This window comes from Salminus brasiliensis, chromosome 8 (assembly GCF_030463535.1).
Source record: "Salminus brasiliensis chromosome 8, fSalBra1.hap2, whole genome shotgun sequence".
In the NCBI taxonomy this organism is placed as follows: Eukaryota; Metazoa; Chordata; class Actinopteri; order Characiformes; family Bryconidae; genus Salminus; species Salminus brasiliensis.
Window position 1 is genome coordinate 43223838 of NC_132885.1, and position 123806 is coordinate 43347643.

Sequence of the window (123806 nt, forward strand, 5' to 3'; positions counted from 1 at the left end):
GAGGCAGGTTTGTGAGGCCGGTTTGTGAGGCAGGTTTGTGTGGCAGGTTTGTGAGGCCGGTTTGTGAGGCCGGTTTTTGAGGCAGGTTTGTGAGGCAGGTTTGTGAGGCCGGTTTTTGAGGCAGGTTTGTGAGGCAGGTTTGTGAGGCAGGTTTTTGTGGCAGGTTTGTGTGGCAGGTTTGTGAGGCAGGTTTGTGTGGCAGGTTTGTGAGGCCGGTTTGTGTGGCAGGTTTGTGAGGCAGGTTTGTGAGGCAGGTTTGTGTGGCAGGTTTGTGAGGCAGGTTTGTGAGGCAGGTTTGTGAGGCCGGTTTGTGAGGCAGGTTTGTGTGGCAGGTTTGTGAATATGGAGGTGGCGCTCCGGGTCTCTCACATTGCCCGGATTTCACAGTTCCCGCTCCAGCTCCCCGAGGGTGACGTTGTGTGTGATTAACGGCTCTGACCGACTGAGGAGCCTCTCCTGATGAACATGGTGAGGAAGGAGCAGTTAGGGCCCCCTGGGCCTCAGGGACATTTCCAGCCCGGAATGAATGAACCGTGATGGGCGGCAGCTCTCGGTTTTGTACAGACAGCTCGTGTGTGACGGTGATTTATCGCAGGGTTGGCCCTACGCACACGTCCCAGACACGAGTGAGCAAAAAAACTCTGAATTTAGCAGACTAGCTCTGGACCATCTGGCCAATGAGAGCAAACCAATCAGCCAGCAGGACGAGCGGAACGGGGAGCTGGCGTTTTGGCCGTGTGCTCTGCATTTTAACACTCGGGGTGACGTCATCGGACAGCCCTGCCCTGGGGAGTGCCAGTAGATGGCACCGGGGAGCAGGAAAATAATTCCAGGCATTGCTTGAAGGGGGTCGGCCAATCAGCGTCCCAGGCTGACAGAGAAAGAGGGAGAGAGGGTCCAGCTCTCTCTTGTCTGACTGACCGTTCCAGTTTGTGCTGCAGGGTCAGAACAGAACTTGATGGAGTGCTCATTTCTCTTGAATAGCGCCCCCAAAAGAGCACAGAGCCTCATTCAGGCTGGAAAGCGTAAACATGGCACACAGAGGTTAATAGCGCTGCTGGCAGGATAATGGAAAACAGGGCCCGGGCCGCTCGGGCTAAACCCTGCCTCCACCGCCTCCGAGAGACCGGAACAGATAACCCCGGCCGAGCGGTAGGAAGTCACAGCCGGCACAGAGCCTCTCTGGCCGTGAAATGTCTGTAATTAATTGTTAAACATTAGCAAAATTCTCTTTTATGGCTCTTCGCACCCCTCCCTCGTCTGGTCCCCCATGGCGGTCACGGGCAGCTGAGTTTAATTGATTTCTAAAGCACGAATGTAATTTGACGGGGCCCCGCTTAACGGCGAGGGACGTCTCGGATTGGTTGGAGATTTTCTTTTTCATTTTGCGCCGTTTTTACGTTCTGACATTTCCAGGCTCCTCAATCACGCCGTCCCGCCGAGGTTCAGATTAGCGTATCCTCAGCTGGCCTGCGATTTCTCGGGGCGCCGGGTACGTCTGGAAGAACCTTAGGAAAAAAATCCTTGTCTGCTTTGTTCCTGAAAAAAGTCGTTAAAGTGAGCGAGGACAGAAGTGAAGCCTGACAGCGGGGCTGTCTTTGTCTTTTACCTCCGCTCTCCAGATCCGCTCCTCTGTCTGTCTTCGCTGCGAGGCGTTTGAGCAGCCGGGAGAAGGTGAGGCAGGATCTCTCATTTCCATATCAGATTGTGAAAAGCCGCTGAAGTGAAGGTGTGTTTCCCGTGGCCCTGTCAGAAAGCATCAGGCCGAACGTGGCGCCCCAAACCGCCCAGCTGCCTCCCTCTGCGTAACCCAGATTCCCGGCCTCCCTCGGCCTCCCACCGCGGAGCGAGGGATCGGCATTGTTTTAAGCTTGTAAATCTTTCAGCAGGATAAAGGAACCGTTGACCTCCTTCTCTCCTCACCCAGAGGCCAGAAAGGGCCCAGGTACAGATGGAGGAAGAAAGAAGGAGCTGGTTCTGCTGGGCTGAGCTGCAGACGGGGGGGAAGACAAGGCGAGCGCTGTGCGATGTATCATTTATAAACGCGGAGATGTTTTATGCACCTGCTTATCAGAACAGCCCCTATCAAGCAGCCGGCTTATGAATATATTGAAGAGCGTGCTGTTGCGAGTGCTGTTCTCCTGTTCAGAGCGAGCGTTAATATTTCAGCCTGCTCTTGGCACAGGGAGGTGGAGGTGGAGGTGGAGGGGGGTTATCTCTGAACCTTAATAAAAATCCAAAGCCAAAGATCCCCCATCAACCAAATCAGGAGTCCACCCAAATCAGCCTCCCTCAGCACTCGCGCACACACACACACACACACACACACACACACACACACACACACACACACAGCCTCCGACCCCAATTGACAGCTGCTTTCTGTTGAACCTGTTGCCTGGAATGAACAAGGCAATCAATCGTGGACCAGCCGCATCGATTGTCGATGCCAACAATCGTGCAGCGCAAACTAAAGTAATTCCCTTAAATCACCAAACCCCCCCCCCCCCCCCTTAATCACACAGAGCACCACTCCGTACCGAGCCTCCTCTTCACCGCGTGGTGAGAGCCGTCTCAGAAAGCCTTGTTAAGTCCCTCTCCCTCGTGGTGCGCTCCAGGCTTTGCCTTTACTGCAGTCGGGCACAGGTCCAGAAAAACTGTGGGTCAAAACACAAAGCGCTGAGGTTCTGGAGACAGATTAAATCCATTTCTCACCTACAGGGTCTCAGAGTGAGAGCAAGCATTGATCTAGAGCCGGTTGGTGTCACAGAGATCACCCAGCCTAGCCCAAAGCAGGTCTGGAATCGCTCAGGCTTCCCTGTTCCACAGACAGTCTGGCACTTGTGTTTTTGCTGGCTGGTCCAGGAGAAGAGGAAACACCACATCTGCCATCTGTGATGGTTAACGTAAGGATTCGCTTTGGACTATACACAACATCCATCCATGTCCCAGAGTCCCAGAGAGCGTAGTTGGCGTCTCTCTCGATGTGTCCTAACTAGCAGAAAAGTAATAACGACTAAATTGGGGAGAACACAGAGAGACATCCAGCAGACAAAAGCAGTCCACTGACCTGACGAGTGGACAAAGACTGCAAACCTCAGTGTCTCAGGATGAAGCTTTTCTTCTCTCACTGCCAGAAAGGTGGAGTTCATACGGAGATGATCAGGACCCGTCTTCAGTCTGAACTGAAGCAGCTTTGCGGAGAAGTTCTGCCAGTTCAGCAGTTCTGCACCAGGGTTCTAATGGCTAGATTCTCACGTTCTGATGCTCTGCGCTCTGACTTGTCAGGCTCGGTTAGACGTTACTCTGAGAGAGAACCCGAGAAGGTGGATCAACAGAAAAACTAAAGTTCAGATGTTTAGTCATTCATCCCCAACCGAGAGGTTCAGTACCCCGTCCTGCTCTGGTCTAACCGAGCGCTGGGGCTCAAATGCCCTCAACAAATCTAAAAAACGCAGTCCGGACCGAGAGGCCAGGTGCGGGCGAAACCACTGCCAACATACCCCTCAGCGCCTAAATCCAAGCTAGCTAGCGTGGTCATACACTGCGTATGGACGTGCGGCCCGTCACCACCGTCATTCACAGAACAGGTGCAATTAGTATCCGAGATCAGCCCCAGCCCATCTCGGCGGTTGTCGTTCAGAAGGTCGGGTCCAGGAGCGTTTGCTGCGAGGCAGCTTCATTTAGCTCCTTCTATCATGGCTGTGAGCTCCGCTATCACAAAGGCTGGAAGCTGTCAACAAGAAAGAGAGGGAGAGGTTGTTCTGTCAAGCCTCATTACCCCCATGCGCTCTCTCTCTCCATCTCTTTCTCTCTCCCCGCTCCTTCAAGAATGATTGTATTTTCAATCTGCCCGAGCGGACGCCGGCTCTGGGCCTGAGAGTTGAGATCATTTTGGGGGTGAGAGTGCTGGAGTGCTGGAATGCTGTTTTCCTGCGTCTGCGCTTCCCCTCACTGAGCACAGCGGCTCTCCCACCAAAACACATCAGACAAACATAATCACGTGAGCTGGGAAAATAAGGGCCTTCTCCCCTGATGGATTGGTTTTGTGTTCTTGAAGCGGCCTTCGAATAAACATCTTGACTCTTTGTCATCCCACCGCAATTCAGGAGATGAGCCGCGTTAGCAGCATAGCAACGAAGAGCGGTGTTCTTACTGCAGCATAATAGTCCATTATGAGCTACAAGATTCGTACATCAAAGAAGACCTTGGACACACCGGCAGATGATAAATGATTTCACTCTCTGCAATAACTGACAGGTATTCGCAGCAATTTTAGCCCAAAAAAGTGCTAAGCGCTCTCACAGAGGAATAAAACAGAGCCTTCAAAAGTTTCTTTATTCAAATGAATGGAATTAGTTACAGTGAGCGCCAATCAGAGCCGCTCCAGCTGCTGCTAACCTCACTGTGCTTCAGCTGTCCACACAAGGAAACACAATCTCTGCCTGAGTGACCTCGTCTTCAGTCCAGACGGTGTTCCTGAGATCGCTCCGCAAACATTAGCTCATCTTTTATAGTGGAGTAGTGGGCTGTGCTGCTGCCGGGGGCTTAGGCAGTTGTGCAGTTGTGGCTTCCATAAAATACCAGCGAATCCTGGATGCACATGTCCAAAAAGGCTGAAGAATGATCCAAAAACCACCTCAGAACCTCCACAGACGACCTGTAGGACACGAGCTCACAGTCCCCATACCCACACTTACTGTACAGCATTTCTGCTGGACCTCCTTTGGCTGGGATTCTGGTTGCAGCACAGAGCTCAGCTAAAGGCACTGCATTACTGGAAGATTATGCCTTCAGTTCAGCGAGTGTAGTGTGTGGTGTGTGTAGTGTAAGTGTGTGTATGTAGTGTGTAGTGTGTGTGTGTGTGGCTCCTGGAGAGGCTTCGTATCATTCTTCTGTCTGTCTGTCAGAACTCCTCTCCTCAGCCAGCCCATCTCCATGCCCACTATCCCCCAAAACCCCAACCCCATACCTACCCCCCCACACACACACACACACACACACCCACCGGAGGAAGCTGTGATGTGTGAATTCCTCATGCCGACGTGTAAAGGCCGACAGCGATGGCCCGCTGACTCCGCCGCTGCTGCCTCGCTCGCTCCTCTCAGATGGAGCTCCTGGACAGATGGGTCAGACACACTCTCTTACACACAGACTTTAAGCTTTAGTCTGATGGAGAATCAGTAAATTTCCCTCAACAACGCCCCCATCCAACATCCTGACCTCACTAACGCTCCTGCAGCTGCATGCAATCAAATCCTCACAGCAATGCTCCTCCTCCAGAATTTAGTAGAAAATCTTCTTCTCGGGACAGTAGAGACAGTTACTCCAACAGAAGCAGGATGAACGAGCAGGTGTCCCAATACTTCTGTCCACATAAACCAGGGACGGATCAGAGTAACGTTCTATTAGTGTAGGGTTGGGTTGAGTTCTTCTTATGGCAGTGGTGCTGGGTCAGTCTGCCCCACTGTGTGTTCTGGTATGACCCGGCGCCGGGGTGGAGATGACCCAAACTGGAGGTTTTAACATTTCTTTGACCTTTGTAACCTGGATTTCTGCCAGCATACTGGCCAGTGGGAGAGTAATGGTGGGCAGCTGGTCGCTGGAAGGAGAATTAAGAAGGCGTTCCTCAGTTGCGAGCGGGACGCGGATGCGGGGCAGGTGTGAGGTCTTTCTGGAGGGAGAGGAGCGAGGGATCGGCCCCTTACTGACGAGTCTGGAGGAAACACGGTTGCCAGATCCACTCCAACACTCTTCCATTCCCTTGCCGTGATTGCGTAGGAGTGTTCCACTTGTGTGTGTGTGTGTGTGTGTGTGTGTGTGGAGAGAGAGAGAAAATTGGAACTGTGAGTTTGTTTTCACCACCCTTCCCGAAGCCCCCACCCCCCCACCACTCGCCCCCCTCGAGAATTGAGCTCTTTTCTGAAAGCTGTGTTTCTGAAGGTTGGCTAGGCCTCTCAGGATGCTGGAGAATAATGCCAGCAATCTGCTCTCGCCTCGCCGCGCCTTCTCTTCCCTTTCCCTCTGCCTTCCTCCTCTCGGAGAGCAACCGCTCCCGCTTCCTTCCATCCTCAGCCAGGTCAATTAAACCCTGAATAGGGGTTCATCTGCGAGGCGGCGACTCTCTCCACTAGGCTTCGTGGCCTCCGACTTTCTCCGAGTTCCTTGCGAGGCGGCTCGAGCAGATTCCGGCAGAGTTGTGGAAATAATCAGCAGTGCGGAATATGCACAGAGACCTAATTATAAAATCTAATTAAAAAGACAGAATAAAAAAAATATCACAGGCGTTGAATTATTATCGCTGCTCCTCGGCAGCGCGGAACAGTGCAGCTTATTGGCCAGAGAGGAATTCTGATTGTTGAAGATTCCAGCTGACGGATAGGCAGGCCAGCGTTCCTGCCCACACTGAGGAAATGCAGTTCATTACATTTTTGGAAGAGAAATGTTAGGAGGGGTTCCTGTTTGCCCGGCATTTGTTGGACTGAGCTGTTTACCACGTTCACCATGCGGCAAAAAGGGGACAGAGCAGCCGATTTATAATCCCAGATCAGAACAGCGAGCAAACCCGACTGTTTTCATCAGGTGTGAAAACACTATCAGCCGAGAAAATGCTGTGCCTGTCTCGAAGCTCCAGCGAGTCTGTAAAGACCCCCAGGGCTGAGCTACGACAGGGACCACCCTGTAAATAAGCCACAAACTCTGACCTCTTCATAATAAAAGTACAAATGCAGAGAGTGGCAAATCCGGGTCAGACAGACTCATTATCTAGCAGAAGTAATTAGTCGCCCAGTGAACTCCGGCCCTGCTCATCCCTCTCTCCTCCAGCCCGGGTTAATGACTCACTTTTTTGATGGTGAAAATGAAGCCCCTGTTCTCTCAGCCTCCACTAAAGAACTCTTTACTGGGTCTGTGTGTTTATTGTTCTCTGAGCTTTGTTGAATCAAAAGTCTCAAATTAAATGAAGAGAAACATTAACTTTGTGCTCAGGAAGCGAGAAGAGTGCAGAAACTGGAGGAGGAGGAAGAGGAGGAAGAGGAGGAGGAGGAAAAAAGCAGGTTAGACTGGTTTATACTGGTCTGGTGCTGGTGTTGGCTGACCAGCATCCCAGTGTTTGGTGTGGGATTATCAGCATAACAGGGTTCCAGCCACAGTGTATCCTGGTTTATACATGCCCCCCGCAGTGTTCCACCATATTTCACCACTGTAGCCGGCCTGGTTCCGCTGAGGTTCTCTGGTACTCTTTTAATCCGTGCCGACGTTCCCGGCCTTGATCTTCCCTCCGTGTGCTGCTGATGTGAAGACTTGCGCTCATACTTGCGTATCTTCCGGATGTGGGACAGATAAAGGCCGGGTGGGCTTTGATTTGATTCCCGTTCCTCTCTTCTGATCATATCTGCCAGGGATGCTGGAACAGCACCGTGGAAATGTTCGCTAAGTCGAGCGAGCGCTAGTGTGACAAGCGTGGTAGCGCCGGGCTCGGAGCAAACGTCTGAGCTGCTGAAGAAATCGTCTGCTGCGGTTCAAAGGCTTCAGGGAAGGCGTGAGAATGGCGGATTGATGTTTTAGCGATGCTAACGCCGAGCATGGCTAGCCCTGGGTGTAATCACACATACTCACATCTCACCACACCCCCCAACACTCCCCCCAACACACCCCCATTACCATTACACACCCCCCCCCCCCCCCTCCTCGTTCTGCAGTCGCACTGCTACTCGGCTACTCTGATACATGAGCTGCTCTTTGTATTTCAAGCGAGAACTTCCTTACATCTGGAAGAGCCTCATTCATCACCAACAGAGAGAGAGAGAGAGAGAGAGAGAGAGAGAGAGAGAGAGAAAGAGAGAGAGAAAGAGAGAGAGAGAGAAAAGAGCAAGAGGTGAGAGAGAGGGAAAGTGAGAGTGAGAAAAACAGTGAGGCCGAGTGTGAGTGAGAGAGAGAGAGAGAGAAATCAGACATTTTTGTGTTGGAGTGTTTCTCTCTCTCTCTGATAATGGTGTTCCCTGTGCTACTCTGCCCTCGCTCGTCCTCGCTCAGCCACTGGACCGTCACAGCTCTTTCTCCACCGTTCCCCGTTCCTCTCTACTGTCTGATTGGGGGTATTTCGAGTTGCATGTTGGAAGAGCGGTGGACGTGCCAAGCGATGGTGTCATCTTCAATTAACAGTTCCTTTCCTGCTGATTAACGGCTTCGTGCTGACAAATTAATTCTGCATGAGATTGTTTCAGCACCCAGTCGAACCCCTCGCTGAGCCTCCCTCCTCTGTGCAGTGAAGCAGGGGAGGCGTGGCTGAGCTACATTAGAACCCTCAGAGATGGTTCTCCAGCTTTGTTCTCCAGAACCAACAAACCTGTAAAGCTCCCAGTAACCGCCGGCGTCTCCATACCAGACACTAAACACACAGTCACGAAGAGCTGCGGCGCCGAAATCAGGGTCGGTGTGTAAGTTTCTGACACTGTTCAAAATGCTCTGTTCCTTTTGCTCTGAGCATATAGCCCACCAGTTAGCATGATGCTAACGCACTGTCTAATCTGTCACTCGTTCTTCTCAAAACCGGACGGGTTCAGCGCCGCTGCGTACGCTGGTGAGAGTCGTTACACTGAGCTGCCCTTTTAGCTAGCTGGCTTTTATTCACTAGCCTATAGCTCAGTGGCCAGGCTAGCAGTCGGTACATCAGGGATTCCCAAAAGAGTGACGGGTATTTTTAAGCAATGCATGCTGGGTATTATAGCGAGGGAGAAGATTACTGGGCTAACTTATTAAAATGATGTAAAATGATGAATTGGGAGAATTGGGAGAGGCTGAGGGATACAGATCTGTACAGAACTGAACGCCCCGCCCCTTTACCCTCTGTCAGTCTGGATGGCGGATTGGAAATTGGTTCACGTTCTTCAAAGAAAATCCGCTTTAATTGAGGAGCGTTCGACCATCTTCCTTCAGTGTGAGGGAGGACTTCAGTCCACAGGGTGAGCAGAAGTAGAACAGAGAGCCCGGTTCCCCGCTGACACCGCCCTGTTTACCAGCAGCTCCAGAGAACGTCTGGAAAACAAAGTGAGACCTAAATGAAATATTCAATCTCTTCATTGTCTTCGCCCCCGTGAGCAGAATCAATAAAACATGGCGCTGACGCCTCGCTGGCTTTAACATGTGCTGTGGGCTTTGAAACCTCCCCAGACAGCACTTCTCTTTTTTCCCCGCGCAACACGGCCGTGATTCACTTTGATCTTTGATTTAATCAGCGGAGGCTCCGCACGGGATCCGCTCTGCCCTTGAGAGTTCCACTCAGTTGGGATTAGCTGGAAGTTTTGCAGAAATGTCAGAGCTTCGGAAAAGGGCGCTACACAAAGTCAGCCGGTGCTCAGGACTGACCTTCACCGTAACATCACACAACAACCCGCGGCTCACTGCAGTACCTACATCTCCAGACCGGCCACTTTACTAGAATCACCTACCCTACCTGATCGCTGATCAAGTCAAGTCAAGTGGGTTTTATTGTCATTTCAACTACATACAGAGCACACAGTGAAACGAAACAACGTTCCTCCAGGACCATGGTGCAACATAGACAGTGCATACAGAACACAAGTGCAACACAACAAACAAGTGCGGACAGACAACACAACACAGTACAGACAGAGGATAATAAATAATGACGGTAGTGTGCAAGTTGTGCAATGTGTAATAAATAGAGTCCAGTGAGGAAGTTATTAGTGCAAATGCTTGTGCAAAAAATGCTTCCCATGTTATCTGGGGTAAATGGTTGGAAAGAGAGAGAGAGAGGGAGAGTGTACATGTACCAGAAAGATGATGAAGGTCTAGAGGGCACTAATAACACACTGTGCATCAACAGATGAGCTACAGTCTCTAACTGAACCCCAGCAAGGATGCAGCTACAGTGGAGGGGTTTCTGATAAAATGGCCAGTTTGAGTTCATGTACTGCCGGTCTCCCCTGAAGAGCCTGTCTGTTTGAGCTAGCTCACAGATGGCGGTGTGTTAGCATGCTAGCTGGCTGTGACACCAATGTGAGGTGTGAACGGGGGAAGCAGCCGCTGATCCAAAGGTCAGTGAGTAGAGAGGTGATTCTGTGTGACAGAGGCTATCCGAGTGAGAACAGAGTCGTGGGTAGAGTGATCTGCACCCCAGCCCTGCACCCAGCCCTGCACCCAGCCCTGCCTTCAGTCCTGCACCCAACCCTGCACCCAGCCCTGCCTTCAGCCCTGCACCCAGCCCTGCCTTCAGCCCTGCACCCAGCCCTGCCTTCAGCCCTGCACCCAGCCCTGCACCCAGCCCTGCCTCCAGCCCTGCACCCAGCCCTGCACCCAGCCCTGCCTTCAGCCCTGCACCCAGCCCTGCACCCAGCCCTGCCTCCAGCCCTGCACCCAGCCCTGCACCCAGCCCTGCCTTCAGTCCTGCCTTCAGCCCTGCCTTTAGCCCTGCCTTCAGCCCTGCACCCAGCCCTTCCTTCAGCCCTGCACCCAGCCCTTCCTTCAGCCCTGCACCCAGCCCTGCCTTCAGCCCTGCACCCAGCCCTGCACCCAGCCCTGCCTTCAGCCCTGCACCCAGCCCTGCACCCAGCCCTGCACTGAGATCTGTGTGAAGAAACTAGAACAAACTCACATCACACCACTGCTGACATCACACCACTGATGACATCACACCACTGATGACATCACACCACTGCTATCACACTAGATGATCTGATGTTAGCTGATCTGATATTAGCTGGTCTGATATTAGATGATCTGATATTAGCTGGTCTGATGTTAGCTGGTCTGATATTAGCTGGTCTGATATTAGATGATCTGATATTAGATGATCTGATATTAGCTGGTCTGATGTTAGCTGGTCTGATGTTAGATGATCTGATATTAGCTGGTCTGATATTAGATGATCTGATATTAGCTGGTCTGATGTTAGCTGGTCTGATGTTAGCTGGTCTGATGTAAGCTGGTCTGATATTAGCTGGTCTGATGTTAGCTGGTCTGATATTAGCTGGTCTGATGTTAGCTGGTCTGATATTAGATGATCTGATATTAGCTGGTCTGATGTTAGCTGGTCTGATGTAAGCTGGTCTGATATTAGCTGGTCTGATGTTAGCTGGTCTGATATTAGCTGGTCTGATGTTAGCTGGTCTGATATTAGATGATCTGATATTAGATGATCTGATATTAGCTGGTCTGATATTAGATGATCTGATATTAGCTGGTCTGATGTTAGCTGGTCTGATGTTAGCTGGTCTGATATTAGCTGGTCTGATGTTAGCTGGTCTGATGTTAGCTGGTCTGATATTAGATGATCTGATATTAGCTGGTCTGATGTTAGATGATCTGATGTTAGATGGTCTGATGTTAGATGGTCTGATGTTAGATGATCTGATGTTAGTTGGTCTGATATTAGATGGTCTGATATTAGATGGTCTGATATTAGCTGGTCTGATGTTAGCTGGTCTGATGTTAGCTGGTCTGATGTTAGATGGTCTGATGTTAGATGGTCTGATATTAGATGGTCTGATGTTAGCTGGTCTGATATTAGCTGGTCTGATATTAGATGGTCTGATGTTAGATGGTCTGATGTTAGCTGGTCTGATGTTAGATGGTCTGATATTAGATGGTCTGATGTTAGCTGGTCTGATGTTAGATGGTCTGATATTAGATGGTCTGATGTTAGCTGGTCTGATATTAGCTGGTCTGATGTTAGATGGTCTGATGTTAGATGGTCTGATATTAGATGGTCTGATATTAGCTGGTCTGATGTTAGCTGGTCTGATGTTAGATGGTCTGATATTAGATGGTCTGATGTTAGCTGGTCTGATGTTAGATGGTCTGATATTAGCTGGTCTGATATTAGCTGGTCTGATGTTAGCTGGTCTGATATTAGCTGGTCTGATGTTAGCTGGTCTGATGTTAGATGATCTGATATTAGCTGGTCTGATATTAGATGGTTTGATGTTAGATGGTCTGATGTTAGATGATCTGATGTTAGATGGTCTGATGTTAGATGGTCTGATATTAGCTGGTCTGATGTTAGCTGGTCTGATATTAGCTGGTCTGATATTAGATGGTCTGATGTTAGCTGGTCTGATGTTAGCTGGTCTGATATTAGCTGGTCTGATATTAGATGGTCTGATGTTAGCTGGTCTGATATTAGCTGGTCTGATGTTAGCTGGTCTGATATTAGCTGGTCTGATATTAGATGATCTGATATTAGCTGGTCTGATGTTAGATGGTCTGATGTTAGATGGTCTGATGTTAGCTGGTCTGATATTAGATGGTCTGATGTTAGCTGGTCTGATATTAGCTGGTCTGATGTTAGCTGGTCTGATGTTAGATGGTCTGATGTTAGATGATCTGATGTTAGCTGGTCTGATATTAGATGGTCTGATGTTAGCTGGTCTGATGTTAGCTGGTCTGATATTAGATGGTCTGATGTTAGATGGTCTGATATTAGCTGGTCTGATATTAGCTGGTCTGATGTTAGCTGGTCTGATGTTAGATGGTCTGATGTTAGCTGGTCTGATGTTAGCGGGGTATAGAGAGTGATAGAGGATAAGACGCTTCTCTCTGTCTAATTGTGAGCGTGGGCTCCCGAGATCGCTGCCATTCATCCAGGATCTCGCCTGAACGTGCCGAATTTTAATGCGACTCACAAAAGGTGACTCTGTGGGAGCGAGGCGTCCGCCAACTCACAAAGAATCTTAAAGGCATCTCCCACGAGAGCGCTAATCAGCCAACCGGGGCAGCGCTACTGTATAATTCACTTCTGATTTCTAATCTTTTCCGGGGCCACTGCCGGCACAGTGTGTGTGTGTGTGTGTGTGTTTAGATTACCGTGGTGTTTCTTGAGGCACTTTATGGACTGAAGTGATTAGCACAACTTGAAAATGCAGAGTTATCCCCTGAAACTGAATGCATTTAGAAACCCATTAAAAATGGAATGATGTCTGTGAGCTAACTGTAAATTTCAAACCCCTCACTTCCCTCAAACGCTCCACTTTCCCCTCTGAAGCCTCTTTCTCTGTGACTCATTCATTTGAGGCGAACAAAGACTTGCTGGAACCGTTCAGAGAGGCAGAAGGTAATTGGCAGTGCGAGGAAGGCCGAGGCGTCTCAGAGGTGAGCAGGTGTAGCTGTTAGAGCGGAGGACGAAGTAGCGGCTCCGGGATGGTTGTGATGGATGTGTCTGTGATTGGGGATCCACTGATACAGGAATCCATCCCATATCGATAATGTGCAGATCTGAATACGCCCAAACACCTTCTGCACACAACATACACACACTAGTGACATCACTTTCAGTAATGTGGTATAGTAATACTTCCCATCACATATCTGATCCAGATGTCAGAAGTCTGATCACCCGTCTAATCACCCGTCTGACCAGTACATCACATATATCTGATCACCCATCTGACCAGTACATCACATATATCTGATCACCCGTCTGACCAGTACATCACATATATCTGATCACCCGTCTGACCAGTACATCACATATATCTGATCACCCGTCTGACCAGTACATCACATATATCTGATCACCCGTCTGACCAGTACATCACATATATCTGATCACCCATCTGACCAGTACATCACATATATCTGATCACCCATCTGACCAGTACATCACATATATCTGATCACCCGTCTGACCAGTACATCACATATATCTGATCACCCATCTGACCAGTACATCACATATATCTGATCACCCGTCTGACCAGTACATCACATATATCTGATCACCCGTCTGATGCTGGGAGGTTGGAGGTGGTGTGTAGTGGCCGGTGACTGTTGTCAGGTTGTCGGGAGATGAGCTGCTGTTGAGTCATCAGGAGCTGCAGGTTCTAAAGGTTCTCTCCTGTAGAACGCAGTATGTTCTGGAAGAGCAGTCAGAACCCTCCATTCTACTCAGAGACTGAGCAAACACTGGCCAAAAGTATCCGGACACCTCGCCCTAAACCCCTGCAGTAACAGCTTCTACTCTTCTGGGAAGCCTTTACACTAGATGCCTGAAGTTTGCTGTGAGGAGGATTTGATTGAGTGAGGTCATCAGTGGGGTCAGGGATGAGAGGTTGGATGATCACCCTAAACGTACTGAATGGAGCTCCATCATTCCAGACACACACACACACACACACACACACACACACACACACACACACTCTCTCTCTCTCTCACAGACTCTTTCTCTGTTCAGTGTGTGTGTGTGTCTGGAATGATGGTGGCATGTATCAGAGTGGTCACTGCGCACCTCCCTCCTCAGTTGTGAAGCGGAGGTGTGTGTGTGTGTGGGGGGGGGGGGGGGGGTTCTACACGCCCCTTTATTTGAATGCGTATTAGCATAATTCCCTTCTGAGGGAGGGAGGGGCGGGGCCAGGGAAAAGCGAAGAGAGAGAGAAACAGCAGAGAGAGAGAGAGAGAAAGAAAGAGAGAGAGAGAGTCATTGAGGGAGAGAGAGAGAGAGAGAGAGAGAGAGAGAGTCATTGAGGGAGAGAGAGAGAGACAGAGAGAGAGAGAGAGAGAGACAGAGAGAGAGAGACAGAGAGAGACAGAGAGAGACAGAGAGAGAGAGAGACAGAGAGAGAGAGAGGGAGAGAGAGAGTCATTGAGGGAGAGAGAGAGAGAGAAACAGCAGAGAGAGAGAGAGAGAAACAGCAGAGAGAGAGAGAGAGAGAGAGAGTCATTGAGGGAGAGAGAGAGAGAGAAACAGCAGAGAGAGAGAGAGAGAGAGAGTCATTGAGGGAGAGAGAGAGAGAGAGAGAGAGTCATTGAGGGAGAGAGAGAGAGAGAGAGCGCATCACTCTGTGTGTGTGTGTGTGTGTGTGTGTGTGTGTGTCAGTCTCCTGGCTGCGCGCGGACAGCCTGTACTCCTCTCCTCTCTCGCGCTCGGTTTGGTCTCTCGCGGTTCGGATGGAGTTTCCGCTCCTCGCGGTGCTGCTGCTGCTGCTGTGCACGCGGCGCGCGATCTCGGAGCAGCGTGCGGTCCGGTTCGAGATGCGCGAGGAGCTGCGTCCGCCCGCGCGCATCGGCTCGCTCTCCAACACCACGGCCGGCGCGCGCACCTCCTTCAGACTGGTTAGCGCAGCGACGCCGTTCCTGCGCGTGTCCGAGAGCGACGGCGCGCTGATGCTGACGGAGCGCGTGGACCGCGAGGCGCTGTGCAAGAGGAGCGTGCGCTGCGTGCTCGCGCTGGACGTGGCGCTTGTCGCGGGCGAGCGTTTCGAGCTGTTGCGCGTGGAGGTGGAGGTGCTGGACGTCAACGATCACGCTCCAGCGTTCCCGAGCGCGGAGCTCGCGCTTGAAGTTTCGGAGGCCGCCCCTCTGGGCACGCGGCTGCCTGTGGACCCCGCCCACGACCCGGACTCGGGCACCAACTCGGTCCAGAGCTACCGCCTGTCCGGCAGCGGGCACTTCGCCGTGGAGACGGTGACCCGGGTGGATGGGGTCCAGTACGCGGAGCTGGTGCTGGTCAGGCCGCTGGACCGCGAGGCACAGGACACGCACTTGCTGCAACTGGAGGCGACGGACGGTGGTCAGCCACCCTGCACCGGTTCCGCCAATCTCACGGTGCGAGTCCTGGACTCCAACGACAACAGCCCGGCCTTCGAGCGCCCGCAGTACACGGTGGAGCTGCCCGAAGATGCGCCACCCGGCCACCTGCTGCTGCAGCTGCGTGCTACTGACCCGGACCAGGGTCCGAACGGGCAGGTCGTTTTCGACTTCGGCAAGCAGGCGGGCGCTGAGGTCCGGCGGCTCTTCCGGCTGGACCGGCGCTCGGGCCGCATGACACTGGGCAGCTCTGTGGACTTTGAGGAGCAGGTGGCGTACGAGGTCGACGTCCAGGCGGCCGATTTGGGTGCCATTCCAGCACCGCCCACCATCTGCAAGGTCATCGTCCGCCTGCGGGACGTGAACGACAACCAGCCTGAGGTTAGCGTGGCTCCAGTGGCCCCGGCACCGGATGGTGCAGCACGGGTCAGTGAGGGCACAGGAACTGATGCGCTGGTCGCCGTGGTGACCATCTCGGACCGTGACAGCGGCGATAACGGGCGTGTGGCCTGTAACCTGCAGGGGGCGCACGGACACTTCCGGTTGCGCCGCGCCTACGAGGGAAGTTACGCCATAGTCACCGCAGGTGGGCTGGACAGGGAAAAGATCACCCAGTACAACCTCAGCGTGGTGGCCGAGGACTTCGGCATGCCACCCCTGCGCACAGTGGTCCAGTACTTGGTCGTGGTAACGGACGTCAATGACAATGCTCCCATTTTCAGCGCTAAAGCGTACGAGGGATTCATAGAGGAGAACCAGCTGCCTGGCACGTACATCACCACGGTGGTGGCCAGTGACCCAGACATAGGCCTCAACGGGGAAGTTACCTATGACCTCCTGGACAGCGACACCAACGCACCGTCCCGCTTTGCCATCATGAACCAGGCTGGACACGTGTACGCCCTGCAGAGCTTCAACCACGAGGTCACGCCCAGGCTGGAGCTGCGTGTCCAGGCGAGCGACCGTGGCTGGCCACAGCTCAAGAGCAGCGCCGTGCTGGTGATCAGCGTGGTGGACCAGAACGACAATGCACCGGCTGTGACGCAGCCGGTACTGCAGAACGGATCAGCTGAGGTTCTGCTGCCCAGAGATGCCGGGCCAGGGTACGTGGTCACTCGCATCAAGGCAAAGGATGCTGACTCAGGATCCAACGCACAGCTGACCTACAGGCTGGCTGAAGGCACAGATTCCGGGTTTTCTATTGACCAGGACACGGGGGAGATCTACATGAGCCGGAGGGTCAGCTACGACACAGACGAGGAGCCGAGAGTGACCGTCACCATCAACGACAACGGGACCCCTTCCCTCACTTCAACAGCAACCATCCGCTTCGCTCTCACAGAGAGTGCCCCGTCCAACGACAACTACTACAGCGAGGGGGGGAGGGAGGAGCCTGGGGACTGGGCATCTGCTGCTCTCGTCCTCATCATCACCCTGACCAGCTCATCTGTCCTGCTGCTGCTGGCCGGCGTTTCTGTGTATTTCCTCTGTGGCCGGAAAAAGAGCCGGACGAGAGCGGCGACGGAGGCTCAGGACCCGGCGGATCGGCCCTACGCTGAGAAGGAGAATAACGTTGTCTCGCTGATCTCCAGCCAGACAGCCAACGTGTTTGACACTCACGCCCTGACCGGCAGGGTCGACACAGGATCGTCAGAAATCATACACAACAGCGTGGAGGCCAGCTCGGACAGCGTGGAGGCCACCCTTCTCTACAAATCCAAGTACAGGGCAGGTGTCGGTCAGATGGAGGTAAAAAGTGTTCACCTGTGTGTGTTTGTGTGTGTGTGTGTTCGTGCAGGTGTTTATGTAGGTGTGTGTTTCTGAACTTCTTCGCAGATTGTTGGGTGTTGAGATGCACACGTGATCTACAGGCTTTTGTTAATTAATAATTCAGAATATTAATCAGAACTATTGATGATCGTTTGTGATGAGAGTCATGCTGATTCTCCCACTGTAGAGTCTCACAGGTGCTCTAGATGGCAGTGTGTCCTGTACTTTCAGTGCATGGAGAAGTAGTCTAGCCATTCACTCACTACAGCATAGAGACTGTGAGGACAGCACAGGGAGGGCGGAGAGACTGTATACCATAAAATCACAGAACATTAATAATCTAATATGTTAATATGACATTTTTAAAATCGATCAGTGAACAACTCTTTTTTTCATCTTACTTATACTAGCTATTGCTTGCCTTTGGGTTGTAGGACAGCTACATACCAGGTTTTTGCACGCAGTGAGAGTAAAGACTACGCTGCACACAGGGAGTGAGGACGGTGAAGCAGTAAGCAGTTATGCTGGACAGTGATGAAGCACCTAGTAAACCGTTAATAGTTCTATTGAACGAGTGTAAATACCACAGAGTGACCACTCCCTGCCGGTCCATTCGCAGGGCTACTCCACGCTGCCTGGCTATGGCAAAGACAGCACGCGTCCCGTAACCGTGTGGAAGGGGAACTCCATGGTGACCGTTGCAGCCCGTGACCCGCACATCAGCGGCAAGGACAGCGGGAAAGGTGACAGCGACGTCAACGACAGCGATTCGGACATAAGCGGAGAGGGAGCCAAAAAAGACTCTTCCTACAAAGGTCAGTTGGTCAAGCTAGCCAGGTCCAGACCTGTACTCACACTAACGTCTTCAAATGAGCGACAGATGAAAACCCGATTGACCGTCCTGATGTGGTCAGCGATTATGGAATATCTCATTGAAGCCCCCTAGTGTCCGCACGGTCAGCTAGTGGACAATGACTAGTTGCACTTTCTCAGGGGTGAGAGTGAAACTATAGGGTGAGTGTGTAGAATCAGGGCTTTCTGTGAGCTCCCATGTTTCACAGCTGTGTACAGGATGGACGAGGTGTTGGTTCTTGTTGGATGCGCTGTGTTTTTTCCTAAAGCAGTGTGAGCAAAAATCTGCCTGGGATCGATAACATGTCTCAGAACTCCAGTACCTCCAAATCCCTTACCCCTAATCCCTGCCGCAAGGATTTAGGATTAACGTTTCATTCACGCTTGATATCTTTGACCTGTTGTGGCTTCATCCACAGCGCTGCATACAGGAGATGCTTTCACTCAGACTGGATCTACCTAAACACTGTCTGATTCCCAAAAGAGAGCAGTGGAGGAGCAGACAGGGCACATAGATAATGATCAGTCTGCCAGCTGGCCGCAACATATACCCGGTGTAAGGGTTTAAATGAGCTGCTAAACTGCACACAGAGGGTGGTGTTCTAATAATCATAGTCATAATAATAGAAGACCCGTTACAGCAAACGCAGGACTGCTCCTGTAAAGCTGGGGACGGAGGCTGCTGAAGGCTTCGTCTGTCGCCACTGTGAGCTTTTGGCCCATTGTGTGTCTGCAGACAATCTGTTAACGGAAGGGTCAGTGGGGCAGCGGTGAGTCATCGTTAGCCCAATATGCTAAAGCTGCTTGGCGCTTGTGTGCAAATGAAACGGAGCCACAAAGGGACGAACAGAGAGCCTTTAAAATGAAAGAGAGAGAGAGAGAGAGAGAGAGAGAGAGAGTGAGAGAGAGAGAGTGAGAGACAGTGAGAGAGAAAGAGTGAGAGACAGAGAGAGAGAGAGAGAGAGTGAGTGAGAGAGAGAGAGAGAGACAGAGAGAGAGAGAGAAAGAGAGTGAGAGAGAGGGAGTGAGTGAGAGAGAGAGAGAGAGAAAGAGTGAGAGACAGAGAGAGAGAGAGAGAGAGAGGGAGTGAGTGAGAGAGAGAGAGAGAGAGAGTCACAGTGAAGCTGCTGCGGTTGTGTGCACTGTGTTCTGGTGAGGTCTGTATTCTGGCTCTTAGGCTCACCCTGCTTTCACATACTTGCTATCCAGCGCGGTCCAAAAGAGGATGGGTTCCTCTCAGTGGTTCTTCTTCATGCTCTCAACGAGGCTCTCCTTTGGAGTCTTGGTTCTTTAGTGGTTCTCCTCCTCATGCTCTTGGAGAAGTTCTCTCTCTGCATTTGGAATTTCAGAGAACTGCCGTTTGTTTTTAAGGCCGGTCAAAAGGCTGAGGTGTTGTTCTGTCTTCCCCAGGGCTTTGGGCCTGTACCAGCGAGTGCAGAATCCTGGGTCACTCGGACAGATGCTGGAGTCCATCAGCTACTCGGCACAACGGTGCACGGCACCTGTCCACGTTCTCCAGGACCGCTCCGTCCCCACTCAACGGCCGGCGAGGAACCGTCTATTATGAGAGCCAAGCGTCGAGGATGGCGGTCCTGCAGAGCGTCGCGGAGAGCCAGCAAAGCCAATGCGATTACATCCACGTTTGTTCTCCGCAGCCACAGAGGAGAAAGGACAGTGAGGAGATGGAGACCTTCACACATTCAACAAAACCTATCCCAGCCAGCAGTCCCGGGAGGTTCACGGATGCATGACTGTGTAGTGTGTTGTGGTTAGAGGTGGCAAATCCAGGTCCAGAAAGTAAAAACCTGTGGCAGGATTCTGTTCCGACTGCCTGAAAGACAGCTAATCTAAGCTGCAGCAGAGCCTTCCAGAGCCGGAGTAAAAGCCTGCCCCAGACTTCTACTTTCTGGACCTGGAATTTCAGCATAGGTTGTGATCTGTGGTCAGTGTTTCTACCTTTGACTGTACGCACAGCATTTTGTACATAGAGAGTATATTTTTTACTGAAAGTCTATCAACTTTTCATGTTTTCCTATTTTTCATGGCATGTTTCCAAAACACCACCCCGTTTCCAGCTGGTCTTGAGAACGCCACGTGGGCGACGGCGTGTTAATAAATGTGAGTGTGTTTGTAGTACATTTGGTCACTGTGTTTCTGAAATAAACATTTTGGAGAAAGGAGTCTGAGTACTGAACTGTCTTGAAGGCCTGTAGCTCAGTGAGATCCAGTCATCGCGAGTGGCCACACGGGGTATATACGCACTCTTCTGTAGGAGCCTCAGTTAAGTTAAGACCTCTGCATACTTCATGCTGAGATGTTTGTTGTGGAACGTTGTGACGTAGTTGCGGCGCTCAGCCGTGATGCACATATGGCAGCTGGGCAAGCTACACGTAGGAAGACACTACATGACAAAACCTGTGATTGGACGAGAAGGTAAAAAAGAGGCGTGTCTTGAAACAAACACGGGCGATTTTGACGAGTGGCTCTCGGAGCGGGTACGGAGGTATGCTGGCCCGTAAGAGTCGTTGCTGAGACCCTCCTCTGAGAAACTCCAATAGAAACTCAAACATAGCCAGTTACCCCTCCCGCTCGTTAGCACTCTCCCCCATTACATGTGATGCCCCTGACACCTGCCTCCTCAGACACGTGACACATGAAGGCTCGGAGTGGAGACGCCATCGTTAATATGTTTCCAATTACTCACACATTACGTGTCTAGAACTGTGGTAATGTAGTCTGTGTTTTGCAGTAGTCATGAATCATAAAGCGCCATAGTGCCCCCTGCACCTGTGGAGTGTACATGACGCAAACAAAAAACAGAAGTAGAAATATGTGCTCTTGAGATGCAACAATCAGAACCTGCGCTCAGTGCTTCATTCACTGAAGTCCAGAACTCAGTTCCAGTACTCAGTCAGCAGAGCTCTCTTTCTCTCTCTCTGGGCGAGAGAGGCAGTTTCTGTGGGAAAAAAACCTGCTGGCATGCTCAACGCCTTGCGAGGAAGTGTGAGACTGCGGCGTCTGAGAGGACTCAGTGGACCTCTGTGGGGAAGTGGCGGTGTGTCCTCTGTCACCTGTATGCTAGCAGGACAGACAGTGCTACTGAGATGCTGCTGGTGAGTTTCAGTCCGATGTGTTCTGAGAAGTGGGTGAGCTCTGCGATGGAGGACTGCTCGGAGAAAAACCCATCACCTTCTGGAGGTCTGGAAGATGTTGAAGGAGCTGTATCACCGGTAGGTTGCCTTTTTGAACCTTTTTCGTTTGCAATTAGGAATTTATTTTTTTTAAGTCCTGAACTACAGCTTTTGGTCACATACACTCATTAGCCATAACATTAGGACAATATTAAGTAGGTTCCTCTTGTGCTGCCAAAACAGATCTGATCTGGACATCTAGAACATCACGATTTGGTCTCAGATTCTTACGCTTGTCCATTTTTCCTGCTTCATCACCTTCGAAACCTGACTGTTCACTCACTGACTGATATGTAGATTCACCCCTCGACAGACAGGAGACACTGGACCCAGATCATCAGTGTTCTTCACTTCAGCTGGCAGTGGTACTAATGTTGTGGCTGATACGTGTATATGGTAGTGCTCAAAGGTTTGGACCTGCCAGATTCAAAGTGTGATTTCTGTAATCTTGAATACATTTGATCCTACTCTCAGGAAAACTGGTACCAGACTGTATCTGGAGTAGCGGTACCTTTATTTCTGGACCCGAACTGAACAAGACTCCACTGCAGTCTTCTCCATTCACTTGGTCTGACTCCAGACTTTTAGCTTCCTCTTTAAAAACCAAAGATGACAAAAGTCCAGAAAGTAAAAATCCGCCTCAGGATCTTGTTCCAACTGCTCCAGGATTCTTGCTTTCCAGGCCTGGATTTGCCACCACTGTAATAAAAAGATCTGGTACTGATCTGGTTCTCCTGCAAGAGTGAGCTTAGTGGAACTGAATGAGACAGTACTGGACCTTAAAGGAGAAGTTCAGTAAGAGTATCGCTGCTGATCACTGAGCCCAGATTCAGGCGTAGTTACAGAGATGAGATTGGTGACAGTCTAAATACAGTGTTTGTTAGCCTAGCTAGCATCTCCTGTAGTAAACTAAAGCAGCTCATGTCAGATACCGAACATGTCTTGGCTGATCGACTGAATCTGGGATCAGAGATCAGTCATGAGGGTGGTGTACTCTGTGGATCTGGTGCCAGTTTCGATGCCGTCACTGTGATTTTAATGTGTGAAACAGAAGAGGGAAGCGTTCTGTAAGTAGGGGTGTCCAAACCTTTGACTGTTCTGTAGAGTAGAGGCTCAAGTCTCCAACTAGGTTTATCCAGCTGTGTCTGTAGACTCTCTTCCACACTGTGTGTCAATAAGGCTTGCAGTGGTGCAGGTTTGAAGCCGCTTGGGAACGGCTGTCTCCGGAGAACCGGAGTGGCGGTGCTCATCATCGGAGCTGGACTCATCCTGCTTGGAGCCGTTGGAGCTTTCTGCCTCTGGAAGGATGACGGGAAACAAGTAGGTGCTGCTTCTACTCCTGGCCCAGAATGAAGGCGCCCATTCAGCAGTATGATGCAGGTTCAGTAAGCAGCGCCGGGTGAGGAGAACAACACTCCTGCGGCAGAGTGTCGGAACCGGGGTGGCTGTTTGATCTGAACCCAATCTCCATTATTAACCACACTGCTGTGTTTGGGGAAGACGTTCTGTGGGGTTTGGGGTGTAGCGAGGGCAGATAGCATTAGCAGGCTGATTAAAGCGAAAGTTCCCTCCAGTGTAGTCAGTCAGCCGAGACGTGCGTTTAGCCGGCGCTCTAATCCAGAGGGACTTTACTCGGGTTACCGAGGAGGGCCAATTTTAGTGTTCCAGTGTTCCCAGTCTTCCACCCTTTGACAAGAACCAAGCTGTGATGTTCTAGATGACTGGGACAGAACATCTCCAGAACATCATGCAGGTCTTGTGGGGCAGGTCTCAGTGGTCAGTACCTACCAGAAGTGCTCCAAGGAAGTTCAACCGGTGAAATGGTGACATGGGTGCTAAAGCCTCATTGATGTGATCCATGGAGCTGGAGTCTCAGGCAGCTCAGTTCTGTTAGACCAGCAAAAGGTTTATGAATTTCTTCCAGTGATGGAGTCAAATGAACGTCTACCATTGAGCAGCAGAAGCTTAGCAGCCACCAACCTTCTAAAGGTCAGGGGTTGATTCTAGCCAATAGCTAATGTAACTGGGGCGTTGAAAAAGGTTACGGTTCCTCACGCCCGGCTGCTGTTATAGATCTCTCTAAAAGTCATACGCTTTTAAAAACAATGGTGCTAAACCAAGAAAAGCAGCAGAGGGGTTCACAAACATCTGCCCACAGAATTCTGCCATTCAATCCTATGAGGAAATTCAGCCACCTGGAGGCCGTACGTCCAATCAGAGTGATTCCGGGGGATTGATTGGGCTCCACTCTGAGCACAGTAGCGGACTGTTGGGGAAGGAATGCTGAAACTAAGTCGTGGTCAGGTGTGGAGAAACACTCAGTAAGATCCTGGGCTGGGACTCGGGCTGTGTTTGTGCTTACAGTTCTCTGGCAGCGCTGTGGCTTGGCTTCTTGTGGTGGCGTCTGGGTGTTGAAAGCGTGTCCACCTGACAGCTCTGTGCTGGATCTGAAATTCCCTCAAGAAAAATGTTTGAATTCATGATCCAGTTCAGCTCAGTTTTTTTGAGCAAATATGAAGAAGAACCACTGAGGAGAACTATGAATCCAAAGAGAACCTCCTTAGTACTCCCACTGTTCTCCAACAACCAACTGAAACCAGCTGACACTAGCACTCACACTTCAACCTTCATAGGGACTAGAGTTACATTTTTATTTCAGCTTAGATTAATCTGCCCAGATACGACCGAGAGAACAATCCTGATTGGACAGTTTTCTGTTTAGTTTTAACCCTTTAGATTTAACCCTTTAGTTAGAGGTCAGAATTGAACACTGTAGGTGCGGGTGGAGCAACAGTGTTGTGTTGGAGATGAGAGCTGGAGTCCTGTGTCTCTGGTATCAGCAGGTGATCAGTGTTCACTACAGTGTGAGCATCAACGGAAAACCAGCAGACGCTTCCCTGGAGATTGACACTGAGAACAACCTGGAGAGAATCCGGACAGGCAGTGAGGACGGAGAAGCAGTGGAGGTTCATGATTTTGAAGCGGTGAGTACAGGCAGGTGTGGCTGTAGACTGTAAGAGGACTGTAGAGGGAGCAGACCAGAGGGAATGTAGGACTGTAGGACAGAGGGAGTGTAGGACTGCAGGATTGAGGGAGTGTAGGACTGTAGGACAGAGGGAGTGTAGGACTGTAGGACAGAGGGAGTGTAGGACTTTGGGACAGAGGGAGTGTAGGACTTTGGGACAGAGGGAGTGTAGGACTGTGGGACAGAGGGACTGTAGGACTGCAGGATTGAGGGACTGTAGGACTGCAGGATTGAGGGACTGTAGGACTGTGGGACAGAGGGAGTGTAGGACTGCAGGATGGAGGGACTGTAGGACTGTGGGACAGAGGGAGTGTAGGACTGCAGGATGGAGGGAGTGTAGGACTGCAGGATGGAGGGAGTGTAGGACTGCAGGATGGAGGGAGTGTAGGACTGTGGGACTGTTTGGGTTATTTGGAGAAATCCTACTATCCTCTCTTTTTGTTCTACTGAAGGGAATCACTGCAGTCTGGTTCTCAGGAGAACACAGGTGTTACATCAGATCCCAAACTAGAGCTAACCTGCGTGAGCTGGGGACGCCACAGCGGGACTCTGTACCGTTAGAGCTGGTAAGTTTTAAGACTTCAGAACAGTTTACAGCTTCACTTCTGCCCCAGACCTTAAATCTAAGAAGCAACAGAGCACACCCCGCCCCCTTAAAGGGGTTTAGGACCACGGGTTGGTTTTGTGTAAATATTCACAGTGGCTCAGGTGTAGAGGTCTGAGTGAGTCTGGGGTTTAGGATTAAGGCAGTGGAACTCATCTCTCTGCAGAAGATGTTTCTCAGCCATTTCCACAACACTAAAGATCAGACGCTGTTTCCCTCTCATTTTACCTTCAGGAGGAGATGATGCCTCAGAAACAGAATGAAGATCCTGTGGTCTGGGTGGCATCTCAGGAACCCGTGAAAGACAAGCACTTTCTGAGCCTCCAGATCCTGAACCAGTGCGGAGATCTCCCAGTTTACTGGCTTCACCCGACTCACCCAAAGAGTAATTACCGATCCTCCATCAGTTAAACCCTGTGGTTTTAACAAGTAACAAGTAATGGAGGCTTACACACCATCTATTAGCATGAGGCTAACTATAGCTAATATAGACACATGGTTTCTTCAGCTGTGAGTTGCTGGGTTTCGGGGTGAAGGTTCTCCATCTGTAATGTGACGCTTTGTTAGATTACAATAACATCAACTAGAAGGAAACACAGTGGTTCAGAACCACTTAAATAGTCACTAATAAATGGTGTAAAGTCACCTCAACACCACATCAGTCCGTTGTTATGCTCAAGTGTATCGATTCCATAGCTTTGAGATGATGGGTAACAGTAATGAGTAAAAATATAACAACAATAGCAGCAATTAGAAAATTAGCTTCAGTATCTCTGTGTGTTTGTTGGTGAAGCAGGACGGAGGAGAAGGCAGGTCGAAGTCGAAGAGTTTGATGACGTAGTGAGAAACGTGAAGAACACCACAGCAAGCCCAGCCCTGGGGGAGGAGAACCAGGAGGCAGGATCTGCAGGATCTGCATATAACCCTGACAATCCTTACCATGTGAGTCCATTCACCACCACCACCACCTTCAGCAAATGCGCACAGCTCACCCCTTACCCTGAGTGTAGTGCATCAGCCAAGGCAAGGCAAATTCAGGTCCAGAAAGTAGAAATCCTGGAGCGGGTTGTTCTTTCTGGACCTGGATTTGCCACCTCTACATATTGGGTACCTGTAGTTTAAAGCATGACAAGGTCCACCAGAACCAGACCAGTTTAACGACCAGCTTGCTCAGGTTTGTTGCACTGATGGACCAGCTAGTCTATCAAACTCATAGACTCACATAAGCCACTCTGGTCATCTGCCTGCTGGGTTACCAGTATGTTTTTGTTATTAAGACCACCAACAACCACCTTGTCTCTTCTTCTGCAGAGGAGGCAGGACAGTGTGGTGGGAAACATGGTGTTTGACCCCATGCTGGACCACCGTGGGATCTGCTGTAGCGAATGCCAGCGCGGTCACACCCACTGTGAGCGGATCTGTGAGCCGCTGGGGGGATACTGGCCGTGGCCCTACAACTACCGCGGCTGTCGCACAGCCTGTAGGCTCATACTGCCCTGCCGCTGGTGGGCCGCCCGCATGCTGGGGCTCGTCTAGAGCTTCAACCAGGAGCAACCAGCAGCTGCTGCTACCGCTAAAAACTGCTTACGAATGTAAATAATGCATTTGCTGATTCTCTCTGGCTTTGAGGTCATGTGACACACCTTCTGCGTAATTACAGGGGTTCAAGACCTCATGTGTAAAACAAGTGAGAGGCACTAAGTCCATTCTGGAACCATCCTTAAATTAAATGCAAGCGTCCAAACCGTGTGCATGTTCACTTTCATTCAACACACACTGCCATGCCTGTCGAACAAGGTAGGTGTCTCTAATAAAGTGTCCAGCCAGTATACAGGCTCTTGCTGTAAACCCAGTATGTTTTGGGATGGTTAAGCATTTATACTCAGTTGCAGTTCTACCGCTGAGCCGGCAGTACCAGCATGCCTGATGGACGCGCTGTATTGAGGGGTGATGAGTGTCTGTCGAAACCAGATTATTTTCAGTTCTCTGTGGTGTAGGCACTAATCTCACAGTTTAGCCCAGTATCGGTTGTAGGCCAGCTGCTAATTAAACCAGGAATTAAGTGGCAGAGGTATTAGGGGAGGCTTTTTAATGAGATTTAGAGCGGCTGGGTCTCCTACACTTGGTCTGTGAAAGGTTTAAGAGGGTGAGAGCAGCGCCTCAGTGGTTTCTGCACGCTTTTTAGCCTGCATGAAGTAGCGTCTCACTTTTACAGAGCTCCTCACCAGAGCCCGTCTCCATCAGGCTGCTATCATATACAGTAAGTGGTTGCATTTCGCGGACGGCTGTGTAAACAGCACAATGGAAAAGGACGATACGCACAGTTCCACCGCTTTGTCGGTGCTAAACACAGGAAAACAAAGAGCAGCTTTCTGCACACGGGAAAGCCAATTAGCTTAGCTAGATGTTACGGCGTTGTTTCAGCAGCGTGTGAAGGTTGGGAGCGAGCTTTTGTGGGAGGGATGAAAAGCGTCAGGGATGAAAAGCGTCGGCGGCCCTTTGTAGAGCGGCAGAGATGTGGGAAGGTGCCCGAGCCTTTTCCTGCAGGCTCTGACGGCTCCACTGATGTGCGACTAACGTGAGCCGAGCACCCGAGCCGCCGAGAACAGACGTCTCAATAAAAGATGACATTTCAGATCAGAAAAAAGAGATCCCGAGCGCCTGAATTATTCGCAGGCAGGCCCGTCCACGTCCTCACTTATTTATTTGCTCCCTGGAAGAAGTTTGTGTGGCATGGCGCAGCGGCAGAGAGGGCTGTATCAATCGGCCGTCTCTGCGGCAGAACAACGGGACGGAGAGTAGACGTTTGCGGAGGAATCATTTTCGTGGCAGGAGTTTCATTCGCCGGTACTGTGTGCAGAGAACGGGGAGGGCTGTTCCAGGGCCGAGGCGTCTCGGCGGGGGGACCTGAACAACGCCGCTGGAAATCAAATTGACTTTGGCATGCAGTGTCCGAGAATGGCCGTGTCAGAACTGAGCAAATTCACACCGCCTCGGGCCAGCGGTTGGCATCTCTGCCATTATATTTAGCTTCGGTTTCAGCGCGGGTCATGGAGAAGGATGATTGCCTTCATGTTTCAGAGCAGAACACGTGTTCCTCACCTTATCACATGCAGCAATCATCTCTGACGATGTACCACGACCATCTGCGCAATGGTTTCTAACAATTACGGTCAGGCTTCGGTGCAGCAAGTGCTGATTAATGACCGTCACAGCGCACAACATTTCCCCTCGCATTGTGAGCCAGACAGAGAGGAATCTATCAGCTGCTTATCATCCATGCAGAGCCGATAAGACAGTCGCCGCACTTCCGTAGGCCATATAATATTAATCCAGCGCCCACACGCTCCAGACGGACTTAAAGGAAGGTGACAAGCGTGACATATCCAGGACCTCCTGATGACTCAGTTAAAGGAGCCTTCCACTAGCCTGGAGTGATGGAAGAGTGTGTGTGTGAGAGAGAGAGAGAGAGAGAGAGAGAGAGGGCACCAATTTCCATCTCACTGTCACCATCACTGTCACTGTCACCGCCACGGTCATTAAACACAATCAACCTGCTGTGCGTCAGGCGCCGCTAATTCTCGAAAAAGAGAGCCTGACTTTCGACAGGACTGTCCAGCCTGACAGCCACCATGAGGCATCGTGGGCGAACCCTCATGGCCTCTGCGGTCGAGGGCACCGGATCGGAAGCTGTGCGTGGAGCGTAAATAGGCCTCAGACAGTCTCTCAGGATCAGATCCAATTACGGCATAAACCCCGCTTCAAAGCAAAGGCGTCAAAGAAAATCCAACCAGGAATTTGCCTCCGCCACTCTTACAGGCTTGAAAGAGCGTGTCTGCTACACTGGCCCTTTCTTGTTGCCGCTAAATCTGTTGGCATAAACACTTTTTTTTAAAAAGAGAAGCTTCTTTAGAAACAGAGAGAGAAATAAAGACCCGCTGCGAAACAAAGGCACATCGCAGGCGCTGGAAGAACAAGGCTGGAACACAGAGAACAACCTCCAGAGGATCGCTCTCCTCCGGCTCCGAACAGCAAGAAGCAGCAGCAGAAGGAGGAGGAGGAGGAGGAAGAGGAGGAGGAGAAGCGCCGGTCGAATAAGTCCCCCTCTAGAGGAGAAAGGCCCAGAGGAGGGTGAGAGAGCAGAGGAGGTGTGGGGGAAGCAGAAATGCTGTCTAGCTGGGACCCCTTGGGATGGGAAGCAGCTTGGCCTGAGCTCGGTCCATGTCCAGGTAATTCCAGCAATCAGATGATGATGCTTGACCTCAGGAAACCTTGATAAACATCTGGGAAGCAGCAAAACAAGAAAGCGAGGCAGGGCGCCACAGCTGGGTCCACTAACAGGGGGCCTCACTGGTGCCTCCCAGCAGGGGGACGAGAAAGTATCAGAGCAGGGAAGAATAAAGGGCTTCTCCCTGTGCATAACTGTGTTCAGGAATCAAACAGGGCCGCGCAGTAGGACCGAACACATCAACACTCAAGCCAGCAGGACGTCCAGCACCCCTGATCCACCAAAAACATGTGACGACTAGAATTCCATGGCTTTCACGCTTGTCGGCTTTTGAAAGTTTGAAAGAACACAAAACACTAAGATTTCTATTCACTGCGTCCTTCAGAAGGCGTCCACAGTGCTTCCTCAGTGCATGTCACGGTTCTCTATAGAGCCATGTTCTTAAATAGGTACAGCCCAGTTAAAGGCTTCTACAGTTCTACAGATGGTTCTTTATAGAACCAAAATGTTACGAGCCTCTATTACAGGGAACAGAAACGGTTCCCTCATCACCGTTCAGTCAGTCCAGTGTACTATACAGAACACTTGTATGAGGAACAGGATGAGGGACTCCCTGATCCCTAAACCGTTGGTGTAGCATAGTGGGTGACAACGCCACCTTCTCTGTGGTGGACTAGGGTTCAGTTCTCCAGCCAGGTGAGCACAAGCTTTGATACACTGAGACAGGATTGCTCACTATGCTACTCCCAAATTAGTGCCCTACCAAGGGAATATGGTGCTGTTTTAAACACAGCCGGCGTTATTGACGTGTGTTCCTGTGTTCCTGTCCGCGGCAGCGCTTCTCACAATCCGAGTGCCCACTGAGCTGGAACACCACGGGTTCCTCACGACAGACTGAACCGGGTAATCAATGCCTGTAACTGTCCGACCGTGCAGCGACCTTCAGTGCAATCAATCCGCCGTCTGTCACTGTATCATCAAACAACACGGTGAGGCTTCAGATACTGAGTGACGAAAGAACGCCTTGTAGTAGACAAGCAGCTTCAGTGCTCCTCAGAATGGGTTCTTCTGACACTGGAACCAAACCGGGGGAGGACACGTCCTGGTTGAGGATGGGGTGGAGAGCACTGTTCCAACATGCCACCCCAAAACCTCTCAACAAACTGAGATCTGGTCACTATGAAGCCCACAGACATCCCATTCAGTGATCCTTCATGCCCTGTGGACGGTCACCCTGGAGCAGACACCCCCCTCAGCAGGTTTCATAATTAAGATGATCTAAGACAGACTTCCTGAGATCTTGACCTTGAACCCCAGACAAAAATGCACCCCAGCTTTTGCCAGTGAGGGTGTCTGTTATCAGAATTAGCAGCAGTGTTAGTAGCAGTTAGAGAAGGTGCGGTGGAGCTTCTTCACATGTCTCGGAGGAGGACCGTGTTGACCTACCCTCCCAGCACTGGTAGCATGTGTGGGTTCTAGATAGTGGGGGGACTGCAGTGTATAAAGAGAGAATGTTATTTTTATTTATTATTTATAATTAACAGTAAATCTTACCCAGCGTCTTAAACAAGCTGACTGTAGAATACGGTTCATTTACAAGTAGAAACTAGGAATCGTCAGCAGTCTGATTCCACCCTGCCTGATCCCACCCTGCCTGATGAGGAACATTAGATTTCAGATCTGGCTGAGAGATCAGTCTTTGCACCTGTGCTGAAAGAAGGAGGTGAGAGGAGGGAACATTCAGCATGTTATGCATCTCAGGGACTTCAGGACACACTGTTCCATTTGCCAACTTGCTGACATTTCCTGGGAAGTGTGTGTGTGTGTGTGTGTGTGTGTGTGTGTGTACCCGGAGTGTGAAGTGTTCACATGGGACATTCTGAAAGCCACTTCAGTTTACACCTCCTCATTACAGCCTCTTCAGCAGCCTCAGGTGAAGGGGTCTCTCTGAGAAGGCTCCGGCTGTAACGTCGGCCTGCTGTCTATAAATACACGGCGGGGGGCAGCGGGGCGGGGGGCAGTGCTGCATTAGTGCCGCATGTCGCTCCGCTAACTGCCCCCTGCTACCTGATTGCACGCTTTGCATTTCAGCGTGGTGATGGAGAGTTTCTTGCACCTTGAGATCAGGGAGACCCTTTCACAACACCTCCTTTCCCGCGTGAGGGGAGACGTCGCGGCCTCGCACCAGCCTTTTAGCAATGGCAGGTAACGCAGCTAGCGCACAGTTAGCGTCCACGTCTCATCAGAATTGGATTAGTGGAGCTGCCCTGACCCAGGGGTAACGCACACTGTCCACCCGCCGGCACAGAGTGTCTATTAGCTTTAACTGCAGTGACTCATCGCAGCCCAGCGACTCGCCTCTGCTTTAACGGTTTCATCTGCAGAACTCCCTCAGAGATGCTGGTCCACAACTGCCCACTCTCAGCAGAACAGCGCCGAACTGATCCATTATCACCAGCCTAATTTACTTACCACCTTTCCCACAGTGGACACACGAGTACACTAACAACACCACGCACGTCCACTCACAGTAAACGTAGAGGTTTCTAATAAAGTGGCCAGTGTGTGGACGTCTGTTAGGGTGCGGGTCTCTGTATGGTCTAAAGAAAGCCGGACTGTAAACACTGGCTGGCTGTGGGATTTGAGCCCAGGTGATTTCACCAGACAGCGCGTCACTGCCCCAGAGAACACACAGGCCTCCAGCAGGAAAACGCTCTGCTGAGGGGACATCTGGTTTTGGCAGGTGAGACACACACACACACACACACACACACACACTGCTCTGACTCCCTCCCCGCAGGCTTTAACTCAATTCCAGCCATTATGTCAGGTGCTCCTTTCAAACATTTCACACGGTGTGGGCCGCAAATCATCCCCCAAATCAGCCAGGTGTCAGCTGCTCACACTTAAAGCGACAATTCAGCAAAACTCTAATCCAGCCCATCCCCCACCACCCCGTCACACCAAACACAGTCACACAGAACACAGACACACCGAACACAGTCCAACAGAACAGTCACACAGAACACAGTCACACTGAACACAGTCACACAGCACACAGTCAGACCGAACACAGTCACACCGAACACAGTCACACAGCACACAGTCAGACCGAACACAGTCACACCGAACACAGTCTAACAAAACACAGTCACACCGAATAGTCACACAGAACACAGTCGCACCGAACACAGTCACACTGAACACAGTCCAACAGAACACAGTCACACCGAATAGTCACACTGAACACAGTCCAACAGAACACAGTGACACCGAATAGTCACACAGAACACAGTCACACCAAACACAGTCACACCGAACACAGTCCAACAGAACACAGTCACACAGCACACAGTCAGACCGAACACAGTCACACAGAACACAGTCCAACAGAACACAGTCCAACAGAACACAGTCACACCGAACACAGTCACACCGAACACAGTCCAACAGAACACAGTGACACCGAACACAGTCACACCGAACACAGTCCAACAGAACACAGTGACACCGAATAGTCAGACCGAACACAGTCACACAGAACACAGTCGCACCAAACACAGTCACACCGAACACAGTCCAACAGAACAGTCCAACAGAACACAGTCACACCGAACACAGTCACACCGAACACAGTCCAACAGAACACAGTGACACCGAATAGTCACACAGAACACAGTCACACCGAACACAGTCACACCGAACACAGTCCAACAGAACACAGTCACACAGCACACAGTCACACCGAACACAGTCTAACAAAACACAGTCACACCGAATAGTCACACAGAACACAGTCGCACCGAACACAGTTACACCAAACACAGTCCAACAGAACACAGTCCAACAGAACACAGTCACACAGCACACAGTCAGACCGAACACAGTCACACAGAACACAGTCTAACAAAACACAGTCACACCGAACAGTCACACTGAATACAGTCACACTGAACACAGTTACACCGAACACAGTCCAACAGAACACAGTCACACAGAAACAGTCAGACCGAACACAGTCACACTGAAAAACAGTCCAACAGAACACAGTCACACCGAATAGTCACACTGAACACAGTCACATCGAACACAGTCACACCGAACACAGTCCAACAGAACACAGTCACACCGAACACAGTCACACCGAACACGGTCCAACAGAACACAGTCACACCGAACACAGTCACACTGAACACAGTCACACCGAACACAGTCTAACAAAACACAGTCACACCGAACAGTCACACTGAACACAGTCACACTGAACACAGTCACACCTAACACAGTCCAACAGACAGTGAGAGCTGTTCTGTAGTGAGGGCTGTTCTGTAGTGAGGGCTGTTCTGTAGTGAGAGCTGTTCTGTAGTGAGGGCTGTTCTGTAGTGAGGGCTGTTCTATAGTGAGGGCTGTTCTGTAGTGAGGGCTGTTCTATAGTGAGGGCTGTTCTGTAATCCCTCCCTCTGGTCTGGATTAGGCATTAGAAGGATGTGTTGCTTCTGTTATCAGGAGGTTCAGGTTCAATCTCCAATGATGCCACAGTCATCCGTCAGTGCCCAGGAGTCCAAGAGAGTATAATGGCTGATGGGCGTCTGTCTGTACTGCTGTTCTGCTGTTCTGCTGTTTAGGGCAGAGGGGAGAACCGCAGGGTTCCAGAACCTCTGCTCTCCACAACACTGTGAACAAACTAACGTTGTAGAGCCACTTCACCCAATCCCGCTTTCCGCTGCTTCCCTCGGAGGAGGAGGAAGATGATTAGAGCAGCCTCTCCTTCACCCTCACCGAGTCGAGCTTCAGGAGGCTCCCGCCTTTCATCCCTTCGCTCCATCCATCACACGGCAGCAGGAACGCACCAATTTGGCGACGGCACCGGGTTTGCCTTCCCGCCGCTGAGTGACTGATTGATGACGGGCCTATTTATAATGCATTGTTACATGTGTTGCACACTGGGACACTTTACGGAAGACTGGGATGCAGGGAGAGAGAGAGAGAGAGAGAGAGAGGGAGAGAGAGAGAGAGAGAGAGGGAGAGAGAGAGAGTGAGAGAGAGAGAGAGAGGGAGAGAGAGGGAGAGAGCAGGGATGACAGAATGAGGTCAGAGGAAGGTGGAGGGGAGCGGGGAAAGAACAGTGGAAACACCTGATAGGTCTGTCAGACACACAGAGCACAGCGGGTCGAGGCAGGAGGAGTTCTGACCCGTACGTCCGTCACACGGAAACATCAGTTTAGGAATCTTCTCCAGCTGGACTACCGTCCTGTCCTCAACTGACCAGCAGGAGTCAGCGTCCCGCTGCACTGACACTCTCCCACACCCTCACACTCTCTCACTCTGCACTGTTTCACTCTGAGCAGAACCGTTCTCTACAGAACCGAAAGACCCGCCTTACAACAACAGTGGAACCCTTTACCGAAACAAAGAACCATTAAAGCATCCAGGTGGTTCTTTGATTGTATATAGAACCACTTCTTTTACTAAAGAACCCTGGAAGAACCCTTCATTAGTGTTCTTTAGTACTTCACTGATGGGTTCTTAACAAGATCAGTAGAAACATGTTAGGTTTAGGGATGAGGTTTAGGAGTGAGGGTTAGGTTTAGGTTAAAGAAAATGTAGTAGGTGTGTAATTGAGTGTAAATTAAGGCCAAACATCTAAAGTGTCTAAATAAAGCTCTACTGCTCAGGTTCCGCTCTCCTTCAGAACCAGCTCACACTAAGAACGAGCCGCACTCGAAGAGTTCTACTGAAGCTGAAGGTTGGCCTCGCTGCTCTCTGGATTTAATTAAACAGTGTGAAATTAATTAAACAGGCTGGGGGAAGGAAGTCTCCGTGTGCAATTTAAACACAGGCTGGCATTTCTATTCCGCGGCCACTGGAGCTAATTGGCTGCGTGAGTGTTCTGATGGAGCGATACCGAGCTGAGAAAACAGGGGCTGAACCGCGGGTCGGGATGAAGAGAGACCGGACGTGGAAACCGGCCTCTTCTGCCCCGAAAAAAAAGCAAAATCAAACTGCGGACCAGCGTTTGATCTGTCCTATAAATTAATTAATCACTAATTTTCTGTGTTCTGTATAATGATCTGCTGCAAATTAGATGGAAATGAGATAAAATATTCATTTAGCTATCTGGGGAATCTGCCCGGCAGGCTTCTGGGTCTTTCGGTCTGGCTCGAAACAGCGTCCATATGGCAATTACATACAACAGTGTTGCAGAAGTGTTGGTCTAATGCCTGCTGGCAGAGAGACACAGAGAGACAGGGAGTGTGTGTGTGTGTGTGTGTGTGTGTGTGTGTGGAAGGAAAGATAATGAGTTAGTTTTGTAAGTGTTAAGTGTGCAGTCGGCCCCAGGGTCTGTGCTCCTCTGGTTTCTGCGCTGGTTTTAAAAACACATTTATTTTCTTTGCTCAGAACGCCGGTCAGCGTCGGCCGCAGCCAGCCTTTCATGTCCTCTCGGAGCCGAAGGCCAAGATCCCTCTTCCTTCAGCCCAGCGCCTGCAGATCTCCCGCCTCCGTCTAAGAGCTCAGCATTGATCTTAATGTTGTACAATTTCCATCTCCTCAGTGAAGACCCCCCACTGTTCCACGGTGGACACCCGCACACACAGCAAACACACACATCTATCTGCGGCACCCTCCACCACACAGGAGCCTCTGAGCTACTCGCCATACTGGCAGCACCCAGAGAACCGCCGCACATCTGGAGTTAAAACATTTAAAACGTTAGAAAACATTAGAAACCCCTACTTTGTACTTTTTCATTGGCCACTTTATTAGAAACCCCTTCTTATCTTACAGTTACTGACTGTGGCTCGTCTGTTGGCTGCTCACCGGGGGTCTTAGGTCTTCTTTTGTTGTTGATTTCTTGTCTTTTTACTAATTACTGATTATGTAAAGCTGTTTCGTGATAAATCCATTTGTTATGAAAGCTATACAAAGAAATCAGATTAGATTAGATTTGTTACTGTGGTTGATCAGCCCTCCTCAGACCGTCCTCTGATTGTGATAATCCTTCACTTCATTTTGTTTATTTATTTTTTATATACAGAAATCAACACAAAATATCGGCTACCTGCATCCATACACTCCACCATATACAATCAGACTCTTAACAAGTGTTAAACTGAAAGTGGAGGAGAGAGACCACACAGCACAGAGGCGAGTTAGAGCCGGGATCTCAGATATAGTCCTGCAGTTCCCGGCAGCATGTCAGTAGCTGTAGCCATGGACAGCTCTTCATGCGTCGTCTACAGTCTGACCCGGAGAGGGGTCCTCAGGTCTGTGGGCATAAGCAGGCTGTGAGAAGTGGTCTCTCACCCACACCACAGTCTTCAGGTGAAGGCTCAGCCTTGGAGGAGCCATCCGAGGCCCGCTCTGTGACCTTTGACCTCAAGAATGTTTGCGTCTCATCCCGGACGTCCAGACCAGCAGAAGAACGGCAACAGCACAAAGACTCCTGGGAAATGGACACAAAAAAGTTCAGCAGTCTGCTCTACAGACGGACAGGGTATGGAAGCACAAGGTGGGTGTTTCCAATAAAGTGGCCAGTGGGTAGCTCTGACCTGTTTATCCTCATTATGCATTGTGGACAGTTTATCTGTAATGTACCTTAGCTGCTCCTGTGGACACACTCGGGGACTTTGTGCCCCAATTGCTGCCAAGGTTACCTTTAGTGAAGTCAGAGAAGTTCTGATGATGTTAGACACCATAATCATGCAAGATTAATTCTACACTCCACCTGCTGCCACATCCCATTTCCAGCGGGATGCACGCTACTTATTCATAATTCATCTGTAAACAAAGCTCGCTGGCACGGCTTCACTGCGCCCCTCATTTCAGTCCCGCTTCTCCGCTTTCGCCGCTCCTCAGCCGTAACGCGTCCACAAATGAGCTGCTGCTGAAGAAAGCCTGCTGATGAATGAGCCACACTCAACTGAACGAGCTCATTCCTGCAGAGACGATCGTACGTCCTCAGAGTTAGTGCAGACCACCAGACGCTGGCTGATAAACTGAACACACACAGAGCTGGTGGTCTGGTGCTGGAGAGACTGTAAGAGGAATGGGCCGTGTCTGTAAAGAGTACGGCGTGTTCACAGTATGGGCCCTCAGGGACGTGTGTGAAGTCCTCAGTCTACTGCTTAGCAAAAGAGTTCCAGTCAGAGTCCTTTAACCCAAAATAATGAATCGTGGAACAGAACTGAGGTCAGAAGCTCTGTGGGCGGAAAAATAATCGAATACTCTTAATGTTAATATCAGAACTTCAAAAGGAAGCTGTGTGGTTTTAGGCTGAGTGTGAAATGGAACAGAGCCTGGGAGAGTTCACTGTTTCAGATGTTAGTTTATGTGTTTACAGTGAAGAATCTCTGGCGTGTTCGATATGAGAGCTCGATCATCCCCAGCCTGATCAGGAACCTTCTAAAGTCTAAAGTCTAAAGTTCTGGAACGTTGGAGCCGTCATTTATTAGAAGCAGGTGATCAGACGGGCTGTGTGTGTGTGTGTGTGGGGGGGGGTGTTCTTTTAAGACAACCAACAGACTTGGCCTCTGATGTTACCTGGAAGTGTTTCTGGAACCTCTGGCTGACCGCGTACAGAGCCAGGGGATTGATGCAGGAGTTCAGCGAGGCCATGTTGATGCCGATGTAGTCGAGAACCAGGAAGATGCTGCAAGCATAAAGCAAAACGTTGTACTAATGACAGCCAAGAGCCTCTCTCTCTCTCTCTCTCTCAGTCTCTCTCTCTCTCTCTCTCTCTCTCTCTCTCTCTCTCTCCAGTCTCTCTCTCTCTCTCTCTCTCTCTCCCAGTGTCTCTCTCTCTCTCCCAGTCTCTCTCTCCCAGTCTCTCTCTCTCTCTCTCTCTCTCCCAGTCTCTCTCTCTCTCTCTCTCTCTCTCTCCCAGTCTCTCTCTCTCTCTCTCTCTCTCTCTCTTTCTCTCTCTCTCTCTCTCTCCCAGTCTCTCTCTCCCAGTCTCTCTCTCTCTCACAGTCTCTCTCCTACCTCAGCAGGTCACACCTGCCAGGGTCTTCCTCGTCATAGATGGTCAGCTTCAGAATTCGACTCAGATGCAATGGAAACCAGCAGACGGCAAACGCCAGAACCAGACAGAACACGGCCCGGGCAGCTTCCCATCTCTGTGAGGGGGGCAGACCCAACAGCACCATTACTGAGCTTACCCACCACAACACACAAAGGGTTACACAAGGGTTCAGCAGTTAAGACAATGCTGCTACCCCCCCCCTTCTCCCTGAATAGAACAGAACCCAGTTTACATACGGACCAGACCGGGTCGGGATGTAGGGACGTGGTAAGGTGCTGAAAGCACTCTGAGCTGATGTTCAGCTCCGTTAATGTCTGTCTCTGCGTGTTTCTCGGTTGGATTCCCTGGGCGGTACATCTTCCCCCTTTTCACACTTACCTCACTGCACAAGCTCTGCTCCACTCTGCACCACCTAAAAGCTGGAGGATCACCTCTGAGGTGGAAGTGTGGACCTGCTCACTGTTCACACTTTCACATCAACCCTGCATGTATAGCGTAAAGTCCCTGTATCTCCATTTCCTCCATAACATGCTCCTGGACCGCAGCATGGTCATTAAGTCTGTGTTTGTGTATTTGTACTACGTACCTGTTTCAGGTGGTGGGTCAGCTCAGAGCGCCCCCCCCTCTCCCCTCAGCATCTCCCAGCTCATGCGGCCATAGAAGACTGCGGTGCAGACCAGAGGCATGAGGAAATAAAACCCAAACAGCCACCAGTCCTTCACTGCTTTGTAGAACTGTGGGGAGGAGAGGGAGGCTGTGAGGAGGAGGGGTGGACCGCTGGTGTTGGGTTTTACCTTCCATTTTCAAAAGAACTCAAAAGTCGCACAAAAGTCAAATTACAGCCAAACTGCTGCTTAAATCTGCAGGTCTGCTGCTGTAGAGGCATAGAGCTATAGACCTAACTAGGAGTTGGAGTAATGGAGGGGGTATGGAGGGGGTATGGAGGGGGTATAGAGGGGGCTGTGGGGATGCAGACTCTTCCAGCAGAGGAGGAAAGTAGCTGCACTGAAATGCATTATTTATCAGATCTAATATCACCTTCGGTCTGAGGTCCCCTCGGAACAACGGGGGAAGAAGAGGCCGCTGCAGATACAGAGCTTCAGTCTGGACAGCAGCTTCTCTGTCCCTGGTCATTAAAGCAGTGATGGACAGACAGTACACACCCCTTACACATATACAGTATAAGTACTGTGTATAATTCGCTTGTTAGCAACATTAGCCTAGCGTCGCTCCGTGTACACTGAAGAAGCGCACGTCAGATATGAGCTGTTCCTCTAATGAAGAGCAGTCGCTGTACAGATGCTCTGACATAGGTGGACAGAACAGACTGGGCGGGTTTATCGAGGGCGAGGTTGGACCGCAGGTGATGGACCAGAGTGCGGTTCTGTTCATTAGCATGACACAGACTGAGACTCTGAGAGCAGGCCTGCATGTGTGTGTGTGTGATGTGTTCGGTTGTATTCAGACGGAGTGTGTCGTGGACTGGAGTGGAGGAGCAGATGAGTTGCCGACGGTAACGGCTGTCTGACTGTTCCGCACAGTGTGTCCTCTCTAACTGATTTCAGACGACTGTGTGTGAGGCGGGTGATGGAATCACACTGCAACCCCCTCGCTGAGGAGCCGTGTGAGGAAGCCCCGTCCTACTAATCTTCTACAGTTCACTCAGCAAGAGGGGAATTTCGCTACACCGAGAGCAGCGAGGGGAGAACATCAGGAGAACGTCTGCAGATGGATCCCTGAGACCAGCTGAAGGTAACGAAGCTCACAGGAGCAAAATGCTGAGAATCTAAACCTGGTGGTTTGTAAGAAGCTGGCAGTAAAGAGAAACCCCTACACTACCCGACACCAAACCCCAGAACCACTAAACCAGCACAAACCCCCAGAACCACTAAACCAGCACAAACCCCCAGAACCACTAAACCAGTACAAACCCCCAGAACCACTAAACCAGTACAAACCCCCAGAACCACTAAACCAGTACAAACCCCCAGAACCACTAAACCAGTACAAACCCCCAGAACCACTAAACCAGCACAAACCCCCAGAACCACTAAACCAGTACAAACCCCCAGAACCACTAAACCAGTACAAACCCCCAGAACCACTAAACCAGCACAAACCCCCAGAACCACTAAACCAGTACAAACCCCCAGAACCACTAAACCAGTACAAACCCCCAGAACCACTAAACCAGCACAAACCCCCAGAACCACTAAACCAGTACAAACCCCCAGAACCACTAAACCAGTACAAACCCCCAGAACCACTAAACCAGCACAAACCCCCAGAACCACTAAACCAGTACAAACCCCCAGAACCACTAAACCAGCACAAACCCCCAGAACCACTAAACCAGTACAAACCCCCAGAACCACTAAACCAGTACAAACCCCCAGAACCACTAAACCAGCACTAACCGGGTTTACCTTCATGAACGGTGAGGCCTGCAGCGGGTGCAGCAGACAGATCCTGAGCTGCTGTCCTTTATAGTCCATCATAATCAGATCAAAAGCCACAGCCTCAGGGACGGCCAGCAGTGCCGACCCGGCCCAGATTACACATAGCTTACAGACCGTCCACATCGGCAGCCGCAGTGCTCTGATCACACTCCTCGACACTACGACTCGGTACCTAACAGAGAACACACACATCACCATACAGCTACTCTTTAACTCGTGGCCAAAGAGGAGCCCTAGGGTTCTTCAAAGGTTCTATAAAGAATCACGTACAAGAGCAAAGAACTGTTCTGCTCGGATCTCTGAAACTGTAACGTTACAGAAAAAAGAACAGGCTCTACCCTCGGTTTCGGGTTCTATGATGATCGTACTGACCTGTCGACACTCAAAGCACACAAGCTCAGAACCGTGATCCCCACTGACGTTTTCTGGACGAACGGGACGAGTTTACAGACCACGAGTCCAAACGGCCAGTCGACTGCCAGCAGCTGAAACACCAAAACTGAGACTTTCAGTTCATCACAAATCTTAATATTCTACTTAAAAAAAGACCCTGGACTCATGATCAAATAATTAAACAGTCTCAACAGAATGACGTTATGTTCTCAATTCAACTTCTTAACTCAACATTATTAATTATAATTTATTATAATGTCTTATAATGTCTTAGTCTTATAAGTCTCATATTTGAATTTATGAATGTATGATGCATCGTGTTGAAATCATAACTCATTTTCTCAACATTTTAATGAGACTCTTAATGAGTGAGGAACAGTACAGTACAGTTAACTCCGAGTTATGAGTCAGTAAGTCATTATTTGATCTGACAGACACTTCTACACACCTTATACACATTGACTGGAATATCGATGACAATGTGGACGATGTCTCCCAGAGCCAGGCTGGCGATGAGGATGTTGGGGCCGTTCCTCATGCACTTGTGTTTCTTTATAATCCGGAGTAAAGTCACGTTCCCAACCATCCCGAACAGGAAGACGAAGCATGACACGAAGGTGTTGATGTACTTGAAGAGGTTCTTTACCCTGGTGGGGCCGCTGCACATGGGGAGCGGCGCTGGTCTGCTCGGACCCCTAAGCCACGGGTTCGAGCTGTTGGGGGCGCTCTTTCGGTCTGCTGTGAGGTTCTGGGATGGTGGAGCTGCTCTGAAGGATCCTTCAGACTGAACTGCAGAGAGGAGCACTAACAGACAGCACAGTGACATCAGCACCATCCTCATCTTCTCCATCTCTGCACTCCACCTGCAAAATCCACAACACCTCACACTTCAACACCTGTAGTAGAAACTGAGAGATTCCTACTGGATACTTTTCAATAAAAACAACAATAAACTTTAAAAATGCTAAATAAATCTCACCGTTCACTGCTCCACTGCTCCACTGCTTCACTGCTTCATATCAAACACTGCACCTTTACAGTCGTACCTGTGTATACACACACACACACACATATACATATATATAGTCCAGAGCTGACTTGGCCACGCCTCCCTATAGCAGAGTGTACAGCTAGCGCACCTCACTCGCGTCACTCAGTGAAGCCCCCAGGCCGCTCTCTCACTCTTCTTGTGGTTTTCAGCCCAGCCAGCTCACCCGCCGGGGGTCCGCTACCCGAGCTAACAGCTACTGGAGCTGCAGTGAGTAAGGGCTAAATCACCGCACTGAAAAACAGCCCCCGCTTCCCACAGCTGAATTCCAGCAGCTGTCTCGGGACTAAACCCAGCCATGATCCCAACTTTGCGTCTGACTGATGTTTCAGATGTGTTGAATCATTACTCATTTCACTATGGAGTCTCTGTTTAAGGGTGTCTCCAGTGGTCCTCTTTCTGCAGCGTGTTGTAAAGTGTACGTGCTGATCTCTGTGTTCATTGATCAGAATTCGGTTTCCGTGTCATTTGCTGTAGAAACTAAGGGCTGAACTTTGGCCCAGAAGTTAGACTAGCGCTTGAACAGGGGGTCACAGGTTCTGCACAGAGCGCTGCCTCCTTCAGTCAGTACACTCCCCCACACAGGCTCTCGACCCCTCTCCCACCTGACACCTGGCCGACTGTCTGGAGTTCTGACGGCCTGTTTGACTCACTGTTTGGGTCTGAAGCCCTGAAGCTAAAACGAGGCTGTTCTTATTAGCGCACAGTGCTTCAGCTTCACACGCCTTTACCTGCTGTGTGGAGTTTAATGGTCATTAGTGCTGTTTAATATCACAGCGAAAAGGAAAAAAAACAAAGATAATAAATGCTACATGTGGTCATTCAGTCATTTTTTCAGATTTCTAGTTAGGATCTGAATCTTAACTCTAAGTATGAAACTGAGTCTGAGTGTGTGAGAGCGGGCAGCCCTGGAAAGTCCAGTGCAGAAATGAATGAGGTTTTGGTCATGGACCCACACACGAGCTGTAAATGTAGAAAGCGTAGGAGATTGATGTTATGGAGACTTTCAGGATGTTGTTGTTTGTTTTTATGTAAATGTGAGTGATTGTTATGACCGCTGCAGGTGGAGAAGGCTGGAGAAGATCGGACATGGACGGAGCACCCCAACACCAGAATGATCCTAAAAGGGTTTCAGAATGATCTCATTTACATAATCAATAATAGTCATTATCAGTTATTATCAGTAATAATCAGACAGCAGGTGACCAGAGAGTCTACTCTGCATCAAACTATACAGCTACTGTTTATTAAACAATAATAGAGGGAAAAGGCAGTTTTACCCTGAATGTTTGCGTAGCTTTAACAATATAGCTAGCTATGAGGCTATGTAGCTAATAACTGGGAGCTACCAATAGCCATGCATTTTAGATTAAACAATATTTATTGAGGAATAGTTCAGCAAAATCTTTCTAGATTTATCTAAAATACAGTTAACCAGTCCACACATTTGCTTCTTTAGCTATAGCAGTGTATCTAGCTACGAATTTAGCTAATGTAGCTAGCTAGTCCTAGCTATCTAGCTAAAATGAAGCTACCAGATAACACAGTCCAAACTACTTAAGCAATAAACAATGAAGAATAAGGTAAAAAAAAAAAATCTACATTTCCCACAGTTTTTCCTCAAGTAGTCAACACCTGTTCATTCCTTAGCATTAGCATGGCTTAGCTTAGCAATGGAGCTGATGCTGCTGTAGCTAGCTAGTGTTAATTACTGGAAGCTAGCAGTTAGCATGGTGTACACAGTGTACATTAATCCATATGAATTCCATAATATTGACAAAAATATATACAATTTCCATAGTTTAATCTTAAATGTAGTCAAACAGGCAACACACTGGCCTCTTTAGTTTGGGCAGCATCGAGGCTAATGTAGTAACTATATATACTGAAGAACAGCTGAATAGCTTCAGTTTTACCTCAGATATCGCCAATTACCCAATATAATCCCCTTTTAATTCCATTATAATTCCATTGTTTGTAGAATTATAATGCACCTAACTACACAATCACCAAAATGGAAGTAGTTTGTATTAATTCCATTATAAATCTGTCATCATGAACAGTTCTCTCCTTCTCTTTAAATTAATAATATTCATTTTGAAGTATATTTAATGTTATTTCTGATTCTTTTTCTAGGAACAGGCCAAAGAGCAAGAGACCCATCAGACTGAAGCATGGATTGCAGAGTACAAATTGTTCACCTCTCTGAATTCAATTTCTATCTGATTCTTTCTTATAGACACATATTAATAGAGCATGTTCTAGATAACAGAGTCATACAGTGTCAGAAACCACATAAGCAAGTCTGTTAGAGATAACTGAACACCTCCACAGGGTTCGAGGCTTTTTCTAATTTTCCGTTCCACCTTAAATGATGCAGCAGTTACGTTCTGGCATCTGAGGCCTGAGGCACCAGAAGTAACTGCTGCTCTATTTAAGGTGGAACAGAAAATCGAGTGATACTACACTGTCCTTAATGAGTCTGTAAACACTCTCCCACTCTGTTTACTGTCCAGAGTAGAGTCACAGGAACCGGACTGCAGGGTTGTCACCACGGCAACGGCCAAAACCCAGACGGATTGGAAGTGGGTGTGGCGGAGGAGGCTGGTGTGCTGCTGGAGGGCAGGTGTGTCATCAGTGTGTCATCATCACACACATCGTGCTCACTCAACAGCACTGGATCATAGTGTTGTAGACTCTTGATCTGGATGTGTAGAAGAGTCTGAACAGATCTGCTCCAAATAAAACCGTAAACAGCTGAAAGCACAGCGAGTGCTAACCCTACAGCTTCCCCCACAGGCTGGGTTACAGGACCAGACTGAGGGGGGCGCTGTAACAATCACTAAACAGTCTGGTAAATCCATACCAAACTCTATTAATTCACCACAGTTCTATACTGTTTGAAGCAGACCTGCTTTTCCACCTACACACATATCTCTGTCCAAATACTTATGACCAGTGAAAAGAGGCTGCTTTGTCACTCTCCATTTATTTTACACCACAAAGTAAGACAGCATATATCAGCCCCATCAAACTCCACTAGATTTTATTACCATCACATCTACAGTACACTCCTGATCCACCTGGGTGCAAGACAGCAGCTGGGGGGGTCTCTCACTGTTTACTCTGGGGGTCTTAGTTACAGTAGCAGTGTGTGAAACTACCTCCACCATGTTTGGAAGCTGTACTTTAGCCTGGCTAGCTCTCACTGTGAGCTGAGGCTGACCTGCTATCTGCTTCTAAACAGAGATTTTAAGGAGATTGAGATAATACAGGGGTGAATTCTGGGACCTCTACACACACCTCAGTCATCACACACACTCACCATGAACACACACACTGTTATGGTGCAGACACAGGGGTACAGTCTTCAGGGGGAATCTGAAGCGATATCTGTCCCACTGCTAGGAACACTGGTAGAAGGTGTTGCTATGGGAGCATGAGAAGATGATCAAAGGCACGTCTACTGGAAGCCGTTACATTTCACTGTAATTTAGTGAAATATGTTCAGTAATTGCTTTTCTGTTTGTTTTATTAGTTAAAAGAGATTCTGAGGAAGTGCCTCCAAAGCCAGAGGACAAGCTGCAGGTAGTTCTGGACGAGCTGACTGCCAGCCACCCTGAGGTAGTGTATCTACAGTACCATGCTTAACACGCAGTTCTCGCGCTCTCACACATTTTAGGAACCGGTCCCAGGCATTCTCCATGTGCTAATGAACACTACTGTAACTCATAGACAGCGGCACCGGAGATCCAAACATCTGCACGTTTCCCCCTTTTTCCTGCATGAACACACCTGCTTTAAATAAAGGCTCACCCTCCAGATATCTGCAATCGCTCAGTCTTCTGGAAGCACATATATCCTGTTGTCTTTTAGACCCAAGAGGCCGAATGGACACCTAGTGTTGGACCTCCAGCTTTACTGGCCTACAAGCCTGAGTCAAAGAAACCTCTGCTTCATTTGAAGAAGGTAATTCTTCCAAAGGAACCAACACTAATAAACCAGTGCCTGAAGAAGAATCTCTGAGATTTATCATCACTGTGTTCAACACTGAATCAAGGTCCCATTGGTGTCCAATGAAGAGTTCTCCAGTGACCAGATCACCATTAAGTGTGACCACTGTCAGCAAACCACCAAACCATTCATCAGCAGAGAAGAACTAGAGAACAGCCCAAACCTCGAGCAGGTACAACACACACTGGTCCTCCACCTTTCTGATGTTCAGTTTCTAGCCTTGTCTAGATCTTCATCAGTGGTCAGGTAGATACTGCAGATCTATTGAAGTGGCCACACATTAAGGGTTTCTAATAAAGTGGCTAGTGGGCAGCAGCACATTTGCTATTTTAGTATCCATTATAATGCTTTGTATGTGTGTGTGTGTGTGTGTGTGTGTGTGTGAAGCTGTTCTGCTGTACCACAGCCCGGACCATGAGGATCTTCCTGCTGGATGTGGAGCGCTCCCTGGAGGCTGTGGAGATTAACAAGAAGATTGATGTTAGCGCCAGTCCCCCGGTTTCGTCCGAACTGGCTAAAAGAGCGGTGAAGGGCCGGGCTGATCAGAGGTCAGGCACGGTGTGAAAACAGTTATCTGTTATTATTCTCTTCCACAAGTTATATATCCAACACTGAGAGCTCAGGTCATTCTGTTTCAGGTTAAGGGAATGGGACCTAATGCCATTTTCCCACAACCAGAACCGCGTTCACTCCGGTAGGCCTCAGACTGGTGGAACACACTTTCAGGCTACTGGTTTAATGTAACCATGCACACAAAAAAGCAGCATCTCAAAGATTTTACAGTATGACGGCTAATTGCTTTTTATGTCTTTACTTTCACTCTCCTTCTCCATGAAGGTTCGCGGTTCATCACCATTTCCTACAGACTGTCTAATGAAGTCTGGACCAATCAGGAGGAGCCTCTGCATCTGCTTATGGAGGATAACCACACTGCCAACACATCAGGAGCATCCTCAGAGCACAGAGCCCTCCACTGACCGTCACAGATGCACTGAAACAGAACGTCCATAACCGCATTATGGCTAATTCTGATCTTAATAAATGACCACTTAAATGTCTTGCGTCTTGCATTGGTTCACACCACTGTGAGACAGACAGCACCCACACCTACCACCCCGTCCCAGCACCCAAACCTACCGCCCCACACCACATCCCATCCCTTTCTGTGTCTTTTCAGAGGTGTCCTGTGTGTCATGAAGTTTTCCACTTTCCTGGTTCTGTTTCCGGGCGGGACCGGAGTGGTGCTGTATCCTCCCTGCTGGAACAAAACACACTTTCCCTGCTTCTCTTTTAACACTGGAGTAAAATAGACTGTGTCCTCAGGACAATTTACAGCTCTGAAAACACACACACACACACACTCTCTCTCTCTCACTCACATACAAAACACTCTCTCTCACATACTCACACACACACACACTTTCTGTTTTTCCTTTAAAGCTGTTGATGTCAGATAGAGACTTTTCAGCTCGAGCCAAAAGAAACTCAATTTATGTTCTTCAGAAGTGTTCTAAAAGCCTCCCCCGGAGCGGCTGCTGCTCCGCTCTCGCCGCGTCCCTTAACCATATCAGTTACCCCTGCAGCGCCGCGCCGGCTCTAATCTCCTCAGCAGAGGCCGCAGTCTTCATCTACATCGTAATGGAGGATAAGCAGGAGCGGGCCAACACAAGAGCCATCTTCACATCCAAAGGCCGGTCGACCCACCATCCCAGTGGCCTTATCTAGTACATCGCTCACCACACAGCGGATCGTACTGGAGGAACCAGATCGATATGCATATTCAGTTCTCACACACCAGCTGGCCGGAGAGAACTGCTGGAACAGAACACTTTAAAGCGTGATCAGTAATCTCTAATAGACATGATTGTGTGGTTTGTAACACTGTAGGACTCTCTGTTATCTAGAACCTGGACCTGCACAGGTTCAGCCAGGTGTGTGTGGCCTTAAACAAACACATCAGCCTATGGATCCACAACCAGCGGCGTGTTCACCTCCGAAGACTACGCTTCAGCATGGGCTCCAAGGTCTGCTCTCACACACCCTCACACACACACACAGTGTTCAGTTGGTATAGAACCTTAGGTTCTAGCTGTAAGCGTGAGAGCCGACACACTGACTGAATGAGTCGGACTGAAACACTGCGCTGCTCATTCTGAGATGTAGCGCCGTAACCACTGATATATTTAATATAATAGCAGCTCTTCTGCTGAGGTGGGATGTGATGCTGATAGATGTAGGATGATGTAGGATGATGTAGGATGGAGTGAACGGGTACAGACTTCCAAATCTCAGAGACCAAGCTGTCCGGCACTGAACTGTACAGAATGCTAATCAACCATAAACCGATCATTTCTCCTAATTATTGACTAAAAAGAGCATTGCAGATAATGCTGTGTGTGTGTGTGTGTGTGTGAGTCAGCTGAAGGATCCAGTGGTTCGGAGTGCTGACTCTGTGCACACACACTTCTGTTTGAAGCAGCTCCATGTCCGTTCACTCCTCAACACACTGCTCACACTCACGGCCCTTCCTCAGAGCGTGTCGTCTGGCCCGCGATGCCACACTGGCAGCAGTGTGAAAGAGGCGGTGCCTGGCTTCACATTTATCAGAGGAGACGGGCGTTAAGGCCTCACCCTCCTAGTGTCAGGAACGTTGCTAGCACTAGGGGGCGCTATGAACAGGTGGGTTAACTGGCAGTGCCAAAGAAATGATTTTAAAACAAATAAAAACAAACTAAACTCAGCAGGATCATAACTGTGACTGGGAAAGACTGAAATCTGCTCAAGGGGTGCGTCCCAAATCCATCCCTACACACTACACACTTTCAGCATGTTCCTAAAAGGAGCAGATCAGTGATCCTGATTGATCTCAGTCGATCCATTGAGATAGGTTGGTTTACGGCAGGAGATGCTAGGCTAATGTTGCTAACAAACACTAGACTTAGATCGTCACCGATCTCCTCTTCATAAACACGCCTTTAATGTATTTATTTGCCTCAGCTGTGTAGCGGATTGAGCTGCCTGCAGCCGGCCTGCTGGACAACAGCTCACACAATATGCTCAGTGCTCTCTGGCCTCATAGACATCTGTAGGCAGAGTCTGGACCAGTAGCAGGTCAGGTGGGTACCCAGACTGCCCCAGTAGCTGAGGCACCAGAACACACTACTGCACCATTTGAGGTGGATCTGAATAAGATCATAATAATAACGAGAGGCTGAAGCGCTCGGCCTGGTTAAGATGCGGGAGTATAAACACAGAAATGACGAGTCTGATTTTCTGCCTGAAGAGGAAGCAGCAGAGGGAACAGTCTGAGGGCCGTCTGACGGTTTGATTAAGGGGTGTTTTGGGTGTAAATGCAGTTTGGCTGGGTGGATATATGCATGTGTGTTAAGCAGCCTTCACACGCTGTGCTATTCTCTCAGATGGTGGCTGGCTGGAGCTCGGGTTTGTCGCTGGAGCAGCTCGAGGGTGATCTGGATGCCGTCCCGTGTGAGTGCTGCCAGCGAGCGCGAGACACTGCGCCAACACGCCAACAGCTGGCACACACCAGCCGGCCAGAAGAGGTGAGTGACAGCGAGAGGAATAAACCCCACCAGATGAGGAGCACATTCATACATATGTAGTGTGTGTGTAGATGTGTGTATATTTCTGGAGTTTACTGTTTTATATTTGATAAATGTTCCTTGTGAGGCTTGAGGATTTAAATCTCCTCTGTTTCACTCGCGATCCCTCAGATTAAAAACACACATTATAATTCAGCTCCAGAAACCCTAACCCTAACCCTAAACCTAACCCTAACCCTAAACCTTACCCTATCTCTAAACCTAACCCTAAACCTAACCCTAACCCTAAACCTTACCCTATCTCTAAACCTAACCCTAAACCTAACCCTATCTCTAAACCTAACCCTAAACCTTACCCTATCTCTAAACCTAACCCTAAACCTAACCCTATCTCTAAACCTAACCCTAAACCTAACCCTATCTCTAAACCTAACCCTAAACCTTACCCTATCTCTAAACCTAACCCTAAACCTAACCCTATCTCTAAACCTAACCCTAACCCTAAACCTAACCCTAACCCTATCTCTAACCCTAACCCTAAACCTAACCCTAAACCTAACCCTATCTCTAACCCTAACCCTAACCCTAACCCTAAACCTAACCCTATCTCTAAACCTAACAGGGTGGGATTCTGCTGGAAGAGGCTGCAGCTCATGACCCGTGGAGTGTGGAGATGGCTGTTGGCCCTCAGCCGCTGTACAGAGGAGCTGCCAAAGCGCGGGCCGAGAAAAGGCGAGAGGTTCAGCTCTCTGGGTTCTCTCTTGGATGACCCAATGCAAATCTGCGTGGACCAGAGCACAGACACAGCGTCCACCAGTCGGCCGAGAGCTGATCTACTGCCGGAAATAAAACAGGGTTCATCCGCTCACCTCAGTCATTAGCGCCACCGCAGCGTGATTTAGCATTGCGGTTGGGAAGACTGCTGGCTGAGCAGCTAGCTGGAGTTAGCAACGAACATGCCTAATTCTGTCTCAGCTGAGACGCCTGCTGATCTGCTGTTACACTCCGAGCAAACTAGGGTGCGCTGTGACCTCCTCTACAAATCTGAAGACGCTTTAGAGGCGACGAGCGCCGGGATTAAAACACATAGTAGACTATTCGGCTAATAAATGTTAGCAATGCAAGCTAATTAACATTATCGATGCAGACATGCTCATTAGCAGTGCTGGCTAGGAAACATTATAGGGTTCTACACCAAGCAGCCATAACATTAAAACCATCATGTAGACCATTGAAGGTGTCCTGTTGTGGTGTCTGGCACCTCCTTTGAGTCCTGTAAGTTACAAAGTGGGACCTCCATGAGCGTCAGTGAGCGTCAGCGCCCATGAACGTTCTCATTGACTTTACCTTCCCAGCCGAGAATGAAGCAGAATTAAAACAGCTCTTCCTGGTTGATCGATTAATGATTGATTGGTGATTGATTGGTGATTGATTTGAGGGTATGTAGGCATTGTAAAGCAGTGGTGGTTGAACATGCCGCCTGTGTGGAAGCTGGTGTTGAGACACAGCCTCTGCTGCTCTCTGAAACCCAGTCTCTCAAAGAGCATGAGGTACGGTGTCGGAGGACGAGCAGCCCTTTGTTATTTCAGATGACTGATGTGATGTGGAGGGGAAGAAGGCTGCGGTTTCAGTGTCATGTCTCTTTAATGACAGATGACGGATCTCCGGTAGGCCATTAAACTGACAGAGCGACGTTCTGAAATGATAAATGTCCGTCCAGGCTGAGCGAGTGGGCGTCCCAGAGGTCATCACGCAGCCTGTACTTCTCTACCAGCGAGCCAAGTGAGTCCACAGCCTTTATTTCAGAGAGGATCTAATGCTGGAACATCCACAGCTGCAAAAGAACCTTTAACCAGGCAGAGAACAGCAAAGAAGCTCCCAAAATAATCTTTAATCTAGAGCTGTCATTCACAATAACTCCTTTACTTGGCATGATTATCATCAATGACAGTAGTATTATTATAAACTCATTAGATATTCAAAAATGCTCTCCATAAATGGAAGCACGCATCAGTCGCCATGACTACAACAGATACAGCCCATAATTTATCTCCTATCCAAACCCACCAGTGCAGCTACACGAGTCTTCTGAGTTCTATATGGAATGATGATGATGATGATAATGATGAGGGTAAAATAGTGAATAGAGAATCTGAACTAATGCAGTTCTCTTTAGGGACTACTTTCTGTAGCCGCACTACACCCTGCAGCATGTATCCCTCCACCATTTTAATGATCTGATTTTAAAAGCAGGTTCTAGAGCCGAACTCTTCTCAGAACTCTGGTAGAACCGTGTCTCAGGCATCAGGCAGCGTCTTCATCACCATTAGGTGAAGAACTTTCTGTGAGGAGCTTTTATTAGAGCTTCAGACGTCTGCTTCCCTTCACCTCCACTGTAGAACCACAGCTCTGACTGGGGGTAGCTTATCTAGAACCTCCACTGTGAAACAGCTCTGGATCCGAGTCAGACACCGACAGACCCTCATCTGCTACCGTCGCTCCAGCCCCGTGTGGAGGAACCAGAAGAGCCCGAGTTCATCTCGCAGCGGGATACTGTTATTCTGTCTGCAGCTGACTGTCGAAACGAGGTACGCGTCATATTAGACTAACCATTACTGACGCACTGATCCAGGAGCTGTGGGCCGACATCAATACTGTTGATGTGTGTATCTGTGGGTGCAAATGCACTATAAGGACAGAAGTATTGGGACACCTGTTCAGTCACTGTTTCTTCTGAAATCAAGGGTATTAAAGAGCTGATCCTGCTTCTGTTGGAGTAACTGTCTCTACTGTCCAGAGAAGAAGACTTTCTACTAGATTCTGGAGGAGGAGCACTGCTGGGAGTGTTAGTGAGGTCAGGGTGTTGGATGATGATGATCACCACCCCACCTCATCATCCCCAACTCATCCCAAAAGTACTGGATGGAACTCCTCCACCATCATTCCAGAGAACACAGCTCCTCCACTGCTCCACAGCTCCTCAATGCTGGGGGGCTTTATACCCCTCTAGCCCACGCCTGGCATTAGACAGCATGGAGCCAATAGTCCTATTCTATTGGCAGTACTTCTCTACAGGGACTAGACAAGCTGTGTGTGTGCATTTGCACATCTGTGTCAGCAATGGGTGCAGCTTAAAGTAGCTTCTAATGTATTCATTAGAAGGAGCGTCCACAAAAATTTGGACATGTAGTGTACATTAAATACATGTGGAAGTCTTTCATTCAGACTCTACAGGATAAAAACACTACAGGCCGGAGGCGGATTTCCACTGTGGTCTTCTCAGAGCAGTGAAGATGAGACACTAATGATCAGACAAGTTACTTAGCAACCATTTCTTTAAGGTATTTCTGAAGCTGCTGTTTAAGAGAAACAGGACTTCAGACTACTGGTTCTGATCTGCCTGGACATGAAGGGGATGATGCTGCCCGTTTCAGACGCTGCTGAAATGCTCCTCCAGGAGGGCAGAGTGGAGATCCACAGCCTGCTGCAGCAGCTTTAGGCCAGCAGGGGTCAGGGGTCACTTCAGACTCCAGCAGGCAAAATGAACCCCTTCTAGAAGAGCAGGTTAGGATACAAAGTGAATCCAGGTCTCACAGAACCGGTAGAGATGCAGGTTCAGGTCCAGAAAGCAAAAATCTGCCCCAAGATTTTGTTCATAAGGCCTGGGCGGCTCTGGGCGGCTCTGTACTTTCTGGAAGTGAATCTGCCATTTCTACAGAAAAGAGATTTGTTAAATAATAAGAACGAACAAGAACCAAACTGTGAGGTTCTAGACTGTGTGAATCCTCACACAGTTCTCAGCCAAATCGCAGGGGAACCAGCCCTCGTTTTACAGAAGCATTCCCTCATTTCAGCACAGCCTGGCGTAATGAATCGGAGGACTCGGAGACTCTTGTTATTATAATCATTTAATTCACTTCAGTCGCTCCTGACTCAGCATTCACACCAAACAGCAGAACCGGAGAGCGTTATCTCTCCAAGTAGAAAATGGAAAAAGTTAATTTCACATTTTTTTAAAAAACATTTTTCTGAAAGGAACCATTCAGCCCTGTTTCTGCACATTCACAACCCCGGCCCTCCTACACTCTCTTACACCAGACTAAAGGTGGTGGTTCTATACTGAACCACTACTGAAAGCCACTTGGACTCTTACATGATTCTCAGGCTCATTCAGTTGGTTCTTCAAATGCAAGGGAAGCCTCTTATAGCTGTTATTTATATCTTAAAAAAAAAAAAGCTAGGTTAGATATTTGCCCAACTTATGCACAGTGAGAAAAACAGCGTTAATCTGCAGAATTCCCGCTGAGTTGTGTGTTTATGTAAGAATCTGCCAAGATTAAGAGGAAATATTAAAAACTCGCAGTGACGCACTCCTCACTGAAGCCATTCCGAGACGGGAGGGAACGGAGTGCAGGGTATTCAGGTCCTTAATGTACAATCAGTCCATAAATATGAAATATCTCCTCTCATAAAGTGGTCTATGAACCGGACTCTGTGTGTGTGTGTGTGTGTGTGTGTGTGTTCTCTCAGTGAACACACATGTTGTCTTGTGTTCTTTCAGTAGCACACACTGATTCTGTGACAAACAGGGTCCTTTCTGCCCCCTAGTGCTTTAGTAAGTGTAGAATACATACTGATTAAACCCTCCACCCGAAGAGGCTGCATTCGAGCCATACCCTCAAACCAGAGCCCGACCCCCCCAAGTAACAGAACACCTTCAACACACAGCGGGTTCACCTACAGCACAATTTATCTGTACACCTCCATCAGTCCGCACCAACAGCCCATATAAAGCCCGCCCCCGTCTACCCCCCCCAGTGTCCCGATCCACACAGACATGCTAGACATGCTAGTTTTTGGTCTAAGTGGAAGTGTTCTGTGTGGTGCGGTCAGGGGAACCGCACTGGCCCTCAGAGCTGCTGTGGGAAAGCCGGAGAGCTGGACGCAGGCCTCGTCTCACCGAGAAGCCTGAAGAAACCAGAGCGGCCACCAATCCCCACTACTTACTGACCGACAGCAACAGATTGATCTGGAGGAGAGTGGAGCACACACACACACACACACACACACACACACACACAGTGATTTATCAGTGGAGAACTGTAATTACTGAATATACACTGATATTGCGTAGTGTGTATTCTGTCCGTACTGCTTCACCCTGAACAGCTTCACAAATACATACAGGGGTGTTTTTATTTTCCGTCATTTCACTCATCACTTATTAGCAGTTACGCCCTGGTTGCGCATACCTGTTCCATAGACGGGCAGGCGATGATCTGCAGGTCCTCTCCGCTGTACTCCTCCTGCAGGAGGGTGTGTAGCTTCTGGAAAACCTGCTGGATGTTGTTCTGAAAAAAAAAATAACAACACGTACTCGCTTTGAGAGGGACCAGAACTGGGCCGTGTGATAATTACACAACCCTTCTATAATAAGCTTCACTCACTGGCCACTTTATTAGAAACCCAATGTTACAGACTGAACATTGCTGGGGTTTATCAGCTCCCCTCTACCCTGTTCATCACTGATCCATTTCTGACCACATTATTTGGGAGTGTATACTGATGATGATGATGAAGATGATGATGAACCTCAGACAGTTTAAATAAACACATCTGTTCAGTTTTAGGAAGTGTGTTTTTGTAGTTAATCATTATTGTGCAATCATCTCCGGAGGCCAGCACCACTCTTGGAAACATGCTAAGCCACCTACAGGCCACAGAGTCACACTGCCATCTTATCCACTGGGAGGGTGATCAATAAAGTCCTACCATGCCCATGTACTAGCCAGGAGGCCATTTTATAGACTGAACAGTAGAGTTCAACTAGTATCCAAACTCAAGTCCCGTTTCAGAGACAAATAGGAAAATAGGGCCAGTCTAACAACACTTCATTTGTGCTCTGCTGGCTCCAAAATGGTGCTCAGTGCTTGGACCCCGAGGATTGCCACCTGCAAAGGTTCAGCTCTTACAGCGACGGTTGAGTTTTACACCATTTTCAGACGAATATATGCCTCTTTCACCGCACGATACTGAAGACAGATCTGAACATGAGTAAAGCAACTTCAGCTGGCCTTCTTCAGTAACTGTGGGTCGGGTGAATAATGAGAGCGAGCTGTTAAAAACGAATCACATGAAGCACATTTATCACCCAAAGGTTTGCAATAACGGAAAGTACTGATAGATCCTGGGTCTGCCAGTCTTCAGGGGACAGGGACGTGTTCTAGATGAAGAGAAGGCAGACTGGCCGATGGTACTCACCCTGACAGGTTTGAAGAGGATGAACTCTGTGTCTTTATTGGCCAGATATAAAGACATGCTCTGTAACGTCCCGGGAACCTTGTTCTTCATCACCCGGTACGTGGACATCACCAGGTCATTGATCTTCGCTGCAGAGAGAATCAGTTTATTAATGTCCGACAGGACGCACTAGACCAAGCTGATTTCAGCAGATGTCCACAAACATTTGGACATGCAACGGAAGCTGAAGTCTGCGGAGATTCAGCCGATGGTGAGGTCTGATGATTACGCTGCAGCCTTGTGATGAGATAACCGATCCCCAGCTCTGGATATGATTCATTAATAACGGCTTAATCGTTAATTAAAAGTGACTAATTATGAGGAGGAACTCACCAGGCTGAGCCCAGGGCTGCTGGGGGAGGTTGTACGTTGGGCCTCCTTGGATAGCCATCGTTTTCAACGCTGCGACCTACGAGATCACAGGAGTACTCAGGGTTAGGACTAGGAACGTTCTCCTCTCGTCTCCTTTGGGAAGCACACAGTTCCCAAAGGAGGACCACGTAGTAATCAGTGGAGAACCACACATTTACCCAAGAACAGCCACACATCAACGGAGAGGTTCCCCAGGAGAACCACACAGTTCCCAAAGGAAGCTCTACACCATATGGACTAAAGCAGACTGCAGCAGGATCTAGGTCCCACTGACCAGTGGGGCTCAGCTCGGTTCCCTGAAAGCAGGCGGCACGCTTCAGCCTCTAAACATCATCTGATGGAAAAATGGAGGAAAAGCTAGAGTTTGGAGAGGCTCTAACGCGCAGCACCAAGTCGCTCTCCAGATCAGTCCCACAGCGAGGAACGTTCTCCCCTCGTCTCCGATTTGATCCGTAAATCACACGTCTGCCACATCGCCAAGACTTCTCCCTCTCATCTCCACAACAAGTCAGACGTTCCAAAGGCGCTAAGTTGACTCTTTAATTTTCTTTTGACTTCCTAAAAAAGCAGCGGCGCGCCGAAACGCCACGGGCGGAGAATAAACAAGCGCTAGGAACACAGAACGCGCTGCGCTCGTTTCAGCGCTGCTCTGTTTCTGTTTAATTTAGGATTGACTTTAAAATTCCTTTAATGGTTTAATTCTCTCAATGGTCTCCAGCCTTTTGCATATCTGAGCGTCTGGCTGATATTATTCCTGACTTAAAGAACGTCTGGAGCGGACTTATCAAATATTCCAAGAGCAGAACCCCCCAAAAAAACGGGTTTTGTTTTTATGCCTCCGAAATCTGGAACCGCTTCCCGCAGATAATCCCCAGACGCCCTCTCCTAGCGGCTCATGACACACTTATTCTCTTCACTGCGTCTTCAGATCTCTCTGTTATTCTTAGTAGCGTAACGAGCCCCGTCCGCTTCCCTTCTTATTATTTTGAAGAGTTTCCAGTTTAACAGCAGAACCGCCTCATTTTTAAACCACTCAGTGACTCGTTAGGGCCTTTACTGGGTGTATCTGTGGTTCTGCTGCTTTCTGTCTTTGGTTGGTGTGGGTTCTCGGGTTCTAAGGAAAAAAGGAGTCGTAGATCTATTCAGATGTAGAACATTACAGTTATTGATGGAGAACCAAAAAAGTATTTAAGAGAGAGCCACACAGTTCCTGTAGGAGAACCACGGTTACAGAGAGAGAACTACAGTTCAGAACATCCCGGTACCGAAGAGGGGAGGACCGCTCTCTAAAGGAGAACTAAAACCAGCTGCGGTTCCTCCTGAGTATGAGGGTAAAGTGAGTGTGTATGAAGAGCTCCTGCAGACCCACCTTGGTGAGAAACTCCTCCAGACTGCCCACAAATGTGCGGGTCTGCTGCTGGATGAAATGCTCACAGCTGGACTTCAGGTGCCGGTCCACGTCCTTCTTGGAGTCGATGTAGTGCTCCTTTATCTCCGGCGTTCCCTGACAGAACGAGAAGTGTGTTTTATCTGAGATTCACTACAGAGGCTTAACACTTCTCCATTTAAAAAGTATTGGGACACCTCTTAATCACTGAATTCAGGTGTGTGATTTAGTCTCATTGCACACACAGCTGTATAAACTCCAGCCTCTAGCCCTGCAGTCTGCCTGGGAGGTTCTGAAGAGCTCACTGAACTCCAGCGTGGTTCTGTATGTAATAGGAGACACCGCTGCACCAACAACAACAAGTCAGCTGGTGAAATCTCCTCCCTCCTAGATCTTCCTCCATCAGCTGTGAGTGGTGTTATTATTGAACAGTGGAAGAGTTTAGGAGGAACAGCTCACAGAGAGCAGCTCAGCCACCGAGTGTCTGTCAGACCACGTAAAGTTACAGAGCGGGGTCAGGGCCGAGTGCTGAGCTCAGAGCAGAGTGCAGAAAAGCCTCCGACTGACTCAGTAACTGCAGCAGAGCTCCAGACCTGCTGCTGCTGCTGGTAGAGCTGCAGAGCTCCAGACCTGCTGCTGCTGCTGGTAGAGCTGCAGAGCTCCAGACCTGCTGCTGCTGCTGGTAGAGCTGCAGAGCTCCAGACCTGCTGCTGCTGCTGGTAGAGCTGCAGAGCTCCAGACCTGCTGCTGCTGCTGGTAGAGCTGCAGAGCTCCAGACCTGCTGCTGCTGCTGGTAGAGCTGCAGAGCTCCAGACCTGCTGCTGCTGCTGGTAGAGCTTAGAGCAAAGGAGGACCAGCTCCATAATGCCTGTGGGTTTAGAATGGGTGAAATGTGTAGGTGTCCCAATACTTTTGTCCATACGATATGTGTAATTTGGAGTTGAGAAAGGTTCTAACCTCCATCATCAGCAGCTAAAGAGGAATCTAAAGGTAGAGATGACTGAGGTTCTAATATCTACAACCTATTAGAACCTGCAGATGGTAGTTAGAACTTTCTGAATCTGAGGGGTTGGATAAACAGAACCGATACCTCCAGCAGAAACTCCAGGATGGCGTTGTGGCTGTTGAGGCGGAAGAATTTGGGCACAGCCTTCGGGTGGAGGATTTTGAAAGCGGCATCTGAGAACAAAGACACAGTTTGGAGGATTAAGGCCGTAGTTCTTCAGTCCAACAGCGCCATCTGGTGCCAAGTCATGGTAGTCTGGTAATTAACGGATCATTTCAGGGTTAATAGAGCTGCAGTAAAGAACACAGCACTGATGGTGAACAGAAACTAATGACATCGAACCAACCTTCAGAACCAGCATTAATAGATCTGATTAAAGCTGCGTTCACACCCAGCATCCCTCTCCAGTTCTACACCAACCTAAACAGGACTGCTGCTACAGGGTGACCGCCTGGAACCGTGCAGACGTCCACAGAGACCCACCTCTAGTTTTCTTCAGGTCCAGTGAGATCTCTTTGATGGCGAAGTCGGCGTGGAACGGCGCAATCTGCTCCCGCAGGATAAGGAGATGTTTGATGAGAAAAAGCTGGCCGTCGATCTGGCTCTGCGGAGGCCGGAGAGGACCAATCACACGTCTTTATACACGTATTTATTAATATCAGAGACAGAGAGACTCAGAGACCGCCTCAGACCACCTCTACACACCCCTGCCTAGCATTCACCTAGCAACCACCCGGCAACACCCGGGAGGGGGGGGATTAACCCAGTCTCTTAAAACCACAGGAAAACAATAAGATACAAGGAAACTAACGGAAACCCGAACCACCAACCACCCCGACCCCACACACACCAGCCCCCAGCAAATTCCCACCCACAACACCCCCCTATGCAGATGACTGAAGGCTGAGTTTTGCTCAGTTTACTTTGGAGCTCAGCTGTCCAGGAGCTTTTGGCTGCTGGAGCTGAAGCTAACACTAAAGCAGCCCGTGTCTAGGGGGATTTGTCACAGACGGAGGGGGGGAACAGGCTTTGATGCTGAAAGCTTTCACCCCTCTCGGGCTGAGCTTCACACACACACACACAACTGCAGCAGTACTGTATTCAGGGATCTGCAGCTCATGGCTGGGCGATGTGATGTGATGGAGTTATCAGCACTGTGACTGACTCCGTTCCGATGCTCGGCTCTGAGAGTGCGACTGGGTTCATTCAGCACTTAAAGAACTCCACACACCTGCACAGGTAATTAACTAGAGCACCTGCAGAAAACAACGTCCACCACCCACATGGAACAACTGCATAAACTGCACAGCATCAAGCAGCTGATTGGACAACAGCCCATTACCACATGATGTGTTCTGCTTTTTTGTTGGTTTGGTGACCCTCCCACCCCTCACCTTGTTTTTGAGGATGACTTCTGAAGCCCTGAGCAGAGACTGGATACAGGCAGACAGCGCCTCCTGGGAAAGACCCTGAAACACTGCCCTCTGAAAGCCCCCCACATACACACACAGTTAATGACATCAAAGTTAAAGCTCTTATTAGCACTGTGTGTGTGTGTGTGTGTGTGTGTGTGTGTGGGTGTGTGTGTGTGTACACTCACGTCTATGCAGCGGTAGAGTTTGGACAGACAGACCAGAGTGCGTCTGACCGTTGGATACCACATGCCGTGCAGATCAGCTGGAGAGACGCTCGCCGGCACCCGTGAGCTTTCAACGCCACCTGGTGGCCAAACAATAATAATAACAACAACAATAACAAAAATAATAATAATAATAAATAAATTAATACAGAAATACAATGAACAATAATTAATAACAGCAATTTACTGCAAATCAATTATCTATGATCAGCATATGATCATAAGAAATAGTAAATAGCTAGTATATTAGTATAATTATGAACTCATTATTATTAATAGTTTATTAATGGTCACAGTAATAATAAATCTAATATGTAATAGCTGATTTGACGCTGACCTGAACTGATGACCTTCCGGGACTCTGGGTCCTCCAGCTGGACATCAGAGAAGGACGAGTCTGGTGAGGTCACCCTTAACTGCTCCTCCTTAAGAGACTGAGCGATTTTCTACAACACACACAGACAGACACACACACAGACACACACACACAGACATACAGACACACACACACACACACACACAGTGTCAAAAGTATAGTATGACAGCATCTTAAATATTCCTCCAGCTATGGAAATCTATGGAGTTCTAAAGGTTCTAACCTCCATCATCTGCAGTTTCTCGGGGTAGGCCAGGTCTCCAGGCGCGGGGCTGTAGCCGCTGATGTCCGTCTGGATGTAGATGTGGGTTCTGTAGACCAGCCTCTCCTGAACGTCCTCCAGCATCTGCTTCACCACCGCCTCGAACGCTCCCAACTGCACAGCTGCAATCAAACACACACGGTCACTTCCAGCTGATGATGTAATAAGGACAGAAGTCCTTTAGAGGCAGGACCATAAAAACCTCCAGACTGACCAGTAAACCAGGATTGAACCTGCAGGCTGGATCAGACAGAGCATGTGACTGCGGAGCCGTTTAACTAGCTGAGGTCTGATTAGACAGTCAGACACAGGCCAGTGCAGATACAGCCCCGCCCACACTGGCTCCTCCAGAGCTCCTCCTGGAATCATGGGAATTACCCTTAGGTCTCCCTTTACTGCATTAACAGCTTCTACTCTTCTGGGAAGGCTTTACACTAGATGTTGAAACATTGTCATGAAGATGATTTGATTGCATTCAGTCAGACACAGGCCCCCACAAGAGTGAGAGTATCAGTGAGGTCCGGTTCTGATGTTGGATGATCAGTTCTGACACTCCAACTCATCCCAAAAGTACTGGATGGAGCTCCTCCACCATCATTCCTGAGAACACAGTTCCTACATTGCCCCACAGCTCAATGCTCATTCAAAGTGGATAATACCAAAATCAGCTCTTTGGTCTTTGTGGTTCCATAAAGCAACCAAAGATCTAGATTTAACCCAAACAGTGTCCGACAGCCGATCAGCGCCCTCCCACCGCATATCCAGACTCACCGTTGTTGTGGACGTGATCCTCCAGCATCTCGTTCTTCAGGATGCCGCAGAGCTCGGACAGGGTCTCCAGGTGAACCACGTGGATGATGAGCGGCCGCAGCACGTCGTACAGAGACAGGCACAGCTTCTCCAGCAGCTCGCTGAGGACACAGACACACACACAGGCAGCCTTTCAAACGTCTGTTCATTCCGCACACCCATCGTTTATAAACCACCGGTCCAGCAGGGGGAGCAGTTCTGGGCTCTGACTCTGAGACAGGGGTCAGTACTCACTCCAGCTTGGCCGCGGGTTTGGAGAAGAACTCGCTGTAGAGCTGGTGCTCATCCTGACACACATGGGCCATGAAGGCACAGCCGCTGCGCACCTGAGAGAACACCACGGTTCAGCACATTAAAGAAGCAGGTGGGTAAAGTAATCAGACAAGCATTATTGATCACTGACTATAGATTTTAGCGATCAGACATGTTTGGTATCTGACGTGTGCAATGGGAGATGCTAAGCTAATGTTGCTAACAAACACTTCTGTGGGGTTCGGGTTGTATGTAGAGATGGAAAACTCAGCCCAGCTTCCAAACAAAGCTAAACCCTGGATCTGAATTTTCCATGTCTCGCAGCGCAACGAGGTGCAAAGTCCTGACCAGAGCACAGTGGTCTTTGTTGCTTTGGCTAGTCAGGTCAGTGATGGTGGAGTTGATGCTGGGACTCAGCAGCGCCTCCCTCTGGTCCAGGTAACACTGGTGGATATCGTCCAGCAGCTGCTGATACCTGAGAGAGAGATGTGCATCATCAGGTTCTTACTGTTGATGTATATATATATATATATATACACACACACACACACACACACACACATACGTATAAATATAATACTATGGGATATTAATATTATGTCCAGCGGAGAGGAAAACGTACTCTGGGATTTTCTCGGAGCGCTGCTCGACCTGCTCAATCAGAGTCTGGAATGAAGGAGAGGGAGTCGTTCAGTGACGGAATCAGAACCTACAGAACAGGTGCGGCTGTGTGTGGAGTGTGAGGGTGTGCGGTTCTTACTCGGAGTTTAGGTGCCGCCGCTCTGAACTTCACGTAGTAGAGGGTGAAGGCATTGTCTGCGTTAGCCACGCCCTTCGGGTCCTGCTGAGACAAACCCACAGCGGTCAGTTTACACTCCGACAGCTTCACTCACCCGCTTTACACTCTGCACATGAAACAGCGGCGCTGACCCGCTTGGTGAGCTGGCTGGTGAGGTTCTGCAGGGTGCTGACTGTGTGGGTCCTGATGAGCTGCATGGCTTTAGACAGACACTGTCTGAACTTGGCCAGATAAACCGGATGGTCCTTAAAGTTGGGCTGCAGGAGAGAGAGGAGGAGGAACGGGTCAGTCACGAATACACACCCTGTCTATCAGAGTGAAAACCAACCGCAGCGTTAGAAACACACTAATGTACAAAACACTGACCACACACACACACACACACACACACACACACACACACACACACACACACACACACACACACACACACACACACACACTCTCTCTCTCTCTCTCTCTCACACACACTCAGGGCTGGACTCACGTGTGCAGAGACGTACTCAATACAGTTGTCTAATTTGGACAGCATGGGGATGAAGCCCTCGCTGTTCACCGACAAGATCGGAGAGTTCAGTTTCTAAACAGAACAAACAGAACCATCACAGGGCTGATCACAGGGCTGATCACAGGGCTGATCACAGGGCTGATCACAGGGCTGATCACAGTGGAGAACCGTACCGTGTTGATGGTCTCCAGTTCGTTGAAATATGAAAGTTTCTGCTGGATGCTCTCGGCCAGATCCACCAGCTCAGACTGCAGAGCAAAAACACCGTCAGCTGTACACCCAGCTCCCAGACACCGAACACTGAACACCCTGCTGAACACACCCCACTGCTGAACACGCCCCCCCCGCTGCTGAACACCCCCCCCGCTGCTGAACACGCCCCCCCCGCTGCTGAACACACCCCACTGCTGAACATCCCCCCCCGCTGCTGAACACACCCCACTGCTGAACATCCCCCCCCCGCTGCTGAACACACCCCACTGCTGCTGAACACGACACTGACACTGATAAAAAAGTACATTAACATGAATAATAATGATAATAATGACAGTAATAATAACCACTCCAACAGCTTATGACTGACTGACAACATAAAATGAGAATAAAATTACAATATTAATAATAATTAATTAATGATGCTGACAAACACAGTAATAAAAATAAAACAATTTTTTTAATTAATCTGACAGCTCAAAAACACACACACACACACACACACACACACACACACACACACACACACACACACACACACACACACACACACACCTGCTCCTTCAGCAGCTGCTCGCAGGCCTCGTGCAGAGTGCCGGTTTTGGTGGAGACGAACAGGTACTGCTTCTGCAGAGAGTCCAGATGTTCCAGCGCTGCCGAGACGTCCGTCAGAATCGCATCACACTGATCCTGATAACAACTCAGACACTCACGGGTTCTCCTGAAAGGGGGGGGGGGGCAGTTCTATTACCAGTTCTGTATCAACCTGACTGCACACACAACACACTGTAACACACACACACACACACACACACACACACACACACACACACACACACCTGTACTTAGCTCCTTCATCCTGGTCCATCTGGGCCTGCAGTTTGGAGAACCAGGAGAAGAACTGCGGCAGAGAAAGATCAGCAGTCAGCACAGAACCACCCCACAGAACCATGTTGAACAGAACTCCCCGCGCAGAACCCGTACCTGCTGAGCCGTCTCTATCCGCCGGTCTTCCATGTCCAGCATCCGGAAGCCTTTCAGCAGGACGTCCTCGGTGGATGCAGGAACAGCCGCAGGGAACAATGAGCGCGAGGGCAGCGAGCACAGGTCCTCTATGGGCAGCTGGAGAGGAACCAGAACAAGACAGCCTATCAGAAGACAAAGGGGCAGTGGAGGGGCGGGGCTTGTGCTGGGACACACCCACAACACTAATGAGAGTGTATTTATCCGGGAGGACTGGGGTTTATTTATTTAGACACAGCAGGGATTTATAAATGTCAGATAGTTAATTAATAATTATCCATCAGTCTTTTATTTATTTTATTAATATTTATCAATATTTCCTATTTTATTCTAAGTTTTATCTGTTTGACCATCGTTAGTTTTTAAATTGTTTAAATTGTACTGTCTTTAAAAAAAACTTCAACTTAACTTCTCTTAAAAAAACAATTTAGTAATGTAATAATTACTGTTTCACATACATTTATTACATTATTATTTATTTATTATTGTTTTCAGTGTGCTGGTTAGTTTCCCTGACTGATTGATTATGGCTGCATATACACAGGCAGTATTTCTTTTTTTAATATTTGGAGACTTTAGTATGATTTTTCCTGGTTTTACATGTGATGCACTTGGCCATATTTACCAGTACAGGTAAATCACCTGAGTGTGTGTAAAGGCCCAGTGCTGCGGTGTGCTGTAGGTCCTGGTGATGTCCGGGTGGATAATAATGCAGTGGGATGATCGGGGGACTTTTACTGTGTAATTTACAGTGTGGCCCTAAATAGAGGAGATAAGAGGAAAGTGTCCAGTTCCACCTTAAATTCTGCAGCAGTTCCAGTCTGCCACCTCAGCCATTACCACTGGAACTGCTGCAGCTTTTAAGGTGGAACAGGACAGTTCCTACAACTTCCCACCAACGATTAGATCTGTTTTAATGTGTGTGTGTGTGACAGTGTGTGTGTGAGACAGTGTGTGTGTGTGTGTGTGTGTGTGTGAGACAGTGTGTGTGTGTGTGTGTGAGACAGTGTGTGTGTGAGACAGTGTGTGTGTGTGTGTGTGTGTGTGTGAGACAGTGTGTGTGTGTGTGTGTGTGTGTGTGTGTGTGTGTGAGACAGTGTGTGTGTGTGTGTGTGAGACAGTGTGTGTGTGAGACAGTGTGTGTGTGTGTGACAGTGTGTGTGTGAGACAGTGTGTGTGTGTGTGTGTGTGAGACAGTGTGTGTGTGTGTGTGTGAGACAGTGTGTGTGTGTGTGTGTGTGAGACAGTGTGTGTGTGTGTGTGTGTGTGTGTGTGTGTGTGTGTATGAGACAGTGTGTGTGTGTGTGAGACAGTGTGTGTGTGTGTGAGACAGTGTGTGTGTGTGTGTGAAGGTAAAGGTAAAGGATAAAGGTGCACGTATTCGTCACGGTACAGTGTGGACTGTACAGCGAAATGTGTCCTCCGCATTTAACCCATCTGGTAGTGAACACACACTCACACACACACACACGTGTTAGGGGCAGTGAGTACACACACACACCCAGAGCGGTGGGCAGCCAACTCCAGCGCCCGGGGAGCAGAGAGGGTAAAGGGCCTTGCTCAAGGGCCCAACAGTGGCAGCTTGCCGAGCCCGGGAATCGAACCCACAACCCTGTTATCGATATCCCGGCGCTCTAACCGCTGAGCCACCACTGCCACTGTGTGTGAGACAGTGTGTGTGTGTGTGTGTGTGTGTGTGTGTGTGTGAGACAGTGTGTGTGTGTGTGTGTGAGACAGTGTGTGTGTGTGTGTGTGTGTGAGACAGTGTGTGTGTGTGTGAGAGACAGTGTGTGTGTGTGTGAGAGACAGTGTGTGTGTGTGTGTGTGTGTGTGTGAGACAGTGTGTGTGTGTGTGAGACAGTGTGTGTGTGTGTGAGACAGTGTGTGTGTGAGAGACAGTGTGTGTGTGAGAGACAGTGTGTGTGTGTGTGTGTGTGTGTGTGAGACAGTGTGTGTGTGTGTGTGTGTGTGAGACAGTGTGTGTGTGTGAGACAGTGTGTGTGTGTGTGTGTGAGACAGTGTGTGTGTGTGTGTGTGTGTGTGTGTGTGTGTGTGTGAGAGACAGTGTGTGTGTGTGTGTGTGTGTGAGACAGTGTGTGTGTGAGAGACAGTGTGTGTGTGTGTGTGTGAGACAGTGTGTGTGTGTGTGTGTGTGTGTGTGAGACAGTGTGTGTGTGTGTGTGTGAGACAGTGTGTGTGTGTGTGAGAGACAGTGTGTGTGTGTGTGTGAGACAGTGTGTGTGTGTATGAGACAGTGTGTGTGTGTGTGTGTGTGTGTGTGAGACAGTGTGTGTGAGACAGTGTGTGTGTGTGTGTGTGTGTGTGTGAGACAGTGTGTGTGTGTGTGTGTGTGTGAGACTGTGTGTGTGTGTGTGTGTGTGTGTGTGAGACAGTGTGTGTGTGTGTGTGTGTGTGTGTGTGTGTGTGAGACAGTGTGTGTGTGTGACAGTGTGTGTGTGTGTGTGTGTGTGTGTGTGTGTGTGTGTGTGTGTGTGAGACAGTGTGTGTGTGTGTGTGAGACAGTGTGTGTGTGTGTGAGACAGTGTGTGTGTGTGTGTGTGTGTGTGTGTGTGCTGGCTCGCCTCGGAGGGCAGCTCCAGGCTCTCGGCGGCTCTCCGGATCTCCTCCACAGACTCGCTCTGTCGGTCAGTCAGTGAGGTCCAGCCACTCCGCTCCTCTCTTTCCTCCCCCCGGTCCGCTCGGTCCGCTCGGTCCGCTCGGTCCGCTCTGCCCGGCTCCTCCAGCCTGCCCCTCTCTCTCTCCCCCTCTCTCTCTCTCTCCGGCTTCATCTTCATCATCTTCCCCCTCAGCCGCGGCCGTCCGACGTCATCACAACACACGGAGTTCCGGCTCGGGGACGGAAGAGGCGCGCGTGCGTCACGACACGCGAAACAAAGCAAAATAAAAGCCACGACCAGAATAAAAGTCTTTTGCTGTTACTGTGCTCTGCTTTTAATCTTTATGTTGCTGTTGTTGGGTTTTTTGTGCGCCAGTCATGAACAGTGATGCATTCGCAATGAGACCCTGCTACAATAATAATAATAATAATAATAATAATAATAATAATAATAATAAGTGTGTTATTGTAGGACAAAGTAAAACTAAATAAAATCAGGAATAGAAAAACTAAACAGCAGTACTAAAAACTACATAAAAAAGTCTATTTTCTAGTTTCTTTCTACGGTTGCAACTGCAATATTCTCATTCTTTTTCTGATTTTTGTTTTCTAGTTTCTTTATATTACATTTTATTCTGTTTTTAGTATTTTTTATGTCTTTCATTGTTTTAAATTATTATTATTATGACATATATATTACATCATTTTTTGTCATTATTTTTATTTTTATTGTTGTTGCTATTATAAATGTTATAACAACTATTATCATTATAAAATGCATCTGTGCATATTATCTGCGATAATCAGTTATTTACAAACTGTAAAGGTAATGGCTAATGTACCCTTGTGTCTCTAATTGCAGTGAAGTGTGGTGTAGATTCTTCAGCAGGCTCTTCAGAGCAGCCGGCTGTGAGGTCATGCTGGTTGGAAAGTGATGCTGTATCAGTGCTAATAGCCTCCTCTTGTGAAGAATCTAGATTCTGGTAAATGTGAGTAAGTCAGTGAGTTTCATTTTTTAGAACTGACTGATTATCTGACTGGGATTTATTTGGGATTTATTATATATGTTATTGTATGTTATGTTAAGTGTTGTTAATCTATATGCTGATTCAGGTGGTTGCTGCGGTGTTGCTACAGGGTTTCTACTGCACTAAAAGTAGTTCCTCAGATGGCCTCTATGGTATCACTGGTGCTTGCCAGGGTGCTCCTGCGTGGTTGCTGTGACGTTGTGAACAGCAGCTCGCAAGTGATCCACTGATCGAACTCAACACGTGTTTGCTGTTCATAACCTGCGTGATCTTTACAGGAGAATTCTGAGGCTCAGGACGTGTGCACCGGATCACAGATTCACAGATGATTTAAATGTGCTGCATCAACATTCCTGCCAAAGCGTCCGTGTTGGTGTTACTTATTTTATTCTGGAGACGCTTCTGTCAGCGCAGGGTGCAACACTGTGAGGACTGAGTAAAATGACTGACACTTGTATTTGAAACAGTATTTATTGAACAGTCTGACACAGGTCTGAGAGCAGGACCGAGGGCATCACGACGGCGGGTTAGAGGAGAAACTGAGCGAGGCAGAACACGTCACTCACACGTTTTCTTTACCATACAGAAATCAAGCACCTCATAATTACAGGTGAAGTGCAGCAGGGCCTGGACCGAACTCCCACTACAACAGACTGCTAATCCCAACCAGCCTGTAGGAGGTGCTGTGCACTGTCTCTGCAGCCATTCAGCCTGACCGCACGTGCAGAGGGCCGGGCGGATGCTGGTGGGAGTTTATGATCCTGAAAGGTGTCGTGTTGTTAAAGTTCCCACACTCAGCCTTTACCGTTTCCGCTCACACGCGGAGCTGGACAGCAGGAATGCTGTAAAAAGCTGTGGTGTGTGTGTGTGTGTGTGTGTGTGTGTGTGTGTCTGGAAATTTCACCAGCTTTTTCTGTCCAGATGATTGTGCATGAAGGAAAATAGAAAGTGGTGAGGAAACTGAAGCATGCTCACCCAGCACAGGGGGCGCTACACCCCTCAGGTGTGTCCCCGAACAGGTCTGAGATTCTGAGGAGAATTAGCTGCTGTAGAGGAGAGCGAGGCACAGCTTAGCTTTAACTCAACCATTTTAAAGGTACCTGAATGTATACGTGTGTGTGGGGGGGGGTCTCTCACTGTTTACTCTGGGGGTCTTAGTTACAGTAGCAGTGTGTGAAACTACCTCCACCATGTTTGGAAGCTGTACTTTAGCCTGGCTAGCTCTCACTGTGAGCTGAAGTTCTGCTTCTATTACGCCACCAAGAGGAGGAGTCAGGAGTGAATTCTGGGAGTTCTACACACACCTCAGTCATCACACACACTCACCATGCATTCAGCCACAAGAGTGTTAGTGAGGTCAGGATGTTGGATGATGATCACCACCCCACCTCATCATCCCCAACTCAAAGGTACTGGATGGAGCTCCTCCACCATCATTCCAGAGAACAATGGTGTTATGGTACAGAAACAGGGGTACTGGGGCACTGGTAGACGTTGTTGCTATGGGAGCATGAGAAGATGATTTAAAAGCACGTTTAACTACAGAGAATATCCATGTTTTATTTCCCCCCGGTCAGTTTGTGCCCAGCTCTCCTCTACTGTGTTCTGGAAAGTTCCTGCAGTCGACTGCACTGAAGAAAACAGACGGTCAGAATTGACCTGACCTGAAATGCGCTTACCCAGAAAAGCTCAGCTGCAGAAATACAAACATAGAAGGAATGTGTCCAACCCTGTGATTCAGCTTCTAAACTCATTTTGGGTCAAAAGTGTCATAAATGTTCTCAAAATTTGTCAAAGCTGGCGAAACAGCGCCCCCTAGGCCCGCGGGTCGTTGGTCTCCAAGTGGTCCGGTATGGGCAGGCCTGTCAGGACGGTCAGACACTTGTTCCAGACGTTGAACACGGGGCAGACGGGCTGTGAGAAGGCGATGTCGAAGGTGTGCAGGTGCTGCGTTCCTGCGGCATCATAAAACGCCAGAGAGCCCAGGTCGTAGTCCAGCAGGACGCCGATGCGCCGCATGTGGGGTGAAGGATCCACAGGAAGCTCTTTACCGCTGTGCCGAACCGCCCACGAGTTGTTGCAGCGGGACAGCACCCAGGAGGCCGAATTCTTTCCGATCCACTCGTGCTTGGGCGCTGACTTGTAGGCGATGCCAATGGCGAACCTGTGGGAGCAGGAACAGGGTCGTTATCCTGAGCTGTCTAGAATGTACACAGGGTTCTACAGCACCTACAGCACCGGAACCTGCTTCTGCTCCAGGTTTACACGGAAGCTACCAATCGTGCCCATATGATTTTAAATTCAGCATACACTACATATCCAAATGTTTGTGGACACCCCTTTCTAATGAATGCATTCAGTTAATTTAAGTTGATAAAGATGTGCAAATGCACACCCTCTGGAGCAGAGAGGGGTATAAAGCCCCCCAGCATTGAGCTGTGGATTAGTGGAACAGTGGTGCTCCATCCAATACAATGCTCCTCCTCCAGAATCTAGTAGAAAGTCTTCTTCTCTGGACAGTAGAGACAGTTACTCCAACAGAAGCAGGATCAACTCATTTAATTCCCTTGATTTCAGAAGAAATAGTGAATGAGCAGGTGTCCCAATACTTTTGTCCATATAGTGTATTTTATTGTCCAGTAATGTTGGGAATATTTGTGTACATTTGCTTATTTGTATTAGAAAAAGCTCACCATGTGCTGCCTCCGATCAGAGTCTCCCAGTAGTGGCGTCCACTGTCGATGTAGACGTTCCCGGTGACACCATAGCTCCCCGTACTTCCGAAGCGGTCCTGAGAGCTTTTCTTTGAGGACGTCTCGTCCCTCTCCACGGTCAGGTTGTCGTGAGACACCTTCAGCTTCTTGTGAGCGGACTTTGTGTCCAGTTTGAATGGCTGGCCTGCAAGTGAAGAACACATCACTCTCATCTCACAGCAGCAATGTTTATGAGAACCTCAAAACCCTGAGCAGTGCTGGGAGGATTTGATTGCATTCAGCAACAAGAGCGTTAGTGAGGTCAGGATGTTGGATGATGATCACCACCCCACCTCATCATCCCCAACTCATCCCAAAAGTACTGGATGGAGCTCCACCACCATCATTCCAGAGAACACAGCTCTTCCACTGCTCCACAGCTCCTCAATGCTGGGGGGCTTTATACCCCTCTAGTCCACGCCTGGCATTATTAGGCAGCATGGAGCCAATAGGGTCATGATGTTGATCTGCTCCAGAGAGTCCTATTCTATTGGCAGTACTTCTTCTCTACAGGGACTAGACAAGCTGTGTGTGCATTTGCACATCTGTGTCAGCAATGGGTGCATCTTAAAGTAGCTGAATGCATTCATTAAAAGGATGTCCATAAACTTTTGGACACATAGTGTAAGTCTAGACATGCTGTAGTAGCTGATCTGTTTTAGAGGAGGGCAGTGGGTCAGAACTCACTGTTGGTCTTCAGTTTGCCGGGTTCGCTGCTGCGGCTGCCGGCGTGGTTCATGGCCTTCACCACGAAGATGTACTTGGTGCCGCTCTGCAGGCCGTGTACCGTGTAGTGGTTCTGCTTGATGTTGGGTACCAGCATCCAGCTGTCGGCTGAGTTACACAAACCTGCACCGCAGACACGCCACAGCTCACTCAACTGCTCAAACAGGCAAACGTGGCAAATCCAGGTCTCTGGATTCTTACTTTCCGGACCTGGATTTGCCACCTCTGCAAACTCGTTACTGTCAGTCTTAATCAATATCATTCCACAGGTGATCAATTCAGAACAGAATCAATTGAAGGTTGCAGAGCGGATCTCTACACAGTGATAGCTCTATGGCTGGTTCTTATAGAGAACCATTCCTGTAAATGAGGTTCTGTGAAGGTGCAGAACCTTGTGAGCATAACGTAAACCTCATGGGAGGAACACTTAAGGTGAAGGTTCTTTAGGCTGTGAGGGTTCTTCACACTCAGAGAGCCAGAGGAACTCTGCTGTAGGTTCTGTTCTGGTGTCTGGGGTGTGTGTTCAGCCTGACGCAGATGCAGTAATCATCAAGCGCCTCAGTCTCACGTGGAAGGAATGAAAAACACAAAGGGAATCACATGGCCTGTCACGTTTGACCCAGCGCAGAACTCCTACAGGGTCTGGAGCTGAGTCTGATCCGATTTGTCTCTCTGGGATAATGACATTACATTCCTGTGGAATGTAGACCCGCCCCGCTCTCCGGCCCCGCCCACCTGGTACACGCCCGCTTCTTTCAGTGTGAACTGGGTGACCAGAGGAAGGGATCTGTCAGCCCCTTTTTCTGCCAGTTAACCCACCTGTTAGTAGCGCCCCCTAGCACAGGCATCTGCTCAGGCACAGGACTTAGCACACGTCTCCTCCGATACATGTGAAGCCAGAAACCATTGCCGTGGCATCGCCATGCCAGGAAAGTGCCGGGTCCCGAGCTCCACCCCACCAGCTAACAGACGCCTGTGCTGGCCAACATCGCTTAAGAGAGAGCCCTCTACCCACCCAGAGACAGAGAGCTCGGCAAATTGTGCTCCCTCAGACTCCGGCTGCTGATTCAAGCCTCTACCTTCACATTTGGATCATATACACTTCTTAAAAAGGGTTCTCCAAGGGTTCTTAGGTAAAGCAATGGTTCTATATAAAACTGCAGGTCTAACACTCCTCCTTGGTCGTCACACTGGTGGAAAGCCTTTTACAGACAGCAGGGCTGGAGACTCCTGTTCTATGGAGAACCTTTTACAGGGTCACAGACTTCCACTCACTGACGACGTTGGTCTGGCCGGTGAAGATGGTGTACTGGAGCTCATAGGAGACCACGCTGAACTCGTCCTCGGCTGTCCAGTGGACTGTGATGGTGTCGTGGGACGCGGTGCACAGCTCTTCACGGATCACAGGCGGGTTCGGAGCTACAAACACAAACCAGGTTTAGACTGCAGGATTCACACACCCAGACCTCCTCACACAGCCAGACCTCCTCACACACACAGTCCTCCTCACACACCCAGTCCTCCTCACACACACAGTCCTCCTCACACACCCAGACCTCCTCACACAGCCAGTCCTCCTCACACCCAGACCTCCTCACACACCCAGACCTCCTCACACCCAGACCTCCTCACACACCCAGTCCTCCTCACACACCCAGTCCTCCTCACACAGCCAGTCCTCCTCACACACACAGTCCTCCTCACACACCCAGACCTCCTCACACCCAGACCTCCTCACACACCCAGTCCTCCTCACACACCCAGACCTCCTCACACACCCAGTCCTCCTCACACACACAGTCCTCCTCACACACAGTCCTCCTCACACACAGTCCTCCTCACACACAGTCCTCCTCACACCCAGACCTCCTTACACACAGTCCTCCTCACACACCCAGTCCTCCTCACACCCAGTCCTCCTCACACACACAGACCTCCTCACACACACAGACCTCCTCACACACCCAGTCCTCCTCACACACCCAGTCCTCCTCACACACAGTCCTCACACACCTAGTCCTCCTCTCACACCCAGTCCTCCTCTCACACCCAGTCCTCCTCTCACACAGTCCTCACACACCCAGTCCTCCTCTCACACACAGTCCTCCTCTCACACCCAGTCCTCCTCTCACACACAGTCCTCACACACCCAGTCCTCCTCTCACACACAGTCCTCCTCTCACACACAGTCCTCCTCACACACACAGTCCTCCTCACACACACAGTCCTCCTCACACACCGTCCTCCTCACACACAGTCCTCCTCACACACCGTCCTCCTCACACACCGTCCTCCTCACACAGCCAGTCAGAGTGTCTGTGAACACACAGCTGCTTCTGAGCAGATATCTCATATTCCACCAGTAGCCGTGCAGCTCCTCTTAAATCACAGTAAATAATATCTAACCACAGCCAAACTGTAATCCACTATATGGACAAAAGTATTGGGACACCTGCTCAGTCACTGTCTCTACTGTCCAGAGAAGAAGACTTTCTACTAGATTCTGGAGGAGCATTGCTGTGAGGATTTTACTGCATTCAGCAACAAGAGTGTTAGTGAGGTCAGGATGTTGGATGATGATCTATGGTCTAGGGAATAGAAATGCTGTAAAAGCCTCCCCTCTAGACCCCTCAGCTAGCGTCTAGTTACTCAGACTGTGAGTGTTCAGAGCTGCTCACGGTCTCAGAGTTAGTTATTTAAAGGGTATTTAGAGGGTTCTGTTTTACAGGTTCTGGTTAAAGGATTGGAGTAAAGTCCTGTTGTATCAGTGCAGCACTAACAGCATTCTCCACCCAGGAGGAGGTGTCTCCTCACTGTGATGCTCTGCTAATCTGTCCTGAACTCATCCTGATGTGAGAGACAAAGAAACGCTGGGTCTGATATGACTGCTCAGTCTGCTCTCAAGCCCAAACTTCTCAAAGCGTCCTCAGACAATAGACTGGAAGTTGAGCTAACTGTGTGTGTGTGTGTGTGTGTGTGTGTGTGTGTTTGTGTGTGTGTGACTGAGCTTAGCAGAAAGTGTCGCTTAGTTATCCGTGCTTGCAGTGGCTGCCTGTCAGGAGACAGGATGTAGAGATTACTGCCAGAAGCGCAGCTTTCTAACGCTGTCTACAGTAAGACTCTCCAGCTGAGACTGGAAGGAGAGCATTCTGCTAGTCCAGAATAAGAACCCTCACAGTCGGCGGACGTCTGACAGAAACCCAGTGAAATCCAGACATTCGGCTCCTGGAGCTTCGTAGCAGAAACTGATCGCTTTTGATCGCTTTACCAGCGCTTCTCACACTGCTCCTCAGGGACTCTCAGAAGCTCCAGCTTTTTGCTTCATCCCAATTTGTGATAGATACATAGAGCTGGGCGATACCGTACAAATCTTATAGCATGATATTTAAAGACTTCTTCATGCTCCATATTCACCGCTTGTAGACATGCAGACAAAATGCATCAGTAGCAGCAGATTCTAAAAACTGCTGTTGAAATACACTCCTATACTCAGCACTGTAATTAAACTGTAATTAAATAATTAATTAAACAGCACTAACTCTTTATAACGAAATGTGCAGCAGGTCAATGTTCCTTAAGCACTGACAATATCCACATTGGCCAGGAAAGCACATAGTGTATCACAATAACTACATTTATCAAGATATGATGAAGTATTGTGAAATTGCTCACCCCTAAATACACACCACACACCCAAATGTGACTTCAGTTTCCACAGTGCTGGAGCTCCAGACAATACCTCTGGGATGCGTCTGAGTGGCATTTTTTATCTAGAACTAGTCGTCCGTTATCAGTACCTGACCTCACTAATGATCTCATGACTGAATGGCATCAGATCCTCACAGCAATGTTCCAAAATCTAGTGTAAGGCCTTTGCAGCAGAGTAGAGGTTGTTACTGCAGCAACTGGACAGCAAACCCCCGATTATTACCACTGTTCCAAAAGCAGCTCTGGAGGAGCAGGTGGACATATGGACTTTCTCGAGGTCCAGCCTGGAAATCACAGTTTTTCAGACACAGTAATAAATATATACCTCTATGTTCCCTGATACCTGAGGAACATATGGAGTGCTGGTTCCTCAGAGGCTCTGGAAGTCCTGAGACTAAGGCAGGACTAAAGGTTCTACCCATTATCAGGATTAACCTGGTTTTTGATGAATGATGAGTCAGATAATCACCAGTTAGGTAATCCAGACCCTCCAGCATCTTCTTCTCTCTGCTGAAGTCCAGCGCGAAGGTGTCAAACGTGTCGTTCAGGTTGACCTCTGGGATCAGGATCTGTGAGGATGCTGTTGCCATGGAAACTCTGAAAACGGAGGAGAGTGAAGGTGAGGTAGAGGAAGAAGGTCTTGTAAGCACCAAGAATAACAGTGAGCTTATTTACACCTTACGTAAACCCGTGTCCTATTCTACTGGCCTATGCAAGCTGTGTGTGTGCATGTGCACATCTGTGTCAGCAACAGGTACAATTTAAAGCAGATGAATGCGTCCACAAACATTTGGACACATAGCGTAGCACTCCTGCTTCTCACACCTCTCTGAGATGTTGCGAGCAGTCTGCAGGAAGCGGGCGTGATCCGTTTCCTTAAGAACCTGGTCGGCCTGGGTGATGAGGGAGGACGATCTCTCGATACACTGCTTACAGCTGGAAATCTGCTGCGCCAGCTTCCGGAGCCGGACCACCTGGAAAACCACGTGTGGACACAGTGCAGTCAGACAAGCACAGCTAATGATGACGGTGGTGGGTTTGGTCCTCAGAAGACCTTCTGACTTTAACAGAAAGAAGTCGTAAATGGCCGTTTCGCATTACCCGAGTTTAGTCTATTCTCTGTAACCATGGCAACACAGAAGACCAAGCTGGTGCTGGTCTATCTCGGGGCCTGTCTCAGGACTCTGAACTTCAGGACAGACTACAGCTGCGTTCCAAAGTCTAGGACTTTCACATGACAGCTGAGACTGTGTCCTACACTCACTCACACTCTTCTGTCCAGTTATTCCTGCTGTTCTGCTCTCCGGTGCTGACCAGTGGAGGATGATACTGTGATTAAAGCAGGGAGACGCAGAACTGAGAGACACAGAAGAAGCTCATCGTGATGAGAAGATCAGCACTGCTGCTTTAATGCTGTAGAGGATGCAGCACTCATCTGTCCTGCAGGGTGGCGCTCCACCTTTCACCCTGACATGTGGTGAGGAAGGAAACTGCACTCCTCTGAGAGCAGTTCCCTCTCTTACCCTCTCTCTCTCTCCCTCTACCTCTCTCTCTCTACCTCTACCTCTCTCTCTCCCTCTACCTCTCTCTCTCTACCTCTACCTCTACCTCTCTCTACCTCTCTCTCTACCTCTACCTCTCTCTCTCTACCTCTACCTCTCTATCTACCTCTCTCTCTACCTCTACCTCTCTCTCTACCTCTCTCTCTCTCTCTACCTCTACCTTTCTCTCTACCTCTCTCTCTACCTCTACCTCTCTCTCTACCTCTCTCTCTCCCTCTACCTCTACCTCTCTCTCTACCTCTCTCTCTCCCTCTACCTCTCTACCTCTCTACCTCTCTCTCTCTCTACCTCTCTCTCTCTCTCTCTCTCTCTCTCTACCTCTCTCTCCCTCTCTCTCTCTCTTAGTCAAGGGTTTCCAATAAAGTGGCCTACTTTGCGCTTCCACTCCCACAGGTTCTGTAAGGTGTGTATGTGGGTCAGGTGTAAAGGTGGTTCTACCTTGCCCTCTTTAATTTTGGTTCCGATGGTTTGCCTGCGCTGCTGAATGATGTCGATCAGAGTGTCACACTCCTCGATCAGCTTGTTCTCCTGCCGGGACGCGTTCATCTGGAAAACAAGCAGGACAGCATATGAACAGAACAGCAGCTGAGCTCCGACGGCTTAGTGCTGCTCCGGCTGGCGGGGAGGTCGTGACTCGTAGACCCCCATATGCTTCGCCCTCACACGCTCACGCTCACACACAGTGAAACCAAACCATCACAGCGAATTACGCTACAGCCGAGTCACAGGTTCAGCCCTCATCATCGTCACGGCTCAAGCTGACAGCAGCTACAGCTCAGAGGGTCGGCAGGTTCATCAGAACGAGCAGGAAAGGAACATCAGTGGGTCTATTATTTACCCCGGCCCACCTTAATCCCCTCACATCCCCAATATCTGCAGCAAAACCCCCAGAGCTACAGCTGCAGACACTGCAGGTCATCAGGGGTCCACCGAGGCTCTGACGCTGCACTGCTTATCTGTTATGGTACACTAGTTCACAGTACCGTCAGTATTTACAGTACACTGTATTTAATTACATTCTAAGTATTTAGTAAATCTGTAATCAGTTTTAGTTTAGTGCTCAGTTTACATGCTCTCTCTACTGTCCAGAGAGGAAGGCTTTCTACTAGATTCTGGAGGAGCATTGCTGTGAGGATTTGATTGCATTCAGTGATAAGAGCGTTAGTGAGGTCAGGATGTTGGATGATGATCACCACCCCACCTCATCATCCCCAACTCCCCAACTCATCCCATCCAAAAGTACTGGATGGAGCTCCTCCACCATCATTCCAGAGAACACAGTTCTTCCACTGCTCCACAGCTCCTCAATGCTGGGGGGCTTTATACCCCTCTAGCCCACGCCTAGCATTATAGTTAATGGTGTAAATGTGAACATCCTCTGCTGTTTATTTAGTGAATTAAGAAAATCTATAAAATGTGTACAGAGATATTTAAGTTACACTCAGACCATCAACAACACACACAGTCTCTGAACAGGGGTGCCAAAACTTTTCACACAACTGTATACTCATAATTACTGTGTTTAGGCACGTAACTATGTGACAAGAGGTTCTTCACAGAACCCGTTTTGGTAAGGGTGTACTACAGGTAAACTTTCACACCAGAACCCAAAGTTCATGTAATATCAAGCCGATAAATAAATATAATAAATATAATTGAACATAATGGAGACGTGCGGAGATGACCGAGACTGGACCGACTCCGACTCACCTCGACATGCTGGCAGGTCTGGATCAGCTTCCCCATCAGACCCTCCAGCTCGTTATTGCGCTTGATCAGGCTGCTCAGGCTGGATTCCAGTCCTTGCTGGAGATGGAGAGAAGGAGAAATGGTCACAGCGTGGAACTTCAGGCCTAATCACACTTCAAATACTAAACACACACACACACACACGTCTCTACATCTGCAGGAGTAAAAAAGCCTCAGTAATAAACGCCGTACATCCATCTCTGCCTGTTCCTACTCCACGTTCCTCCTGGATCCGTCTCTCAGCACTGCGAGAACCGTAGACGCCTGTATGAACCCGACAGCCCGAGAGAAGGAGGGGGAGGGAGGGAGGGAGGGAAGGGAGAGCGCACTGATGTGGAGAGAGAGAGAAAGCCAGACCATGCAGAAATCCCTCTCTCGTCCCCTGGCCTCAAAAGCACCCCCCCACCCCCACGGTCCAGTCCTCATCCACAGCCTTCAGCGTACCCCAGCTCGAGTTCGGCGAGGGTTTAACACCGCATAAAGCTTTTATCACTCAAACTCCCAAATCTGCTCAGGCAATACATACTGGATGCAGATTGAGGCGAGCTGCGTAAACAGAGCAGTGGCTGGGTCAGGGTGGGGGGGTCAATCTGCAGTCTAATCCTAGATGAACTGACAGTGTTTATCCTGCTGTTCTACCGCTGACAGAAAACAGCAGCAGATACGCAGCATCCAGTGTGTATTCTCTCTGAAAAATTCATACCAGGCCGCATTACGCCGTCACTGCACTTTAGAACTGATGAAAAATGCAGGCCGTGATTGTGGTCTGTACACTCACGAGGAACACAGCACACACAGCTCACTCTGGAGAGCAGTGCAGAACACTCTTATATAAAGGGCTCGACCCTGCCCCACTGTTTGACCCAATAAACGATTATGGATGGTCAGATTGTGGACTGTGTTCAGGAAGAGGTGTGTAATGTCCAGCGGACTGGAGGAACGCTCAGCTTCAGCTTTATAAAGAAACCTTTCAATAAACCATAAACCCTGAACAAATCCAAAAAATATATAAAAGAAGACCCTGAAAACAAGACCAACCCCCTGCAGGGGAACCCTCAGCCCCTACACAAGCTATGAAATCCTCCAGGTGACGGAACCCAGAGAACACACCCCGCACTCCGAGCGAACACCATTTCCAACTGGAGGAGGGAAAGAAACATTTCTTTACCCTCCATTACATCCCTTCACACATGTACATGCATGTAAGTGTGTGTGTGTGTGTGTGTGTGTGTGTGTGCATGTTCAGAGTCATGCAAGCAGAATTAATCTGATGTAGTGACTCATAGCGACAGCTCTTTTGGGTCAAAGCTTTTCCAGGTTGTGATCCGGTAATCCGCCAGCCACAGACCCCGAGCCTTTTATCATAGCTCCCAAATCTTTAATTCATGCCGAGTGCAGGTGCTGAGAGCCGCGGAGCCGTGGAGCCGCCCTGGAGCTGCCGAGCGTCTATCTTTAGCAGTGTTAGATCCATCTGACCGTGAGGTCAGTGATTTAGGAGGAGAAGCAGGGGCACCTCCACTAAACCTGCCAGGCTGCAAACATACAATACATCAATCATAATAATCAATAATGCCTACAGCCGTTTAGCCCCACCCATTCAGCCTACATCAGTTTAGCCCCACCCATTCAGCCTACATCAGTTTAGCCCCACCCATTCAGCCTACAGCCGTTTAGCCCCACCCATTCAGCCCACAGCAGTTTAGCCCCATCCATTCAGCCTACAGCAGTTTAGCCCCACCCATTCAGCCTACAGCAGTCTAGCCCCACCCATTCAGCCTACAACAGTTTAGCCCCACCCAGAAGTCTGTTTTGGCACATACACACATATATTAGGGCCAGTGGTTTTAATGTTATGGCTGATGGGTGTATATTTCACCGTTAGGTTTCTGTACTCTGAATAAATGAATGAATGAAGTTACATTAAGTCTCGTCTGATGTCTGTTGACCACAGTCCAGCGGTCCCTCGCTTTACAGGCTTCAGAGGCTTCATGGTCTCAGAGGCCGGTCTGGAGGTGAAAGTGTCGGCTGTCCAGGAAAAAATGCTGTTTTCATGTCTGGACACTTTCTCTCCACCGTGGCGATTTCCTGCACTATCAGGTTCTCTCTCAGGAAGGAAAGGAGACTCCCGAGCCAGAGGTGTGGAGCCAGAGGTGTGGAGCCAGAGGTGTGGAGCCAAGCGCCGCTTCCAAACGGAGGAAGCCACCAGACTTCCCTTTTCATCCGTTTCCAGTTTCTCTCTGTTTATTACTTTCAGCAGACTATGACCTGATCACCAGCCAAGTGGGGGTGTAGGTGTGTGTGTAAGTGTGTGTGTGTGTGTATCGCTCTCTGCTGATTACTCAGAGAGAGGTCCTCTCCAGACCTGCTCAGACTGAGAGGTTTGGGCTTCAGCAGACGTGTCTCTTTATTCACTACTCACCTCACTAATAAACATCCCCCTCCACAGACCCACACACATTAACCGGACCGGACCGGACCAGGAGTGAGGGTGGTGTGTTTTTTCCAGAGTAAGCGCAAGTGTGAGCGCGAGTGTGAGCGCGAGTGTGAGCTCATTCAGAGTGCAGTCTGGATCAGTAAGAGCTTATTGGTGTTTTATCCAGTCAGAGAGAGGGTACAGGCAGTGAGTTGGTTGTTCAGAAGGAGGGTTTCTGACACTGACTGAGTAAACAGAGAGCTGGGCTTCATTAGATCACCTTCAGTGCAGATCAGGTTGAACACACTGTGATTCAGCTGAGAGGAGACCAGGGTGTAGTAACTGCTATGGCCTCTCGTCTAAGGGCTGCAGTCGTGAATCAGTCTTAATTCCAGACGCGACGTCTGAACACCCCTCCAGTCAATCCCAGCACAGTCAGCACAGATGAAAGTCAAAATTCCAGCCCAGCTTTAATCCTGAAGAATAACGAGGAGGCAGCGCTGAGGAGCCCTGAGGAGTTCTGACATCTCCAGCCATGTTGTTTAAATATTAATCCACTCAACGCTTAAAAAGGTTTAACTCCAGTGAAGGGCTCTCCTACAGTTACATCATCCTGGTTCTAGATAGCTCTTGTTCTGTCGGTTTGCTCCAGAACTTATTGTTTTTGTGACCCAATGATGATGAACTCTCACTAGAGGAATTAAACAGCAAGGAAAGTGCACATCTGTGTCTCCTTCATCCTCTCTCAGATTCAGCATCTTTAGACTGGTCTAAAACAGTAGGCATGAGGCCGCTGTGGGAAACACACTTCACACATCAGTTCAACATGATTGATCTCTGATCAGATTCAGCCGATCAGTCCAGACGTGTTCGATTTCTGACGTGAGCTTCTTTAGTTCACAACAGGAGATGCTAGGCTAACGCTGCTAACAAACACTGGACTCAGACTGTCACCAATTCACTCCTCTCTGTAGACACGCCCCCAAACCCGTTCCTCTCCCAGCGCGTCTCTCAGAGCTCCTCCAGATCTTCATTAGCTGGTAGATGGATGAGGTTTAGGAGACAGTGGGACTTACTTTAGTCTAGAACCCCAAACAGAACCTTCTCCATAGAGCTGAGGAACGCTGGAGGAACCGGAACCACCTTCACCTCAGCGCAGTGTGTGGGATCACTCCGCCCACTGTGCTCCGGTCTGAATGTATGTTTTATTAAAAACTTGTTTATGCAGCTTTATGACAGATTCTTGATGCAAATAAATGTGTTTACAGAGTTGAGATCGTTAGCAAAGTTAGCCTAGCATTGTACACTACTGAAGCACACATGAGATCCCAAACATGGCTTATCAGCTGAATCTGGGCTCAGAGATCAGTCAGGATATCAGGAGTTTTCCTTCAGTTCTTACCTTAAGCTTATCATATCGCTCTCCGAGAGCAGCCACCTGGTGGTCTCGGTGTCGTCCCACCAGCTTGCAAAGAGAGCAGATCAGCATCTCATCCGTCATGCAGTACATGTTAACCTTCTCGTCTGCGTGCTCAGGACAGGCCAGACCCCGCAGCCGAGAGTCCGGCAGCGGCTCGGTCAGCCGATGACCCGTGAAAGGCTTCTTGTTGGGGTGTGTGGCCCTCAGGCACTCCTCACAGTAGGACACCTCACAGGTGATGCAAGTTTTGACCGCATCCTGTGGAGGGTCCTGATCACAGAACTGGCACTGCACGGCCTCGCTGGCGCTCATGGCTGGAGCGTCGCCTATACCAAAGGGCGAACTCTCGCGATCACGCTCCCGGCTACAGCGGCGTGTTTCACTCGGGGAGTTGGGCCCACTCAGAGAGGCCTCCTGGAAGCGCTCGATGATGTTCTGCAGGGTGACGTTACGCTTCAGCCCCTCTAGGCCTCGCTGGCTGAGGGTGATGACATAGCGGCAGGTCGGGCACTGAAAGGCTGAGGGGGGATGCGAAGACTCGGGGGGCGAGGCGCAGTGGGAGATCAGGATGCGCTGGGCACAGTTGAAGCACAGGCTGTGGGCGCAGGGCAGTAGCAGAGGGTCCTCAAAAAGCTCCAGACAAATTGGGCAGGTCAGCTCCGACTCCAGAGTGTCCATCTTCAGATGCAGAAGAGTGACGGCGAGGTCAGCGAAACCCAGGGATGGTTCTGTGGGGACAAGTCAAGGCTCTGTTACTGGAGAGGTAAACAAACGCACATGTGGGCCACTGCAGAGGGAGGGGAAACACGGTGACATTTGTTAGACAGGAGTTTAATTAAGGAGGGAACATTTGCTCTCCACTAACAATCCCATTTTTAATATTTATGACCCAGAGAAAGGGAATTACAGTCTAATATTTGAAAGATGGCGTACATTAGGAGCAAGAGTAAGCATTTCTAAGTCACACATCATTACCACGGTGCTGTGCGTCTCCAAGAGACAACAACCTCAAATCCCATCTGTCTCCTTAATGAACGCATCTCCTCAGAAGACGGTCGGCACAGCTATCAGGGCCGCCTCGCGCTCTGCTTATTCATTATGTAGCATAACTAAAACACTAAAAGAGTGGAGAACCCTCAGGGTCTTCTTGCCTTGAAAGAAGGTCTGATGATTTATGAGAATGAGAATGAAATAACTCTGGGAGTGTAGCGGAGTGTTCTGCAGGAGACTGGAGCTGGGGTTTAGACTCTACAGTAGTTCAGTACTAGTCTTGGTGCACTGTTCAGTCCTGCTGGAAACTCAAAGGTTACATTTGTGAAACTAAACTGAAAACTGTCCAATGAGGTCGATTCTCTCAGTGGTATCTGGGCAGATTCAGTTAAACCAGCTCTCTCATTGGTAGGGACTTCACTGGTAGAACTGAAGACCATCAGATTAACCAGCAATTCAAAAAGAGACCAACCAATCACACGCCGATTTCCAGTGGGTGGGGCCATCAGTAAAAACATCACTCTAGTTCTTCTGGAGGTTCTAGATATGCTGTGAGTGGTAGTGTCAGCAGGTGTTAGAAATGGAGAACAGCTCTGTGCAGAACTCAGATCCAGCTCTGCATGTTCCTGTTAAATCTAGAACCACCAAAACATGTTCCAGTGCATTGCCGTTAGCTCAGCACTAACATACTGCTAAAATCCCACAGCAGGGCTAGCAGAAGTTAGCATTACGGGAGAGTTTTTAGGGTTTATTCTGTTTCTGGACCCAGTTTTGATACTTGTGTTCTGAACTGAAGGCCGAGTTCTAATAGTCACGGTTCTAAACTGATACACACTCTGAAATACCCATGTACGCCACACGGGTCAAGAGAGGGTAGCGAGGAAACGTCAATTTCGGCAGAAACTGTTGTGGCACAAGAGGCAGGAGTTCTACACGCAGTCCAGCTCCACGGCCCAGTCAGGCAGAACCGTCCGGCCGGACACTGAGCCTTTGTTACTAACCAGAAGGTTGCCACCGCTGAAGCGGGCCGGCCGTGTCCGTCATGCTCGGCCTGACGAGCTCTCCACCTCCTCTCATTAAAGTGTGAAAAGAAGTTAAAGCTCATTACCCGGGGCTGAGCTTTGAAGCAGATACAGTAATTACTTCTGCCACAGTGGCCGAGCGGTGGCTCCTCGAGTCCATTGAAATCCTCCAATTGTCCCCAGCTGCTGAAAGGCTCTCTGTGAGCGTGAGGAGACAGGCAGCAATTGTTGTAGGGCTGTGCGCAGGTGTGCCTTCCCCACTGGGAGGCTGGAGGACACAGGCCGAGTGTCTCAGAGTGAAGGTGGGTGAGCGGGACTGCCACTCACCTCCTGTGGCCGAGCTTCAAGTTTTACAAAATCTAATAAAACGGTATCTGACCAGTACAGCCGGCACGGACGGGTCACAGTGTTGAAGACGCGGTGGCCTTGTAGGAGCACTTGAGGACAGCCTCCTCTCTGACCCCAGACACACTCTGTTCTTGCGGGGATGGTTTATGTCGATGCTAAAAGCAGCCGCAGTAACGTGGCTCCGCGGCTCCGCGGCTCCGCGGCGTCTGTAAAGATTATGAGGTTACAGAGACAGCTGGTAGTGTCTCTTTTGGAAGGCAAGGTGCTGTACAGTAAGCATGGCAGGCTGTGCCACACAAGCGCTTAGCTCTAAGTACCCACCGATGGATTCCGCCTCGCTCGGTGCCTCAGAGCCATTTCAGCCAGCAGGAACTTCTGACCCGATTCACCAAAGCCTGTTTTTTTCCTACAGAAAAGCGCCTGAGTCAAGGCAGGAGATCCAGATGGTGCAATTCTCCATATCGTACTAATCCAGAGTGCAGGCTTTCACTGCACAGAGAGAGAGAGAGGGCGAGAGAGAGAGCGAGAGAGAGTCTGAAAGAGAAGCAGAAAGGGAGAGAGGGAGACACTACGAGCACAACAGGAAAAGCTACTCCCGATAGTTCCAGGAAAGCCAACTCCACCTAGGAGAAGTGTGACTGAGCGAGAGACACCGAGAGAGACAGAGAGAGAGAGAGAGAGAGAGTGGGTGAGAGAGAGAGAGAGAGAGAGAGTGGGTGAGAGAGAGAGAGAGAGAGAGAGAGAGTGGGTGAGAGCCAGCAGCCCTAAGCTGTGGGTCACTGTCCTGCACGCACTGTCCCTTTATAGCAGGATCGGTTTCTCTCTCTGCTCCCCTATCGCACTCTTCCCACACAAACACACAATGCTGCCCTGTGTGTGTGTGTTACTGTGTGTGTGTGTGTGTGTGTGTGTGTGTGTGTGTGTTCGTGTGTGTGTGTGTGTGTGTGTTACTCTGTGTGTGTGTGTGTGTGTGTTACTGTGTGTGTGCATTTTCTGCACACACTCTCCGGGGATTAAAACAGAGAAAAGCTGACGACACACACTGCCAACCTGACGAACCCAGAGATCCATCTGGAAGAGCTGCCCCAGCCCCAAAACTGACGCGAAACTGGCACAGCAAGTTACATCACCACCCGCCCAAACCCACGACCCGCCACTCGCTTCACTGCCGCAAGAGCAGACATTCAGCGTGGTGATAGATAACACACTCGCGTTATTGACATCCAATTACTTGTGAGCACAAGACCTTGATGTCTAGGCCATAAAAACACAGCGCAACACCAAAAAACTAAGTACCACCACCACACCACAAAAACCTCCACCCTGGAGAACATTCTTAAAAACCTCCACCCTGGAGAACATTCTCAAAAACCTCCACCCTGGAGAACATTCTCATGGTGGCACTCGCACTGGTAACCAGGTTTGAGGAGGTCCTGTCCGGGTCATTCAGAGCTTACAGAAGCGCTGTCTAAAGATCTGGTGTGTACCGGTGGCTCTCAGAACCGACCATGGAACACCCTTTGTGACTCATGCTAACGGCATCTAAACCTGGAGCTGCTTCTGGATGTGGCCTGGCACCGCCGTGAGACCCGAGCCCTCCTCCAGCCCTTATCCCAGAACACTGTGTCTAAACAAACAGCGCCCCGAGCTGGACCTTTTACTGCCCTCTCTCCGGGGCGTGGCTGTGGTGGACTGACCAAAACTGGCCACTGTAGAGAGGACTGAGCTCCACATTATGAGGAGAAAGGAATGCGTGTCGTCTCTCAGAACAGAAAATCTGCTTAAATCATTTTAGAGGAATCAAATCTGATCAATTACATTTCTAAAACAAAAGACAGACGAGTGCCTGAAAACTGCCCTCCTGCCCTCCTGCCCCCCGGCCGGCGTTCCCTCAGCATCACCCGCCTGTTTACAAACTGACAGTCATGATCAGCCGCTCTGCCAGGATGTTTTATCTGACGTCTGCTTTTTAGCTCACAACAGGAGATGCTAGGCTAATGATGCTAACAAACACTGGGCTTAAACTGTCACCAATCTCATCTCAGTAAAAAAGGGGTCCTAGACTAAAGTAAGTCCCACTGTTTCCTAAACCACATCCATCTACCAGCTAATGAAGATCTGGATGTGTTTCTGGAGTGTTTGTTAGCAACGTTAGCCTAGCATCTCCTGTTGTAATCTGGGGTCAGAGGTCAATCAGGGTTCTCTGTTCGATGCTCAGCTCCGTGAAGCCTTTCGGATTTCCTATTCGGCCAAAACCGCTTGTCCGTAATCCTGCTCCACTGTATCTGTGACCAGTCGCTGACCCTTCCGGTCACTCTGTAACCCTCCAGCACTGGCTGCCCTCATTTTCAGCCTCGTTTGATTGAAGGTCTTGAACCGCAGCTGCTGATTAAAAGCTCTACTTGATCTCCTAACCCTGCACTCAGACTCATCTCAGAGATTACAGCCATCAGGCTGGCCCTGGCCTACTTTTCCACGCCCTCGTCACAGTGCCAGCCAGGCACGGCCTGTCCCGGGCAGTGCGTTTTTGGTGACCTGTTAGTGATCTAGGTGACCTCAATGTACCAATAATGGCACTCTTCTATAGAAATGGCAGAGCAGGCTGCTGGCGGCGCATTCAGCCTTTGGAATGAAGGGAATCTCTGCTCTCTCATCTGTCTGTCAGGAACTCCTACAGGAACGAGCGTAAATTCATCCTTTATAGAGCTTCTGAAGCATGACCCCCCCGCCTTCTCACAGACCCTCGGTACAAGCCTGTGCAGTTTCACACAGAAAGAGCATCGCTCTCCAGAACCAGAAGAACGTGCAAACCAGCTAGCTGTGAGGAACCCCGAACAGGTCTGACCCATTCCTCTGAAGCAGGGGTGAGCAAAGGGGGGGGCAGGAACTGGAACTGCCCACGTAATGACCAACCAGCTGGGAAGACTGGAACATCAGTGAAGAGAAGTGTAACATCAGCGGCATCTAGTGGTAGATGTTCGCCATGAGGCCAAGTGAACCCTACACACCCACACACGCAAACACACACATATACACACACACATATATATTCACACACACTGGCCACTTTATTAGAAACCCCCACCTTGTGCTTCCACTCACTGGCCACTTTATTAGAAACCCCTACCTTGTGCTTTCACTCACTGGCCACTTTATTAGAAACACCTACCTTGTGCTTCTGCTCACTGGCCACTTTATTAGAAACACCTACCTTGTGCTTCTGCTCACCGGCCACTTTATTAGAAACACCTACCTTGTGCTTTTGCTCACTGGTCACTTTATTAGAAACACCTACCTTGTGCTTCTGCTCACTGGCCACTTTATTAGAAACACCTACCTTGTGCTTCTGCTCACTGGCCACTTTATTAGAAACACCTACCTTGTGCTTTTGCTCACTGGCCACTTTATTAGAAACACCTACCTTGTGCTTTTGCTCACTGGCCACTTTATTAGAAACACCTACCTTGTGCTTCTGCTCACTGGCCACTTTATTAGAAACACCTACCTTGTGCTTTTGCTCACTGGCCACTTTATTAGAAACACCTACATCACTGTAAAACTCCACTACCCAGGTGTAGTTACACCTTTTTTTTGGGGGTGGAGTTCCGTTCTCAGAACAGCAGTGACTCCACTGTAGGGTTCATAGTAGTGACTCAGGTCCAGCTCTGTTGCTGGACTGAGAGTGGGTCCAGCACCCAAACACATCCAGACCCAAATGACCAGAACCTGACCGCTGATGAAGGGCTAGAGGATCGCACAGCAAAACACAAGCTGTGCATCAACAGATGGGCCTCAGTCTCTACCGGCGAGTGGACCTGGAGTGCACAGTATGCACACTCACCCTAACCCGTGTCAAACCAACACACACACACACACACACACACTCTTTTGTTGTGCCCTCAGTTTAAACGCAGAGGTCTTCTGTGCTCAGAACAGTGACACGCTCGGAAGGAAGAAGTCCAGTCTGAGTAAGAACCTCTGCAGTCCGGTTGGTGCGCTCTCGCTGCCGGGCCTGAGTGGAACTGACAGGCAGGAAGGAATGTGGGACGTAGAGTCAGTCTCCAGAATGAGGTCACGTCAGGCAGCTCGGTTAGGAATTCCTGACCATTACTCTGCCTCGCAGGGCAGCTCTCTGATCACACTGACAGATGCTCCGAGTGGTTCTCCTGCAGTGCTCCTGCAGTTGTAGGCCAGCAAACATGCCGCAGAACCTGCAGAACACTGAGCCACAGGATCTGAGAGGCTGGGAGTTTGAAACCTGAGCCTCAACAGGTGGGATAGAGCCGATCTTACCTGCAGCATGGTGCGTCCCACTGTCCTGACCCAGCGCAGACAGACTCCTGTTAATCCACCTCTACAGCCTCGCTCCCAAACCCAGGGCTCTCATGGTTCTCCTGGTGGTGTGTTTGTTTATCAGCGGTTTCAAGCCCTCGGGCTGTTTTTCCTGCCTGTGTGAGCGAAGCTGGGCCAGACTCGTCTCTCCTGTCCGAGAGAGAGAGGAACCAGACTGAAGGAGGGGGTGGGGCCTGTGCGACCGTGGCCAATCACAGTGCGGAGGCGGGTTGACAGGCGGGCTGGGTGTGTGGTGGCTTTCTCTCTAGGACCTGATGAGCTGCTGTGAGTTTAAGGTACTCTCCTAAAGCAGGGGTGTCTGAAAGGGTTCTCTAGAAGAACCATGTTTAAAAAGACATTCATGGACCTGTCCTAGAACCTTATTTAACTTTATAAAGTTCTTTTCAAGCACATCTCATTTACAGATACGGGGACAGAAAGCGCCCGTCCACTATAAAAGTTCTTTACAGAACCAAAATCGGCATCACACAAAGAACCACCTGCATTTAAAAGAGAACCAAGAACCACCCACTGAAAAGTGATAGCATATGTGCTTCCTGTCAGTGTATGACTGTTATCTAGTACATGGACTAAAGTGCAGATTGTTTTAGCTTAGCAGTGAACAGTTCTAACAGTTCTGATCAGCTAGGTGTGACACAACGGCTAGCTAATGTTCCTTGTAGAACCGGCGCTTTAATAGAACAGTTAGTTCCACAGTAAGCCGAGTGCAGAGAGACTCTCCGCGGTGTTGACGAGTGTTCAGGACCGGCTCACGGCCCACTCAGCTGCAGTCCATCTGGGTTAATCAATGGAGGTCAGTAAGGGTTAATGCTCATTCCGGGAGCCTCCAGCGGCCAGTGGACGCCCAACGCACTCCAAAACCACACCGAGGAGAGAACGCCACAACGAGGCCTTCAGCTCAATTTCACAGCCTGTAAAGTCCGAGATATGCAGTGGTCTTCCGCTGCCCGGGTCTCAGTCCACCGGGCCGGTTCTGCTCTCACAAATAAGCGCTTGTTCCTCTCTGCTATGTAAACACTCCTCTTATCCCCGGCGAGAGCGCTGCAGTTCATTTCACGGCCACAGAACCGCCATGTGATTCTCGAGGCTTAGCGCTGCGTTCTTCTAAACTAGCGCCGTGTGGAACGTTTCAGAGCAGCGTCACAGCAGCAGCCTCTCCTCCCCGGTTCTGGGTTTGGTGTAGATTCTTCTACGCTCTGCAGCACAGATCCATAAACCCGCCGCCTGCGTTCACTTTTTCCACTCTGGCAGCGTCCTGAAGCCACCGGGCCAGGCCTGAGCAACACATGACCACGTTTCAGCAGAAACAGGCCATCAGCTCCAGCTCCAGCTCCTCACACGCTTTGACACAGCCCTCCAGACCCGTAAACCCAAGCCCAGGTTGGTTCAATGGCACTAAACCACTTGGAGCTACCAGTAGCTCGAGCTCCAGCACCGCACTTCTGATCACAGCGACCTGCTCCTGCTAATGGCTACGCTACGCTACGTACTTTTGATTTAGCATTGGGGCTAATATAATGGAAGGTTATACTCCACCAATTAGCTTCCTGCTAACTCCAAACCTGAAGTGGTTTTTAATTAGGCTGGTTTCTGATTTGGCGGGGTTCTGAATGGGCTGGTCCCAAATAGGGCCGGTTTTGGATTGGTCTGGATTCTGATCAGCTTTTATATTGTTTTTATTATGGACTGGGCTGATTTCTGATGGGATCTGCTTTCTGGTCGGTCTGGTTTCAGATTGGAAGGCTTTTCGATTAAACTGGTTTCTGACTGGTGCTGGTTTCTGACTGGTGCTGGGTTCTGACTGGTGCTGGGATCTGACTGGTGCTGGGTTCTGACTGGTGCTGGGATCTGACTGGTGCTGGGTTCTGACTGGGCTGGGTTCTGACTGGTGCTGGGTTCTGACTGGGCTGGGTTCTGACTGGTTTTCTTTATTTGGGCTTTTGGACGTTCTGCCTGCTGAGAGTTTGGACAGCGCTGCTGCCTGTGGAGCTGAGATGACTTTGAAGAAGGACGTCCTGCTGAGAAGTGCGAGTGCGAGTGTTGCTGAAGATTGGCAGACGGTAAGGGCTCATGCCCACCGTTACCATGGCACCAGGCCGGCGCGCTGTGGTATATCTTGGCACTGATGCTAATCTTTCCTTGTACACAGTGGTCAGCTTTTGTTCTCTGCTGTCTGAGAGAGCGAGCAGAAGAGAGAGAGAGAGAGAGAGAGAGAGAGAGGGAGAGAGGGAGGGAGAGAGAGAGAGAGAGAGAGAGAGAGAGAGAGAGAGGGAGAGAGAGAGGGAGAGAGAGAGAGAGAGAGAGAGAGGGAGAGAGAGAGAGTGAGAGAGAGAGAGAGGGAGAGAGAGAGAGGGAGAGAGAGAGAGAGTGAGAGAGAGAGAGAGGGAGAGAGAGACAGAGAGAGAGAGAGGGAGAGGGAGAGAGAGGGAGAGAGGGAGGGAGAGAGAGAGAGAGAGAGAGAGAGGGAGAGAGAGAGAGAGTGAGAGAGAGAGAGAGGGAGAGAGAGACAGAGAGAGAGAGAGGGAGAGGGAGAGAGAGGGAGAGAGGCCGTAACTGCCTTTAAAAGACTTTCACAGCTCAAACCACAGAACGGCCCTTCAGTCTGACCCCTGCTGACCCTTACTGTCCACAAGACAACCTTTACAGGTCACCTGACAATCCAACAGCCTGCCAAATCCTGACAAACCCATCATCCAGGGAGCTTTAGGAGCTGTGGGAGCTTTAGGAGCTGTGGGAGCTTTAGGGAGCTGTGGGGAGCTTTAGGAGCTGTGGGAGCTTTAGGAGCTGTGGGAGCTTTAGGAGCTGTGGGGAGCTTTAGGGAGCTGTGGGGAGCTTTAGGGAGCTGTGGGGAGCTGTGGGGAGCTGTGGGGAGCTTTAGGGAGCTTTAGGGAGCTGTGGGGAGCTGTGGGGAGCTTTAGGGAGCTTTAGGGAGCTGTGGGGAGCTTTAGGGAGCTGTGGGGAGCTGTGGGGAGCTTTAGGGAGCTGTGGGGAGCTTTAGGGAGCTGTGGGGAACTTTAGGGAGCTGTGGGGAGCTTTAGGGAGCTGTGGGGAGCTGTGGGGAGCTTTAGGGAGCTGTGGGGAGCTGTGGGGAGCTTTAGGGAGCTGTGAGGAGCTGTTTTGGGGAACTTGACTTAAAACAGAGAAGCTCCTGCAGCCGCTGATTCACTCAGAGCTCGTCCTTCTGAAAGCTGTTTAACAGCCGTGGCTAATTGTCGCCCCCGTGCCGCCCGGGCCCGTTCCTCCGGATCCGCTGACTCACTGTAAGCCTTTAAAATCACAGACGGCTGTTTTCCTTTTTTTCACGACGCTCCGTTTCCTGTGACGCGCCGCTCGTAAGAAAAGCTGTTGAGAAACCCGTCGTCTGTCCCGTCCTGAAGCAGACGTTCACTGAACACACACACTCAGACCCTGAGCTCTGTCCCAGCAGGACTTTTCTGCTGCTCCTGTAGTTATACGCCCCCGGCCACTTTATCAGAAACCCTGTCCTTCTAGCTCCACATTGTTGGTGTAGAGCCATAGCCTGTAGCCCAACCGCTGATCCTCCAGACCAGAGCTAATTCTAGAATGACCAATGACCTGTAATAACCGTCTGGATAAACAGCAGTTAGAGTCAGACGGTTCGATTCCCTGGCCAGGTAAGCACACCTCACTACACCAGTAATAGATATATAATACCAGATCCTGAAGGGAACATCTAGTAGAACCACGAGAACTCAAAGAACATAGAACACTTATGGAAACAAGCCCAGGAACCCTGTATGGATGCTAGTACATAGAACCCTTTTAGACTGCAGCACAAACCATTTCCATCGTGTAACAAATGAACTTCTACATGATTCTGCACACATTCATGCAGAGACATGGAATATATAATATAATATAGTGTAATATATAATATACACACATACGATGTCAATCAAAGTACAGATGAAGAATAAAAACATTAATAAACACAAACTCTCAACAAACCGCCTCACAGCAGTGAGACCACCCGTCCCCCACCTCAGACAAACAGCCCAGCAGCCCAGCTCCAGAAAACAACAACAGCGGCCCAAACGGAGGCCCTGATCCCAGTAAGACCCAGGGTAAGTAGGTCACCAGTTAAACCAGTTAAAAGTGTAATCCCAGTGCAGACCGGACAACACAACTTACATGAGGCGCGACCCGAAGTCCGTCTGGTCATCTGAAGGCAGACGGTCAGCCTGAAGCACATGGAGCTCTCAGCACTAACAAAACACTGTCACCTATCTGCTGTAGCCCCGCCCACGGCCGGCTCCGGGGGGCTGTTTCACAGGCTCTGCCTACATTAACCACAGGAACCCCTCGGGGACTCAAGAAAAACAAAGGGACAAGGCAAATGGTGAAACAAAAGGGGGTCTGGGGGAGTTCTCTTAACCAGGCTTCTCTCAGACAGATGGGGTCTGCCAGGCAGGGCGGCTCGGCCTACTGCACCCCCCTCACCTTCAGTCCAGCTCAGCGGTTCCTGTCACTGAGCCGATCAGCCAGGGCCAGTTAACTGATTCTGATTCTGTAGATGATAATGATGTACAGTGATGTAACAGATACACGTGTGTTTTTAAAAGCTGCTGTTTCAGTTCTGGAGGGAAAGTGTGAGTCTGTGTTTACATTAAAGAGTATAACATTAAATCAACCTTTTCATGTATTTTTGATTGTGTTTTTACACCTTTGATGTTCTTTTTGATGTTTGTTATTTATGTAAATTACTATGCATATTAAAAAAACGTGTCTTTCCCCCGACCGCACTGTAACCTTGATGAATAATGTGATAATGAAGAGCAGACTGCTCAGCTGGAAGAGGCGGCACCGTCCACTGACCTGGAACTGATCATTTTACCCCCAAAATATCCACCCACTGCCCCCACAGCTCGGGCTGACCAGCCCACGAATCAGAGAGCCAGAGCTGGGTCAGTGGGTATGAGCCCGGGTGATCACTGTGCTCCTCTCCGTTTTCCTGGGTTAAACCATTAGCCCCTCAGCTGGGTGTAGGTGCCTCGAGGAAGGAGAACCGGGTCACGGGCGCCTGGGGTCACTGATGCTCATGGAGTCCCACCTCACAACTTACAGGATGGACTTCAGAAGGATCTGCTGCTAACGTTAGGTGGTTTTAATGTTATGACTGATCAGTGTAGTTTAGTCAGGGATGTACAGTCTCTGGCAGTACTGTTCGTCCAGTAACGTCTCACAGATCAGTACCAGAACCCGAGAGCCGTAAGACGGGCTGTATGAGCAGACTCTCCTCAGAGCTCAGTCAGGAGAAAAACTCCACAGTCACTCTCCAAAACACCCAGCGCTCCACAGCTGCCAGGAACAGCCCTGGAAAAAGCCTCCAAAGAAAGTAGGACAAACATGTTTGGTTTCCACCACAAACCAGAGACTTCTGGCTTTTTCTCCTTTCCCTAAAAACATGCAGCCGCTCTCCTCTGGTCTGTGGGAACGAGCTGCTCGCATTCCTGCTCCACACTGAGCTGCTTAGCTGAGACCTCCAGGCCTGGCTAAAGATGCTAGCTTTAACAACTGCTAGCTACACTACATGGACAAAAGTATCGGGACACCCGCCTGCTTATCCTTCTAAAACAAAGGTATTAAACCTGTCCAGGAAAAACGTTCTGTGATGACTGCTGTGAGAATGTGTATCCAATACTGAACTGTATCTAATACTGAACTGTATCTAATACTGAACTGTATCTAATACTGAACTGTATCTAATTCTGAACTGTATCTAATACTGAACTGTATCTAATTCTGAACTGTATCCAATACTGAACTGTATCTAATTCTGAACTGTATCCAATACTGAACTGTATCTAATTCTGAACTGTATCCAATACTGAACTGTATCTAATTCTGAACTGTATCTAATACTGAAGCAGCAGACATTTCTATATAATCTAAATCTAATAAAATTATTTTCTCTCTTTTACACACTTTCAGTAAAATACAGTAACAGTAACATGCATAATTAATAATAATATGCTAAATGCATTTTTGCTTTACAATATGGAGTGTTTCTAGAAGCTATGGTAGGTCTTATGCACACACACACACACACACACACACACACACACACACAGCCTTTACCCTCCCTCTGAATCTGATTCACACAGAACCTGATAGATGAACCTGCAGAAGTGGAGAACCCCTCCAGTGCTCTACCTGTTTCCCCATGGTTGCAGGATGCGACAGCGTCTCGGCGGGTGAGAGCGGGATGGTGCCGTGAGTGTGGATAGAGGTGAGACTGTTATGCCGGGCCTAAAGGGTGTGTTTATCACACATACCTCTGCACCCGCCTACCTGCCCACCTCCCCGCCCGCCCGGCGCAGGTCTGCAGGTTTGCACAGGAGACAGGCGGAGTGAGAGACAGCGGTTGACGCTCCAGGCGTTGACCTTCCTGAGCCGCTGAGCGGGGCGTGGCGCTGCAGAGCAGGAGTCGGGGCAGGCCGAGCGCCCCGCTCCACTGGAACGGCCTTGGGTTGAGGAGCGGCTCGTCACTGTTTACCTGCGGTTGCTGTTTTCATTGCTCAGAAGCAGAACGGTTGCTAGACGCTTTCTCAACGTCTGGTTCACCCTCTGTCACTCTGAGCGAGGTTCACACGGCTGGCTGAGCTGCACTCGCCTGATCTTCATGTTTTTGGCCTTTAGCTGATGCTAACCCTCCTGCAGACCCCCTTACAGAGCTGCTGGGTTCTGTAAACTCTAAACAACACAGAACATTGATTCCTGGACTTGTAGAGACAGTGGAACCCTTTTTTGTTGCTACACAGAACCATCTCCAAACAATATGGGGCAAAAACATGCTTTCTGTGGCTGCTAGCATGCATGCTAATAATTCCTGACTGAGGGCAAAGAAAAACCCCTGTCAGTGATCATATCAGAACCGGGGAGAACAATAGTGGGCCTTTATGGTGTTACTGTGGTTCTGAGGATGGGTCCCCCATGTGGGTCTTCCTCAGAAGGTTTTTTCCTCCAGCTCTGAGGGAGTGTCCTCTGCCGTGGTCTTTGGCTGCTCACAACCCAGATCACACACTCATGTGGTAGAGATGGAAATTCAGGCCCTGGGCCAAATTTTCACTTTCAGAACCTGAATTTACCATGTGGGGCCTGCATGGGTAGCCCACAAAGGTCAGTGATGGGAAGAGGGGTCAGAGGCCATGCCCAACCCAGAACCCACCTAGCCTAACTAGCCCACGCTCCAGCCATGCGCTAGTGGAATTATCGTGTGTCGTGCTTTCTCTCATTGTTGACATATTTAGCGTAAATAGCGTGTTGATATGCTCCTGATCCAGGATCAGCCCCTCCGTCAGAATGTTCCATGAACTGATCAGGAGCAGCATTCCCAAGCTGTGACTGTTCCCGAACGCTGGCCTGATCCCAGCTGGCAGGAATTCCCCTCTGCTCCTGCACCTCTAATAAAACCGAGCGGATGCTTATTATCGCTGCTGCTCTCGCGCTCCAGCTCGCGCTCCAGCTCGCGCTCGGGGTAATTAGCTCCTGCTTTGGTCTGCTTTTGAGACGTGGCTGTTTTAAAGGTTCTCCTCTTCGACTGAGAGGCGGAGATCAAACCCAGAAACTCCCAGAAACTTTCCCGTAGCTAGCGGCTCTGAGACGGGGAGCGAGGGGAGCTCGTCCTCATCAGAAGCCCTGAAGGTTTGCTTAGGAAGCACTTTTTTCCACAGGAGCTAGAAGCTGCTGAACCGCGTGAGAACAATCAAGCTAGCAAGCTACACTATACAGACAAAAGTATTGGGACACCTGTTCATTCACTGTTTCTTCTGAAATCAAGGGTATTAAAAGAGCTGATCCTGCTTCTGTTGGAGTAACTGTCTCTACTGTCCAGAGAAGAAGACTTTCTACCAGATTCTGGAGGAGGAGCATTGCTGTGAGGATTTGATTGCATTCAGCAACAAGAGTGTTAGTAAGGTCAGGATGTTGAACGACCACCACCCCATCTTATCATCATCCCCAACTCATCCCAAAAGTACTGGATGGAGCTCCTCCACCATCATTCCAGAGAACACAGTTCCTCCACTGCTCCACAGCTCAATGCTGGGGGGCTTTAGACCCCTCTAGCCCATGTAACTTACTTGTAAAGATTTTACTGACTCTATAAATGATGTTTCCCAGTTACAGGTAGAACATTTAAGGGGTTGCGCTGTGATTCACAGGTGGTTGCTAGGTACTTTCTGTTCAAAGTGGTTGCTATGCAGTTGCCAAGCAGCTGTTATTGTATTCCAGGTGGTTCCTGTGCAGTTGCCAGGTGGTTGCTAGGCAGTATATACATGCTGTTTTAAGTGAAACCCTCTGTTGGTAAGCGATTGCTGGTGTATCCCAGGTGGTTGCTAAGTTGTTGTTTCATGGTTGACAGGGTGCTGTGAGGTAGTTGCTATGGTTTTCATATATTATGATGTGCCAGGTGGATGCAAGGTGTTGCAGAGCGCTGCTAGTGTAGTATAGCAGTATACTATAATTACGAATAATCAATAATGATTAATGCAGATCAGTCACTGATCACATTCCGATTAGTGTGAATAAAGAGTTGGGTGTATTTATTTGGAAAGACTCGCCCACATGTGATCAGTAAAGCTCACTGCAGTGTTTCCGTTCCTCTCGTGTTTGTAGAGACCACAGGAGCTTTCCAAAGACTGCAGCTCAAACCACAGGAACAGAAAGCAGCTCTTCTGATGTGCTGAGAGGGAAACATCTGGCAGGCCGTGCAGCTGGAACACTCTGCTTTGTGTCTGAGCCGAGAGGATGGGTGAAGTCTGGAGGGAGGAAGAGGAGGGAAGTGTTCTGTGATGAAGAACAGCATCTCAGAGCCCCTGGGCAGAGAGTGTGTTTGGCTCCAGCGGGGCCGTGATCCGTGTTCTTTCACAGAACCCTGGAGTCAGATCCCTCCCTTACCCCAAATATAGTACAGCTGCGTATGGAGCCCCAGGAGGTTGCTGTGTGGTTGATAGGTGGTTGCTATGCAGTTTCTAAGCAGTTTACCTCACTGTGAACCTCCTGGTCAGTTCTGAACCCCCCCCAACCCCCCAACCAGTGGTGTAAGATAAAGGCTCCTGTGCCGCCAGACGGGGTTGATGAGGTCTAAGGTATAAGATGCGCTTGGTTCTGCCTCCCTCTAGTGGTCAAAACACAAACTGCAGCACCTGGAGCAGGGGGATCCAAAATCAGCACACACCTAATCAGCACAGGTGGAGCTGATTATTATTATTATTATTATTATTATTTACTGCAGAAATCCATTGAGACTCTGACTTTTTCTGAAAGTTATTTTACATTTTAAGACACTTTAAAATCCATCCTGGAATAGAGAGATCCGTGGAGCTGAGAAGAAAAGCAGACATGAGCTCATGAGATCATTAGTCCTGTTCTGAGCGCTGGATTAAAAAAACGCCTTAATCAATCAAATAACAATTACACATTTTCATAAAATTTAATCTTAATTAACAAACTGCTGCAAAATATACAGAATAAATACAGTAGAAACACTGAAGGCAGGTTTAAGCGGCGCTACAGACGATGATTTTCTGCGTGTAGGAACAGTTCGGCTCTTCTCGCGCTGCTCACAGACTGTTCCGGACTCTTCAGAACAGTGAGGGAAACACAGAGGGTCCTGTAACCGAGTCTGGCTCTAACCAGAACAGTCCGGGTACCAACAGACTGAGAACCCACTCCACAAATGATCTCTCCGCCTGCTGAGATACCTGCTGTCTTACAAAACCGGGTTCTACACACTGCTGAAAAAGAGAACAGCAGGGGAACCTTTTAGGAGGGACATATAGCAGCGTTATCCAGAGCAAAGCGTTTGTGTATAAATGAAGAACCAGTTATCTAGTCTAATGATTCTTTACAAGAGAACCCTTGGAGAACCCTCCTGTTCAGAAGGGAGCAACATGAGGGAACTTTAACTGAACACAATAATAATCAGCAGGAGGAAGCAGCTGCACTCTGCCACGACATTCAGACCAGTCTCCCAGACCTTCTAGGCCTAATCCCGTCTGGGAAACCCGTCCATATTTACTTATCACAAACAGCAGTCCTGTACAGTGAGAAACACTGATGAGCCAAAACATTATGACCATATCTGCACCAAGATGTACCAGCAGATCCTTTAAGTTCTGTAAGTTGGCAGGTCCAGTTCTGATGCTCGCATGTCCAATGTAGGAGACAGTGGTCAGGGGTCAGCATCTGTAACTATGGAGCCACATACACAGCAGGGGGCGCTGCATCACTGTGTGTTGCAATACGTTCCTCCTAACGTAAGCATTAATAAACTTAGTGGAACCTGGATAGATAGAACTGATGAGCCTCTGGGCACCTTCAGGTTGGTGGTCTGTCCATCCTCGGACCCCCATCAGTCGTACTCACCACTGCTAGCTCCCTGTTGGACATAAGGATCTGACCCTCGTCAAAGTGTCTCAGGTCAGGTCGACTACTACAACCGACTGTTCAGCTACCTTCTAACAGAGAACCCAGATCTTTACATGCTGCTCTGATACCACATCATCAGCACTGTCCGGGGGGTCTTAATGTTTTGGCTCGTCAGTTTGCAGTGTGATGCTCCTCCTCCGGCTGTCGTGTGTAAAAGGTTAAATATGATAGTGCTGAAGATGAAGGTTCCAGACTGCTGCTGGTTTAAACCCCAGTCTTCTGAAATGTGCTTCTCCTCCTTTCAGGGGATTAGAACCAAGCCTATATTACGACATCAGCCCCGTGGCAGTCCGTCCACTCCCTCAGATCACAGCTACACACAGTCACGGCGGTTCAGAGAGACCGGTCCTGTGGAGGGGTGGGTCTGCTTCACTCCACCATCACCCAGCTCATCATTCCAATATTTACAGACTTCCACTCACTCCTGGACAGCAGTGCAGCTCCGCCCAGTCAGGCTGAAGTTATAAGCGCTGTTGCAGTCTGGACTGTGGTGCAGTACAGGCTAGCCAATCAGGACAAAGCTCATTTACATACATCGGTCTTGGGGTTAAAGGGAGGTTGGTGTAGAAATGAATTCTGGCTCATAAACTCACTCAGACGCAGAGGAAAAGTACGGGAGTCGTCTCACACCAGTGTTTCTGGTAGCGTGTCGATGCCGTCAGGCGATAAAAGTTGCCAAACTTGCCATTTCTCCTGATATTTTCCAGCTGCGGGGTCTGTCTGAGATGCTGCCCCCTGGCTGCTGGGAGGGTAACTGCAGCCACTGTGGCGGTATGTCTCTGAGGATGGCGGTAATGTGGGGGGGGTTCTCCTCAGACCAGGGTATGGAGGAGGGGGCCTGGCTGAGGAAGAGGTAGTGGACAGGGCTGGCCCTGTCTCCTCTGATTGGTCAAATCCTGCTGAACTCCGCAGTTTCCATGGAGACGCTGGCAAGCTGTCCCGTGATTGGTTGTTTGGGCTGTCTCTCACTGGGCTGCTGTGGGCACGTGTCACAGGTGGGTGGGGACTACCCCTGGCCTTGACTGGGGAGGTGTGTGTTCGACGGACAGGCGTCTTCACGTTGCCATGGTGACCGTGCAAGGCTTCTGAAGCGCTAGTGAAGACTGAATCTGACAGATTTCCATCAGAACCTGAAACACAATACGAAAGTATTTCTGATCAGCTTGCCAAAAATAAACACACGGTCATTTCAGTCCATGTTCTAGATGTTCTAGATAACAGTGATTCAAACAGCATCAGAGAGCCTATAAGCCACACGCTTTGAGGATGGTGGAGTGATTCAGACGCAGTTAGCTCCAAGCTGATTATTAAAGAAGCACCAAACGCGTCTCAGCTGATCGCCTACATTTAGGGGGAAAGGAGGGATGGGGGAAATCTTGGGGGCTATTCATGTAGGTGATGTACCTACATGTCTGTGTGTGCAGATGATCGTAAAACCCGGCCTTTAGCGTAGCGTGCCACGTTCCCCACATATCAGCCTTATCTTCATCTGAGAAAAGGAACAGTTTCAGTGTTCTCAGCAGACTTAACTCTACACATAACACAATGTATAGTATTCAAATGATCCACACGCTCATTCTGACAGACTGTAATGCACTACAGGAAGCGTAGGGGGCGCTCTATAATGCTCTATAATGTTCATATGATCCACACGCTCATTCTGACAGACTGTAATACACTACAGGAAGCGTAGGGGGCGCTCTATAATGCTCTATAATGATCATATAGTCCACACGCTCATTCTGACAGACTGTAATACACTACAGGAAGCGTAGGGGGCGCTCTATAATGCTCTATAATGCTCATATGATCCACACACTCATTCTGACAGACTGTACTACACTACAGGAAGAGTAGGGGGCGCTCTATAGTGCTCTCACAGAGGAACAATGTATTGTGTTCTTTGATTACTGACCACTGTAAATGAGAGGAGGTGGTGTAGAGATGGACAGACTCTCTGGACTCAGCTGGACCTCTCTGTCCCCCACAGGCAGCCACTGTGACAGCGTGGGGGAGTTGTTTTCGTATGGAGACTCTTCTCCACTGGACACTCTGTTGGAGTCACTGGAGGAGCAGCGTTCACCCAGACTGAGCGACTCCTCCGGCTCCAGCGTGGATGGACTCCTGCCAAACACCCCCACATCACAACGTTACTCACACACACTCCATCAGCCTGAACCCACCGATACTCACACACACTCCATCAGCCTGAACCCACCGATACTCACACACACTCCATCAGCCTGAACCCACCGTTACTCACACACACTCCATCAGCCTGAACCCACCGTTACTCACACACACTCCATCAGCCTGAACCCACCGATACTCACACACACTCCATCAGCCTGAACCCACCGTTACTCACACACACCCCATCAGCCTGAACCCATCGATACTCACACACACTCCATCAGCCTGAACCCACCGTTACTCACACACACTCCATCAGCCTGAACCCACCGTTACTCACACACACTCCATCAGCCTGAACCCACCGATACTCACACACACTCCATCAGCCTGAACCCATCGATACTCACACACACTCCATCAGCCTGAACCCACCGATACTCACACACACTCCATCAGCCTGAACCCACCGTTACTCACACACACTCCATCAGCCTGAACCCACCGTTACTCACACAAACTCCATCAGCCTGAACCCATCGATACTCACACACACTCCATCAGCCTGAACCCACCGTTACTCACACACACTCCATCAGCCTGAACCCACCGATACTCACACACACTCCATCAGCCTGAACCCATCGATACTCACACACACTCCATCAGCCTGAACCCACCGTTACTCACACACACTCCATCAGCCTGAACCCACCGTTACTCACACACACTCCATCAGCCTGAACCCACCGTTACTCACACAAACTCCATCAGCCTGAACCCACCGTTACTCACACACACTCCATCAGCCTGAACCCACCGTTACTCACACACACTCTGTTGGTCACACACACTGCCCCCCCTGCTCTGTGTAGAGGAGGACTGACTCACTCTGAGTGACACGCCTTCCTCCTCAGCAGGTAATCCACCACGTCACTGTCCGTCTCCAGCAGACTCAGCAGAACCTGGTCTTGAAGCTCTGCTGGAATCTACAGGAAACACACACACACACACACACACACACACACACACATTAGCACATTAGAATGTATTGATGTTGGTACTGGTGAAGGTAACACACAGGGCCGCACTGTCCAGCCCGATCTCCAGCCTACCATGAAGAGGGAGTCGTGGGAGGTGATCATGCGCTGGACCACGCTGATGACGGCGGCGCTCTCCTCGGCCCGGGCCGAGCTCTGAACACTGAACTCCTTCTCCGAGCTCTTCTGTTTGTGCAGAACATTGGGCCCAAAGATGGTGGCCAGGTTCAGAGCGGTCATCTTATTACCTGGAACCTGATAGAGGCGGAACATCAGAACAAGCTTGAATAAAGGGGATTCGCTAATATATCCAGACTCCTCCCACTATCATGTTCTTCTCCAGGTGTGTTGTTAATGAGGCTCCGCCTCCGTTGTGTTATTAGCCTGACTGCTGAAGCCTGTCTGGATTAAAGGTCTGCTCGCAGACAACGGCACTACCCAACCACCATCATTCCCGTCCATCCCCTGACCCATCCCTCTGTCTCCGTATCTCACCTTCTCCCCTCGGCTGTTGCGGGAATCCTCCGAGTGATTGGCTACAGTGGACAGGAAGTGGAGAAGGCGCTGCAGTGTGTCGCTGTTGCAGGCAGGAAGCAAGCAGATGAGCAGCTGCAGGACAGCGGTCTGCTCAGTGGCGTCCAGCGCTGAATACACACACACACACACACACACACACACACACACACAGTGTTATTCAGCTGATCCTCGTCAGGTTTCTTAGATAACTTTCATTAAGAAGTGCCACACAAGAACCATATCAGGGTTGCTATCTGCAATGTACACTATATTTTGACAAAAGTATTGGGACAGTGTTCATTCACTGTTTCTTCTGAAATCAAGGGTATTAAAGAGCTGATCCTGCTTCTGTTGGAGTAATTGTCTCTACTGTCCAGAGAAGAAGACTTTCTACCAGATTCTGGAGGAGGAGCATTGCTGTGAGGATTTGATTGCATTCAGCAACAAGAGTGTTAGTGAGGTCAGGATATTGATCCCATCTCCCACCAGTCATGCTGCTGTGGGATCTACAGAGCGTGTTCATTCTCACATGTGCAGTTGATGAAGGCTGTGTAGAGCTCTCTGGTCAGCAGGGGGTCGGGCATGTCTCTAAGGAACTCTTTCAGGAGGGCAGCGACATCATGGACACTGTGCTCTGGCCCCAAAGCCACCTCCACACCCTGATCAAACTCCTCACGCAGCTGCAGAAATACAGAGCCACCAACACGCGTCACACACTGCATCTCGAAGGGAGGTAAAGTCGCCTCACAAACGTGGTCCTCTCACCTGTCGGACTCTCTTCTTGGAGCTTCCGACCCGGAAAATCCCAACAGTGTGCAGACCTGAATCAGACCCAGAGCAGTTAGCAAGGACAGGGCCAAACCCGCCGTGTTGGAATAAGCATTTTGATAAGTCTATTAAGATTTAGGATGCTAGCTGCCTGCTAATTAACTAGCCTGTCCAGTTGTGGTGTACCGGCTCATAAAGCCCGTGGTTCAGATCGGATCACAGATTGTTTGTCTGTTCATTTGTTTATTATTATTATTATTACCACTACAGTCCAGGCTTAATTGAAAATGTACCGTATTTCTCCAGATGTTGGCAGCAGAGGTCCAGCGCGCGAGGAACCTGTCTGTAGATTGGGTTCAGGCTCAGCTTCTTATCTTGCTTCTTCTCTTTCTTACTGAGCAACTCCGCAGGCAGAGACAGCTGCAGCGCCTCCAGCAGGCGAGACTGACCGTCGTCCAGGTCAGTGATGCAGTCCACCGACATCCCACCCTGTAGACAGACCAGCAGTCAGAACTTTTCCAAGGAGCAATAATCATCTCAGCATCTCGGCACACTGGGAATGTCTCAGCTAGGCTAATGTAGCTAACAGGTGCTGGAGGTTCTAAAGGTTTTGAAGATTCAGATATTCTCCAGTTACGAGGTTCTGAACCTTTGGAACCTCCATCATCTGCAGTTCATTAATGTTCTACCACTTTCTCTACCCGTCTGCGAATGTGGGATGTGCCCTCTGGGGTGGCAGGAGACGCAGGGTCGTTGGTTGTTTCGGAGGTGGAGCTGAGGGAGGAGTTACTGCTGTATAAGTGTCTGTGATTGGCTCCTGGGCCGGTCAGGTGCAGGAGGAACGAGCCCACATTCGCCTGGGCCTCACGGGCATCCTGTCGAACCTTCAGCCAGCGGTCGTTAGCAATAACCTGCTGCAGAGGCACGCCGAACGCCTGGGGCACACACTCTGAGAGAGAGAGAAAGAGAGAGAGACAGAGAGAGTGAGAGAGAGAGTGAGAGAGAGAGAGACAGACAGAGAGAGAAGGGGGGTAGAGAGAGAGAGCAGGTTTATCCACCTGGTATTTCAGGGCCTCACTGGGTTCCCTCAGGCTTCTATAAGGAGCTCTCGTGTTCTTTAACAGAAGCACCTTTTAAGGTGGAGCCGAAAATCTATATAATAATAAATAAAAAAGCTTTTAATTCAAACACTGGCTGATAAAGAACAGAGCTGGAGGATAGTGACGGTTGCTAAGCAGTTGTTGAAGAGAGGAGAAAATGAGACCGGGCTTGGTAGACTGGACTATAGCTCACACATGCAGCGCTGGTGTTTACTGGGCAGAATGCAGGAAACACAGGTTCTTAATATGACGTCTCAATGTGATTGTGATCTGTGATCTGTGACTGGCTACACCCCCTCTAACGCTAACCTGTATCTGTTCTGTCAAACCCAGAGGAACACCGGACTCTGGAAGCCGGTCCGACCCGCAGCCGTGCGGAGCCTAAACTGCGGGTCTCAGTCCCACTGTTTACTAAACACCTGCTGTGGGCTGAAATCTCCATGGTGACCAGTCCTGACCTCTCTCATGACCGTCAACAAACCCAGATCTGAAACATATGACTGTCGCCAAGCATCACTGTGATTGGTCTAAAATGCGGCGTCTTCATTTGCATACGTTAGTAGATCTAACATCAGCCCAACAGAAGAGTCTTAGGCCAGGAGCCAGAGGCTGCTCTCCTCAGCGCTGCTGCAGGTCAGGGGTCAGGGGTCAGCTCACTCTCCAGCGTTTAGAGAGAGATACCTTTATCTTTCTTCTCTTTGCCCAGATAGTCCAGCTTCCTCCTCAGCGACTTCTTCCTCTTCTGTCCGTCTGAAGGAGAACAGATATTACACTTCATTTACACTGGAGCAGTTAGCTAGAACCTCAAAAGCAAACTTTACAGTCAACAGGAAATTCAGTCCAATCAGCTCTGTTCACTCTGTGGCCCACTGGCCTGGTGTTCTGTAGGCAGAATGGGCGGGGCTAAACTGCTGTAGGCTGAATGGGCGGGGCTAATCTGCTGTAGGCTGAATTTATAGGAAACCCACAAATTGATTAATGATTAATGATTAATGATGATGACTTGCCTTTAGGGATGGTGATGTGGCAGCCCAGGCGGTAATCCTGCAGCAGGCGGATGAAGGCGACCTCCTGCAGACGAACTCTTTCCAGCTCAGACAGGCTCTGCAGAGGAACAGCCTTCAGCCGAAAACACCGGCCACACACACTCCTCCACGCAAAGTCCCCCTAACACACACACACACACACACACACACACACACACACACACAGAGAGATACACATAAAGCCATATTCTAAAGGTAATTAGCTTTAGTTTTAACTAAAGTCCAAAAGTGAAGTTCTGGCAGACACTCTGAACCAGCAGAACTTTCAAGTCCATTAATAAGAGCTGGACCTCTGTGAGACAACGGTCATGGCCCTTTTCTTTAGTCAGTGTGTACCTCTGGGCCGGATTAGGTCCTCTTTGATCTTCGAGAGGCCTACACACACCCACACACACACACTCATTATGGGGCTTCAGGGTAAGCTAGCCCACTGCTGCCCACTGGGTCGAAGCTAACGTAGCTAATTTAGTGACCCTGTCCCTGTTTGGAGGACGTCTGAGCTGCAGAGTGTCTTTCATGCCTGAGTTCCATCGTCTCTAAATCAGAACTGAGGGCTGGTGAAAAAAGCATCCCAGTGAGGGGTTAGTGGGGGGGGGTGTTAAACTGGTAGTGGCTAATATTTACACAACATTAGTGATGACACCACTATTTTGAGATTAGATTACTGATTAGATCAAAGAACAAGTTGGGTGTTTCTAATAAAGTGGCCAGTGAGTGGAAGCACAAGGTAGGGGTTTCTAATAAAGTGGCCAGTGAGTGGAAGCACAAGGTAGGTGTTTCTGGTGTTTCTAATAAAGTGTCCAGCAGGTTAATTAGGGGTAATGGGTATAAGATTTGAATAACCGCTGCAGCGACTCTCAGTTGCTGACTCAGCGCTTTATGATGTATGTATAGCTGAATGTTCTCTGGGTGGACAAACTCAGCAATCATCAGAAAACTGTCTCAGCAAAAACATGTCTACCACCAGCGCCTGACTCTGCATTAATCAGACCGGCTACGGCAGACTGTCCTGAACGGCCTGCGTTTGTTTACTGTACAGCTCTAAAGAACCGCGTCTGTAGAACCTCAGCGCTGTAAGAGGGAGAGATTCCACACTGAGAACCAACAAAGAACAACAACACCCCCCTCCACTCCTCCACTCCTCTGAACAGACAAACACTAGAACCCAGGACGAGTCCAGACAGAAAGCAAACATCTCCCAAAGCCACAGGAGTTTAAACAAGCCTCCGAGACGAGGAACTCCACGCTCTCCACCTGAGATAACGACCGAAAACACCCGGCTAACGCTGTTTATTAGATAAATACTGAACACTAGCTAACTGAGCTATCTGAAAACACCCGGCTAACGCTGTTTATTAGATAAATACTGAACACTAGCTAACTGAGCTATCTGAAAACACCCGGCTAACGCTGTTTATTAGATAAATACTGAACACTAGCTAACTGTGCTATCTGAAAACACCCGGCTAACGCTGTTTATTAGATAAATACTGAACACTAGCTAACTGTGCTATCTGAAAACACCCGGCTAACGCTGTTTATTAGATCAATACTGAACACTAGCTAACTGTGCTATCTGAAAACACCCGGCTAACGCTGTTTATTAGATAAATACTGAACACTAGCTAACTGAGCTATCTGAAAACACCCGGCTAATGCTGTTTATTAGATAAATACTGAACACTAGCTAACTGTGCTATCTGAAAACACCCGGCTAACGCTGTTTATTAGATAAATACTGAACACTAGCTAACTGTGCTATCTGAAAACACCCGGCTAACGCTGTTTATTAGATCAATACTGAACACTAGCTAACTGTGCTATCTGAAAACACCCGGCTAACGCTGTTTATTAGATCAATACTGAACACTAGCTAACTGAGCTATCTGAAAACACCCGGCTAATGCTGTTTATTAGATAAATACTGAACACTAGCTAACTGTGCTATCTGAAAACACCCGGCTAACGCTGTTTATTAGATAAATACTGAACACTAGCTAACTGTGCTATCTGAAAACACCCGGCTAACGCTGTTTATTAGATAAATACTGAACACTAGCTAACTTTTGCTAACTCAAGCTAACTCTGGCTAACTCTTGCTAACTCTAGCTAACTCTCGTTAACTCTCGTTAACTCTTGCTAACTCTGGCTAACTCTCGTTAACTCTTGCTAACTCTCGTTAACTCTCGCTAACTCTTGCTAACTCTAGCTAACTGAGCTATCTGAAAACACCCGGCTAACGCTGTTTATTAGATAACAAATACTGAACACTAGCTAACTTTTGCTAACTCAAGCTAACTCTGGCTAACTCTCGTTAACTCTGGCTAACTCTTGCTAACTCTAGCTAACTCTGGCTAACTCTCGTTAACTCTTGCTAACTCTAGCTAACTCTAGCTAACTCTGGCTAACTCTCGTTAACTCTGGCTAACTCGCGTTAACTCTAGCTAACTCTCGTTAACTCTAGCTAACTCTGGCTAACTCTCGTTAACTCTTGCTAACTCTAGCTAACTCTGGCTAACTCTGGCTAACTCTCGTTAACTCTTGCTAACTCTCGTTAACTCTCGCTAACTCTTGCTAACTCTAGCTAACTGAGCTATCTGAAAACACCCGGCTAACGCTGTTTATTAGATAACAAATACTGAACACTAGCTAACTTTTGCTAACTCAAGCTAACTCTGGCTAACTCTCGTTAACTCTGGCTAACTCTTGCTAACTCTAGCTAACTCTGGCTAACTCTCGTTAACTCTTGCTAACTCTAGCTAACTCTAGCTAACTCTGGCTAACTCTCGTTAACTCTGGCTAACTCTCGTTAACTCTTGCTAACTCTGGCTAACTCTGGCTAACTCTCGTTAACTCTTGCTAACTCTGGCTAACTCTAGCTAACTCCCGTTAACTCTTGCTAACTCGCTTTAACTCTAGCTAACTCTCGTTAACTCTTGCTAACTCTGGCTAACTCTAGCTAACTCCCGTTAACTCTGGCTAACTCTCGTTAACTCTGGCTAACTCTCGTTAACTCTGGCTAACTCTCGTTAACTCTAGCTAACTCTAGCTAACTCTCGTTAACTCTAGCTAACTCTAGCTAACTCTAGCTAACTCTCGTTAACTCTCATTAACTCTTGCTAACTCTAGCTAACTCTAGCTAACTCTCATTAACTCTTGCTAACTCTAGCTAACTCTAGCTAACTCTCGTTAACTCTAGCTAACTCTAGCTAACTCTAGCTAACTCTCATTAATTCTTGCTAACTCTAGCTAACTCTAGCTAACTCTGGCTAACTCTAGCTAACTCTAGCTAACTCTCATTAACTCTTGCTAACTCTAGCTAACTCTAGCTAACTCTCATTAACTCTAGCTAACTCTAGCTAACTCTCATTAATTCTTGCTAACTCTAGCTAACTCTAGCTAACTCTGGCTAACTCTAGCTAACTCTAGCTAACTCTAGCTAACTGTATTGCTGCTAAAAGCTGTTGCGAGCGAATGGCTAGACTTCTCTCTCCCCATCTAGCGAGTGAAAGACACACAGCGCCCCCTAGTGTACTGAAAGAAGCTCGAGTCTGTGTTGTCACTAGCGGGTCGAGGGCTAAATTGGAAATACCTCATAGTTGAATCCCCCAGCGCTAACCCCTAACAGAGTCAGTCCCTGTAGCATCTCAGTGTTCTCAGTGCTAGCAGCTGACCCCTATAAATACCAGCTTTCAGTGGAAACTGGTGCTCATTTACATCACAGCGTCCTCCACGCTACACCATCTCCAACACGTTTCAACAAGAGCCTCTTAAGAAAGCCGAGCCTGGAGCCCGTCTGTGCTGGAGATAAAAGAGATCGGCCGTCTCGCCTGACAGACACACACAGCAGGGGCGGACGAGGACGAGGACGAGGACGGTTCGCTTGAGATCAGTCTGGCTGAGCTTTACTAAAAAACAAAGCAAAGCAGGTTCTACACAGTAGAACAGAAGGGGTTCTTTGTAATGATGATGGAACTCAGATCAGGACTGCCCTCCATCGCTTGGTTTGACCCGTCTGACCCACATGAGGACCACGGGGAGGTGGAACTCTGGTGTGATGGTGGGTTTCTTGGCTTTTTTCCTTTCTGAGGACGCTGGCTGAGGTTAGCACAGTAGCTCAGTAGCTCCCCCTAGTGAGAGAGTTAGAGAGTGTGAGACTGTGAGTAAGAGTGTGTGAGTGAGAGTGAGAGAGTTAGAGAGTGTGAGACTGTGAGTGTGGGTGAGAGTGAGAGAGTTAGAGAGTGAGAGTGTGTGAGTAAGAGTGTGTGAGTGAGAGTGAGAGTGTGTTAGTGAGAGTGTGTGAGCGTTAGAGAGTGAGAGAATGTGAGTGAGAGTGTGTGAGTGAGAGTGAGAGAGTTAGAGAGTGAGAGAATGTGAGTAAGAGTGTGTGAGTGAGAGTGTGTGAGTGAGAGTGAGAGAGTTAGAGAGTGAGAGAGTGCGAGTGAGAGAGTGTTGGTAGGCTATATAAGGCTATATAACGCCCCCCCCATCCATGTGTAAGCCCCCCAACTAACACAAAGAAACAGGAAGTGTCTCATTCTGGGTGTGACTTCCACCATTAATCAGGGAGACTGTTTACACACACACACACACACTTACACACACACACACACACACACACACTCTCACACACACACACACACACCAGTAACACCATCAATATCAGACTGCAGTGCTCACACAGCTGTGCACCACCACTGAGATCCCCCCTGAGATCCTCCCCTCAGCCTCCTCCTCTCCTCTCCCCCTCTCACTGCTGTACCCTAGAAGCCCACTGCTGTACCCTAGAAGCCCACTGCTGTACCCCAGAAGCCCACTGATATACCCTAGAAGCCCACTGCTATACCCTAGAAGCCCACTGATATACCCTAGAAGCCCACTGATATACCCCAGAAGCCCACTGCTATACCCTAGAAGCCCACTGATATACCCCAGAAGCCCACTGATATACCCTAGAAGCCCACTGCTATACCCTAGAAGCCCACTGCTATACCCTAGAATCCCACTGCTGTACCCTAGAAGCCCACTGCTATACCCTAGAAGCCCACTGCTATACCCTAGAAGCCCACTGATATACCCTAGAATCCCTGGTCTGTGCGTCAGTCAGCCACAGTTTTACAGTCTTTCCCTCTGAAGCTTTAAACTCTCTGAATGTTGTGACTCACGGCCGGCGCTGTGTCTCCCATCGCCTCCAAAACATGTGTTTCAGCAGCTCCCCCTCCTCACCAGCAGCCCCCGACTCCAGCTCTGACTCCGAGTGTGGCGGTGGGCAGTGCTGGAGCTGTCTGTCAGAGTGGGTGTTTACTCTGAGGGAAAGTGGCCGAGGGCGGAGGTGGAGTGATGATGGAAACACTCAGAGAGCAAGCCTGTACTTGAAGAGTGTGTGTGCGTGTGTGTGTGTGTGTGTGTGTGTGTGTGTGAGAGAGAGAGAGAGCGCTGACGCTGAGCTTTACTGAACAGTTTCACTACAGCAGACTGACCTTTACCACTCCATCACAGTCTGTACAGTAGCCTTCATTTAATACATACATTACACACCTGAATTAGGGTTCCTCCAGGGTTCCTGATCTATCTAGAACCAAAGTAACTCAGAAAAGCATTTAAATGCAGTCATATGTTTGGGCTGAAGAGGAGGCGCAGCTGTGAGCCTGAAACCCGTCCTGACCTGTTCATTCAGCACTGTTACTCCATCAGCCTGGCAGCAGGTGGATTAACACTACACCTGCACCTGAGAGCACTCCTCACAGCACTGCTGCAGCAGATAGTCAGGACCTGATCTACAGTTGTGCAAAAGTTTGTGCACCTCTGCTGACGTGAAAAAATCCTGCACATTACTGCTCATCACGACTCAGCCATAATCTCAACAAAAGGACATTTATTGAAGGGGGCACAAACCGTTATTGATATTTGCATATCTGTTTTGCATATATTTATCTCTCTCTCTCTCTCTCTCTGTATATATATATATATATATAGAGCAGTTCTCCTGCTCTGGGCTAATGTAAGACAGGCACACACCTGCCTCCACACATCCAGCAAAGGCAGACCGCAGCAGCTCATCAAGGCTTACAGCTCCCTCTACAGGTCCAACCACCACATAGTACAATAGAGAGATGCACACTGGAGAGGAAACAAGCCTGGTTCTCAGGACCAATCACTCCAGATTTTTCAGAATTATTTGATTTATTAATTTATAACACTATAGGCACGTCCAGGCCTTATCACCGGCCTACATTCAGCTCAAATACCAAATATTATCATAGTACACATGAAAACATCAGGCTGGGCCTCTGAAAGCATCTTAGCTCAAACATGTTTCCTTAATGGGCGAGTGAGCATCACACTGAACACTCTCTCTACCCTCTCTCTACATCTCAGATGCTTTGGGGAACCTGGGCTCAGTCTGATCTGCTGCTTCTGAGGATTTGGCTACTGAACATTACTGAACATCATTATTTACATAAAGGAATCACGTTAATGATCACTGCACCGTCCTTATTGTTATTAGTGCTGCCACTAAGCGGAGGCCTGTCCACACTCCACCGAGCATTTAGGACTGTTTGTGTTTCAGTCCGTTCACAACTACACACTCTCAACAGCTGTGTAGCGCAAACCTGCACAGAACCTTAACATTTACAGCACCAATAATATTATCCAGTAATGGCAGAGGGTGGACAATAGCACACACTAATGAGAAGTGAAGGCTCATGCCGTGTGTGTGCTGGGAAATGTCTTTCAGTCCACAGCAGCCAGGTCAAGCATGCAGGTCACTTCCTTTTCCAGCGTTGTGACAAGCCATGGGAACAAGACCATCAAACAGGCCAGTGGAACACACCTTACTGACCAAAGACCGTCAGAACACACCTGGAGACCAACCCTCCTGTGACCGAATTAAATCTTCTAGCATGTTAGCAGGCTGCTTTAGCTAGCGTATCCAATTCCCAATTATGCTATTTGGACACAAGTATTGGGACACCTGCTCATCCATTGCTTCTCTGAAATATAGGGGCATATATTTCAGGTTTTGTTGCAGTAACTGTCTCTACTGTCCAGAGAGAAAGACCTTTTACTAGATTCTGGACAAACATTGATGTGAGGATTTGATTGCATTCAGCAAAAAAAGTGTTAGTGAGGTCAGGATGGTGGATGATGATCACCACCCCAACTCATCCTCCCCAACTTCCCAACTCCTCCCAGAAGTACTGGATGGAGCTCCACCACCATCATTCCAGAGAACACAGCTCTTCCACTGCTCCACAGCTCAATGCTGGGGGGCTTTATACCCCTCTAGCCCACATTGTGACAGATGCCCTCACTGAGGACATCCGGGGAGTGCACTCAGATACCGTACACAAGTTGAGGATGGCAGCAGAAGGAAAGGTGGGACGGGCAGCAGACTGCTGTGGTCTGTGGAATGTCTGCAGCCACGTGAAACAATAACGTAAAGCTCCAGCGCCGGAGGATCAGACAATCCAACTGCAGCGGAAACATAACGGCCAAATCTGCTGAAGCTGCTGACCTGAATACTCAGAGTAGCACAGGGAGGCTCTGCTCTAATGTCCCCTGTTAACGTCCCCTGTTAACGTCCCCTGTTTACGTCCCCCCATGTGGCTATGATCACTCTCTCTGCTCTTAATTAAAAACAAAAGAGCTGCAGGATATTAAACACAGCCGCGCCGTCGTTCACAGGCTGTACTCACAGGTTCCCCTCAAATCAGGGGCTTTATCTGGATTGGTCCCCCTTTCCTGCAGTAACAGCCTTTCACTCTTCTGGGAAGACTTTACACTTAATGTTGGAACATTGCTGTGATGCGGATTTGATTGTATTTAGCCCCATGAGAGCAAGTGAGAGCATCCGTGAGATCAGGGTCTGATGCTGGATGATTAGTTCTGCACTCCAGCTCATCCTGGAGAAATGGGCAACGTGAACCGCTGAAGTTGACCAGTACAGGAACACAGCAGATCGGCCTGAACTCTCAGGTCTGCAGATGAAGGGTTTGAAATTTTGCTTCTCTGCAAACAGGCCAAACTGGGCTCAGTGTCGGGAACACGTCTGACAGAACGTTAGCGGACAGGAGAACTTTCAGGTAGAAACTTGCCTTTAATGGTAACAGCCTGGGCTGAAGCTTTCCCTACCTCAGTAAAGATATTTCTGGCCTGGAGATGTTCTGGACAGCAGGCCAGGTTGGAAAGGCTCAGTGTGCTGAAGTGGTGCAGGAGTAAAGTACAAGAGGAGAGCAAGAACCGTCCTACCCACCCAGAGAGAGGATTCCCACCACAGACGGATGGCTGTGGCATCACCAGGGATTGAACCTGCAACCTCCTGGTGACAGAGCAACACTTACCACACCCTGTTCCAGATAACCTGTTCCAGATACCTATCAACTGGTACCATCACCACATTCACATGCTAGCTGTTTCCACACAGTCCAGTGAGAGGTTGAGAAAGTGGTTCTGTGAGAAACAGAACATTGAGACCTCCCTCCCTCCACGGAGAGTTTCTTGTAAAGATTGGTTAAACTGGACCGGTCTCCAGAGGGATGAAATATGTGGTCAGGGATGACTGCCAGGCCCTGCTGAGAGAAACAGGAGTTGAGGATCGCTTCATGGAAACCAGATGTCGCTTCACTCCAGAGGTTTTCATCTCCGTCGCTTGTCGGCAAGGTTTATGAGCGACGGCAGGCAAACTGAGCATGGCCTGATTAAGAGGACCGGGACTGCGTTTACACGCAGTGTCTGGTTTATTACGTCCGCCTACCTTGTAGCTACACTCTTTGGCCATTTTATCAGAAACGCCTTATTGGCTATATTCTTGTAAACACTAGAGATGGAAAATTCAGGTCCAGAAAGTAAAAATCCACCCCAGTGCTGCCCAGGGTACAACATATATATTCAAGTGCACCTACCATACAGGTTCACTCACTGGCCATTTTATTGGAAACACTTAGCATACAGGAGCATTAATTGGCAATAAAAAAAGATTGCTATAGAAGCCCATTGTTTAACGAGTAGATCCACCCTGTTAAGTGTGGAGGCGGAGCTAGGCGAGGAACAAACAGTGCAGAAAGGAGCCAATTAGATTTAGTTAGTTTTCTGCTTCAGACATTGCTGTGGTGACCAATGGGAGCGTTAAAATTCAGAAGGCCGCCCACCTCGCCTCACCTCACCTCACCTCGGTATGTCATCATCAGTAGAGACAGAGTTACAGAAGCAGCAGAAGTACATTTCCGACCTCTAGGGGGCGCACCAGCCAGAGAGCCACAGACACTAAAACTCTCACCTGTCTCCAAATCTGAACATTACAGAGAGCACTAGTGTTCCAGCCAAGTCAACAGTCCAGCCCTCGGGGCAGCGTGTACGGGGACGGCATCTGACCAAACAAGGCATTAGAAACAACCCCAATTAAACGAGCCTCTGAGCCGGATCCAGGCCCGGTTCCAGGCCCGGATCGAGCGTTTATCCGTTCAGCACTGTTACTGAGAGACTGAGCGATGTGCAGGGCTTAGCGTGAGGGTGAAACACTGTCAGCCTGTCTTCCTGTTATTGTGGCACTGAAGAAGATCTGCAGCAGGCTGGAGATACGCAGCCCAGGAGCCCGCCGCGCAGGAGAGCCACGGAGAGGCTCCACAGTAAGACCCGCTTCTGCTGAAGCCCAGTCAGAGACAGAGCAACTGAGCACAGAGCTGCAGGGACGGGGTCACCTGTGTGTGTCAGCAACACCTATACTGATACCTGGATTCATCAGCATATAGGTGCACTCACTGGCCATTTTATCAGAAACACCTACCTTATAGTGCACTTTCAGTGAAACAGTGAAAATGATGAATGGTGAAATGGAGTGTGTGTGTGTGTGTGTGTGTGTGTGTGAGAGAGAGAGAGAGAGAGAGAGAGAGAGAGAGAGAGAGAGAGTGTGTGTGTGTGTGATTCTGAGCTGTGCATAAGTGAAGCACTCCATACAGCAGGAAGCTGTAGCTTAATAAAATAAACACAGCACTTATTTAATAATAATATTTACACAGCCCCCCCAACACACACACACCACTACACACACATACACACACACACACACACACACACACACCACTACATACACATACACAAACACTCCAAATACACTCGGTCTGCCAAATCATGTATAGTGTTTCTTTAGTTTTACACTGGAGCCACGGGGCTCTACATGTCCAAATGTTTGTGGACACCTCTTCTAATAAACAATAGAATAGAACTCTCTGGAGCAGATCATCATGACCCTATTGGCTCCATGCTGCCTAATAATGCCAGGTGTGGGCTAGAGGGGTATAAAGCCCCCCAGCATTGAGGAGCTGTGGAGCAGTGGAAGAACTGTGTTCTCTGGAATGATGGTGGAGGAGCTCCATCCAGTACTTTTGGGATGAGGTGGGGACTGCTAAAACAGATTCCCGCTAACAGCTAACAGATAAAAGCTAACAGTCAGGTGTTTGATTGAAGACTGGCGGCCTCGGAAACAGCAGACCAGGAGCAGGCTGGAGGAGTCTCTGTATTTGGACTGTCTGAACCTCTCTCCGTCAGCTCCGCTACCCACAGGGCAGCACATCTTTCCCCCTGGAAACAAATTCATTTGGGGAAACCTCATTATTTCCAGGCCCCCGAACCCCAGAGTGAGATTAACGCCACATCGATTAGACCTGAGCACTGCAGTGCGCGTCAACAACTCTGCCAACCTCTCGGCCAGATCCACTTCAGAACGTCCCCCTCAATCCACACAAACCTCCTACAGCCACCTGAGAGACGAGAGGGCGCTGATCACGGGCCTACAGTTCTGCAGGGTTCATCACGCTGGAAGCTCAGAGCTTTCTGGACCTTTCACACAAGGCAGGTTGGATCCATAGATTCAGCTGCCCGTGTTCCTCACTTCCCTCAGCTGTGCAGTGTTGGTGAGCCTGTGCTGGGCCACTGCAGCCTCAGCCTTCTGTTTATTGGCTGACACAAGTGGAACCTGACGTGGTCTTCTGTAGGCGCAGCCCATCCATCCTCCTCGAGATTGGAGGTGGTGGTGGTGTTCATTCTGAGCTGCTTCTCTGCTCTCCACAGCTGTACAGAGGGGTTATCTGAGCTACTGCAGCCTTTCTGTCAGCTCCAACCCGTCTGACCGGAGGAGGTCTGAGTGTGTGTGGCAGTCGTGTTACGTTCACGCTTCCGTATGTGTGGAACTTCTTCTGTGGTAGCGTGACGACTCGGTCTGGACACTGAGAACTGCAGCATCATCAGGAGCGCTCTGCTGGTTCTCCCTTTTCCCTGTCGGCTCTTTTCTTGCCTCAGCACCGAACACCTGCACACCTGAGCGCTCTACTCTACGCTTGGAGTAGAATCCTGACTCAGGACAGGCGGACAGATTTCAGCACTGATAGAGTCTCATCAGGGTTTGACATTTCATGGCAGCTGCAGAGCCTCAGCAACGGACAGATACCCCCCCCCCCCCCAACACCCCCCCGACTTCAGTCTACAAACCGAGGCTTCAGGACACTGCCGGTCTCTCCAAAGCCCTGGATTAGTCTGACATGGTGGTCAAACCTCACAGGACTCGGCAGTCTACGCTGTTCTGCTGACAGTGTGACCAGACTGGGCTCTGATTGGTCAACTGGGTGGGTCCTCTTCAGTAGGCTAATGCTATGCTAATGAGCTGCCCGTGGGAAGAGTAAACCTGTCCAGGTCCATTCCCGATTACAAGCTCGGTTCCACTTTCCTCCTTTTTTTAGAGCCGGCGGATGTCTTACCTTTCCTGTGTGTCGCTCACTCACAGTGCACAGACCTGATTGGCTGGGGAGCGTCATGTTTGCTAGTTATAATGCTGTGATTGGTCTGTGAGTTTCCTGGGCTGCTGAACCTGTACCGTAAAGTCTAGAAAAGCTACTCCAGTTAAAATAACACTATTACTAGTACTATTACCATACTAGTTTATAGGACCAGCGTCCGGGGCCGGACCTGGACTGTGGTCCACCTAGACTTTAGAACTGGGAATAAAGTCAGGGGTAAAACCGGCGTGTGTTACGCTGATCCAGCACCAGTATGACTGCGTCCAGTGGAGCGGCGATGAGGGAGGAGTTGAAGCAGCAGAATGATTCATCCAGTTATAAACAGGCTCTGTTCTACAGCATCTCTGCCTCCTTCAACACCCCCCCCCCCCCACCTCGTTAATGCTTGAGCAACATCAGACTCCAAAAACACGCCATTCCTCCAAGGATGAGTGCTCTGAGGGATTTGGTCTTTCTGGCTCATCAGGAAGAAGTTATTTTTGTCTCCAGCTTCCTTTCTATTGTATCTTAGCCAGCGTGGAGAGATCAAAGCTAACTTACGAAATCCCCCAAAAGCACCCAAAAGCGAAGTTCTTCATAAATCAGCGTGCAGGCTCGGTCTGTAGCTACACGGACAGAACCTGCACACTCAAACAGCTATCGATGAACCGCAGTGCCGGCCACTGAAGGTCTGACAGCTGAAGATACAACACCTTACCCAAGGGCTTAGACCCTGATCCCGGGTTTAATGAACACATTATCCCATAAGCCTCAGTTCTGTACATCAACAATGCCTAATTCCATTTAATGAGACGACACAGAGCGAGAGCCCAAACAAGATTACGCCACATTAATCCAGGCCTGGAGGCTAAACGGCATCTTTGCTGTACATCCAGACTGCATCACCAGGAGCTCCCAGACTCGCGGTCCGAATTCTGGCCTCGACCAGAACACCTAACGCAGTCTTCACAGACCCTCGAGATGCTCCAGGTATTTGCTCCAAACCCAACTCACAATCTGTACCGTCTGAAACTTTCTGAAAAAGAACCCTGATCTAAAATTCTATATGGACAAAAGTATTGGGACACCTGCTCATTCACTGTTTCTTCTGAAATCAAGACTATTAAAGAGCTGATCCTGCTTCTGTTGAAGTAACTGTCTCTACTGTCCAGAGAAGAAGACTTTCTACTAGATTCTGGAGGAGCATTGCAGTAAGAGTAACGTACACACGAGGACATGAACGGCCGCCTGCCAAGGAGCAGCTGCCTGTAAACACGAGCCTGCCAAACATCCACGCTGCGCCTGCCGGCCCTGCCAATAAGCCCAGCCTGCAGGGAAGAGGGCTGATGCCGACTACAACCGAGGAGGAGAGACAAGAGACAAGAGACAGAGACAAGATGTGCAAATAGTCCCTGTAGAGAAGAACAATAGATAGCCAATAGAATAGGACCCTCTGGAGAAAACTTCTGGGATGAGTTGGGGAGTGGGGGTGAGGTGGGCTGGTGATCACCCAACATCCTGACTTCACTAGCGCTCTTGTATGTATGATGAATAGGTGTATATGAATTATAGGATCACACAGCTGAAACACCATTAGATGGAACCATGAACTCTTCTCTTCCTGACTCTTCCTGACTCTTCCTGATGTATAGGCATATATGATGACATCCTTATAATAGCATATATTACACAGATATATGTGTGTATAATACTTCTCTATGTAACAGTGTATATACTGTGCAGGGCTGCATATATGATGCATGATGTATAGAGGATAATGAACGCCTCTGTATGTGCCAGTCTTACCCCAGACTTCCAGACGCTGCAGGAGAACGTGTCCAGAGCGTCCACCTGCGGCACACTCTTCTGAAGCCACTTCCTGGGTGAGAAAATGATACCGCCGGGTGCGGACTGGGCCGGGCCTGAAAGGTTCGCGGGCAGGTCCCGGGCCACGCTCCTTTTGGCACTTTTCGGATCGTAGTCTGGGTCCAAGGTCCAGAGACGGTCAGCAGGCTTTCGGGAAAGCGGCGTTCCGGCTGGTCTTCTCTCGTCCAGGTCTGTCCCACAGTTCCTGATCAGAGCTGAGTCCAAGCTCTGGGTCTGCCTCAGCTTCCTCTTGGTTTTGGTGGGCGCTGATGAGCAGGAGAAGACGCTGTTCAGTATTCCTTGACCGGACATGTTGGTTCTTGGGTTTTTTTAATCCTCCATTAAGAAAAAGGACATCGACTACAGTAAAGGTTCTGTATGTGTAGGTCTGATGAGCCGGCAGATGCTGTGTCTCTGCTGAAGTTCTCTGAAGCAGAGAGATCCTAACAGGCACTAGGTGCTTGGACCCCTAAAAAGAAACACACAGTCCATCCTCCTCCGTCAGATCCGAGCACACGCCTGAGGGGAACAAGACCGAGAAGAATGTGCATCAGAACACAGACATGGAGATTTTATTGAGTTCAAACTTCAGAAGGAAAGCAGGGGTTGCGTTAAGTCCACACAAGTGAATGGAGCTGACTCCACTGCCGCTCTCCCTCCCTCTCCTTCTCCCTCTAATCTTCTCAGTGGGAAGAGCCTCCTCTGGGAGCGAGCAGGAAGGAGAAAAGCGATAGAAATCTCCGCCTAGTCCCTTCATTAAGTCCATCCAACCCCCTGTGGCAGATTTTCAGCTCAGATCCAGCCATAGTTTACAAACTAGCCCTGTGTGTCCCACGAGCGGAGTCTTCACACAGCTTCTCCTCCTGTCTTCATCCAGGAGCTTGAAGTGTGTGTTCTCTCAGACCTTCTTTAAACCTGTCTGAAACTCAACACCTCTGAAAGCCTGCCTCAGCTCAGCTTCAGAAACACGCTTCAGTGCCGCTTCCTTCCGCCAAGCACTGCTAGTGTAAGAACATGTGCTAGCACATGCAACAGGTGTTCTGGGTGGGTCAGGTGGGTCAGGTGTCCCTGGTGTCGCAATCTGCAGCTGAGAGTGACTAATTATGAATAAATGGATGTTGGGAACAGGGCTGCGCTGCGATCTGCCTCTGAAATGTTAGCTGGAAGCTCAGAGGGAAGGTTTCAGTGAGGAACTTCTTGTCTGTACTGAGCTGATGTGGTGAAGAACAGAGACACCTAGTGGTCAGGAAGGGAACAGGCCACAGACAAACACGCCTCACCTCAGAATCTTCCAACATTTCGCTTCTCCTGAAGGACTTCAGAGAGGACTCACAGGTTCCCTGTGGGCCTGTGCAGCCATACGGCAGATCCTGTTCATGTTCTGGAGATGTTCTGACCCATTCATTGTCTAGAAAACCACAGTCTGGTTCTTTTTTCCTGCTTCATCACCTTCAAGAATATGTCTGTGATTATTTAACAAAAATAGAAAAAATCATAAATTGCTGTTTTATAGTTAATAGATGAAATTCCATATAGTCCCTGTAGAAAAGTTCTGCCAATAGAATAGGACAGATGAATATGAAGCTATTGGCACCATGCTTAATGCTAGGCGTGGGCTAATACTTTTGGGATGAGTTGGTGATGATGAGGTGTGGTGGTGATCGTCATCCAACACGATGATCTCACAAACACTCGTCACTGAATGCAATCAAATCCTCACAGCAATGCTCCTCCAGAATGTAGTAGAAAGTCTTCCTCTCTGGACAGCAGATAGAGTTCCTCCAACAGAAGCAGAAACAGTGAATGAGCAGGTGTCCCAATACTTTTGTCCATATAGTGTATATAGATACAGGGTAAGGTGGACTGACGGCGCTCCTGTTCCCACACACTCAGGGTGTGTTCCTCTGCCTTTAATACCGAATAGAAATGATTCACTAACAGGTTAGGTGGCCAATGTCTCTCTCTCTCTCGCTCTCTCTCTCTCACACACACACACACACACACACACACTCTTCTGTCTGCAGCTAACTTGGCTGATGTAGCTAAGCTGCTAACTGTTATTTCTACACCAATTGTCCCCACAGTGTCAACAAGTCCATGTTTTCCACCGTAAACACACACACACACACACACACACACACGCACGCACGCACACACCACTCTGTCTAACAGCTTGCAGTATTTCGCAACCATTAGCATCATCACACATGTTTCTCAATAGCCATTCCACTGCTGCTCTAATGAAGCACAACCAGCAGGAAGAGAGCGTCATCACCACACACACACACTCACACACACACACACACACACACACACACTCACACACACACACACACTCACAGTGATGTTTCCGTATCTAACACTCAGGCCTGTTCTCATTATGCTGGAACACAGCAGTGTTCTCCGCAGCGCAGGATTCAGATTCCCACAGATTCCCGACTCCTCCGTCACAGAGAGCAGATCTACACCCACACCCTCTGAGGGGCTGTAGGACACACTGTAGATCCATACACCAACCAGCCACAACATTAGTACCACTGCCAGCTGACGTGAAGAACACTGCTGATCTGGGTCCAGTGACTCCTGTCTGTCGAGGGTGGATCTACTTATCAGTCAGTGAGTGAAGATGATGAAGGTGAGGAAGCAGGAGAAATGGACAAGCGTAAGAATCTGAGACACTTTCACAAGAACCAGACTGTGATGTTCTAGATAATGACTGGGTCAGAACATCTCCAGAACATCAGCAAGCAGGTCTTGTGGAGTGTTCCCGGTATACAGTGGTCAGCACCTACCAAAAGTGCTCCGAGGAAGGACAACCGGTGAACCAGGGGCACCCAAGGCTCACTGATGCTCCATGGTGGCTCCGCCCACCTCACAACTGACAGGACTTAAAGGATCTGCTGCTAACGTTAGTCTTGGTGCAAGTCAGAGGGGGGACCTACACAATATTAGGCAGGTGGTGTTAATGTTATGGCTGATCTGTTCATATTTTATTTTATGTATTTGTTTGATTGTTTCCTTACATTTTAAACAGCTAGCCAGTATTCAGTCTCTCTCTCTCTCTCTCTCTCCTCTCTCTCTCTCTCTCCTCTCTCTCTCTTTTCTCTCTCTCTCTCTCTCTCTCTCTCTCTCTCTCCTCTTCTCTCTCTCTTTCTCTCTCTCTCTCTCTCTCTCTCTCTCTCTCTCTCTCTCTCTCTCTCTCTCTCTCTCACTGGGCCCAGATAGGACCGCCACTTCTCTAAGCATGAGGTCAGAACCTGAGGATGCAGTTCCAGCACTGAACACCAGTGGGTGCTGTTCCTGAGGCTGAACTGCATGTATGGTTGATCAGGTTACATAAAGAGAGCATCTCTTCAGAATAAGAGTCCTCCGCTTCGCTGTGCTTCTAAACGACAGTGCGGATCCGAGGCTGGTCACTGATTCCCCACCAGGCTCTGTCTGAATCAGCGCATGGTCCGGAGCTTTCTCAGGGACTCCAGTTAAACAGTGTGCTGACCCAGTTCTCTGGCCCGGCCCTGGTTGTGTGAACGTGCTGCTGTGTTGGAATGGCAGACAGAGCTGATCAGAATTCAGAGGTGTCACCTCCACAGAGAACCAGAATCTGGACTGTTCTGATCCAAATGTGTTTCAGAACAGAGCACTGCACACAGCTGAAACCCTTCTGCACTAAACCCACCAAAACAAAGACCTGCAGTAAACAGGAACTCTCTCTCTCTCTCTCTCTCTCTCTCTCTCACACACACATACACACACACACACACTCACA

General features: G+C 49.3%; 6 protein-coding genes across 11 annotated transcripts; 2 read left to right on the forward strand and 4 right to left on the reverse strand.

The window, feature by feature from the left end:
- Nucleotides 1–14613: 14613 nt before the first annotated feature.
- Nucleotides 14614–20335, forward strand: LOC140561479 (protocadherin-8). Its single transcript, XM_072686721.1, has 3 exons — nucleotides 14614–17295; nucleotides 17936–18131; nucleotides 19579–20335. Exons 1-3 carry the CDS (start codon nucleotides 14908–14910, stop codon nucleotides 19917–19919), a joined length of 2925 nt encoding a protein of 974 aa, XP_072542822.1. The 5' UTR covers nucleotides 14614–14907; the 3' UTR covers nucleotides 19920–20335.
- An 842-nt stretch (nucleotides 20336–21177) lies between these two features.
- Nucleotides 21178–26718, forward strand: cnmd (chondromodulin). Of its 3 annotated transcripts, none has more exons than XM_072685306.1 (7): nucleotides 21178–21398; nucleotides 22539–22679; nucleotides 24200–24343; nucleotides 24837–24950; nucleotides 25223–25373; nucleotides 25782–25930; nucleotides 26300–26718. In XM_072685306.1, the coding sequence occupies exons 1-7, from the start codon at nucleotides 21273–21275 to the stop codon at nucleotides 26522–26524; spliced, it is 1050 nt and encodes a 349-aa protein (XP_072541407.1). In that variant the 5' UTR covers nucleotides 21178–21272; the 3' UTR covers nucleotides 26525–26718. The 3 variants fall into 3 exon arrangements, with proteins under 3 accessions (XP_072541407.1, XP_072541408.1, XP_072541409.1); XM_072685307.1 differs by having other exon boundaries at nucleotides 25785–25930; XM_072685308.1 differs by having other exon boundaries at nucleotides 24203–24343.
- Nucleotides 26719–36322: 9604 nt separating this feature from the next.
- Nucleotides 36323–41940, reverse strand: ednrbb (endothelin receptor type Bb). The gene is given in 9 exon segments (XM_072686750.1): nucleotides 36323–36327; nucleotides 36522–36660; nucleotides 37758–37866; nucleotides 38199–38332; nucleotides 38825–38854; nucleotides 38856–38972; nucleotides 40665–40869; nucleotides 41070–41182; nucleotides 41539–41940. Coding segments are annotated over 9 exon segments (1254 nt in total).
- Nucleotides 41941–53604: 11664 nt separating this feature from the next.
- On the reverse strand, nucleotides 53605–67495 carry cog3 (component of oligomeric golgi complex 3). The gene is made up of 23 exons (XM_072686722.1): nucleotides 67242–67495; nucleotides 64621–64758; nucleotides 64476–64537; nucleotides 64192–64357; nucleotides 63597–63671; nucleotides 63403–63495; nucleotides 63047–63172; nucleotides 62877–62957; nucleotides 62739–62782; nucleotides 62465–62591; nucleotides 62099–62190; nucleotides 61826–61965; nucleotides 61016–61176; nucleotides 60754–60862; nucleotides 60378–60496; nucleotides 60172–60261; nucleotides 59261–59381; nucleotides 58862–58950; nucleotides 57754–57888; nucleotides 56346–56421; nucleotides 55974–56101; nucleotides 54965–55063; nucleotides 53605–54741 (listed from the first exon to the last, which is right to left on the reverse strand). Exons 1-23 carry the CDS (start codon nucleotides 67455–67457, stop codon nucleotides 54712–54714), a joined length of 2517 nt encoding a protein of 838 aa, XP_072542823.1. The 5' UTR covers nucleotides 67458–67495; the 3' UTR covers nucleotides 53605–54711.
- A 1296-nt stretch (nucleotides 67496–68791) lies between these two features.
- Nucleotides 68792–93568, reverse strand: mid1 (midline 1). 3 transcript variants are annotated; one of them, XM_072685311.1, is made up of 10 exons: nucleotides 93501–93568; nucleotides 82618–83363; nucleotides 78764–78859; nucleotides 77492–77599; nucleotides 76317–76465; nucleotides 75961–76088; nucleotides 73059–73202; nucleotides 71745–71906; nucleotides 70998–71202; nucleotides 68792–70468 (listed from the first exon to the last, which is right to left on the reverse strand). In XM_072685311.1, exons 2-10 carry the CDS (start codon nucleotides 83311–83313, stop codon nucleotides 70120–70122), a joined length of 2037 nt encoding a protein of 678 aa, XP_072541412.1. In that variant the 5' UTR covers nucleotides 83314–83363; nucleotides 93501–93568; the 3' UTR covers nucleotides 68792–70119. The 3 variants fall into 3 exon arrangements, with proteins under 3 accessions (XP_072541412.1, XP_072541410.1, XP_072541411.1); XM_072685309.1 differs by lacking the exon at nucleotides 93501–93568 and adding an exon at nucleotides 89289–89458; XM_072685310.1 differs by lacking the exon at nucleotides 93501–93568 and adding an exon at nucleotides 85317–85441.
- A 5221-nt stretch (nucleotides 93569–98789) lies between these two features.
- LOC140560776 (rho GTPase-activating protein 6-like) lies at nucleotides 98790–120625 on the reverse strand. 2 transcript variants are annotated; one of them, XM_072685312.1, is made up of 13 exons: nucleotides 119981–120625; nucleotides 106365–106524; nucleotides 106039–106107; nucleotides 104959–105206; nucleotides 104551–104746; nucleotides 104255–104310; nucleotides 104019–104169; nucleotides 103469–103617; nucleotides 103049–103228; nucleotides 102825–102922; nucleotides 101716–101924; nucleotides 101209–101289; nucleotides 98790–100930 (listed from the first exon to the last, which is right to left on the reverse strand). In XM_072685312.1, exons 1-13 carry the CDS (start codon nucleotides 120350–120352, stop codon nucleotides 100425–100427), a joined length of 2475 nt encoding a protein of 824 aa, XP_072541413.1. In that variant the 5' UTR covers nucleotides 120353–120625; the 3' UTR covers nucleotides 98790–100424. The 2 variants fall into 2 exon arrangements, with proteins under 2 accessions (XP_072541413.1, XP_072541415.1); XM_072685314.1 differs by lacking the exon at nucleotides 101209–101289.
- Between the last annotated feature and the right edge of the window lie 3181 nt (nucleotides 120626–123806).

What these genes read in the sequence shown, in the direction of transcription:
- LOC140561479 (XM_072686721.1), top strand. Translation starts at nt 14,908, where the DNA reads ATGGAGTTTCCGCTCCTCGCGGTGCTGCTGCTGCTGCTGTGCACGCGG. An exon ending in CAGGTGTCGGTCAGATGGAG is followed by an intron (nt 17,296 to 17,935) that starts GTAAAAAGTGTT and finishes GTCCATTCGCAG; the next exon opens with GGCTACTCCACGCTGCCTGG. An exon ending in AAAAGACTCTTCCTACAAAG is followed by an intron (nt 18,132 to 19,578) that starts GTCAGTTGGTCA and finishes TGTCTTCCCCAG; the next exon opens with GGCTTTGGGCCTGTACCAGC.
- cnmd (XM_072685306.1), top strand. Translation starts at nt 21,273, where the DNA reads ATGCTGCTGGTGAGTTTCAGTCCGATGTGTTCTGAGAAGTGGGTGAGC. An exon ending in ACTCTGTACCGTTAGAGCTG is followed by an intron (nt 24,951 to 25,222) that starts GTAAGTTTTAAG and finishes TTTTACCTTCAG; the next exon opens with GAGGAGATGATGCCTCAGAA. An exon ending in ACCCTGACAATCCTTACCAT is followed by an intron (nt 25,931 to 26,299) that starts GTGAGTCCATTC and finishes CTTCTTCTGCAG; the next exon opens with AGGAGGCAGGACAGTGTGGT.
- cog3 (XM_072686722.1), bottom strand. Translation starts at nt 67,457, where the DNA reads ATGATGAAGATGAAGCCGGAGAGAGAGAGAGAGGGGGAGAGAGAGAGG. An exon ending in CCGGAAGGTCATCAGTTCAG is followed by an intron (nt 60,497 to 60,753) that starts GTCAGCGTCAAA and finishes TTTGGCCACCAG; the next exon opens with GTGGCGTTGAAAGCTCACGG. An exon ending in GGACCTGAAGAAAACTAGAG is followed by an intron (nt 58,951 to 59,260) that starts GTGGGTCTCTGT and finishes CTTTGTTCTCAG; the next exon opens with ATGCCGCTTTCAAAATCCTC.
- mid1 (XM_072685311.1), bottom strand. Translation starts at nt 83,313, where the DNA reads ATGGACACTCTGGAGTCGGAGCTGACCTGCCCAATTTGTCTGGAGCTT. An exon ending in AGACCTGCCAGCATGTCGAG is followed by an intron (nt 77,600 to 78,763) that starts GTGAGTCGGAGT and finishes CTTGTTTTCCAG; the next exon opens with ATGAACGCGTCCCGGCAGGA. An exon ending in CGGCCAGACCAACGTCGTCA is followed by an intron (nt 71,907 to 73,058) that starts GTGAGTGGAAGT and finishes TCTGCGGTGCAG; the next exon opens with GTTTGTGTAACTCAGCCGAC.
- LOC140560776 (XM_072685312.1), bottom strand. Translation starts at nt 120,352, where the DNA reads ATGTCCGGTCAAGGAATACTGAACAGCGTCTTCTCCTGCTCATCAGCG. An exon ending in CAAAGAGAAGAAAGATAAAG is followed by an intron (nt 105,207 to 106,038) that starts GTATCTCTCTCT and finishes TCTCTCTCTCAG; the next exon opens with AGTGTGTGCCCCAGGCGTTC. An exon ending in ACCTCCTCTCATTTACAGTG is followed by an intron (nt 101,290 to 101,715) that starts GTCAGTAATCAA and finishes TCCTTTTCTCAG; the next exon opens with ATGAAGATAAGGCTGATATG.